This window comes from Ictidomys tridecemlineatus, chromosome 7, assembly GCF_052094955.1.
Source record: "Ictidomys tridecemlineatus isolate mIctTri1 chromosome 7, mIctTri1.hap1, whole genome shotgun sequence".
Taxonomy (NCBI): domain Eukaryota; kingdom Metazoa; phylum Chordata; class Mammalia; order Rodentia; family Sciuridae; genus Ictidomys; species Ictidomys tridecemlineatus.
Genome location: NC_135483.1, coordinates 105,206,373 through 105,335,084, shown reverse-complemented (window position 1 = coordinate 105,335,084; position 128,712 = coordinate 105,206,373). Strand labels below are relative to the sequence as shown.

Here is a 128,712-nt window from a genome sequence, read left to right as displayed (position 1 = left end):
GTTGTTCCAGCAACAGTTATCAAAAAGATGGTTATATCTTCATTAAATTATCTTTGTGCCACTTTGAAAATCAACCATCTACATGGAGGGGTGCATTTTTAAGTTCTCTATTCCATGGATCAACATGCCTAATTTTGTTTGTTGTGGTGCTGAGTTTGGAATCCAGAGCCTCATGCATGCTAGGTAAGGGCTCTACCATTGAGCTACACTACTAACCCAACATCTTTTTTTTAAGAGTTTTTTTTTAAAATATATTCACTTTTATTTTTATGTGGTGCTGAGGATGGAACCCAGGGCCTCACACATGCGAGGCAAGCCCTCTACCCTGAGTCACAACCCCAGCCCTAGCCCACATCTTTACTGCAAGATATCACACTGTTGTGATTATTGTAGCTCTGAAGTAAGTCTTTTTTTTTTAATATTTATTTTTCAGTTCTCGGGGGACACAACATCTTTGTTGGTATGTGGTGCTGAGGATTGAACCCGGGTCGCACGCATACTAGGCGAGCGCGCTACCACTTGAGCCACATCCCCAGCCCTGAAGTAAGTCTTAAAGACTTGAAATCAGATAGTATGTGTCCTCAGATTTTATTCTCCTTTATGAAGATGTTTTGGCACTTTTAAGTATATTACATTTCCATGTACATTTTAGAACTTTTTTTTTTTTGAGACAGGGTCATTGTTCTCTGGTTCTCCAGCTCTCCAGCACACAGGCCCAGTTGGTTTTCCAAACATATTTGAAGGAGGCAGCTTCTTTCATCCCATGTGAACTAATTTTGCAAACCTGCAGTGACCAAGTGAGTGCAATGGTGGAATAGAGGTCAAGTCCTGTATTGTCATTTTAACTAAAGACAGGAGCACCAGAGCTAGAAATGGCATTGTATTTTGAGTGTACAGAATTCCTAAGATGAGAAAATAAATTGTTCCAAATACAAACATTTGTAAATATTACAAAATGTTTCCCTGGTCTTTCCACACTTTGATGCTTCCTTTACCTTCTATTCCTCCACCCAAGAGACTCCTGGGAGTGCTACTTCTGGTGTCCTGGGTGGCTTCTCCTCCACCTTTTTGCTATATAGTGCTTCCCCCAGTGCAGGGTTTTGAAGCACTATCTCTGGGCAGCAAGTCCAGTCTAGTCGGGACTATACTGCAATCATTTCCCTTTCTCTCTCACCAAGCTGGGACATAGTTTGGCTTTTGAAATATTCTGGCAACACCCCTTCCCCAAAGGACTCCTCTGTTGGGTCCCTATTTAGGACCCTGTTTTTTTTTTTTTTTATGAATAGTAGTGGAGGTGGTGGTGGGTGCCAGGGAGGAGGCTGGGAAATTGTCAAAGTTGGAGGACACCAAGGAAGTAGAAGAGCATCAGGGATGATTAGGTGAGTGGCAGAGAGATTGGAGACTGAGTTAAGAGATAAAAAAGAGGCTGACCAATGTCTAAATTAATGACATCACACTCACAAAAACATGTGTCTCGGGGTAGATAAAAGTTTCATGATTTTAAAAAGGAAATATCAAGGTATACCTTTGAGAGAAGTTGTTGCGTGACTTGGAGGTATGTGGATCAAAGCAGGGGCAAACAGCCTGGACTTGTCTAACCAGCCATCTATACTTTTCCTATCTCAGGTCCTGAGACTATTAGGTCTATTTTTGAATTGTTTTTCTCCTGAAGAGGTGGAATTTGTGGCATTCCTGACCAAAGGTATGATCAGTAGATATAGCTAGCCATCAGGGAGCCTCAGGGAGTTTGCCAAGCAATGGCTGATAGGAAAGGAGACAGACCAGAAGCATCCACTGGGGTTTTATAGGGACAAATGGTCTGCATGTCCAGGAATCGATCACATCCAACTGTTCTGAGGACCTGAGTCCATGAGATAACTACAAATCAAAAGGAGCCAGCCTGGGCACCTCAAAAGACTCCTAGAATTTGCAGGGGAATCAGGGCCCAGAGTGTGAGCGTGAGACTTTGTCCTGCTGACTGAGTTGTCACTCACAGTGTGGTTGCCTCAACATGGCGAGCTCTGATAGCCCAGCTTCTTGTGGCCTTTGTGGAAATCCCCCAGCTCCAGTGCTCCTACTCTACCTCTTTAGGCTTAGCCCTACCATATAATAGTGATGTAGTTTGGATCTAGAAATGTCCCCCAAAATCTCAGGATAATTAATGCAGGAATATTCAGAGTGAGACAATTAGAGTGCTATAACCTCATCAGTGGGTTAATCCATTTTAATAAATGGATTATTTGAATAAATTACTGGGTGGTAACTGTAAGCAGGTAAGACATGGCTGGTAAAAGTAGGTCACTAGGGGTATGTCCTTGGTGGTTATATATTATCTCTGGCCCCTTGAATATATACTCTCTATCTCCTTTTCCCCTACTTCCATGAGCTAAGAAGCTTTCCTCCATCATTCCCTTCCACAATGATATTCTGTCTCATCTCAGGCTCAGAGCAATGAAGTCAGCCAACCATGAACTGAACCTCTGAAACCATGAGCCCAAGATAAACTTTTCCTTCTCTAAGTTGTTCTTGTCAGGTATTTGGGTCATAGTAATAAAACAGTTAACTAACATAAACAGCTAATAGGCTTCTCCAGTTTGCCCTATGGTTCCCTTTACAGGAACAACTTGGCTTTCATACTCAGGCTCAACCTATCCTGATCCCTCTAGGTAGCTGACCTATTCCATCTACCCTGGACCCATAAGTCCTATCTCACTATCAATCTGTATTGCAGGCAGTGTCAACGTGGCTTCCCAGGACATGAACTCCTTTTGTGACCTACTAGCATAAAGATAGAAGTATTTGACAAGTGTCAGAAAGCTAACTAGTAGCAGAGTTGAAAGAGAAATCAGGTCCAATGAATCCCAGGAATGAATCAGACATACAGTGTGACAGATAGAATAATACCCTCTCCCCAAAATGCATATATCCCAATCCTGTAAACTGTTATTGAATCACCTTCCATGGAAAACGAGAGTCTATAGATTGATGAAGAGAATGGTAGTTGAGATAAATTAGGGAGATGATCCTAATTTATATAGGTGGGTCCAGTTTAATCAAATGAGTCCTTAAAATCAGAGAACCTTTCCTGGGTGGGTCAGAGATGAGACAGAAAATATAGCTGTCTGGAATGAAAGTTTGACCCAAAGTGGGAGAAATGTAATTAGCTAAGCTTCTCGACTTTTTCCCGAATTTGAAAATGATGTAGAGAGACTTGAAGGAACGGATCTGAGAAGCTTGAAAGCCATAAGAAAGCTGAGTCAAGAATTGGCTGAAACCTTAAAAGAGAAAAGGGTAGCATGGAGTTTTCAGAGACAACTGTCAGTCAAAGGCAGTTTCTAAAAGCAGAAACAGAGAGAGGTCAAGTCACAGGCAGTAGGTAGGAGATGATAAAACACCCATTAGTAAGCCAGAAGGACCCCCTTATCACATGGGAGCCTTGTGGGTCTTGAGGATCGGATGTGATTCTATACTTGCTGTATTAGCCATATTTTGTGGAGCAAAGTACCACAAATTTGGCTTAAAACAACATTTATTATGGCACAGCTCCTGTGGGTCAGGAATCCAGGTGTGCTAGGTGTCTGCTCAGGATCCCATGAAGTTGCAAGGTATCCACTGGGTTGTGTTGTCATCTGCAGGGTTGACTAAGGAAGAAACAACTTTGAATCTCACTTGACTGTTGGCGGAATTCATTTCCTTGTTGTAGAACTGAGAGTCCTGGTTTCTTGCAGGTATTTGGTGGGAGGATGCCCTGACTCCTACATGTTGCTGCACTTCCTACAGGCTACTTGTAGTTTCTTGCCATGTGGGCTTTATCACTGCTTCATCAAGCTAGTAAGGAGAGTCTCTTTAATGATCTGGGTAGCAAGACAGAGCTTTCAGTAAACAAGGGAAAGAAAGAACATCTCAGCATCTCTGTCATATGCTATTAGGTAGAAGAAAGTCACAGGCCTTACCCTCACTCAAGGGAAAGGAATGATTCAAGGATATGAATACCAGAAAGGGATCTTGAGAGACCATTCTAGAGTTTTCCCATTACATCTAGCAAAGCTGCACTTGGGGTGGGGATAGTGTTAGAATGTGGTACTTGTTCTGGGGATGTAACTCAGTAGTAGAGTACTTGCCTGTCATCCACAGGCGCTGGGATTACCCCTCCCCTACATTACAAAAACAACCCCCAAAATAGAATGTGCTGGGAGGAGAGAGATGCTGAGTTTGGCCTGGGTACTGAAGAGATGAAAGTTATAAAAACAATGGGCAAGTTCCTTTGTAGATGTAGCTCATTTAATCTATACAATAACATCGAGATATGTCATGGTATCCTCATCTTACAGATGAGTGAACTAGAAGAAGGGTTAAGGTGTTCTCTAACTGGAAAATTGGGCCAAGGGGAGTATTTGGAGAGAAAGGACTCACAAAATCAATATCATTAAATCCACTCAGGCTGTGACAGAGAGAGAAACATCTGGGTCTAGTGACAGAGGGACCCTCTAGAACTTCACCAATACTTACAGACCACTAGCTAACATTTGACTAAGCACAGGACACTGTATGAAGAACCAGTTCTTCTTGTGCACAAAGGGCAGTAGGTTTTTGCTTTCTTCTAGAACACCACCCAGCACAAATGGTGCCTGTTGATATCTTTGCTTAATACATTCAAACTATCTTGGGTGAAAACATCATCTTCAAAAACCCAAGAGACTAATAAGCCCCTGAAACTGGCAAAAGGCTTGAACATTTGAGGAGAAAAAAAGGTTCAGCCTAACTGGGGCATAAGGTTTGTCTTCGGCACACCAAGTTCAGTGGATGAGAAATCTAAATCTTAGCAATACGTTGATAGATGAAGCATCTGTTCTTGTTTAAGTATTCACTATAGACATGGAAGAATAAGGCAGTAGAGACTATCCTTAGAAAATTTTTTTAAAAAACATATTTCATTCATGTACTCTGGATGTGTTTGTGATTACATTCAGCAAACATTTATTGCCTGAATATAAAATCCCATGGATGGAAGATATAAAAATGAGTAATTTCCTCTGCCTGCTCCAGGGAGAATACATATAAACACAGACCAGAGCTGTAATAGAAATACCTAAGAAGCTCCATGGAAGTATTCTAGAAGGCTATAGATGGAGAATAATTCAAGGAAGGCTTTTTCCCCCCATTTTTATTGTTGTTTTTGTGGTGCTAAGAATTAAATACAGGACCTCATATAGGCAAGTGCTGGACCACAGAACTACATTCTCAGACCTTTTTTATTTTTATTTTGAGACAGGTCTGGCTAAGTTGCCCAGGTTGGCCTCAAACTTATGATCCTCCTGTCAGGTGTATGCCATGGCACTTGGCTTAATTAAGGCTGTATTTTTAGTACTGGGGATTGAACCCATGGGCTCTCCACCCTGAGCTACATCCCCAACCTTCCCCCCACTTTTTTTTTTTTGAGAAAGGGTCTCATTAAGTTGCCAAGGCTAACCTTGAATTTACAATCCTCCTGCCTCCGCCTCCTGGGTTGCTGGGATTACAGGTATGCGCCAAACTATCTGGTTTGATGAAGGTTTCTTGAAGAAATTATTTTCTTTTCAGTTAAGGTATCTACTAGATGACTGCCAAGGATTAGGTCCTATAAATAGAAGGAATTTCAGGCCAGAGCAAAACCCCTGAAGCCAAACTGTGAAGAGAAACTGTTGTTAAGAGAGTGTCCAGTGTATGGAGATATAGAAGGAACTAAATTTTTTAGATTGCTGAATACTGGAGTTAGGGGTTTAAAATATATTCTGAGTTATTGGACCACCATGGATAGGAAAGACAGATTCACATTAGTGATTTGGAAAAACAGTTCCATGGAGGACAGATTAAGGGTAGGAAGGGATTTGTTGGAGCTGAATTATTGCAATCCGAATTAAAAAAATAATGAAGGTTTGAGCAGTATGGTGCCACAACTCTGTAGTCCCAGTTATTCAAGGAGGCTGAGGTGGTAGGATCACTTGGGCCCATGACTTTGAGAGACCAGCCTAAGCAACATAGCAAGACTCCCATCTAAAAAACAAAAGCAAAACAAAAAATAATGAAGGTTTGAGCCAAGACTATGTAAATGATTGGAAAACAGGTGGAAGATGAAAGAGTGTGAAACAAGTATTATACTGAAAAGGGAAAGAATTGTGAGGCCACTAACCAGAAATCAGAAATAAATAGGTGAGGGCTGGGGATGTGGCTCAAGCGGTAGCACACTCGCCTGGCATGTGTGCTGCCTGGGTTCGATCCTCAGCACCACATACAAACAAAGATGTTGTTTGTGTCCGCCGATAACTAAAAAATAAATATTAAAAGATTCTCTCTCTCTCTCTTTAAAAAAAAAAAGAAAAGAAATAAATAGGTGAGCAAATCAATGAAGGTCTTAAACATGTTAAGTTCAAAGGGCTTGTAAGACATCTATGGGGATTGGTACAGCAGGTGGAAATACAAGTATAAAGCCCAGAGAGGTCCCTGTGTATATAACATCTTCGATGATGATAATTGGAACTGCCATAGTACCTTAATCCATTTAGGAAGATCGTATAACATTAAGAGAGTATTGTGGCCTTATATAATGCTGTATTTATGAAAAAGAGAAGGTATTATGGAGCTTGATATAGATAGTAGAACCAGGAGAGAACTTGGTTCTAGAGGACAACAGAAGAATGTTTTAAGGATGAATTATTAGTAAGCTAAACAAGAGGAGATCTAAGCAAGGACCACTGGATTGGAAGCTAAGTAGGGACTGGAATTTGGGGGGAGCAGTTTGAGAAGGGTGGTGAGAGTGGAATTCAACAAGGAGTAGAGACTGCCAAACAGGTTAAAATATATTAAGATCAGTAACTTGTAGAAGTTTGAGAATGAAGGGATAAAGTGAGGAAGGAAAGTGGCTTGAGAGAGGAGAAAGGGTATTTGAGACTCATCGTTGTAGTCCTGAGATACTCTTTTCTTTCCAAGCTATTGACTTATACCACTGTGCAAGACAGAAAGGATTTTGAGCCCCATTTCTTTCTTTTTTTTTAAGTTGTTAATGAGCCTTTATTTTATTTATTTGTATGTGGTGCTAAGAATTGAATCCAGTGCCTCAAGCATGCTTGGCAAGAGCTCTACCACTGAGCCACAATCCTAGCCCCTGCATTTATTTCTTAACTAATCACAAAACTCCAGGCCTAAAAGACCATCTGGGAAGGGAAGAGGAGATGGTAATCTCTCATCAGACCCAAATTTCGTCTCAGTAGCTTTGGTTAAGGCTTCTACAGGTGCATAAACTCTCAACTCTCCACCCCAAACCAAACACATCACCCCTCTTGAGCAGGTGCATAACTGCCTTCCCGAGTTGTGTGCCCTGAGCCCCTCTCCCGATGGCAAGCTTTAACTCCCAGAGCGCTCCAGTGCTGCGCGCCCGATCTTCTCACGATGCCTAGGCTTCACAGGCTACGGCTTTTGGTGCTGACTTTAAGACCTGCACGGCGGAGGGAAAAGGGAAACCCGCAGTCTGGACACCTCGACCCCGATTGCGGCCCCTCCGGCCGCCGGAATCGTCCTCCATTGCCCTTCCCACGTCGCAGCTCCCCCACCTCGGAAAAATGAAACCCAGCAGAGTCAGGCTTAGACCAAGGGGTGGGATCCACTGTCTTCTCACTCCGCAAAGAGAAAAGGCAGATCCGACTTCAGACAGCAAAGGGGTGTGTTGCCCCACAGGGTCGCAGGAGGCTCCGCCCCGGCTAACCACCTCCTTTTCGGCCCCGCCCTCCTGGAGCCGGGGACTACAGTTCCCGGAGGTCTCCTCGGCCCTGGGGGGCAGGACCGTCCGCTCTCCCGCTCACGCAGAGCGGTGACTGGCTTTCCGTGAGTGGGGCGGGGCCTGCCTCAGCCAATAGATGGAAAGCTCGTTACGGCGGCGGAAGCAGCGGCGCTGGAGTGAGGGGTGGGGGGCAGAGTGCTAGCGCCCCGGCGGCGGCTGCGGGTCCGGAGCCCGAGGACGTCGGCTCCACAGTCGGAGAGCGCACGGGAGCGAGCTACAGGCGGCGCGGCGGCCACTCTTCGTAGCACTCAGGTAATGGCGGGACGGGTGCCCGAGAGGGCAGGGGAGGAGGCGAGGGGGCGGGGCGGACGAGCCGGGCTGCAGCGTCCGTCCCGCTGCGCGTCCCCGGGGAAGGGCAGAGGTACCCCAGCTTCTGTGTCTCGGACTTCAGCTCTTTCGCGAGCTAGGCACGGCGGTTGAGCCGGCGGCAAGGGCTGGAAGTCTAGTGGCGGGGAAGGGAGAAGAACCAGGAGGGTGGGCCAACCTGGGAGTGGGGGCGTGGCAGACGTGAGCCTTGGCGGGGAAGCGGGGTGGCCGGGGGAACGCGGGCGGGCGGGCGGGCGGCCCAGGGAGTTTGGCTCCTGAAGCAGTTTAAAGTGACTCTCCACATCCGGGCCCTGCGCCCGCCGCTTTCAGACCCCGACTGAGGCGGGGCCTCCCCACTCCCCGCCCCCCTCTCCGGGAGTGCTTGTCTTCCTCTGCCATTGGCCCAGCCTCGAGGGGTTTGGGCTGCCCCGGCGAGGTTCGCTTTTGATTGGCTGTCGGTCGGCGGGAGGGTGGGGCGGGCTCAGAGCGTGCAGGCCTCTGTAGATTGGTGCCGGGCCTCCAGTGACGCGTCGGGCGTGGGGCCAATGGGCGGGCGGGGGAGGTAGGGGCAGGTTCGGGGGAAGAGGACTGGGAGCCGACCGGCGGCCGGGTGGCGGGGGTGAGTGGGGTTGGCGGGGCTGGACAGCGGCGGGCTCGGGCGCGCTTCGGCACGAGTCCTCTTGTTGTCCCCTGAGCTCAGCGCTGCCGCCAAGACGGGCCCTCCGCGGCACCCCCAGGCCGGAGAGGTGGAAGCGGGAGGTGCGGGCGGCGGGCGGCGGGCGGCGGCTACAGGTAAAGAGGCACACTGCTTGTCTTGTTGAGGTACTCCCCAGAACGCTGGGTTCCTTCCCCTGGGAGACGGAGTCTTGGACACCCGAAGTATCTGGAAACAAATCTGTCCTCTGATCTCAGGGAGGGGGGGGGTTCGGGATGGGGTGGGGTTAGGGTCGAATCAGGGGAGCTTGACCCCTGAGGGAAAAGTAGGGGACGATTTGAGAAGGTGCAGAAGGTGTCTGCCGGATCCTTCTGGCTCAATGGGATGTGTTTGAAAGAGAAAAAAAGGAAATCTGTAAATGGAGGCCTTTGCAGAAAAGCGTTTGAAATTCCTTGTACATCGAGTCTTAATGTAAGATTTCTAATCCTTTCTTGGGGCTGGGCATTTCCCCTCTTGCATCTTTTTATGACATACTAATTACTGTTCTTTTTACTTTGGCGTGAGGTTTGTCTTTCAAAGAGACATGCTATTTTCCATAAAACTTTACACAAAAGATAGATATGCCTTGTGGTATTACCTGTCATGTGGCTGTTGTACAGGATTTAATGTCCTTTTTTTCTTTTTTTTTTCCACATCGCAATCCACAAGTATTTATGGAGGGTCATAGTATCCCCCAGTGATGTATAAATGATGTTATTTAAATTTAACCTATGTGCATTAAAAAACTTTGATAATTTAGCTAATGTCTGCATTCATATTATCATTGATTATTGTTCTAGATAAATGATTCTGCATTTGCTTTTCCACGGAAACATTATGGATACCAAAGATTAAAGCCATTATTAACTTTAATCTCAGAATCTTGTAACAACTTATATGACTATGTACTTGCAGGTGGAAATGAGTTCTCAACAGTTTCCTCGGTTGGGAACCCCTTCCACTGGACTGAGCCAGGCACCTTCACAGATTGCAAACAGTGGTTCTGCAGGATTGATAAACCCAGCAGCTACAGGTGAGATGTGTACTATTCTTCTATATTGCTTCCTATTTCAAGACTAATGCCAGTTTTGTAACTTAAAAATTAGCAGATTCCTTCTAGGATTTAAATACTAGGTTATTGAATTTAAAGAAAGGGTATGTTACTGTAGTGATTGAAATACGAAATTTTTTATTACTCTTTTAGCCATTTCATTCACACGTACTGAGTATTCATGTGAGTTATAGTAAAGCATGCCTATAAGAACTATTTTTTAATGCATGGATATAGTCTCATCTTATTAACACCCATATGTATAGTAGTGCATAAAGGGAGCACAACAATGTGTAAAGATAGGCCACCTCTTAGGAACTAGCTAAATAGAAAAAAGAAGAATATATATAATATATATATATATACACACACACAAATATAAGCAATATGGTTAGTTAGTGTATTCTTTGAGTGGTATAGATGAGTGGTTGTCAGTGGGGGTTGATTTTGCCATGAAGAGAATATTTGGCTGGAGACATTTTTGGTCATCACAACTAGGTGGTGCTTTCAGCATTTGTTAGGTTAGAGGCCAGGGATGTTGCTGAATATATTAAAATGCACTGGACAATCTCTTCCCCACTCAAAGAATTATCCAGTCCATTCAACATTGCTGAAGTTAAGGAATTCCTTCAAATACCATTTTTTTTCTGTATATTAAGGAAAAACATGATATTGCAAAGTGAAATATATTACTTTTTCTACTATTTTCTTCTTTACCACCCAGTGGTTCTATTCCTTATGGTAAATTGTATCATTGTTGACTCATTGCTCAAATGAGGATCTGAGGCATCTTTAATTGCTCTGTCATTGTCTCTTACCTGTGAGCCTTGACCCTTGTCTAATGTTCAGTCTCATTTCAAATTGCTTTACTGCCATCCTGCCAACTCCATCTTTTGTTACAAATTTATTTTAGTTCTTTTTAGTCTCAAAATTACTTTAAGCTGAGTTCTGCCTCTTGCTGGATGGGATCTGCTCATGTTTTCTCAATGAATAATTTCAGGTTCTTAGTTTTCATGACCTTGGAACTTTGCACATTCTTTTCCTAAGCCACAAACCTAAAACCTTTCTTTCCATACACAGTTATTTGGTTAATCCTTGTTCTTCCTTAAGGTTTCATCTTAGATGTCATTTAGATGTCCTATCTTCCACAGCAATCAGGTTGTGACCTCCCCTAGAGTGAAGCTCAAAGGAGAGCCAAGGCCATCTGTTTCTCTTACATCTTTGCATATGCTGTACTTGCTATAGTGGAGGGCACAAAGTTATGGTCAATGACTTCTCATAAAACCTCCTAAAGTTTTTTATTCCTTAACAAATATTTTTGATAATATTTTGTCTGTGGCATAAATTCACAATAGGATAATTGAAAGGAGCACAGTTAAGCAGAACAGTTTTTAACGTCTTTTCCTTGCAAGGAATTATACTGCTCACTTAAAAAGGTATTACTTAGCGATTATTGTTCTCAAGTTTGCTGACAAACAAATTATTAGAACAAAAGTGTCTGAAATTTTACTTCTCAAGGGTGCTTATATGTATATTCTTTCAATGGTTTTAAAGAAATAAAATAGAAAATTTCTCTTAGTAGTTAGATGTCTCTGTTTCCTATGGCTTGTGTCACAAGAGACAATTTGAAGTTCTGAGCATGTCAGGATCTGAATGAAGTATATATTCAAAGTTAAGAAATATACATAACTAATGCTTCAAGATTTTTTTTTCCTAATAGAAATAAACTGAAATAAATCCAAATATCTGGAAGGAAATGATAAATGAACCCCAAAAGAATCTAATAGGAAATGATCAATGCATTCTATTTTAATGAAGTTGTTAAAAATTGGTCTTCTTGGACAAACAGATTATGGGAAATGGTGTGGAATTATTCTTTTTCTTAATTTTATTTAGGGACAATTTGGGAAAAAAAGGAAAGAATAGACATTATGATTGCTGTATGTATATAGGCGACTATGACCAGTGTGATTCTGCAATCTGTACAATCAGAAAAATGAGAATTTATACCCCAATTGATTCAAATGTATGAATTGCCAAGATCATTGTAATGTCATGTGTAGCTAATAAAAAAAAACTGAAAAAAATAAAACAAACAAAATATGATTTAAAAAAATCAGTAGAAAATGGAAAGAAGTAAAACTGTCCTTATTAATAAACAACATGATACTATATGCAGAAATCCAAAAGAATCTTTTAAAAGTGTTTCAACTAATAAGTGAAATAGGTAAAGTTGTAGAATACAAGATCAGTGCACAAAAATGAATTATGTCTGGACATTGCAATAGAAAAGAAACTTTTAAAACATCATTTACAGTGGCATGTGAAAAAAAATTACGGAGGAATAAACTTAACAAAATTAAGACCTAGTCTTCCAGGGTTAGGAGACTAAAGCTTTACTGAGAGAAATTAAAGAATTAGGTAAATGAAAAAAAAAAATCTATCATATTCATGAGTGGAAAAACCCAATATTTTAGGATATTGGTCCATTCAAAGACATCCTAATTAAAATCTCATCAGGCTTTTTTTTGTAAAATTTAACAACATAATTTTAAAATTATGTGGAAATCCAAAGAACTTAGAATAGCTAAAGCAGTTTTGACCCCCCCCCCCCGCAAAAAAAAGTTGGAGGACACTGTTGCCTTATTTCAAAACTTGCTACAAAAATACACTAATCAATATAATGAAGTTTTGCCCAATCATGCACATCTTTAATCCCAGCTACTCTGGAGGCTGAGGAAGGAGGATCACAGGTTAAAGGCCAATCTGGGCTACTTTGTGTGACCCTATTTGAAAACAAAAATTTTTAAAGGAGTGGGGATGTAACTCAGTGGGACGGTGCTTGCCTAGTATGCAGAAAGCTCTGTGTTCAATCCTCAGTACCGCCCCCAAACAGAGAAGAAAATGTGGTATTGGCATAAAGAGACAAATTATAGATTTGTAAAATAAAGTGGAGGATCTAGAAATGGACCTAGACGTGTGATAATTGATTTTTTAAAAATTTTACTTATCTTATTTTATTTATTTATTTATTTATTTATTTATTTATTTTGATACTGGGGATTGAACTGCATTCGACCACTGAGCCACATCCCTAGCCCTGTTTTGTATTTTATTTAGAGGCAAAGTCTCACTGAGTTGCTTAGTGCCTCAGTTTTGCTGAGGCTGGCTTTGAACGTGCAGTCCTCCTGCCTCAGCCTCTCTAGCTGCTGGGATTACAGGCATGCACCACAGCACCTGGGATGATCAATTGATTTTTGCAAAGGTTTCTAAGTAATTTGATAGGAAAATGATAGACTCTTCAAAGTAATGTGGAAATTCTGGAATATCCATTTGAGCGGTAAAAATGAATCTGGATCCATACTTTCTTCACATACAAAAATTAACTCAAAATACATCATTGATCTAAATGTAGAATTTTGAAAATAGAGGAGAAACTGTTTACATCTTCAGGGTAAACAAAACTTGCTCAGGTCACATGCAAAGAGAAGCAGTTCATACAAATTTAAAAATGATTGCTCTTCAAAAGATACCATTAAGAAAACCAGAAGGTGTGCCAGAGAGAGGATATTTTCAATAAATACATCTATAACGGTTCTTTTTTTTTTTCTTTTTAAGAGCTGGAGAACAATTCATTCTTTACTTTTGTACTTGTTCATATGCTTTTTTTTTTTGTTCTTATTTTTTTAGTAGAATGTATTTTGACATAGTATACCTATGTATAACTTATTCTTCTGGAGTGTAACTTATTCTTCTGGTTGTACATGATGTAGAATTGCATTGGTTGTGTAATCATATATGCACATAAGATGATAATATCCGATTCATTCTATTATCTTTCCTATTCCCATTCCCTCTCCTTTTCTTTAATTCCTTTTGTCCAATCCAAAGTACTTCTATTCTTTTTTTTTTTAATATATAGTTTTTAGTTGTAGTTGGACTGAATACCTTTATTTTATTTATTTATTTTATGTGGTGCTGAAGATTGAACCCAGGGCCTCGCACGCTCTAGTCGAGTGCTCTGCTGCTCTTCTATTCTTAACCCTCCGCCCCTAATTGTGAGTTAGCATCCATATATCAGAGAAAACATTAGCCTTTGGTTTTTGGGGATTGGCTTATTTCACTTAGCATGATATTCTCCAGTTCCATCCATTTACTGTCAAATGCCATAATTTTTATTACTTTTTCTATAAAGGATTTTTATTCTGAATATATAAAGAACTCCTGTAACTCAATATTAAAAAGATAGCCTTAATTTTTTTTTAAGGGAGCAGATTATTTGAATAGATACTTCACTAAAAAATATCTATGAATGGGGCTGGAGTTGTAGCTCAGTGGTATAGAGTGCTCATCTCTCATGTGAAAGAAACTGGGTTTACTCCTCACATTTAAAAAACTAATAATAAAGGTATTCATCTACAACTAAAAAATTATTTTTAAAAAAAAATCTATAAGGGAAGGGGAGGGGGGATAGTAGGGGATAGGAAAGGTAGCAGAATACAACAATTACTAATTGGGCATTATGTAAAATTGTGGATGTCTAACCGATGTGATTCTGCAATCTGCATTTGGGGTAAAATTGGGAGTTCATAACCCACTTCAATCTAATGTATGAAATATGATATGTCAAGAGCTTGGTAATGTTGTGAACAACCAATAAAAAAAATAAAAAATTTAAAAAAAAATCTATAAATGTTGAAGAAGCATGTGAATAGCTGCTCAAATTATTCATCCTTAGGGCAATGCAAATTAAACCCACATTGAGAAACTACTACACATCCAATAGTATGACTAAAGCTAAAAAAAACAACAATACCAAATATTGGTATGGATGTGGAACAAAAGGAACTCATATATTGACAGGAATGCAAAATGGACTAGCCACTTTGGGAAACAACTTAGTGTCTTATCAGATTAAACATATATTTTATAAACAACCAAACAATCATACTTACTATGTGTTTACCTAAGGTAAATGAAAAATATGTTTATACTTTATACACTTGACTGTTCATAGAAACTTTTATTTGTACCAAGCAGTCACTTGGGAAAACCCAGTGTTTATCAACGACTGACTGGATAACCATATAATGGAATACTATTCAGCAATTAAAAAGATCAAGCAGGCTACCCGTACACTCACCAACACAGAGGGACCTCCCTGTTGTAGTACAAAACATTGTACTAAGGAAAAGAAGCCAGACTCAAAAGAACCACATATTGTCTGTTTGTAGAAAAATCTAGAAAAGACAAAGTTGTAATGACAAAGGAGATCACTGTTTGATGGGAGGGGAGGGAAATGAGAACAAAGAGGCATGATTGAACTTGTCAGAGTAATGAAAAATGTTGCATATCTTGATTGTGTTGTGGTTTCATCACTGTATGCTTTTGAAAAAATTTAATTAAACACAATTAGTGAATTTTATATGTAAGTAAATTTGATTGACTAAAAATGATGACTAAAAAATTGATTAAAAGATGAGCACATACTTCACAAAAGAAGATATATCTGAGGCTGGGTATGTGGCACATGCCTGTAATCCCAGCATTGAGAGGGGCTGAGCAGGAGGATCATGAGTTCAAAGCCAGCCTCAGCAACTTATGGAGGCTGTAAGCAACAACAACAACACTAAAAGATACATCTGAATGTCCTGTGATCACCTAAAAAGATGTGCAGCATTGCCAGTCATCGTGGAGATACTAAGGCTGAATGGATAATTTGTGCCTTGTTCACACATTGGCATACTATGCAGCATTGAGATGGCTATATATCAAGCATTGGTGAGGATAAGAAGCAACTGAAACTCCACATAAAATGATGCAGCTGCTTTCAAAAGTATTTTGGCAGTTTCTTAGAAAGCTAAACAAGTACTTAACATTTGTCCCTACCTTTCTTCCAGGAGTTGCTGAGGCTATTTCTTTAAAAATCATTGAAGAGTTGGGTGTGATGCTTATGCCTCCCAGCCACGGTGGAGGCTAGAGCCAAAGTATGGCAAGTTCAGGGCGAACTAGACTACTTAGCAAGACCGTCTCAAGATAAAATTTTTTAAAGGGTTGGGAATATAAGTCAGTAGTAGAATGCCTGCCTAAGCATGCACACAAAGGCCCTGTGTTTATTCCCTAGTATCATAGGAGATGGGGAAATCATTCTTTAGAGTAGCCATTTTATTGTATGTAAATTAGAATTCAGTCAAGTGGTTTTATAAATCAGAATTCTAAGAATTCTGAATGACCTGAGAGAAAAGTCAGTATATAGCAATCTAGAAATATGCATCAGTTTTTTCACTCATCACTTCTATAATTTTTTTTCTAAAGAAACCACTTGATGAGGAAAATTTAGAAATAACCTAAAGTAACATAGTGGTTTTAAAAAACTGTTTTTTTATTATCCGGGCGGTAGAATTCCAGAGAACCTTTAAATGCAATATGTACATATTGTATATTACTCAGCATTTCAACTTTCAGGTATTTATCCAATAGAAATGATATTTATGTTCACCAAAAGACATAACTAGCACTAACAGCCACACACAGTGGCACACATCTATAATCCCAACTACTGGGGAGCTTGAGGCAGGAGGATTATAAGTTCAAGGTCAGGTATTTTACTTAAAGTAAAATAAAAGGGTTGGAGATGTAGCTCAGTGGCTTAACACTTCTGGATTCAATTCCCAGTTCTGGCGGGAGAAAAGAATATTAGTAGTTATTCATAATATTTTGATAAAAAAACAAAACTACTTAAATGCCTCTTAACAGTAAAATGGATAATTTGTGCTTTGTTCACACATTGGTATACTACACAGGTTTGAGAATGAAAAATCTACAGCTCTGTATAGTAATGTGGATCATCATATCTACAAGTGAAAGAAGCATGACACAACAGGGCAAATTTGTTAACAACCTGGTGTTAAATGTTTAGGAGAGTGGGTATCTTTGGGAGGGATAGGACTGCAGTGGAGCAGAATGGATAGGAGGATATCCAGGGGCCATAAATGTTTTGTTTCTTGAGCTGCGAACTGGTGATTCAGGTGTATTCTTATTTGTGAAAGTCCATTGAGCTGCACAGTTAACATTTGTGCACTTATCTTTAAGACAGTTACACGTCAATGGAAAATGGTTAAATAAAATCTACTCCAAATTAAAAACTGGTGAGAAGTGTCTGAAAGTTTTAACTATTGGTGCCTTTGGGTTATAGATTTTGGGACACCTTTACTTTCTTTATAGATTTCCAAATAATTTAAACTTTCCACATAAGTAAATATTTTCTCTGTGTTCAGAAAAATAAAGCTATTAGTATTATTTTAGAAAAAATGATAAACAAGTGTAAGTTAGTATTTCTACAAACTTTCTCCTTTATTACTCTAGTATTCCTTGATTATCTTAATTTTTAAATAGGTCATGTGTTCTGGTAATCTAAAATTCCAGAAGTTAAAGAAGTTTCAGTGAAAAGTATCTCCAGCATCCCTGATCCCTGTCCTCCAATCTTGAAAAATCATGTTCTTAGAATTAGGAATTGTATTAATATCTATCTCTCTCTCTCTCTCTCTCTCTCTCTCTCTCTCTCTCTCTCTCTCTCTCTCTCTCTCTCTCTCGTCCTGGGGATTGAACCCAGAGTCTTGTGCTTGTAAGACAAACACTCTACCAACTGAGCTATACCCCCAACCCCTCTTTTTTTTTAAATATATATTCTTTGTTTTATTTATTTAGCTTTTAATGTGATATGTTGGGAATTAAACCCCAGTGCCTCACACATGCCAGGCAAGCTCTCTATCACTGAACTACAACCCCAGCCCCTAAACATATCTTTTTAATGTAAGGGTTTTTTGTTTGTTTGTTTTGTTTTGCTTTGTTTTTTTTTTTTTTGAGGCATTTTAAATGAAATTGTCTTATATCTTGTAATGCACTTTCAACTATTTGAGCTTATTTTAAATGGTTGTCAAACCCTTTGTAAGTTTGAGAAAACCATAATATCCAGAATAAATGTTATGTTTCACACTTGTGACTCTTGGGTCTCATGTCTATCAAGACAATCCAGCACCCAAATCCTTCTTTTTAAGAAAGCCCCCAAGAATGTGATCACCTTGTTAACCCTGAAATTTAACTGCAAGTGCCACTGTATCCATTCTGCTGTGTTAGTTAATGTTGAAAAATTGTGACGTACTTTCTCGCCTTCATGTCTTTCCTAGTCAATGATGAATCAGGTCGAGATGCTGAAGTCAGTGCCAGGGAACACATGGGTTCCAGCAGCTCCCTCCAGTCCCGGGAAGAAAAGCAAGAGCCTGTTGTGGTAAGGCCGTATCCACAGGTGCAGATGTTGTCTACACACCATGCTGTCGCATCAGCCACACCTGTTGCAGTGACAGCCCCGCCAGCACACCTGACGCCAGCAGTGCCACTCCCTTTTTCGGAGGGACTTATGAAGGTAATGGAGAGCTTTAATATTTCACATTGAACCACATCTAATAGTGGCAAATATTTTTAACAAAATCTTGGACTGTTTTGTAGAATCATGCTTTGGTGTTTTTTCCATTGTCCTACCATTTCAGCTCTTTGTAACTCAGAGTCACTGCCTGCAGTACCTAGGCATGGGCAGTTGGAATCACAGGATCTTTTTTGTTATTCATTTTGACATTGATGTTAATTTATGGGCTTGCTAGTTAGTTTTTATCTTGGGGTAGTACTCTTCTCCAAGATTTATTTTAATAGCTGGCTAATTTGGAGGTATTTTAGCATATTGCCTTGTATATTTCCTTGCGATTATGTTTTAGTTACTGAGAGTTTTGTTTACTTTTGCCCAAACTTGGGAGGCAGTGCTGTGTAGAAGAAAGGGCATGGGCTGTGTGCCATATAGATCTGGCTTTATTCCCAGTTCTACTTTTTACTGTCTGTGTGATGCTGAGCAAGTCACTTAGCCTTGCTTTGTACATTTCCTCCTCTCTGAAATGAAAGTGCTAGCACTTCAGTGGAACAGCTGTGATGCTGACAGATAAAGCATATAAGGCTTATGGCATCTTTCCTGGCACTCGCTGGGTTTGATTTGTGTACTTTTAACTATAGAGTAAAATGCATCACTAGAACAAGGCTATTGATATATTTCGTGTGGTTTTCTGTTTGCAGCCGCCCCCGAAGCCCACCATGCCTAGCCGTCCCATTGCTCCTGCTCCACCTTCTACCTTGTCACTTCCCCCCAAGGTTCCAGGGCAGGTTACCGTTACCATGGAGAGTAGCATCCCTCAAGCTTCAGCCATTCCTGTGGCAACAATCAGTGGACAACAGGTTTTTTTCCTCTTAATTTGCTGATTTTCAAACTAAGATTCCAAACTGTTGATCATTATATATTGAATGCCAGCAGTACATTAGGCACTATCCTAAATAAAAAACTAAATAGTCACTGATATCTACAAATGGGAAGATAGTAGATTTGAGAGAAGGGATAGGAGTAGAGGCCAGGGTGTGTAGTGGTGGTGTAACCCATATTTATTGAGCATCTGCTGCTATATGCTAGGCACTGCCCCAGTGAGATACAAATCCAATTTGGATGGTCCATGTCCTTGAGGGTCAGAGTCCAGTTGTCCTTGCTATAGAGAGATAGCTCTGAAGGATTGGAAACCACCTTACAGCAACAGTGTTGGGCAGTGCTTCTCTAGGTTTTTCTCAGGAGCGCAAATATGTATCTCTTGAGATACTGGTAGGTTTGCTCAGGTAGCCCTCCAGCTATGAACATTTATATTGAAGTTACCTGGTTTTTCTTCAAATTATTAAAAAGTTGCAGTCTTATCCCTTTATATATATTTGACTTATTAAATATTTTAAATTATCTACCTATGAAAAAAACTAATTCCCAGGATTCTTCCCTTTCATAGTTTCAAGAAAAATTAATACTCCAAAACAATTCCCTGTGATGCTGTACTTTTGTCATATTGCTAAGTATTCCCAGAAGTCTTAAGAATTGCCATCTGAGAAGCACTGATATCAGAAGTTGGGACATTTGAGGGGTGAGCCAAAAATGGGTAGAGGAGTACCTGTTGGGTACTAACTGACATTTACTTGGAAATTCTCAATAGCATAAGGAATGAGGGAAAGAGAATCATGCAAACAGTGAGAATACACAAAGTAAACCTTTGGCCAAGAAAGAGAAAGCCAGTATGAAAGGCTAATATTGCAGATGAAAAGGAGACAGTAGAATATGTCATGTGTTACTGGAGTCTAGCAACCAGCTGGCCTGAAACAATTGAAGGTGCCTCAGAGTCACTTGTGGCATGACTGTTGGCATAGATCATTATGCAGTACAGTGCTTAAAACAGATAAAGCTAAATGTCCTCAGCCCTCCCTCGGGGTACCCACTATCTAAAAGAACAACCTGACCCACATTTGGAGGCAACTGACTTCTAGAGACAATAGGTAAGACCAAGTACATGAAAATGATATTATATCCCATTTCTTTCAGGGACATCCCAGTAATCTGCATCACATCATGACCACAAATGTACAGATGTCCATTATCCGCAGCAACGCTCCTGGCCCCCCTCTTCACATTGGCGCTTCTCATTTACCTCGAGGTAAAGACTGCATGTTTTGTTCAAACTCTGGAAATGCACATACACATTTGGTTGAAGATATACTTACAAAAAATGTATTCATAATCAGCATATTAAGTTGCAGGACAGTAGAGGTAAACTTAAGGCAATATACATTTTTAATGAGGTCTAAGATGTGCTTCTTAGAGTTGGGTTAGAACAACTGTATGTGTAAAATTAGTGTGAATTTTTAATTGTCTAAAAATTGTTCTTTACTCTGAGGAACTCAGAAGGCTATCGTAGTCTGAACATGATATTCATTTTTCATAAATAAGTCACTAGTATTAATATTAAATTTCTTTATTTTTTTTCCCCCTCTTTTTGTTGTGTGTGTGTATATTGAGCTAGAAATCAAACTCAGGTCCTTGCCCATGCTAGGCAAACACTGTACCACTGAGTTACATTCCAGGCCAATACTGAATTCTTTCAAAGTATACTGTTAATGGTCACTCAATTTTTTTTTTCTTTCTTTTTTGGGTACCATGGATTGAACTCAGGGGGCACCCAACTACTGAGCCACATCCCTAGCCCTAGCCCTTTTTTGTATTTTATTTAGAGACAGGGTCTCAAGTGAGTTGCTTAGCACCTTGATGTTGCTGGCTTTGAACTTGTAATCAGACTGATAAATTAAAAACCAGGTTTGCTTAGTCATACCATAACTCAAGTGATTGCCAACATGTGATATTCACAGGCCCTTTAAGAGGCTACAGGGTGAGAACTATTTTCACGAACACATTAAGATATTCTGCCTTTTTCACAGTGTTGATAACTGCACTAATGGAACAAAGGCAGTGGTGGGTAAGTGAAGTGTCACTGTCTGATGGTTAAAGTGTTCCAGTGTTAGCCAGAAAGTATACAGCAGCACCACACTGTGCTATTCATTTTGTTTTGTACTTGGAATTAACAAGACACTAGCTAGTTTCATTTAAGAATATCCTTGAAGTAACAATATGTGTTATCTTATTAAATCTTATTTTAGTCTGCTTTTTCATTGCTGTAACCAAAAGACCTGACAACAATTTAAGAGGAGGAAGTTTATTTGGCTATCAAGCTTTCAGAGGTATCAGCCCATAGACAGCGAGCTCCATTGCTCTGGGCCCTTAGTGAGGCAGTGAAAGAGTGTGGTTGGGGAAAGCAGTTGAGGACATGGCACAAGGAAGCAGAGAGACATAGCAGACCAGGGTCAAAATATGTACCCTGAAGGCATGCCCCCAGTGACCCACCTCCTCCAGCCACACCCTATCTGCCTATAATTACCACCAAAACAAATCTCAACCCTTGAGTACAGCTTTTCTTAATTTTCTTTCTTTCTTTCTTTTTAATACCTTTATTTTGTTTTTATGTGATCCTGGGGATCAAACCCAGTGTGTCACACATGCTAGGTGAGCACTCTTCCTCTGAGCCACAACCTCTTAATTTTCTTTCGTTATTTTTGAAACTATATGTCTTGCTGTGTTGCTCAGGCCAGCTTGGAACTGCTGGGCTCAAATGATCCTCCTGCCTCAGGTTCCTGAGTAGCTGGGACCATAGGCACTGTGCCTGGCCTTTTCTTAATTTTCTTTAAGATGAATGGGAAGTATGTAGAGCATACTTCATCTAAATACCAACATTATTTGAGTTTTAGAAGTCATTTTCCTAGGGGATATAATTAGATCTATTTAAATACTAATGAATTTTTTTTTCAGGTGCAGCTGCTGCAGCTGTAATGTCCAGTTCTAAAGTAACCACAGTCCTGAGGCCGACTTCACAGTTGCCAAATGCTGCTGCAGCCCAGCCAGCAGTACAGCACATCATTCACCAACCAATCCAGGTACGTCAGGACCAGGGCTTCTTATCCTGCAAGATTAAGATTTAAGTGCCTAAGTTAGTCACTGCCAGACACTGATAGAATCCTTGACTTCATTGACTTTTTTTTTTTTTAATAGAGAGAGAGAATTTTAATATTCATTTTTTTTTAGTTTTCGGTGGACACAACATCTTTGTTTGTATATGGTGCTAAGGATCGAACCCAGGCCGCACGCATGCTAGGCGAGCACGCTACCACTTGAGCCACATCCCCAGCCCCGACTTCATTGACTTTTAACCTAGTTTTTTAAAAATTAGTGCTACCTTGTCACTTCCCAAACTTAGGGAAGTTTGAAGGATATACAGTGTCATGTGAGTTGTTGGAATATAGAACAGAGGTAATAAAGGAAGGCCTTTTGTTGGGATGAAAGTAGTAGGGAGGATTCAGAGAAATGAAGAGGGAAATGAAACAATGTCAAGAAAGAGAATAATGGTGATAGTGTGTAATGAAGGGTAGCTAGACCTGAAAGGGATTTTAATTTTGCTAGAGGTCAGTGAACCTCTAAAGGCTTTATGCACATTTTTATACATTAAACATGGTTTTCCGAGAAGATAGCCTGTGCCTTTCAACTTCTTTTCAAGGAAATCTATGGCCTTAGAACTACCTAAGTATAGTGTAGATGATAAATCTGTAAATTGGGAATGCTAAGGGAATATAACATGGATTTTTGTGTAGAAAGCCACTTGCGCGGGGGGTGAGGGGAGTAACCAGAGATTGAACTCAGGGGCACTCAACCACTGAGCTACATCTCTAGCTCTATTTTGTATTTTCTTTAGAGACAGGGTCTCACTGTGTTGCTTAGCACTTCACTTTTGCTGAGGCTGGCTTTGAATTTGTGCTCCTCCTGCCTCAGCCTCCCAAGCTACTGGAATTACAGGCATACACTGCTGCACCCAGTGAGAGCCATTTTTTTTGTAACCAGTTATATCCAATCCAAAAAAAAAAAATTCAGGCTGGGATTGTGGCTTAGTGGTAGGTAGAGAGCTTGCTTATCACTAGTGAGTTACTGGGTTCGATCCTCAGCACCAGATAAAAATAAATAAATAAAAATATTATGTCCATGTACAACTTTAAAAAAAAAAAAGACTTTGAAAGATTAATTTTTTTCTTTAGTTTTTTTTTAAGACAATACCTTTTTTAAAATATTTATTTTCTTAGTTTTTATTTAGGTGGACATAATATCTTTATTTCATTTTTATGTGCTGCTGAAAAATCGAACCCAGTGCCTCACACATGCTAGGCAAGCACGCCACCACTTGAGCCACATCCCCAGCCCATAATGCCTTCTTTAAAGAAATTTATTTTTATACAGTGCTAAGGATTGAACCCAGTGCCTCACACAAGTGAGGCAAGAGCTCTACCACTGAGCTACAACCCCAGCCCAGAAAGATTAATCTTAACTGAATTACACAGAGGAGATGGAAATTCTAATGCTTTTAGAAATCATTGAGGTAATGTGTGTGAAACAGTTGTGTTTATATAATAGAGCAGAGTCCCAATTAGGACAGTGAGTAGTATATGTTTTACCTAAAACTTTCAAACTACGTATTTCATTGTATATAATCATCACAGATTTTATGCCAATTTTTTAAAAAGTGGGGTGTGACCATTATGTAAAGCTTCTTCTTTTTTTAAATAGTGCTGGTATTACTTAAAAAATAATTTATTACTTTACTGTCTTTGGTGCAAGATTAAGGTGCATGGAATACTCATGAATATATATTAATGTAGTGGCAGTGATTATGTGCTGAAATACAGTGAAACAAAAGACCTTCCCAGCAAAACACAGTTGGAGGGCATTGGCATTCAGGAGTACCTATAGAATATATGAAAAATTAGAGAAGTATGAGAGCCAAGACTAGGAACTCACTATTGAGGAAGTGCAGCAGTAGCCCTAGTGTGAGATATGCAGCTGTACACAGTAGGAGCAGCAAATAAAAGACTGAGGTTTTTGAAAAGCAAGGATAAAGAATGGGCAGAGTGTTGGCACCTTGGAGCACATCTGTACTCCCAGCTGTTCAGGAGGCTGAGGCAGGGGATTACAAGTTCAGAGCCAGCCTCAGCAACTTAGCAAGGCCCTAAGCAACTTAGCAAGGCCCTAAGCAACTCAGCAAGACCCTGTCTCTTTATAAAATATAACAAAAGGCTGTGGCTGTGGCTCAGTGCTTATACACCCCTGGGTTCAATCTTTGATACCAAAAAGAATGGGCAAAGTTTGGGGGTTTGACATCAGGATCAAGATATTGAGGGCTGAATCAGAAGACAGGTGAGTAGAAGAATGACTGTGAATCACAGTGTGAGGCTCTTATATCAGATGAAGATTTTATACATTGATGGTGGTAGGTTAGAGGACTGTGTACCTGTATGAAAACATCCAAGAAACATCTAAGCATCAAGACTTTTTTGTTTCTTTGAGCACCTGACTTGCCATCACAGAATACTGTTACCCTGTGTTTATGTTTTTTTGTTGTTGCTATTTGGTTTTTTTGTTTTTGTTTTTGTAGTGCTAGGGTGAAACTCAAGGTCTCCTGCATGCTAGGCAAGCACTCTGCCACTGAGCCACGTCTCTGGCCCTGTTTACTGTTGTTTTGCAGTGCTGGAGCTCTAACCTGAGTTTGCCTTTTGAATGCTAACTTCACCTGAAAGCTAACAGTAGCTGAGAAGGGCATTTGGTTTAGCAGTGGTAAAAAATGTCTATACCAGGACTCTCAATAGACTGTAAGGAACTCCAGGTATGAAGGGTTAAATTCTAGTTTGTAAGGAGTCAGGCAGTATTTTGACTCTAGTCATATTTGGAAAGGAGGGACTTATGTGCTGTCCAACCAAAATAAGACTCTTGTTCTTATAATAATCTATCTTGAAAAAGAATTCTTTAGTTGGTCTGTAAGAATTTACTGTCATTTGGGCATAGGTGCACAGGCTAATACCAGCATAATCTCCTCTTCTCACACACACCGCCCCCCATGTAATTCTTCAGAAATTCTTTTGACTTCCTCTTCCAGTATCAGACCATGTCATTCTATCTCCATAATCAACTCTACCAGATTCTGCCTATATACCCTCCTGTATGATCTCTGCTTCCCAGCTGTGCCATCTAACAGCCACGTTTCAAATTATATTTTTATACTTTTAATGTTTGACTTAATATGTTTTATTTTGCCTTTTGTTTTAAATAAAGTATTTTTTTCTTCTTCTCTTAATAGTCTCGTCCACCTGTTACCACCTCCAATACTATCCCTCCTGCTGTGGTTGCAACTGTTTCAGCCACCAGAGCTCAGTCTCCTGTCATCACTACAACAGCAGCACATGCAACTGATTCAGCACTGAGGTATACTTGAGGGGTGTGAAGATGGGGCCATCCTGGTATCCTCGCTGCTTCCTTTCCTTTTCCTTTATTCAGTAAATGTTTCAGATGCTTTTTTTTTTTTTTTTTTGAGGGGTGGAATATGGGGGATTGAACTCGGGGTCATTCAACTACTGAGCCACATCCCCAGCCCTGTTTTGTATTCTGTTTAGAGACAGGGTCTCACTGTGTTACTTAACACTTCACTTTTACTAAGGCTGGCTTTAAATTTGCAGTCCTCCATCTTTAGCCTCCTGAGCAACTGGAATTACAGGCATGTGCCACTGTGCCTGGCTTAAATGCTTTTTATATTAAAAAACTACATAAAACAATTAACAGGTGAAGAAATTTGTCCTTGTAGAGATTCTGTTCCTAGAGGTACAACAAATAATATTTTTTTTTCAGCAATTAAAAGAGGTGAGAGCATTTGGAGTGGGAGGGAGGTGGCATAGGAGGCTTATTATTTCATACAAGGTGGTCAAGGAGGACTTTGTTGATAAGAATATATTTGAGCAGAAAAGCTGTAATGGAAAGAGCTATATAGTTATAGCTATATGAAATAGTAATCTAGGCAGCAGGAATTGTTAGTGCAAAGGACCCTAAGATATAAATGTTTGCCACATATGAAGAGTAGTCAAGGAGACCTCTGTCAGGAAGAGGGAAAGAGATTAGTTTAGCAGGTAGCATGAATTCTAAATCACAGAGGACCTTATGAACACTCTAGGAATCTAGACTTTGCTGGGTGTGATAGGAATCCTTAGCAGATCCATGTCATGATCTGAAGTTTTAATTGGATCACCTTGGCTGTTAGGTGGCACAGTTGGGAAGCAGAGATCATACAGGAGGGTATATAGGCAGAATCTACTGGAGTTGATTATGGAGGTAGATATGGTTTGATACTAGAAGAGGAAGTGAAAAGAATTTCTGAGGAATTACATGGGGAGAGGGTGCAAGAAGAGGAGATTATGTTGGTATTAGTTGGCCTCTGCACCTGAGAAAGTAGAAGTGCATTAATTTGAGATGGAGAACAGTGAGGAAGAATGGTTTTGGAGATGAATTTCAGACTTTAGTTGGTGTCATTTTAAGGTTGTGATGACTTCCAAATACCCAAGTGGAGATATTGACAGATGAGTTTGGAGTTCAGGGAAAGATCTCAAAGAGATGATCCAGGGAGATGGTCTAGATGGGAAGCAGGGATATGAGAGAAACAGCTCCTTCTGGAGAGGGCTGAAAGGCAGGAGTAGTCTCAGGGGAGAACCAAGGTTCCTTCAGGCAGAAAGGGAAGGGTATATTCAGAGAAAGGTTGAGGACATAGGATGTAACTTTTTTGCTAAAGATGATTTATAAGTCCAGATGGTACAGGTTGGGTATTTGAAAGGGGAAGGTAGTGCTATTAAGAGATTTATAGAGCCATCCAGAGATAAAATCTGGTTGATGAGAGATGGTCACAGAAGCTTTTCGTTCTACTGGGAATATTGAGTTTGTGGAACAATCAAGTGGCTTTTGTCAACAGGTACTTAAAGAAATGTCTGTGCTGAACATAAAGAGTTTAGAAGGAGTCAGCATGTGGGCCAAAATTAAAGCTTTGGGTTACTTGAATCTGCCCACAGAGGATCTGAAGAAAGTTAACATTTAAATGAAGAATAATGCCTAGGGTTTATCTTTAATCCTTAACACTCTCACCTGCTAGCTGTTTGACATTAAGCAAGTTTCTCAACTTCCCTCATCATTAGTTCCCTCCAAAAAAAGGGCTACTTTATTTGGTGGTACATAAAAATGCAGTTTTAGTTATAAAGACACACAGCTGCCCAACATAAAATAGACTACTTGTTCATTTTAGTTTTATATTCACATATACTTTTTTAAAAGTTACTATGTTCAGATGATGTCATGAAATTCAAAATATATGAGTAGATAAATCAATAAAAACTAGTTTTAGGGCTGGAGTTACAGTTCAGTGGTAGAGTACATGCTTAGCACATTTGAAACACTGGGTTCAATCCACAGCACCACAAAAAGAGTTAAAAAAATTAAATAAAATAAAGGTATTGTGTCCATTTACCAAAAAAAAGTATATTTAAAAATAGTTTTAGGGGATTATTTATTTTGAACTGGGGTTTCACTTTGTTGCCCAGGCTGGTCTGAAATTTGGGCTCAGGTGATCCTCTGGCCTTAGACTCCTGAGTAGTTTGGGACTGTAGGCCAGAGGTACCATTGTCCAGTTAGGGTTGGGGTTTTTTTGTTTTTGTTTTAAACGAGTTATCAAAATATCTTCTCCCATGTATTGCGTGCTTCAATAAAAAGTGGACCTTGAATTTTGCCAAATGAGTGTTCAGTATTCCCTTAGACAACAAATACTATAGGAACTCTGTGTGCACAGGAGATGTGTTAGTAAATTACACAGACAAACCCTAGTGATTATTTGATTTTTTTCTACTTATATCTGTAATTATCATAAGTTTCTAATATCTAGTTCTCTGAATTCTGTAGATAGCAAGTTTAAACAGACCAATTTTTATGGAAGAAATAGAACAAAGAATTCAAAGTATTGTCTCCCAGAAAAGCAATAGGCCCAGGTGGTTGAGTAAAATTCTACCAATTCTCAAAGGCCAAATAAACCAATGTAATGACATTGGTTCCAGGTATACAAAAAGAAGTAGTTTATTTTACTTCTAAAAGAAGTAAAATTCCAGAAAAATTTAAGGTAAGTTTTATTGAATGTGAAGTAATTCAATCCTGCATGCCAGTTCTTTGGCTTTTTCTTTCTATTCATTTGTCACTTGGTTAAATAATATATGTTCTTTATTATTTTCTTCAAAAAGCAGTGATCTTTTTTTGTGTGTGTGTATGTGTGTTTCCTAGGAATCAAACTCATGGTCTCGTATATGCTAAGCATGCACTCTATCACAGAACTACACATACCCCAGTCCCTAAATGACCTTATCTTAAAGGACTGATAGTTTAAATTTTCACATGCTCAGAATCATTTCCCAGATGTCTTTACACTTAACTGGTAGTTGACTAGTATAATTTTTTTGTTGTTTCTATGTACTTTCCTTGAGTACTTTACAGGTATTTTTTCCCAACCCCTAGAGCAGGGTAATGCTGTTGAGAAGTCTGCAGCCAACCTGATCTATTTTCTAACCCCAAAAAAGACCTTGATCTTTCTGTTTGCTTACCCAAGAGTCCTTATCTTTTGAGTTTCAGCAACTTAATTAAGATATGTTTTGTGGTGACTATTGTGTATGGTTTGTTTTGAAATATGATGTGCCTTTTTAATCTGTAACATAAAACTGTACAGAAAATTTCCTTGAATTATTGTTTTATGTATTCATTCTGTTCTGACCTATTGGAGAGGAACAATTATGGTATGTGGAATCTTTTTGTATGCCTTTCTTATCTAATCCTTTTAGACTACTTTTTCTCTTTAAATTGTGCCAGTGATTCCCTTTCTGCATTTTCAGCCTGCTCTCTTATATTTTACTCTTAATTTTGCCTTCATTCTTTAAGTGGCTGAACAATCGTCTTGTTTCTTTTGAACTCTACTCATTTATTTTGTCTCTTTTTGTTGTCTTGTCATCACTTCCAGTGTGCTTTTATATCTTTGTATTTTCATTTCATAGAAACAGTTATTTCATTAAGTTTTAAAATTCCTGGCACAATTTTCATCTGCCTAGTAAAATCCTTTCTAGTATGTTTCCCATTTCTTTCTGCCTTTTTTTTTTTTCTTAGAGCACTTATTTAAAAGTTACTATCCTGGTTCCCTTTTGAGTTCTCGTCTTTGATTAGATTTTGTGTATTTTGAATCAGTTATTTGTCATTGGTTCCTGTAGCCTGGGCTATATACTGGGTTAGGAGAAATGTTCCTGAATGACTTAATGTCCTGTGTTTGTTTTGGGGGGCACCTCTCCTGCCAGTGAAGATAGACCACTCAAAACAGAAAAGCTTCTCTCCTGGGTTTCATTGCACACTGTCTGTTTTACTCATCTATCTATGCAATTCCTGGCTCAACCTTATATTCTTTGCTTCTTAACCCTTGGAATTGGTCCATGTTCTATTTCACTACCAGCTCTGTTCCCAGCGGTACAAACAAAAGAATTTGTTTTCCTGTGTCAGAGTATGTTCCTTACTTCAAAGAATTATACTTTGATGGATTTTAATCCCTGAAATTATAACTCTAGAAATTCTCTGTTCCTTTGCTCCTGGATTCCTGTTTAGTTTTCACTTCCTTTGCCAGTTCTGCTGTCCATTCTGAGGTTTAAGATTTCAGGTGTCTCCTAATTTTGTCAAAATGGAAACTCAATTCTTTTTCTGTGAGAGGAGAAAATACCAAACTAGTAGTCTCTGCCTATAGTCCTCTTGTCCTTACTCTAAGTCAGATAAGGACTCAGCTGAACATCAGAAGGTGATCATAAGTCCACTTGTTGGAAATCAAGTTGGAAATTTTCTGTAAATGTCAGGTGACGAAATTGGGTCTCTATAACTTGGGTTGCCTTTCAGGGTGTTTTAAAAAAAATTGATCACTGGAAGAAATATAAGATTAAGCCAACAGAATTAAGGAGCATTTTGTAGCTGTGTAACCTTATTTTGTGGTATTTGAGGTTGTCACACCATGAACTCATGGATGTTACATTTATTCAGTGTGTCTTAAGAGTTTCTTTCTTTTTCTCACAGTTCCTTGAATTTGGCTGTGGTAACCCCTCTGAGCTGGCCTGAATGTCCTTTTTGATTACTCAGTAGTTTTTGAGTACTTCTTTTGTCTTGAAATCAGCCATTTCTACAAGCTCTTGGTTCCTTTGGGTGAAGAATAGTAGTTGGAACCCAAATTCTGGGTGCTAGGAGTACTCATTGCTTCTTGGGTGTCATTGCTTTGAGGCTCTTTCTTTGGAGTGGCATTTTCAATTGAAACTTAATATCACATTTTTTTCTTGCTTTTTTAGAATTTATATTTGTGTATCTTTTTCTTTGCACTAAAACAACAACAACAAAAAAAAAACCCTTATTTCCTTAAAGATATTAATGTAACTATTTGCTTTTTTCATCTTATATACAAAAATCTTACCATATAGCAGTACATTCTGGAGATGACTCCAAATCAGTATATAGGGTTCCTAACTTATTCTTTCATATTTGCATATGCTGTTGAATGTTTGTAATGATATGGTCATGCATTGCTTAATAATGAGGAAATGCTCTCAGAAACTCATTGTTAAACAATTTCATCATTGTACGAACATCAGAGTATATTGACATAAACCTAGATGATTGGTCACTCACTCAGCATCACTTCTTGATACAGTTAAGAAACAGTAATCATTAGATGTATGAGACTGCTATCCATGTAAAATGACAAGTTTTACGGTAAACAGTTTTAATTAGTAGGAGTGTCCTCTAACAATAAAAAGTATAGCAAACACATAAATCTTTAATAGTTGTTATTTCCAAGTATCATGTATTGTACATAATTGTATGTGCCTTATATCTTTTATTTTGTTTTATTTTATATTTTGGTGTGCTGGAGATTGAATACTGGAGATTGAATCCAGGAGTGCTTTGCTACTGAGCTACATCCCCAGCCATTTTGTTTTGTTTTGAGACAGAGTCTCACTAAGTGGCTGAGGCTAGCTTCAAACCTGCTCTCCTCCTACCCAGTCTCCCGCATCTCTGGAATTACAGGTGTGCTTCATCACCAATGATGTGTGCTATGCTTTTGCACAACTGGATATAACCCAGGTCTTGTGCCTGTTAGGCGAGTGTTCTACTGCTGAGTCACATATTACTACCACTTCCCCCGACCCCAAGCCCCTTCACTCATTTACATTTTTCCAAAATATAAAAGCATAAAAAGGCATGTAGTAAGGAGTTACTCTCTCCTCTGTCCTCCATCTATCAAGAACCTGTTTCTTTGCTTTTTTCCTTCTTTTAGTATAATTTCCATTTTATTTTTTTTTTACCCAGAGGACAGTTTTTTCTTTAGTCCTTAAGGACTCTGCTTCTTCCATGGACTTCAGTAGTCTTAAGCAGCACTAGCAAGTATAAATTGGGGTAAGGGTGTCTGAGCTTCTAGACTTTACAAGAATGATTTCTAATTACCTTGCTGTGAAGACTTTGTCCTTGAGTACACATTGGGTGCAGTTGCCCATGCGGCACATAGGCTCTGTGTGGATGTGGCCCTTTGGGCACAACCATTGTTCCATTTTTCTTTTTTTCATCTTGGAAGCAAAGATCTGAGAGAGCCTTTTACCTTTCTAAGGCAACCTGTTAATAGCTTTTTGAATATCCTCTTAGTATCTCTTTATGCAAATCTATTCAGATTCAAATGCAGTTCTTATTTTTATCTTATTTACCCAGAAGAATGTTTAATTCATATATTCCTTTTTACTTTTTTTCCATATAACATATTGGAAGGGTGCCATCACTTTTTTAGTAGCAACATAGTGATCCCTTGTATAAATGGATTTGAGGTTGTCTCCAGTTCTTTACTATCATAGATAATATCACAGTGAATAACCTTATAGTTGTTTCATTATGCATGTGAACAGAGGGTATATGCAATTGTAATTTTGATATCTACCATCTGATTGCCTTTCTTAGGGTTTATACCAGTGTACCCTTCTTCTACATTCTTAAAAAATCCAATAGGTGAGCAGTGAGCAATGCTATCTCAGTGTATTTTACCTTGAATTTCTCTCTTTAAGAATGAAAGTGAGTTAGGCACAGTGGCACACACTTGTAGTGCCAGCTACGAGAGGCTGAGGCTGAAGGATTGCTTGAGCTCAGGAGTTCAAGGCCAGCCTGGGCAAATAGTGAGACCTTGTCTCAAAAAAAAAAAAGAGAGAGAATGAAGATGTTTTCTTAAGGAACGCTTTCTTTCTTTCTTTCTTGAACTGGCTGTTCATACTTTTGCTTCTCTTTTCCTTTTTTTCTTGTTGATTTCTAGGACCTTATAGTTTATTAGGAAGATTACTCTTTTGTCTTTGCTTAATAGTGTGTTTTGCTATGTATAGGAGGTTTGCTTGTTTGTTCACATAGTCAGATTTATTAATATTTTCTTTTGTAGCTTTTGGACTTTGTAAGTTTTTGTGTTTGTTTTCTTCCCAGTGTTAAAGATTGAATCCAGGACCTCATGCATGCTAGGCAAGATCTCTACTACTGAGCCACATCCTCAACTCCGAAAGCTTTTAACATATAGAAAGCTTCCCTCACTCCGGGATTTTAAAGAAGTCTCCCATCATTTCTTCATATACATTTCTTAGTTGTCTTAAATCTTTAATTCTTTTAGTAATCATCCTAGCATACTTGTGAGGTAGGGATACAAATTTATCATTTCCAAATGGCTTCATAGTCTTCCCAACACCATTTATTAAATAGTCCATTTTTCCCTCTGATTTGAGACGACAGTGTTGTTATATTGTCAAGTTTTCTTGCCATTGTTGCAATTTCTGTACCTTACTATCAACCAATTGGCATGCTGTCTGTGTTGTTATCCCTTTCAATCATTAGTCAATTGTAACTGGAACTTCATGTCATTTTAAGAATGTCCTTCCATCTGGTAAAGTATGATACAAGTTTAAGGGGAAGGACAATGCTTCAGGAGTCAGGTTTAAATGTTGTTAATTGTGATTGCCTGTAATCTTCCTTGGAACACTTGTCAGAAATTCATGTGAGAACCTTATTGTATATCTTTAGATTTTTCCAGAGTAAAGTGTAATCATTATAATAATGCTTACTCAAGTTTGTTATATAAGGCTGGGGTGTAACTCAGTGATAGATCCCTTGTCTACCAAGGCCCTGGGTTTGATTCCCCTGTACCACACTCATAAAATAGTATGCAGTGTTGATTAACTACTTCATAACTATGGCTTAATTTACTCAAACTGTGGTATATATTTATATCTTTCAAAATAAGACTATGGCAGTTTGAGGAGAGAAACTCAGTGGACCATTTACTTCACTGGTATGACTTAAAGACCAAATATTGGTTTAACTGTGGACTTCATAGACCTATGAAAAGATACAATTTGTGACTGTAATCTGTACGAGATAGTAAATGACCTTGACTGCCTGCACTGTGTCTGTGCACTAGTTATAAATCACATAATATCTTTTCTGTCTTTTCAGTCGGCCCACTTTGTCTATCCAGCATCCACCATCTGCAGCAATTAGTATTCAGCGTCCTGCTCAGTCACGGGATGTGACAACAAGAATCACACTACCATCTCACCCTGCATTAGGGACACCAAAACAGCAGCTTCATACGATGGCTCAGGTAAAACCAGAGGTGAAGAATCACGTGTGTACTTTGTGGGATAAACCCAGAGTCATGCACAGCTTTCTGAGGACCTGGCAGTATGAGAGCAATGATTACTTTTGGACTGAATGGAATGGGAAATGTTCTTGTTTATAACTGTGTTGCGGGGTTCCCCCCACAGAAAACCATCTTCAGTACTGGCACACCGGTGGCCGCAGCAACAGTAGCACCTATTTTGGCAACCAACACCCTTCCTTCAGCAACCACGGCCGGTAAGTCAGTTGTCCTGCTCTCCTTCCTGCCAGGGTTAAAAGGGACATAAGGGGTGATTGAATTTTTCATTTGTCACCTTCAGAGGAAAACAACAGGCTAGAAAAATTCTCACAACTTTTCAAGACCTTTTCCAAGGTTTTTAAGAATCTCTAATATGTGCAGAGAGGCCATTGTTAAAGAGTTTCCTTTTTTCCCTCATTTTAGGATCTGTGTCACACACACAAGCTCCCACAAGTACAATTGTTACCATGACAATGCCCTCCCATTCATCCCACGCGACTGCTGTGACCACCTCAAACATCCCAGTCGGTAAGTGCTGTGTGACCTTCACACAGAAGCCTATGAGGAAATTTTCAGCCCCTTTGTCCAGGCCTTCATGTCCAAGGCTAGTATTATTTTTTGTTATTGTTTTTAATTTCTGATCTTAAAAGCAACACTGAATTTGACTTAGAATATTATTTGTCATACAGATCTGGCATTGATGGTAGGAGAAAAAAAGAGGATAGTGATCTTCAAGTACTGAAAGTTTTAACTTTAACTGGTTTTGAATGCCTTTCTTATCAAACTGTACCTCTTATATGTACTTCATATAGAAATAAGTCAACTTTGACATAAAAAAGAAAAATAGAAAAAGCAAGATCTGAATTTAAAAACCTGTACACTTCCATAGACTGTTCAGGAAAAAAATCTTTGGGTGATGCAACTATGGGAAGAGCATTAAGCCTCAAATTGATCACTCTCAGTTGTCATCTGAGTACTAACCCATGATATTTCATGATCATCCTATAATTTATTTTAGACCATGTTTATTCCTTGTTTTAAATATGTGAATACTATGAATATTTTAAAAGTCTTTGAAACATTCTGGCAACTAAATTTGAGTCATCAAGAGCAGGAATTATCAAACCTTTTCTAAGACCAGATGGTAAATATTCTAGGCTTTGTAGGCTATGTAGGTCTGTGTCACAGCAGCCATGGACGACCATATAAAAACAAATGAGTGTTTGACTGTATTCCAGTAAGACTTTACTCATGGACAGAGAAATTTGAATTTCGTATTACTTTCACATGTCATGAAATATCCTCCCCCTCAACTGTTTAAAAATCTAAACCCATTCTTAGCTCACAGACCACATAGAAACAGCAAGCTGGATCGGCTCACAGACCACACTTTGCCAATGTCTGTCGCCTGTCATACAGGCTGATATGTCTCTACTACCATATCCAAAGCAGAGGCTGTGGCCTAGCAGGCAGAAAATGTAGCTGTCTCTCTGACTCATGTTGCCAGAGTTTTCTCTGTTTTGGTTCAGTAATAGTGAGTGTGTTCCAAAGATATGAGACATCTTCCCTATTTTTAATATAATATGATTTTAGAAGACTTGCTTTTTGTGAAGAGGACACACTGACATACTGAACTGTCAGAAGTCTGGTAATCTGACATAGAGGTATGACTTCCCCTCTTGCTAGGTCTTTCTTACTATATAAATGAGATAGGCAACAGCTTCCTGGTCTCCTTGGTAACTTAGAAGACACTTTCCTGGAATAATGATAGAGACCCAGAGATTTCCACTCCTCTTTAGGTAGGCAGGCCATGCCAGCCCTAAAATATGTGCTGAACACCATGTCAGGCCTTTAGCAGAGATAATGCTGCACTGCTGGTCTTTCTCACATTGTATCTTTCTTTACTAGTCTGGGTAAAGTAAAATTGGAGGTGTCCGGCTTCCTCTTGACACCCCCAATGTGAAGAATTGTTTTTAAGAAGTTGGTTCTTACTAGTGTCCCTGTGCTTTCCTAAGAGATTATGCTGGAAATAAACTCACCTAAAGTACCAGAGGACGTGAATATGTATATTCTTAAGTTTCATCAGTTTTATGTTCTAGTTTTGCTCTTTTATATAGTAATTCAAATATTTGTTACATCATAATAGAATTCCTCTAAAAAGATTTCTCATTTGAGAGGGGAAACCTGATATAACCACAAAGTATTAATTTCCAGGGTAGGGTTCTACAGAATATATTAAAATCACGTAAGTGGAGTTTTCCACATTTTACTTGTTTTTGCCAGGTGATATTAAATCTTGAATTTAACCATTGTTACTAAAGGAATGTGTTGGGTCATAGGAGAAAAAAAGACTGATTCCAAAGTAGAATTTTAAGTTCTTTGCCATTTTTGTGTTCAATATTTCATTGATTTTCTTTTTTAAAGAGTTTACTTCTTTAAAAACTTTTTGCAAAAAAAAAAAAAATTGGGGTCTCCAAGAAGCCAGTTGGTTGCACACCCATAATCCCACCAGCTCAGGTGACTGAGGCAGGAGGATCACAGGTTCCAAATCAGCCTCAGCAACTTGAGCAAGACTGTAAGCAGTGTAGTGAGACCCTGTCTCAAAATTAAAATTTTTTAAAAAGAGCTGGGCATGTGGCTCAGTTGTTTGTTAAGTACCCTTGAATTCAATCCCTGGTACCAATTTTTTTTTAAAAAAAAAGAAGCCAGGTTGAGAGAAGAAGACCTGGTTGCTAATTTTTTAAATTATTAACCCTCTTTAACAAATAATAGTATGAATATATTAGTGAATTATTAAAATAATTCACTTGACTCTCTTGTAGTCATCTTTAATTTTTATTTTGATTAAAACTAAACATCCCACCTTATAACTGCATTGTAAGGTTGCTGCTAGCAAAAATATTTTGGCATACCAGTAAGAGTATATAGGTAGTAATATAATTGACTTTTACTATTTGTAGCTAAGGTGGTACCTCAGCAGATCACACACACTTCTCCTCGAATCCAGCCTGATTACCCTGCAGAAAGGAGTAGCCTGATACCCATTTCAGGACATCGGGCATCTCCAAATCCTGTGGCTATGGAAACCCGAAGTGACAACAGGTAGGAGGCAGTGGGCCAGTTAGCTTGCCCCATTGTGTCATTAATTGTTTTTGATATTTCACTAAAATGTCCCAGAAAATAAGGCATATGTTTATATTTTCAAATTTTTCCCCTGAAAATAACACATGGTATAATTTCTTTTTCAGTGTTCACAGGAAAATGTGTTATTTTTATTAAGCCATTCTTTGTTTGATGGGTGGGTGTGTGTGTGTGTGTGTGTGTGTATTTAGAGTCATTCTGAGAGTAAGGGTTTGCAGGATTGTGACCCTTTATCCAAGGTGCCTCCATTTATAACTCCTAAAACAACACAGTCTCTTTTTTAACCATAGTTACAGATTTCTGGAATAATTCTTTAGCTTTCTATTCTCCTTCCTACATTGACATGTTTTTAAAACTATACATAAGCCAGTTGTTTTGTTAAAATATCCTTCAATTTGGTTTTGTTACATTGTTTCTTCATGGTTAGATTCAGGTTATACCTATTTTGGAAGAATTATCACTTAAGAGATGTGTTCTCACCATTATTACATCATTCGAGAGTTTAGGCTGTTTGTCCCATTATTGATTATATTAACTCAATGAAGATGATACTTACCATTGTTTTTTCCTACTGTAAACAAATAATCTGTATGAAAATACTTTGAGACCATAAATATTCCTGTTCTCCAGGAAATTTTCACCCAATAATTTTAGGCTTGATAATTCCTACTCAAATTAATTATCAATATGATAGTTGCAAAATATACTTATTCAAAGTATCATTTCTTCCGTATTTATTAGTTGGCATTTTCATATTAAGAAAGTTTCTATCTACTATATTTATTTGAGTATTTTATTTTTTAAAATCAATGTGGGCTTATGGATTTGTTTTATTCATTAGTATAATCCATTGCCATCATCTATATTGGTGCTCAAATGATCTCCAGTTTGGCCCTTGAGATCCCTTTAGACTTCTTAGGTAGGTTTCACCATGTCTCCAGTCTAGCTCTTCTTCATTTTCTACTACAAGTTATTCCAAGTCTTACAGAGTCCTGGAATCTACTGTTTTTTCAAAGGAGCCCTTTGTCATTTTGAAACCAACATCCAGGCATCATCTCTGTTTTTGCCTAAGGGTTGATATTTCTTCTAGGCCCTATTGTTGGCAAAAGTAGGAAGTAACATTTTTTTAACCATTTGAATGTATGCTGATACCTCCAGTTTAACTACATTCCTTCCCACATTCTGTATTTGTTGTTTCCCTCTCCTAAGGTGAGTGTACATAGTCATTTCAGAACTGGATGATTTTTACATCTTGTTATTTTATTTTTAGTGTTTATAGGATTACATATGTTTTAATACATTGATCTTGTGTTCATCCACCTTGCTACATACTCCTTTTAGTTCTAAAAGTTTATAGATTCTTTTAGATCCTCTAAGTAGATATTTATTTCATCTACAAGTAAGAGCAGTTTTTTTGTGGGTACCCAAGACAATCTGTTTCCAGTTTTCTATGAAGATTTTTTTTTAAAATCTTGTTACATTGGTTAGAAGCATCCAGTACAGTGAACTTTAATATAGCCTTGATACTAAAATTTGACAAGGAGAGTATGAGAAAAATTTTATAAACTGAGAAGGTGAGATGGTGAGCCTTCTTGTCTTATTTCTAACTTGAATGGAAATTCTCCTGAAAATTCACTATAGATTTTGTTAGATACCATTTTTAATTTGAAAAAAAAATCCTATTTTCTTTTGCATTTCTGTTATGAATTTGTATAGCTGCTATCATATATTTTTTGTAAATATTTTGCAACTATTTCAAATGATTGTTCTCTTTGGAATTTTTAAGATTGAAAGCATGAATGAAAACCCAAATGTCTAATTCCAATTTTCTGTGATAAACCTAATTTAACCACAGCGTATTTAATTTTATATAGTACTTAATTCCGTTTAATTTAAGAGTTTTTGCATCATTGTAAGTAGTGAAATTGATTTATAATATTTTTTGTACTCTCCCTGTCAAATTTTAGTGTCAAGGCTATATTAAGTTCAAAAAAAAAGTTAGAACTACGTGTGATGGCATTACCTATATTCTCAGCTCTTAGGAAACTGTGGCAGAAGTATTGCCAAGTTGGAGGCTAGTCTGGGCAACTTAGTGAGACCCTGTCTCAAAATAAAATAAAAAAACGCTGCGAATGGAATTCTGTGGTAAAGCACTTGAATAGCATGTGGAAGGCCCTGACATTAATCCCCAGGGCCAAGTGGTAGCAGGGGAGGTTAAATCTCATTTCTTTTTCTCTGGTCTCTGGGTCAGTTTGTATGAGGTTAAGATTATCTGTTTCATGTATATGTGTTAAATTTTACCAGAAGGGCTGGGGATGTGACTCAAGTGGTAGCATGCTCGCCTAGCATGTGTGAGGCAATGGGTTCAATTCTCAGCACCACATAAAAATAAAATAAAGATGTTGTGTCCACCTAAAACTAAAAAATAAATATTCAAAAAAAAAACAAACATCAAAAAAAAAAAAAAAAAAACCCTGAGCTTAGTATCTTTCAAGTGGCATTAAGCAGGGAAGAATTGTGATTACTGAGTTTTTGTGAGGCAGTTTTGGTAATTGTTATCCTCAAGAATCATTCATAAAATATTATCTGTGTTTTTACATTTAATTGATGTAGGTCTTTACAGTAACTACGTATTTTATAAAAGCTTACACTATCTTAGTATATATCCCTTGATCTTGGAGTTTGGAACCACAATTTGGAAGAAGCTGGTTAGGAAGGAAGAGGGTCAGCAGGATTGGGAGGGATAGAATAATTTAAAGGTAAAGAAGAAAATAACAGTTTTGTTTAATATGATCTGTACTGTATCTCTAGACCATCAGTTCCTGTTCAGTTCCAGTACTTTTTGCCAACTTATCCACCCTCTGCATACCCACTGGCTGCACATACCTACACACCAATCACCAGTTCTGTATCCACTATCCGACAGTACCCAGGTATGAGCCCTACTTTTAAGATGACTTTTCACATTTTTATTTTTTCCAGCAGTGAGAGAGAAATTGGTTAGGGGGTATTTCTAGATGGAATTTGTATTCTAGCTTTTATTTCCAGATTCAGAGAAGTCTAAAATATGAAGTTGCATAGATCACCACCTTTGTGATCTATGAAAGGGTTATTTCACTTATTAGTGATATCTGCATAGTTTTATCCCACCCTGAAAGTAATCACTTTAACAATTTTTGCTACACCTTAAAATAGAATACAGTTATAATGTATAAAAGCTGTATTTTGGGAGGTTTTCTCTTGTTTTGTGAAATACCTGTTGTGTTTTAAATTTTAGTCCAACCTGATTTGTAAATAGTGGGGTATTTTTCTAATTTAAGTTTATATAATATTTTCCTGTGAGATAGCTTACATTGGTCCTCAAAAACCTTGTTGTCCAGATTATAGATATGCCCCATGGTTCAATATAACAACCAAAGACACATATGGCCGTGAGAACTTAAAAGGGGCTAATACAAATAAAAAACTAAAATTTTAAAATTTAATTACAATTAAAGGAATTTCAAATATGTTTGTAACAACTTAGCAAGGTGAAACTACTTTTTTGATCATATACTTTATAAAATAGAAATATAGATTAAGTATTTTGATAAATACTTAGTGTCTGAATTGAGATGTGCTTTAAGAATAAAATATACCCTGGATTTCAATACATATTTAGATTACATATATATATATATATATATATATATATATATATATATAAAATATGTATGACTTTATGGTAATTACATTTGAAATGACAATATTTTGGATACATTGGATTAAATAAATTTATCTTTATTAAAATTTGATCTGTTTTTATCTTTTAATGTGGTACTGGAAAATTTTAAAATTACATGACTATATTTCCATTGGATGATGCTGATCAAAAATTTCAAACATTTTATGGTATTGAATGTATTCAGAAATCTCTCAGTTGTTCTGATGACTGAAAAGAGTTGTCATTTTGTAGTTGTTTCTCTCCTTGAATAGTGTGAAATCTCTTCTTTTTTGCTTTCAGGGATGTTTTTGTTCTGTTTTAATACACATAGTAGATGAGATTTGCATTGTAGGAAAATGACACTTGCTTGTTTTCTCTCCATAAGCTATTTGAAATTCTAAATATTGTATTTCAGAAGTGTTTGTGATCTTAATATTTGAAGCAAAAGTTCTTGACCTTGGACCCATGGGTTTATTTTAAAAGTTTTATATTATTTAGCACAGTTACCTAGCTAATATTTGGAATTGAATGGCTGATTTTTTGCGGGGTCAGGGGGTTATCAGGGATTGAACCTAGGGGTGCTTAACCACTGAACCATATCCCCAGCCCTTTTTTAAAAAATGGTTTATTTTGAAACAGGGTCTCACTAAGTTGCTGAGGCTGGCTTTGAACTTGTGATCCTCCTGCCTCAGCCTCCCTAGTCGCTGGAATTACAGATGTGCACTACTGCACTTTGATGTTGTTTACAACCTATTTCTTATAATTCACAGAAAGATCATAATAGATTATAGAAAGTTTTAAAAAAAATGAAAGTTGCCAGAATCTAGTTTTATGTATTATACATAGAAAATTACATGGTTTTGTGTAAAAAATAGTATTGTTTTTATAAATCAATCACTTATATATCTATAGTAAAAAAATTCTTATTTTATGGACTGTGTCTGATCAAAGCTAACATTCTGCTAGGCATGGTGGCATATACCTATAATTTCAGAAACCAGAGAGGCTAAGGCAGGAGGATTGCAAGTTTGAGCTCAGCTTCAGCAACTTAGGGAGACCCTATCTCAACATAAAAAATAAAAAAGGACTGAAGATGTAGCTCAATGGTAAAAGTGCCCCTGGTTCAATCCTAACCTTCTTATAGTCACCTTTTGCATCATTTTTAGTTTCAGCTCAGGCTCCAAACTCTGCCATCACAGCTCAGACTGGAGTTGGTGTAGCATCTACTGTCCACTTAAACCCCATGCAGTTGATGACAGTGGATGCATCACATGCTCGACATCTCCAAGGGATCCAGCCAGCACCCATCAGTACACAGGGTATCCAGCCAGCCCCCATTGGGACACCAGGGATACAGCCAGCACCAATTGGCACCCAGGGAATCCACTCAGCAGCCCCAATCAACACTCAAGGGCTTCAGCCTGCACCAATGGGTACTCAGCAGCCACAGCCTGAAGGGAAAACTTCAGGTAAATCAACTTTTTGCATCAGAGTTGATATGGAAAAGAGAAGTACATTTGGGTTTTAATCCTAGTTTTTCCACTTGATGACTTTGTGGTCTCAGGTAATTTTTCTACACTTTAATTTCTTTATAACATGAGTTGCTTAGAGCTTGACTTTCAGGGTCATTGTAACATTAGAAATGACATGCACAGTATGCATTTGTACATAGCAGGAAGCTTTCTCTAAAAAGCTTAGTTGAGGAAGCAACTTTTACCTTGTAAGTTGTGTTCTCATTCAGTTTAAGATATTCCTCAGAGCTGTATATAAAGCTGTAAAATCTCATACTAGTGTCAGCTAATATTGTCAGTACTTAAAAAGAAATGTTAAAGGAGTGGGTTTTTTTTTTTTTTAAGTTGTTTGGTATGCAGTGTTAATTGGCAGTTGGTCTTACATAGTTAGAGTATTTCTTAGGCTAGGTATTGATCATAAAGATTATTTTTTATGTTAACTATAACATGAGAAGATCAGCTTGAAACTCAGAATTTCAGTTGCCCATAGATCTCAAATGTAACTATTTAATCAAAGTCTTATATTCTTAATCATTAACATATCGTCATAGGGATGAAATTTGTCCATAGTGGCCCATCTGAAAGAATAATGTGTCTACATCTTTTATACCTCCTGCTAAGAAACTTGTATTAGGATGGCTTCTATGAAATTGCCATTTTTGTATGTTTAAAAACTGTCAAACATGTATAGTTTCTGATGATGGTCTCATGATAACCAGTATTTTGTGACAACTTTAAGTATGTAGTTAAAGTATCTGTTGGTCAATTGTCTTCCAAAAAGACAGACTGGAAGATAGTACCATTTTTAAGAGTCAAAGGGAGTCATATTTTTCAAAAACTATATCCATGCATTTCTTGAAGGGTACTTTGAGGCACACTGTCAAGCCAGCAGATCATGTTTTCTATTTATGAATCTTTCTTGACTCTCAGTTCTCCCATTTTTATAATGGGAATAATGATGACAAGGATTATGTAAATAAAAATGTGAACTGAGATAGTAGAGTGAGATGCTCTGTGTACTTAGTTAACTGATTATAGAGCAAAGGAAAATAATGATATTAATCTGCATGAGTAAGTTTCATAGCCTCCCCAACTGTGCTCTCTGCTCTTAGGCAGATGGACATTGTACACTATCCCTTGTTCTTCTATTTTATATTTTATTTTTGATGTTTCTAAGGATCAACCCAAGGCCCCATGCATGCTAGGTGAAAGCTCTACCACAGAGCTACACACCCAGACCCTCTCATCTTCTCAAAGTGGAACAATTATGACACGGATACCTAATGCCTGTAGTCTTATTGTTTTCATTGATGTCTTATGTGATATTTTAGTAATGTTTTTTGTTTCCCTCTTTGTTTTCTACCACCTCCCTTTCCTCCAGCAGTGGTATTGGCAGATGGAGCCACAATTGTAGCCAACCCTATTAGCAGTCCATTCAGTGCTGCTCCAGCAGCAACAACAGTGGTGCAGACCCACAGCCAGGGTGCTAGCACCAATGCTCCAGCCCAGGGCTCCTCCCCTCGGCCAAGCATCCTCCGGAAAAAACCTGCCACAGATGGGTGAGTAGACCCAGAAGTGCCAAGTGATGCCTTGAGTTCTAAATCTATTAATATCTAGCCTCTCATATTCAGTGCTGCTAGCAACCTAATCTCTCTTCTCTATGGTGTTTTTAATTTTCCTTCCAAACAACTTGACCATAGAATTATTCGGTAGAACCTTATCTAACTCAGACTATATGATATTAAGAATCTTTAAGTCAGTGGGGTATTAGTTTCTACCTATCTGTTGCACAATGTTATGGGAGTTTTATACTGAAGTTTAATCCTAGAAACTTTAAAGTAGCTTTTAATTAACTCTCCAGACTTGTCTGGGTATTAAATTAATGCATACTGTATACTTTTTTCCTCCCCATTCAACAAGAGTTGTTGCAAAGGGCAAGCAGTTTTCACAGTGTATTCAGACTCATTTTTAGTAGCAGGTCATGTTTTGTATTGTGTAAGCCTCTCAGTTGGTGGGATAGGCAGGAAGATATGTGCTGTGCTATTAAACATTCTGGTGATGGGAGATGAGCAACCACATTTCAGAGTTTTTGTGGCTTAGCTGAGCTGATAGCATCGACATCAAAAGATTAAAGCTTAGCACAAACTTAAATTGCTGGAACTAGGGTCATCCAAGGTTTTCAGATGCACAGTGTTTTGTATGACCAAAGTTTCTATCTTTACCTATTATGAATACTTTGTAAAGAAGGTCCTTTTTAAAGCATAAATCAGGCCCAATGAAATAACCCTATTAATGAAGCAAAGCTTGTAGTTAAGATACCTAATTGATCGTGCACATCTAAACTTCTTTCCTCTCAAAATCTGTAGAACTTGGGGTTTTTTTATTCTTATTAATTATACATAACAGTAGAATGTACTTTGACACATCATATATAAATGTATAATTTCTCATTCTTCTGGTTGTACATGATATAGAATCACACCGATCATGTGTGTGTATGTGTGTGTGTGTGTGTGTGTGTGTGTGTGTGTATTTAGAGAGAGAGAGAGAGAGAAATAATGTCTGATTGAACTTGGGTATTTTTTTATATGTTTTAGTTGTTGGTAGACCTTTATTTATTTATGTATATGTAGTGCTGAGAATCGAACCCAGGGCCTCACAGATGCTAGGCAGGCACTCTACCACTGAGCTACAGCCCCAGCCCTGAACTTGGGTATTTTCTAAAGAAAGATTACAGGCGTGGAAGGATGAGGAAAACAGAAGCGCTTACAACAGCAACAAAACATTAAAGCTGGAAAGCAGCTAGGCAAGTAATCTCAACCTTAGCTGTGAGAAAGCTAAATTGTAAGCCTACTTGGGGGAAGATAAGAACATCTTTGTTTAATCTGTTTTTGAGAAATACTTAGAGCCCAGAATACTGTTCTGTATCCACACTGTGGGGCACATTGTCCCTTCTTCATCCTATCAGAAATCTAGAGGTGCAAACTCTGCAGATGGTTCACTAGGATCAACCAGCACAGTGGAGCCACAGATATTTTACTAGAAGTCAATTAAATAACTACCCAACCATGGGTGGAATGCATACACTTCCCAGTCCAGTTTCCCCTTTTAGCCTTGGCAGTTGAACTTGATTTGGTAGAGAAAAAATGAGAGAACTCCGCTTTCCTCTGGAGAATCTACCTGGCCCAAGCAGGAAGCTTTAATGATAAGAACATTAGGGGTTGCCTAAGTACAGGAGCTAGACCACCTTCCAGTGAACCTCATAGTAGACAAGCCCTTTCATCCAGCTTCCTTATCCCCACCACTGCTAGTCATGATTATGCCACCAAGCATAACCAGGTATCTGAGGGCTCCTCTAACATTAGAAGACAGAAACCCTGATAAATGTGCCCATAAAAGTAACTGGAAAGATGCTAAGGCTAGACAAGGAGAATAAAACTATAATGAACAAAAAGCTATCAATGATATCTTCAAAAAGATAAAGGAAAAATTGTACAAACATGATCTTATAGAAAAGGACCTCTCAGAGAACAAGAAAAGCTTGTCATGAAATTTAAAATATGATAATAGAAATTGAAAACTCAAAAAAGAGTTTACAGATAAGAAATCTGAAAAGTGGAGTAAAAAGGCAGGAAAAGAACCAGTTGAGGAGATCCAGCCTCCAAATAATGGGATTTCAACAGGAGAGATTAGAGAAATGGAAGAGAATCATTTACAAAGTAATGCAAAGAATACTAACAAAACTGAAGGGCAAGAGTTTCCTGATTTAAAGAAGTGCTTAACATGGATAGATGGATACAATAAATCCACACCAGTAACTTGAAATTTTATAACACTGAACACAAAAAAAATCTGTTCCTTCTTTCATACTTTGTCACCTTCCAAAGCCCCTTCTGCTGTGTTCTCTGTCACATCTGTCATCAGCAGAATACCCTCCTCTTTATTGATGCGTTCTTACTTTATTTTTTTTTTTAAAGAGAGAGGAGAGAGAGAGAGAGAGAATTTTTAATATTTATTTTTTAGTTCTCAGCGGACACAACATCTTTGTTGGTATGAGGTGCTGAGGATCGAACCCGGGCCACACGCATGCCAGGCGAGCGCGCTACCGTTTGAGCCACATCCCCAGCCCCGCGTTCTTACTTTAAACATGGCTCTTCCTCAGAAACTGTACTTCCCCTGCAGCTTTCAGAAATGGTGATTATATATATTCTTATCCCATCACTTGGTGGCATTTGGTAGACTCTCATCATGCCCCGCTGCCGTTTTCTAGCCATTTCACCTCAAAAGCACTTAATCTGTATTTAGGTTTCATATTTGTATTGGAAAAAGTACTTTTGTGTAGCCAAACTGTTCCAAGCACAGTGAAAAGTGTGCCAATAACTGAAATAGAATATCTGATTTAAAGTTCAGAGTACTTAAAGTGAAAAAAATAGTACAGGTCTGAGGGCATAGTTAAGTGATAGAGTGCTTGCCTAGCATGTGAGAGACCCTGGGTTTGATCCCTAGCACTGTAAAGCTAAAAAATACAAATAATAACACATTTTATTCTCAGTTGTACTTGCCAAATTTCATGTGCTCAGTAGTGCCATATGGCTCCTTTTTTGGACAGGGCAGACCATAGGACTCAATTGGATTCAAGTTTAGTTTTGCAGGTATGCCTCTGTGCCCTTCAGAACCACCTTCCTGGCTGGCAATTGTGATGGTAGCCTTCCTGTCTTTCCCTTCAATATAAGCAGAAATGAGCTGGATGTGGAGGTGCACGCCTGTAATATCAGTGAATCAAAGGCTAAGGCAAGAGGATTGCAAGTTTGAGGTCAGCCCAGCAACTTAATGAGACCCTATCTTAAAATTTAAAAAAAAAAAAAAAAAAAAGAACAGAGGATATAGCTTAGTGGTAAAGTACCCCTAGGTTCAGTTCCCAATTAAAAAGCAAAAATTCCAACTCTTTGGCTGCTTGGATGTTTGAGTGCTTCTCCTCTGCTCTCTCTGAGCAGTACGTGTACACATTTTTGTTTTGTATGTGTAGTGCTGGGGATTGAACCCAGGGCCTCATGCATGTGAGGCAAGCACTGTGCCAACTAACTGTATCCCCAGCCACCTGTGTACACATTGTTAGCATCATCAACACTTCACTGACCTTGTTTTCTATTGATCTTACGTCCCATAGCTCACAACCTTTTTCTACCTCCCTCCCAGCAGTTCTCCAGCAAGCCTCACATGAGTCTTCTGTCCACTTAGCCTAACCACCTTTTCAGTCTCCATCACTGTCTTTCTTAGCCTCTTTCTCTTCTTCCAAATCAATTGGTGGTCACTTTCAGTCATTTCCTTGTATATTCCTCAACTTCTTTGCCTTCCCCTTGCCTTTTCTCATCCTCACAGATCTCAAGTAGGATCTTAAGCTGGCCAACAAATATCCTCCTCTCTTGCATACTCAAGAACAGTGCTGTAGAGGGAGCTCTTCTTCCTCTCTCTGGCACATTAGCAGGTTTTTCTACTTTTTTTTTTTTTTTTTTTTTTTAGGTACCAGGGATTGAACCCAGGGGTATTTTACCACTGAGCCAAATCCCAGCCCTTCTTTATATGTTATTTAGAGACAAGACTTGCTGAGTTGCTAAGTTGTTGAGGCTGACTTTGAACTCGCAGTCCTCCTGCCTCACTCTCCCTAGCCACTGGGATTAATAGGCATGTGCCACCATGCCCAGCAGGTTTTTCTTCTTAGAGAATCAATCACATCAAAAACATAAACATGCTGTCATTTCTTTTTCTTTTTTCATTTTCAGTGCTGGGGATCAAACATGGGGCCTTCTACATGCTAACCAATGCATGCTGTCATTTCTTCTGTCTTAAAAAATATTCTGTAGAGGGCTGTGTTATGGCTCAGTGGTAGAGCATTCACCTAGCACACGTGGGGCACTGGGTTCGATCCTCAGCACCACATAAAACTAAAATAAAGGTATTTTGTTCACCTACAACTAAAAAATGTACATTAAAAAATACATATATTCTGTTGAGCCCATGTTGTTTCATCTTCTACCACCAACATCCCCTGCCTTTTTGTTGTTGTTGTTGTTCCTCTTTGCAAAGAAAATAAAGGAGTTATCTGTCTTTGCTCTCTCCAATTCTTCTGCTAGTCTTCCAGCATTTTCATTGTATTCTGCCCAATTAATGCATGTACAAAATGAATTGACACAAAATGAATACAGTGTCTAACCACTACAGTATTTAAGTAGCATCTTCTCACAAAAGTAATTAACAAGTTTTTCTAAGGTGTGACCTCATAAATAGAATCATACCCAGTATTATGCATTTTTATGCATTTTTTGTGTAAGTCTGAATTCTTTCGCTTAGTTTTTGTATGATCCATTTATATTACTGCATATGATTGTATTTTTTTATTGCTATATACAGTATATGTGAAGATCACTTGTGATGTCCACATTGCTAAAGTCAGTGGGAAATTGTCAATCAGAGCAGTACAGTTGATCTCAAACTCTTCCTTGATAAGTTTTTTCACATAGCTTCTGAGGACCTGCTCAGGTCTAAATCAATACATAGGCATAATAAAGATCATAAACATTTCATATTAATAACATTAAGTAGAAAGGAGGTATGGCATGCTAGAAGCAGCAGATAAAAGAGTCACCATGGTTACTTCCTGGATGGAGATGGCAGCAAGTGAGTAGGAATGGGGAAAAGGACCAGACTTGCATTTTGTTAAAAGCCTTTAGTAGTATTTGGCTTTTTAAATAATATTTCTGTGTTATGTGATATACTAAAAATCCATTTTAAAGATACATAATCAATGTAGTGCTTTTATTTTCCTATGGATATACATGACAAATGTGTGTCTTGTATTTCATGTCCTTTAATATCCTCAGACTGCTTTTTTCCCCGGTTTGTCTCATCTCTTTCAGAATGGCAGTTCGGAAAACCCTCATTCCTCCTCAGCCTCCTGAAGTGGCTAGTCCTCGAGTAGAGAGCTCCATGCGGAGTACATCTGGGTCACCCAGGCCTGCAGGGTGAGCACGTAAATTTTCTTACCTCTATTACTTTTAATTATATGTCTTTGTGAAGGGAAGAATCTAATAAGTGTGACCAATTTCACATAATTTCCTCTTGTGCATCTTTTATATGCCCTTTCTGGCTGCATGACCTTGACAGGTTTCTCAACTTCTCAGATCTCTTTTTGCTTCATTTATAAAATAAGCATGCTTATAAAATTACCTCATAGGATTCTTGTGCATTTAAATGAAACGATGCACTTAAAGCACTGGTGTAAAGTCTGCCTTGTAGTTGTTACTTCTGACAAAAATGGAATTAGGGGCTGGGCAATATAGCTCAGTTGGTAAGAGTGCTCACTTCATATGCACAAGGCCCTGTGCTCAATCCCCAGTCCCCCTCCCAAAAAAAAAAGAATCACAATAATAGTCAGTGTTTGCTTTTTCTGTATTCCTTTTCTTCTTAATTATAAAAGTAATATTATTTTGGAAAAAAGATAACCAGACAATATAAAAATATTCAAGTGTGAAAAGCCAGGCATAGTGCCCACCTCTAGTCCCAGCTAACTGGAACTGAGGCAAGAGGATTGCTTAAACCTAGGAATTTAAGAGTAGCCTGACCAACATAGTGAGACCCATTTCAAAAAAAAATCTTCCATTGGACTTGAGGTGTAGTTCAGTGCTAAAGAGTACTTGCCTGGTATTCACGAAGCCCTGGGTTTGATCCCAAGCACTAACAAAAAAAAAAAAAAAATTAATAAAACTTTCTAAAATGAAAGATGTTGAGGCTGGGGTTGTAGTTCAGTTGGTGGAGTGCTTGCCTAGCACGTGTGAGACACTGCACTATATAAACATAAATGTAATGAAAGGTGGTGTGTATGTATGTGTGTGTGTGTGTGTGTGTGTTTGTGTTTATTTGATGTATAAAGTAAAAATCGTTGTCCTGTTCCCCACCCTCATTACCAGTCTCACTGCCCAGAATAATATTTATTGATAACATTTTTTGAAATTCCTTTCCATTTCTTTTTCTACGTATAACTGTAGATAAATAGATTCTTTTTCATTTTTGTTTTTGATATGGCGTATCATTCATTATATTTCCCAAGTGGTGTTGAATTCATGGGCCAGGAGCTGAAACTAGAACTATATGTGTGTCACCATGTGTAACAATTCAATAGTGTTTTTTTTTTCCTTTATTTTTATTCATTCATTTTTTACTACTGGGGTTTGAACTGAGGGCCTTGCACATACTAGGCAAATACTCTATTGCTAAGTAGCTCAGGCTGGCCTGAAACTTCCTCAGCCTCCCAGTAGCTGGAATTATAGGTGTGTGCCACTGTGCCTAGCTTTAATGAATTCTTTAAAGTGAAGTCTTGTTGGCACTGTGGCATATGCTTATAACACAGCTACTTAGGAGGCTAAGGCAGGATCAAGGCCAGAATAGGCAAATTAATGAGACCTTGTCTCAGAAATAAAACGGACTGTGGATGGCTTAACTTAGTGGCTTAGTGGTACAGTACTCCTGGGTTCAATCCCCTAGTACCACAAATACAAAAGTAGATTTAATTTTAAAAGAGTTGGGGTGTGCCTAGCACACGTGAGGCCCTAGGTTCAATCCCCAGTACTGGAGGGGGAGAAAAAAAAAAGGAGTTTTGCTGATAAGATTCTTTTACATCTCCACTTTTTTCTTAGTATAAATAATAACTTAATCATCTTAGATCTCCTGTTCATAAAGCTTTATTTAAAAAGAAAAATTATTAATTACCCTTATTTTTTCTGAGTGTCATTTGGGGTTCTAGAGACAGGTTGCGGTGACACAAAACATCCATTCCCTTTAACATTACTTCCTATAAGTGTAGAGAAATAAAAAATGTATTAGGAAAAAGAAACAGTATAAAGGGAATAAAAAGTAATGGGAGAAAGAGCTAATGATTTACAGAGGTAAATCTTTTTGCAGAGGTAAAAAGCGTGAAGGAAACACCATGTGTATGGGCTGGGGATGTGGCTCAAGCGGTAGCACGCTCACCTGGCATGCGTGCGACCCGGGTTCGATCCTCAGCACCACGTACAAACAAAAATGTTGTGTCCACCGAAAATTAAAAAATAAACATTAAAGAAATTCTCTCTCTCTCTCTCTCTCAGAAAAAAAAAAAACTATTCTAAAAAAAAAAGAGATTATTTTTTTTAAAAAAAAAGGAAACACCATGTGCTCTCTGGTGTCAGAATGTGTCTGGCAGAGAAAAGAGCAGGGACCAAGACTTTGATGTAGAAAGTACTTGCAGTTGTCATTTTGCACATTAGTGCAGGAGCATAAAAAATATTGCTGGAAGCTGAAACTGCAATGTAATCATATTGTGTGTGTGTGTGTGTGTGTGTGTGTGTGTGTGTGTGTGTGTTGCTGGGGATTGAACCCAGGGCCTTGTGCATGCTAGGCAGCACTCTACCAACTGAGCTATGTCCCCAGCCCTACAATATCTTAAGATAAAATTATATTATCTTAATCATTGGGAAAGTTACAATTGTTCTGTGACCTGTTAAATCTTCTGTGAAAATACTAAAAAAAAACTTACTGTTGATTATAATATGTAAGAAAATTGGGAAAAAATAGTGAAACTATTTGCTTAGTACAGTATAATTTAAAATGCTAGAAACACAAAAGTGGTTGCAACCGTTCTTGCCTTCTTTTCATTTTATAACTTAAGATACAAAGCAAAACTCCTTCTAAGCCTTTGCAAATTTTAATATGTGTGTGTGTGTGTGTGTGTGTGTGTGTGTGTGTGTGTGTGTGTGTCTCTTTAGGATGAAACCCAAGGGTGCTCTACTACTAAGTGACATTCCCAGCCCTTTTCAAAATTCTTTATTTTGAAGCAGGGTCTTGCTAGGTTGCCAAGGCAGGCCTGAAACTTCTGATCTTCCTGCCTCAGCCTGCCAGGCTACTGGGATTACAGTCAAGTGCCACTGTACCCAGTTTGTTACACTTCTTAACAAGATAGGACCCATTTCTAAGATTTTATCCTTTACATATTCAGTGTTGTGAAATCTCTCACAGTTCCTATAATGTGAAGATTTTTCAGGTACTTGATTTTAGGTACTTTTTTTTCCCCTTAAATAGAAGAATTTTTACTTTTTTCCTTTTTTTTTCTTTTTCTTGTTTTTCTTTTTTATTTTGAGACAGGGTGTCACTAATTTGCTTAGGGCCTCACTAAGTTGCTGAGACTGGCCTTAAATTTGGCAATCCTCCTGCCTTAGCCTCGCAAGTACTAGGATTATAGGCATGTACCACCACACCTGATAGTACTTGTTTTTGGTTTTGTTTTGTTTTGTTTTCATCAAAACCACTTGCCTTTGCTGCTGCTTAGATTCTGGGTATATATTTCACAGCAGCATCTTTTTCTGTGCTAGCAGCTTCACTAGTGTTTAAAATCAGTCATATTCATGCTGACTTCTGAAATGGTGAAACCAGCTTTATCCACAGTAAAAGGTTTTCATTTTTCTGGTAACTACTATTTTCTGTTAGTGTAGCAAATATCTTCAACACTTTGGCCTTGAATGATTGTGATTTAAAAAAAAAAAATTACTCTTTTTTAGTTCACCTCAATAAATTGTCCATCTACCAGAGCTTTCTGTTCCTGGTGTAATTTAAACTAAAAGACAAAATTAAAGCAACTTTACCTTTTTTAAAAAATATTCATTAGACTTTTTCAGTGTAGTCTATATCATAGTTACATATAAGCCTAGGTCTTGTTCTTCTCTTTGCTGGGCCATTTTTATATTTAGTCATAGCCAGTTTCCCTTCTACAGCAGCATCACTTTTTGAGGTTGGTCGGGGGTGTTTGTTGTTGTTGTTGTTGTTGTTTCTGTTCTTATTTCAGGAATTTTTCCCCTGCATTTTTCATCTTTGTTGTCCAGTTTTCTCTCAGTCCTCCATTTTTGTAAAATTTTCACTTGGATTTATTGCTGGGGAAGCAGAGGAGCACACCTACACACTTAATTGCTTTCATGAACTATGAAATAACTGGTTCAGATGTGCAATAACCGATCACCACCAGACTTATAATGAAGTGATATTACTCAGTGATCATGATCCCCATCTGACAGTTGGAAGAATATAAATAGAGAATAAAAGTAAAATAAGGACCATGCCTTAGGGGACCTATCATTGTCAGAGGTTAGGAAAATGGAAAACCACCAAAGGAAACTGTATTACATGATTTTTCTGCCATTGTTGGTACCATTATTAAACCTTGGCTACTGAATGCTTCAGTTATTTACACTTTTTACTGAGCAATATTGTCATGAATCTCTTTGTTCCTCTGTCATTGGCTCTTTTGCATACATTTCTTTGATGTGTTTCTACAAGTAGCATTGCTGGGTCAAAGTAAATGTATAGCTTAATTCTGGTTTCCAGTCATTGTACTCATTTACAACTACATGAAATGTGTGTTTCCATTTTCTCCACATTCTTGCCAACATTTGATACTACATTTTTGTTTGATTTGGTTTTATTGGCATAACTGGAGATTGAACCCACAGCCTCACATGTGCAAGTGCTCTAGAACTGAGATATACCCCTAACCCTAGTTATTAACAGTTTTAAATTAATACATTTGTTTTTATTGTTTGAAATGGATTTATTTTTTTCTTTTCTGAAACTGGGGATCAGTCTTTACCAACTATATCTCAACCCTAAAATGTATTTTTTAAAAATCCAAATAAAATATGGACTTAGTTTTAAAATGCTAAAAAATGTGTCTAGTTCCTGAAGATTAAGAACATACCAAGTCTTCCTATTTTTATTTTATTTATTTTTATTTTTTTAGTTTTCAGCGGACACAACATCTTTCTTTGTATGTGGTGCTGAGGATCGAACCCGGGACGCACGCATGCCAGGCTAGCGCACTGCCGCTTGAGCCACATCCCCAGCCCCAAGTCTTCCTATTTGTAATAGCAGATGCAGAAATTGGGGTTGGGGAGGGACTATTTTGTAGAATCATTTTTGGAGTTAGTGTGATTCAGAGACATTGTGGAGATGGGGTCCTACACATGCACCCAAAGTGGCCTTATAAGAAGTAGTTATTCTGTTTCTGTGTCACCCAAAATGAGTTTGTTTGAATTATGAAAAAATAACTTGCTGGAAAAACAACCTCCTCATACTACCACATCCAAGGAGAAGGATTCTCATGTAAATGACAGGTTTTAGGCATAGCCTAACTCATTCTCTGATGAGGAATAATAACTGATAGGAAGATAAAACAGAGAAGAGCAACAAAATATTACTAATTTGCTCACTAAAACACTCACCAGGGAATATGAGATTTATAACAAAACATTCTATCATGGCCGGGTATGGTAGTACATGCCCATAATCCCAACAATTTCGCAAGGCCCTAATAAGTAACTTAGTAAGACCTTCTCTCAAAATAGAAAATAAAAAAAGTGCTGGGCATATAGCTCAGTGCTAAAGCACATCTGGATTCAGTCCCTAGCACACACAAAACAAACATTCCATCGTGAAATATAACAGCTTAGTGAAATAACTATATCTCTATGAAGGGAGACACAAAGATGAAATGCTCAGATTCCCAGAGTAAATAGCAAAATATACAGAGATGACCCAAGTTGACAAGACTCAGCAAAGCACTAGGTGATACCACAGAATGAAGGCAAAATTAAAACTGCAGAAAACAGTATAAAACAGGATGAAAATGAAAAGAAAATCCATACAGATCATGCTGAGGTAAAAGATCAAGCATATGTCATATTACAGAACATGGAAATGACTTTATAATGAGTTGAATTATGTTCCCCCCAAATTCCCATGTTGGATTCTTTATCCTCAATACTTCAGAATGTGACCTTGTTGGGAAGAGAGTCATTGAAGATATAACTAGTTAAAGTGAGGATATACTGTAATAAGTTGGCACTCTGATCTAACATGCCAGTATTCTTTAAAAAGGGGAAATTAGGACAGAAAAACAAACCCAGGGAAAACACTATTAATATCATTGAGCTGCTTCTAAAGTAGAAGTTAGAGGAAAATTCATAGCCTTAAAATACTTACGGCAGGGCTGTGGTTGTAGCTTAGTGATAGAGCACTTGCCTACCACATGCAAGACAATTGGGTTTGATCCTGAGCACCACATTAAAAATAAATAAAGGTATTGTGTCCATCTACAACTTAAAAAAAAATACTTATGTCAATGAAAACATTGGAAATTATCAACCTACAATGACAGAAAACAAAACGGAAAAAAAATAAATAATATATAGAGAAGCAGAAATCAGTGATTTAGAAAACAGACCAGCACTAACCAAGAAAAACAAAAACCAAAACAAAAGCACAAGTGAAATAAGAAATGTATCTCAATGATAGATTGCTTGCCTTGCCTGCTCAAAGTCCTAAGTTTGATCCACAGCACTGCCAAAAGAAAAAGAAACAGGGAAAATAACCGGAAAGCTTAAAAAAGTTTAAAACAACAACAACCAAAAAAAAAAAAACCCTCAAAAGACAGATCCATGCAAATAACAAAAGAAGAAAATGAGTAAATTTATTTATAATCTTTTTTATAATCTAAAAATCTAGAAGCTATTTTTTAAAAGGAAGCATTAAGAAATTTGACTCAGTTTAAGAAATCTTTTTTTAACTTGTCAAGAAAAAACTTAGTGCTGGAAATGTAGCTTTGTGATAAGTACTTGCCTAACATGCTGCTCAAGGTCCTGGGTTCAATCCCCAGGACCAAAAAAGAAAAAAAAAAATTTTTTAAGCAAAGCAGAAGACAAATTAGGGAGAAATATTTGTAAATAACTGCAAGAAATGAAGAATAATAAGTTCTGCAAAATGGACCATAAGTTCTAATAGTTTATAGGTATCTTTAACATGTGGAATGGTGCTTGGCTTCTTTATATGAAGAAAAGAGCAAATTAAAAATATTCTGAGATACCATTGTATGCATATATTGAAAAAACTGGAAAGTGAAAAATGTCAAAACCCTTATGAGAAAGGACTTATCAAAATTAGAGGCTTTATCCTCTGGGAATTTAGGGTCAATGTACAAATTGCTGGAACTAAAGCTCTGGAATTAGAAGGGCTCCATAAGGAAATCAACTGGTTTGCTATACCCCGAATCAGTGCAGCTCTCCTGGAGAGCTCACTGGAGCAGGTAGCACCAGTACTAGACAACATCACCATCCCTACCTTCCCTTCATTGCTGTGTTGTTCTGCAGGTCCTTAGGTCCCTAGCTAGTGTGTCTTCCCTTTAGACTACAGTTAGTTGCTTGTTATACATTGTACTCAGATGTTTGGCTATATTTAGTACTAGAAATAGGAAAGAGTATGTCTCTTTATCTTCCCAACCTAAAAACAGAACTACTTTCCTCCCTCTTAAATGATAGAAGGGCTTGAAGAATTTTAGATTGGACACTATTATTCCTTAGAAATATTCAAGTGTTACTGTTGTCTTGTGTATTTTGCTGTTATTCTTCAAAGGCCTAATGCTATCTTGAACCCCAACCTTTATATCAATTTGTGTGTGTGTGTGTGTGTGGGTGGGTGCTGGGGATTGAACCCAGGGCCTTGTGCATGCAAGGCAAGCAATCTACAAACTGAGCTATATCCCCAGACCCATATTGTTGTATTTGTTTCTTTCTGAAGCTTTTAATGAATTCACTTCCCAATGTTTAGAAGTTCCACAGTAAAATTTGGGTTAGTCCTTTGTGTGAATGTGCATGCGTGCTAGGTATTCCATGACCTTCTGATCTCTGTTTCTTTCATAGTATTTTTCTTACTAATCAATTTCCAACCCCTATACTTTTGGGGGGCGTTGGGGGAGAATCTCCAATTTGTCAGAATTTGTCAAATGCACTTCTGGAATGGCCTAATTTTTAAATATTGCCTCCCATTTACTATCTCTTTGTACCACCTCTTTTTTTATTTTAGGTAATATTGTCATTTTTTTTTTCTTAAAGTCTTAAAATCTGTGGGAAGGGCAGGGGATGTGGCTCAAGTGGTAGCGCGCTCGCCTGGCATGCGTGCGGCCCGGGTTCGATCCTCAGCACCACATACCAACAAAGATGTTGTGTCTGCCGAGAACTAAAAAAAATAAATATGAAAAATTCTCTCTCTCTCTCTCTCCCTCCTCTCTCACTCTCTCTTTAAAAAAAAAAAAATCTGTGGGAAAATACCAAAAAAATGCTTGATTTGATTGTTTTAATATTTTGCCACATTTAGTGTTTTATTATGTAGCCAAATTACAGAATTTCACTTTTAAATACCTTCTTCAACAGTTTGGCAGATAAACTATGAGGTGTCCAGGTATGGATTTAAGTTGATCCTTCATTGAGTTTATTAAACATGGATGTACATACATATTAGTTTCTCACATTATATTTTCAAATAGTATTTCTGTCCCTTTCTGCTTCAACTTTCATTCTGTGAATGTTGATACAGTTGAGAGTATACTAAATGTCCCCAAGGCTTGGTTTATTTTTCCTCACAATTTTGTTTTTGTTTTTCACAATGGAAACTCAGCTGACACTATTTTTTTTAATGAAACAAAGAATAGAATTTTTTTGATTTTTATCTATTAATAATATAAAAAGCAGAAATATAATTTTGTACTGAATATTTGGCAAGGGAGGCATAATATCCTTAAATTGTGCTAACATTTAAGCAAAACAGGATGTTTTATGTATCATATTACTTATTTTTACAAAGAGCTTATTGATTATTTGTTTTTCCCTTTTTATTGGCACATTGAAATTATACACAACAGTGGGATTTGCTATATTCACACATGCACACAATAAAACAGTATAATTTCATCAATTCCATTCCCTAATACCTCCCCTTTCCCTCTCCTCCCTCCCTCAATCCCCTTCAGTATTTTTTTAATTTGTTATGTATAACAGAATGCATTTTGACACATTATACACAAATGGAGCACAACTTATCATTTCTCTTGCTATACATGGTGCAGAGTCACACCAGTAGTGTAATCATACATACATATTGGGTAGCCAGGTGCGGTGGCACACACATATTATCCCAGCAGCTGGGGAGGCTGAGGCAGGAGGATCTAAAGTTCAAAGCCAGCCTCAGCAACAACAAGGTGCTAAACAACTCTTTCTCTAAATAAAATACAAAATAGGGCTGGGGATATGGCTCAGTTCAATTCCCTGTACCCCCATCCCCCAAAAAAGTATACTATGTATATAGGGTGAAAATGTCTGTCTCCTTCTACTGTTGTCCTTCCCATCCCACAGTCCCACCCCTTCCCCTCACAAACCAAAGTTCCTTCATTCTTTTACCCTGCCCCTAACTATGGATCAGCATTCGCTTATCAGAGAAAACATTCAACCTTTGGTTTGGGGGATTGGCTTATTGTCCAACTTCACCCATTTACTGACAAATGCCATAATTTCAATTTTTTTTAATATTTTATTTTTTAGTTTTTAGGTGGACACAATATCTTTATTTTTGTGTGGTGCTGAGAATCGAACCCAGTGCCTCAAGCATACCAGGCAAGCGTGCTACCACTTGAGCCACATCCCCAGCCCTTGCCTGTATTCTTGATGATTGCCATTCTGACTGGAATGAGGTGAAATCTTAAAGTGATTTTGATTTGCATTTCTCTAATTGTTAGAGATGAAGAACAATTTTCCATGTGTTTCTTGATTAGTTGTATTTCTTCTGTGAAGTGTCTGGTCACTTAGCCCGTTTATTAATTGGGTTATTTGGGGGAGGTTTTGATGTTAAGTTTTTTTGAATTCTTTATGTATCCTGGAGATTACTGCTCTATCTTAGATGTTTATGGTGAAGATTTTTTCCCATTCTGTAGGTGCTCTCTTCAGGTTATTGATTGTTTCCTTTGCTGAGAAGAAACTTTTTAGTTTGAATCCATCTCACTTATTGATTCTTGATTTTACTTTGAATCCATCTCACTTATTGATTCTTGATTTTACTTTTTGGGCCTTAGGAGTCTTGTTAAGGAAGTCATGTCCTAAGCCAACATGATGAAGATTTGGGCCTGTGTTTTCTTCTAGTAGAAAAAGGCCTCTGTACTAGTGCCTAAGTCTTTGATTTTTGTGCAGGGTGAGAGATTTACTTTCATTTTGCCACACATGTGAATTTCCAGTTTTCCCAGCACCGTTTGTTGAATAGGCTATCTTTTCTCCGATATATGTTTTTGGTGCCTTTATTTAACATGAGATATCTGTATTTATATGGGTTTGTTTCTGTGTCTTCTATTTTGTACCATTGGTCTACATATCTATTTTGGTGCCAATACCATGCTATTTTTGTTACCGTTGCTCTGTAGTATAGTTTGAGGTCTGGTATTGTGATGCCTCCTGCTTCACTCTTCTTGCCAAGGATTGCTTTGGCTATTCTGGGTCTCTCTCTCTTTTTTTTTTTTTTTTTTTTTCCAAATGAATCCCATGATTGCTTTTTTTTTTTTTCTATGAAGAATGTCATTGGGATTTTACTAGGAATTGCACTGAATCCATATAACAGTTTTGGTATGACAATTTTGACAATATTAATTCTGCCTATCCAATAGCATAGGAGATCTTTCCATCTTCTAAGGTCTTCTTTAATTTCTTTCTTCAGTGTTCTGTAGTTTTCATTATAGAGGTCTTTCACCTCTCAGTAGATTGATTCCCAAGTTTCGTTAGGCTATTATGAGTGGGGTAGTTTTCCTCATTTCTCTTGCAGTAGATTCATCGCTTATGTATAGAAATTTATTTGATTTATGGGTATTGATTTTATATCCTGCTACTTTGCTGAGCTCATTTATTAGTTCTAGAAGTTTTCTGGTGGAATCTTTTAGATCTTCTAAATATAGAATCATGTGATCCAAAAATAGTGAGAGTTGTCAAGGCTGGCCTTAACTTTTCATGAGGTTACAGTGTGCACCAACATGTCTGACCTTTTTTTTATTTAACAAATGTCTCTTGGGAAAAAGGTGCTTTCAGTAGATACATTCAAGTCAGATCAGATATGGTTTTGCATGTGGGGTCTGTGGGTCATAACCAGCCCAGTCCCACAGTGACAGTGTTCTGAAAGTGAGAATTTAAAGGTGCTCCAACCTCTTATACAGCTAGGCTGCTGGTTTTCACTGAGTGTGGACTGGCTGTGCAAACCTGCTGTAGAGCTAAAAGAGTGGAAATAGGGCAAGTTAAAACAGAATCAAGCTTGCTATTCCCACTAGATTCAGCCAGTTTTCTTTATTATTATTATTATTATTATTTGTATGTTTTTAAAAATTTTTTTTTTGAGATGTAGATGGACAGAATGCCTTTATTTTATTTGTATATGGTGCTGAGGATTGAACCCAGTGCCTTGCACATGCTGGGCAAGTGCTCTGCCACTGACTACAGCCCCAGCCATATGTGTGTGTGTGTATGTGTGTGTGTATACACACACATATATATATACACACACATATATTTTTTTTACTTGTTCTAATTAGTTATAAATGACAGTAGAATATATTTTGACATATATAAATAGTATATAGCTTCTCATTTGTCTTGTTGTACATGATGAGGAGTTACAGAGGTCCTATAATATATACACATAGAGCAATAATGTCCAATTCATTCTACTATCATTCTTACCCCTATACCTCCTTCCCTTCCTTCACTCCCCTCTGTCTAGTCCAAAATACCTCTATTCTCTCCCTACCCATTGTGAATTAGCATCTGCATATCAGAGAAAACATTCAGCCTTTGGTTCTTTGGGATTGGTTTACTTTGCTTAGCATAATAATTCTCTGGTTCCATCCATTTGCTAACAAATGTCATCATTTCATTCTTTAAGGCTGCGTAATATTCCATTGTGTTTGTGTGTGTGTGTGTGTGTGTGTGTGTGTGTGTCTATACCACATTTTCTTTACCCATTCATCCATAGAAGGACACTTAGGTTGATTTCATAGTTTAGCTATTGTAAATTGAGCTGTTATAAACATTTCCTTTTATATTTTTTATTTTTGGTACCAGGAATTGACCTCAGGGGTACTTAGCCACTGAGCCACATCCCCATTCCTATTTGATATTTTATTTTGAGACAGGGTCTCACTGAGTTGCTTAGCAACTTGCTGTTGCTGAGACTGGCTTTGAACTCGCAATCCTCTGCCTCATCATCCTGAGCCTCTGGGAGTACAGATGTGCACTGCCACGCCCAGCCTCCCATTTTAGATATATTTATTTTGAAATAATTTAACAAGAGCTGGACTTGGTGGTGCGTGCCTATAATCCCAGCATCTTGGGAGGCTAAAGCAGGAGAAATGCAAGTTCAAGGCTAACCTCAGCAACTTAGTTAAACTGTCTCAAAAAGGACTGGGGATATAGCTCAATGGTAAAGCATTCCTGGGTTCAATCCCCAATTACCCCCCGTCCAAAAAAAAAGACCAAGAAGATATTGCAAAAATAATAACTTTCTCATGTACCCTTTACCAATGGTTACATCTTACATAACATTAGTACATTTTCAAAATAATTGACATTGGTTTAATACTGTTGACTTAACTACCAGCCTTATTAAGATGTCACCAATTTGTGAGGGGAAACAGAGATGTACAGTACTTTGAAATTTTATCACATTCATAGGTTTGTGTATCTGTTACCATAATATGAATAGAGAACTGTTTTACTGCCATGATGACACTCTCATTTGCAAACCACACCCTTTGCCACTAGTTGTTCTCCATCACTGTAATTTATTTCATCATTTTAGAGTTTGATATAAATAGAATTATAAATATTTGTTTGATATACAATAACCTTATGATATTGGCTCAAGCTAGTGTTTTCAAGGTCCATTCAAGCTGTAGCATGTATCAGTGATTTATTCTTTTTCGGGTGGCTAGTACTGCATTATTATATGTATGTACCAGAACTTATCTATTTGTTTATTAAAGTTATTAAGGTTGTTTCAATTTGGGGCCTTAGCAATGCATTTGGTATGAGCACTCATCTACAGCTTTCTTTGTAGACATACATTTTCAGTTCTCTGGTATAAAGATCCCAAGGGTATAGTTGCTAGGTTATATGGTACATGTATTTTGGTTTTAGAAGACATTCCCAAATTTGTCCATAGTGGCTATACCACAGATCGGGTTTCCCACACCTGGTATGTACTTTTAAAATTTTATTTTAAAACTTTAATAAGCATTTGGTAAAGTATCATGGAGACTTCAATTTGTATTTCTCTAATGGCTAAAAATGATGTGTGTCTTTTTATGTGCTTATTTGCTACTGGAATATCCTCTTTAGTGTAATATCTGTTCATTTTTTATGTCTTTTGCCCATTTTCTAATTGTATTACATGCTTTCTTAGTGTTGTTTTTTATATATTCTGACTATAATTCCCTTGTTTCATGTTTCTTTTAAATCATCTGAGTCATTTTTTGAGTGTGCAGTTCAGGAGTGTTGAGTGTACTTGTGTTGTTGTAAATAGAGATCCAGATCTTTTTCATCTTCCCAAACTGAAACTCTCTACCCATTAAACACTAACTCCCGTTCTCCCTTTGCCCCTTACCCTGGCAGCCACTATTTTCTGTTCATTTCTGTGAATTTGACTACTTGAAAATCTCATATAGTTGGAATCATGCATACGGTTTTTAACTTTTTGTTCATTAATTCATTCATTCTACAGTGCTTGGGGTGGAACCCAGGGCCTTGCGTGTGCTGGACAAGTACTCTACCACTCAACTACATTCCCAGTCCCAGTGTTTGTCTTTTTTATGTGATTGGCTTATTTCACTCAAGCATCATGTCCTTGAGGTTCATCTTGTGAGATAATGTTGATTGCGAATATTTTCTTTCTCTATGCCTTGTTTTTTTCCAACCTCCTTAATGGTTTTTAGCAAAACAAGTTTTTCATTTTGATGAAGCCCACGCTATTTTTTCCTGTGCTTTTGGAGTTGTATCTAAAAACTCCCCACCTAATGCTAGGTTTTATTTTGTATCTTATCTAAAAATTGTATATTTTTATATTTCAAATTTAGAACTATGATTCATTTTGAGTACAGTTTTTTTACATATCATATGAAGTTTAAGTCTACATTCATTTCTTGGCCTATGGCAGTCCAGTTGTTTTTGGTATTGAACTTGAGGGAATATTATGTTGGGTTTCATTATCTGAATTTTCTGTGGTAGTAGTTAAGTAGGTAAACCATTACATCTATTTGGTGAAATATTTACCACTTATTAAATTGACAAACTAGGATGTACTTTTTGAACAGTGTTTGTGGCTATGTTAGATGCCTGAAGTATCTCTGGAAGTTGTACAGAGTGGTGCCATTGGGTAGAGGTGTGGGTGTACAAAGCAGAACTTAACTTTCAATTTGTATTCTTTTTTTTTTCTATATTTATTTTTTAGTTTTCTGCAGACAAAATCTTTGTTTTGTATGTGGTGCTGAGGCTCGAACCCGGGCCGCATGCATGGCAGGCGAGCGCGCTACCGCTTGAGCCACATCCCTAGCCCCTCAATTTGTATTCTTTTGTGCCTTTTGGAACTTTGCCACTTCCATGAGTTTTCTCTTTTATAAGAAATTATGTGTAGGGCTGGGGATGTGGCTCAAGCGGTAGCGCGCTCGCCTGGCATGCGTGCGGCCCGGGTTCGATCCTCAGCACCACATACAAACAAAGATGTTGTGTCTGCCGAAAACTAAAAAATAAATATTAAAAAAAGAAAAAAAAGAAACTATGTGTAATATGAGTGTATCTATAGTTTAAAAGGAAAAAAAGAAACTCTAAAGACAACATATATATTCAGGAATTCTAGAGTTCAATTCTCAGCACCACATATAAATAAATGAATAAAATAAAGGTCCATCAACATCTGAAATAGTTTAAAACAATGAGTAGTCTGTGTACAATGAAGTGACTGATTTATTTAAAATGTTCTTTTTTCTGAATTAATTGATTACTCTTTTTAAAAAATTTGGAAGGGGTGGGGCACACAAGATATTTTTAAAACCTAAGCCAGATGTGGTGGCAACCCCTTGTAATCCTGGTGACTTGGGAAGCTAAGGTAAGAGGATCACAAATTCAAGGTCCTCCTCAGCAACTTATCATGGCTAGAAGCAATTTAGTGAGACCGTGTCTGGAAAAATTAAAAGGGCTGGGGATGTAGCTCAATGGTAAAGCACCCTGGGTTCAATCCCCAGAACCCAAAAAAACGAACCACAAACCTGAATGTCAGGCTGGGGGTATAGCTTGGTGATAGGACACATGCCTAGCATGGGGTGTAGCTTAGTGATAGGACACATGCCTAGCATGCCCAGGCCCTGAGTTCAGTGTCCAGCTTCATAAGTACATACTTACCTGAGTTCCTTTTAAAAGTTACCTTAAAGTTGAACTTTTATTTATATTTATTTATTTTTTTAGAGAGAGAGAGAATTTTTTAATATTTATTTTTTAGTTTTCAGCAGATACATCTTTATTTGTATGTGATGCTGAGGTTCGAACCCAGACCACATGCATGCCAGGCGAGCGCGCTACTGTTTGAGCCACATCCCCAGCCCCAAAGTTAAACTTTTAAAATCAAAGAATAGAGAGTTACTTGTGCTGTATGCTGTACAGAAATAATTAGACAAATACCAGCATCTGAGATGTTGCAGGTTAAGGCAATTTACTCTTATCTGCTATGTGTGCTTTGCTTTTGTGTTTCAGTGTGAAACCTAAATCTGAAATCCACGTGTCTATGGCCACTCCAGTCACTGTGTCCATGGAGACGGTATCCAATCAAAATAATGATCAGCCTACCATCGCAGTCCCTCCCACTGCCCAGCAGCCTCCACCAACCATTCCAACCATGATTGCAGCAGCCAGTCCCCCATCACAGCCAGCTGTCGCCCTTTCAACCATTCCTGGAGCAGTCCCCATCACTCCACCCATTACTACCATTGCAGCTGCACCACCACCAACAGCCACTGTGGGTGGCAGTCTTTCCTCTGTTTTGGGCCCTCCTGTACCTGAGATCAAAGTGAAAGAAGAAGTAGAACCAATGGACATCATGAGGCCAGTTTCTGGTAAGTTTATTTACAGAATTCTCACTTTGGGCAGTTGTTCCTTTCCCTTTACCTAACTCTTCTCTCTAGAGTTCCATCTCAGTGAGACCATCAGCAAGGAAACCCAGGTAACTCCCTGATGCCCCTTTTTGTTTTGTTTGTTTTGTACTTAGGGCCTCAGTATGTTAGGCAAGCAGTCTACCAATGAACTATATCCTCAGCCCCATGAAGCCCATTTTAAATGTTGCATTTCATTGCTGGAGTGGTGGCCCAAGCCTGTAATCCCAGCACCTTGGGGGTCTGAGCCAAGAGAATTGCAAGTATAAGGCCAGTCTCAGCAATTTAGTGAGGCCCTAAGCAACTTAGTGAGACCCTGTCTCAAGATAAAAAAATTAGAAAGGGCTGGGGATGTAGCTCAGTGGTAAAGTGCTCCTGGGTCATCCGCAGTACCAAAAAACCAAAGTTGCATTCCATTCATTTTTATTAAATGAAAGAAATTATTTTTGGAAACTTAAGCCAATCTTGTTTCCCTTTTGTAATTAATTTTAATTTCAACCAAAATTGTGAAAACATATTGATATTTCCCTATGGATTTCTTTAGTATAAATTCCTAGCATTCAAAGTAAGATGTGTAGTTTTGAAAATACTCTTTTGGGGGGTGAGGGGGGGTACCAGGGATTGAACTCAGGGACCCTCGACCACTGAGCCACGTCCCAGTCCTATTTTGTATTTTATTTAGAGACAGGGTCTCTCTGAGTTACTTAGTACCTCACCATTGCTGAGGCTGGCTTGCAACTTGAAGTCCTCCTGCCTCAACTTCCGATCTGCTGGGATTACAGGCATGTGCCATTGTGCCCAAGTTGAAAATACTCTCTTGATAAATGTGATTAGTAAAATCTTAAAGCTTTTCACTACCTCTTTCCTCTCAACTCTAAACTTCCAGTTTATGAAAGTCAAATCATTTTGGAGAGTTTTTGTTGTTTTTTGTTTTGTTTCTTAATGAAAGTACCATAATCAGTGTACAAAATTTATGAAATAGAGACAAATGCAAAGTGAAAATTAAGATTTTTGTTCCAGGGCTGGGGATATAGCTCAATTGATAGAGTGCTTGCCTCGTATGCACAAAACCCTGGGTTCAGTCCCCAGCATGGATATCTAATCATATATACCTAAGCGCACACACACACACAAAAAAGATTTGTGCTCCATCTTCAGAAAACTTGGAATGGAACCATCATTTGACCTAGTTATCCCACTCCTTGATATATACTCAAAGGACTTAAAATTAGCATACTACAGTGACACAGGCACATCAATGTTTATAGCATTCAGTTCATGATAGTAAAACTATGGAACCAACATAAAACTATGGAATCAACAGATGATTATAGTAAATGTGGTATCTATACACAGTGGAATATTACTGAGTCATAAAGAAGAATTAAATTATGGCATTTGCCAGTAAATGGATGGAACTGGAGACTATCATGCTAAGTGAAATAAGCCAATCCCAAAAAACCAAACGCCAAGCGTTCTCTCTGATATGTGAATGCTAACACATAATAAAGAGCTGGGCAGGAATAGAAATTCATTGGATTAGACAAAGGAGGATGAAGGGAAGGGAGGAGGACAGAATTTTCCTATATTCGTATATGAATACACAACCAGTGAAACTCCACATCATATACAAGAACAGGATTGTAATTAAGATAAGTTATACTCCATTTATGTACAATACATCAAAATACTGACATATATATCTAATAAGAACAAAGAAAAAAAAAGATTTGTGCTCATTTACCTAGTACTACCCACCATTTCATTGAGAAGGCTTTATTCCTTATGTTGTTTTTTTCAGTAAGAGGTGTGGTTATATTGTATTTATAGTTTTTGTTGTTGTTGTTGTTTTGTTTTGTTTTTCAGTTTTAGTACTGGAGATTGAACCCAAGGGCACTCTACCACTGAGTTACATCCCTAGTTCTTTTTATTTTGAGACAGGGTCTTGCTAAGTTTCTGAGACTGGCCTTAAACTTGAGACCCTCTTGCCTCAGCCTCCCAAACAGCTAGGATTATAGGTGTGTGCCAGTGCACCTGGCTATGTCTGGAGGTTTTTAAACCTGCTATTTATTTACTTTTTATTGTAATGTATTATGCCATAAGTATATACTTCCATGGGTTTATTTTGCCTTGATAGAACTTCTGCAGCCTGTGTAGGGACTTTAGCCTTGCCATGGTCAGTGGAAAATTGTTAGAGGGGCTTGAAAAGAGGAATGTGAGGAGCTGCTTAGATTTTAAGCAGAACACAGTGGCTCCTGTGTGGAGAAAAGACTGTGGGGGCAGGGATGAATGAGGAGATTTTGGAGAGACTGTTGCATTACTTTCAGGGAGGAGTGCAGAATCAGCTAGGGTAGTAGCCATGGAAGTAACGTGAGGTGGTTGAATTCTGGATGTGTTTCTATGAGGATTTCTTTAAAGATTGAATGTTGAATGAGAGAGAACAGGGTCTGGGGCAACCCCAAGGTTTTTAGTCTTAGTAACAGGAGGCCATGGAGTTGCCCTTGGCTAAAATAGGGAAAACCACAGGAGGATCATATTTAGTATGAAGAGTTTAGTTTTTAATATGCTAACTTTAAGTTGTGTGTTTGTTAGACAGGCAAATCCAGACATGAAGTAGGTAGTGGGATCTATTAGTCTGATACTTTGGAATAGAAAGTGAAGTTGCAGATATAAATTGAGGTGGTATCTGTATACATATTAATTGTTCTTAAAGCTGTAGCCTCAGTAAGTGGATGAGGTCATCTGGGGAATAAATGCCAATAAAATCAGTTTGTAGACCGAACCCAATGGTGATTGATTGGGAGCAAGTTCAAGAAAAAGTTGGGGGAGAAATACAAACATTGTATACAAATAACTTCTGAGGAATTTGTTATGAAGGGATAGAAAAAAAGAAGGGTAGTAACGGAAGGGAAATTATGTCAAGGTGAAGTTCTTGTTTGGGTCTGTTTTGATTTTGGGTTCTGAGGTTGAACCCAGGACTGTGTATGCTTGCCTGGTATGCACTCTACCACAAGCTCCACTCCCAGCCCTAAGAGGGTTGCTTTTTACTGTTGTCGTCGTTGTCGTTTTAAGAAAAACATTCACTGGAGAAAAGATAGCCTGTTCAACAAATGGTGCTGGGAAAATGGAAAGTCACACGTAACAAAATTGAATTGAACCTCTCTCTCTCATCCTGCACAAAAATCAACTCCAAGTGGATCAAAGAGACAGACTAAAACAGAGATCCTGCGTCTACTAGAAGAAGAAGAAGGCCCAAATCTTCACCATGTCAGCCTAGGATCTAACTACCTTAATAAGACCCTACAGTGCAAGAAGTAAATCAACAATCAATAAATGGGGGATGATCAAATGGTATCAAACTAAAAAGCTTCTTCTCAGAAAAAGAAACAATAATGTGAAGAGAGAGCCTACAGATTGGTAGAAAATCTTTACCACATATACCTCAGAGAAAGCACTAATCTCTAGAATATATAAAGAACTCAAAAAACTTAACACCAAAGAAACAAATATCCCAATCAACAAATGGGCTAAGGAACTGAACAGACACTTCACAGAAGAATGAATACAGTTGATCAAGAAACATATGGAGGGCTGGGGCTGTAACTCAGTGGTAGAGCGCTTGCCTAGCATGTGTGAGGCACTGGGTTCAATCCTCAGCACCACATATAAATAAGTAAAATAAAGGTCCATTGACAACTAGAAAAAAAATATTAAAAAAAGAAAAGAAACATGGAAAAATGTTCATCTTTAACAATTAGAGAAATGCAGATCAAAATCACTTTAAGATTTCATCAGTCAGAATGGCAATCATCAAGAATACAGGCAACAACAAATGTTGGCAGGGATTGGAGAAAAAGTTACATTCATACAATGCTTGTGGGATGCAAATTGGTCCAATCATTTTGGAAAGCAGTATTGAGATTCCTCAGGAAACTGGGAATTGATCCACCATTTGACCCAGATATCCCACTCCTCAGTCTATACCCAAAGGACTTAAAATCAGCCTACTACACTGATGTGGCAGCATCAAAATTTATAGCAGCTCAATTCGAAATAGCTGAACTATGGAACCAGCCTAAGTGCCCTTCAGTAGAAGAATGGATAAAAATAATATTTGATGGAATATTATTCAGCTTTAAAGAAGAATGAAATTATGACATTTGCCAGTAAATGGGTGGAGTTGGAGAATATCATCCTAAGTGAAATAAGCCAATCCCAAAAAAACAAAGGCTGAATGTTTTCTCTGATATGCAGATGGTAATTCACAATGAGGAGGGAACCGAGATTCTTTAGGTAGAAGGGAGGAGAGGCAGGGATATGGTGATAGGAAGGCAAATAGAATGAAACAGACATTATTACCTTTGTACAAATACGACAGCATAACCAATGGGATTCTACAACATGTACAATCAGAAAAGTGAGAAATTATACCCCATTTATATATATCAAAGGGCATAAATGCATTCTTATTGTCTTATAACTAATTAGAACAAAAAGTTTAAAAAAAAAAGGTGAAACAAGTTTTGTATGTTAATTGGAGTAATCCACCAAGAAAAGAAGAATTGATGATGCAAGAGAGCTATGAGAATTCCTAGAGCAGCATCTCAGGGAGTGGGAGGAGATGGGGTCCAGTGTGTTTCTAAAAGAGTTGGTCTTTTCTGGGATAACCCAAAGGAGGAAGAGAATATATGATCCCAGTCCATGTGGGGAGGTAGAAATGGCATTTATGGACATTTCCTTCTGATTGCTTCTTTTTCAATAAATAGTAGAAGCAAGAGGCTCTACTTAGAGTAAAGATAGAGGAAGAATAGTCAAAAGCTTGAGGCAAGGGAAAATATTAAATAATCATCCAGAAAAGGAATTGACTTATCGAACACAATAGAATTGTCCAAATGAGGCCAGTCATCATTGCTATGTGTCTCTAGCTACATTCAGCTACATAGTTGAAGAATTAAATTAAACCTCTTTTGCATTTGCTAAATGAGAATAGTAAAGCAAGAAAAGGGACAGTGAAGGAATAAAATGAGTAAAATATAGAATTTAAATCTGGAAATGGAAGAGAATGGACATGAGTGTTATAAGTGATAGCAGAAAAGTGGTAAGATGGATGGCCAGTATCTTCTCATGGGTTCTAAAGTTTGTTGGAGGCTATTTTTGAAGGGGACTGACCTGGAAAGAGAATTTGGACTTGAGTTGGAGGCCGAGATGGCTGTCAAGCGTATTGGGATTATTAGTGATGGCAGTGTAGGGTATGGCTGTTGGCATGGGTAGCTGAGGTTGAAGAGGGTAGGGCAAGTAGGTAGTAGACTGAAAGTAAGAGTCCAGTGAACCTTTAGAGTATGTTTAAGTCCCTAAATATGTGAGCCTACAAACTCTAACTAGTGTTTGCTCCTTTTCTTTTACATGGACACAGCATCCCATGGTAGATAACAGTGCAGACTCCGAAGCCATCCTGCTTCTATTAACTTCCAACTTTGCTACTTGGTACTTATGTGGCTTGTGTCATAGTTTCTCATCTGTGAATTCAGGGATGATAATAATAATTCCTATATTTAGATTGTTTCTAAGATTATGTGTTAATAAGTTACCTGGTAGGAATTTATATTTAAAGGCCAGAACAACAGTGACTTCAACATGTAAGGATTTATCTCCCTTGAAGCATACCCTAGGCAGACAGTCCAGCAATGGTATGTGGACTCCATCTGTAGGAATCTAGGCCCTTTCCACCTTTCACTCAGCAATTCCTAGGATGTGATGTTCATGCTTTTGATTCAAGGTAGCTACTGAAGCTCCAAACATACATTGGGCTCTAAGGCACAGAAAGAAGACAAGGAATAGAGAGTCACATCTTTCTTTTAAGGAAACTTCCTTAAAAGTACTACAGAGCTCTCTGCTTTCATCTTATCTGACCACACCTACAACAGAGGATAAGAAATACCTTCTTTTAGCTTAGTGGCATTGTGCCTCTGTTAAAGCAAGAGTCCTAGAATGACAGAAGGTGAAGATGGCATTACAAAACATCTGACAGCCTCTGCCTAAGAGTGCTTGGCACAGTGAGAAGCCCAGAGAAAGGCTCAAGGAATACTAGGTGTCTATACTGTCTTCTGAATTATTGTTGTTGCTGGAAATCAAGTGAAGCATTCCTTGATATTTGGGTTCTCATAGATGTCTATGCTCCATTTCCTCTGACAGCAGTTCCTCCACTGGCTACCAACACTGTGTCTCCATCTCTTTCTTTGCTGGCAAACAACCTGTCTATGCCTACAAGTGACCTGCCACCTGGTGCCTCCCCAAGAAAAAAGCCTCGAAAACAGCAGCACGTGATCTCAACAGAAGAGGGGGATATGATGGAGACAAACAGCACTGATGATGAGAAGTCCACTGCCAAAAGTCTTCTGGTGAAAGCTGAGAAGCGAAAGTCTCCTCCCAAGGAGTATATTGGTAATGGTCACTTAGGCTAATTCTTGTCTCCTGATACTTCTCACTACTCAAGTGTACTTCCCAGAGGGTGTCCCCATTGTCAGTTTTCCTGATTGGAATTATACTTGGAGAATGTTAAAAATATGTAATTAGCTCTTTAATGTCTTTTTTCTTTCCTTTTGAATAGATGAGGAAGGTGTGAGGTATGTCCCAGTGCGTCCAAGACCTCCTATCACTTTGCTTCGTCACTATCGAAACCCATGGAAAGCTGCTTACCACCATTTTCAGAGGTACAGTGACGTCCGAGTCAAAGGTCAGTAACAGTTTGATCAATTTCATTCCCCAGTGCCTCCCCTTACCTCCCCTAGTATAATTGGTATAACACTAATGAGTGTCTCCCTCCTACATTTATGATGACTCATTTTCCCCTTTATTGGCTATATTATTATAATCATAAAAGAAAAACAGGCCAGGCATGATGGCGCATGCCTGTAATCCCAGTGGCTCAGGAGGCTAAAGCAGGAAGATCATGAGTTCAAAACCAACCTTATCAATTAGTGAAGCCCAAAGCAACTAAGTGAGAGCTAAATAAAATATAAAAAAAGGGCTGGGAATGTGTTTCAGTGGTTAAGAGTCCCTGGGTTCAATCCCTGGTACTCAAAAAAAGGAAGAGAAAAATAGATCTAGGGGTGTAACTCAGTAGTAGAGCACTTTGCCTAACGTGTTAGACTCTAAGTTTTGAACCTGAGAACATTTTAATAAACCTACATGTAAATGAAAATGGTTAAATTATACTTTGCACAATGTCAGTAGATGTTTCTTCTGATGGACTTTTAAGTGTCATTCATCTGAGATTAACTGAATTCACCAAGAAGTATGAGCTTCCAGAGAATTTATCACATTTCCCATTCTTCTACACAAATTCAATGTGGAAACTTGGAATTTGGGGGGGTGGTACTGGAACATTTTATTTTTTTTATTTTGAGACAGGGTCTTGCTAAGTTGCCCAGTTTGGCCTCAGTCTTGCAGTCCCCCTGGGAGTATAGGAGTGCATCACCATGCAAAGCTGTTGGTTTTCCTGAGGCCTCAATGGGGTATTCATAAATGTCAGTGATTAGGGACAAAGGTGCTAACAGCTCAGTCTCAGTGGAAATATGAAGATGACTGTGCTTCCCAGCTATGTCTATTCTTCCTCACAATTAAACAGGTATCCCTTGATATAAATGAGGAATTGATTTCAGGACCATTCTCAGATACTAGAATCCATGGATACTCAAGTTCCTTTATATAAAATGGTGTAGTTTTTGCATGTACAGTATCTGCATCTTTCTGTGTATTTTGTCATTCGTAGATTACTTATATAATACAATGTAAATGCAAGTCTATACATGTTCAGTACAGACGCAGGTTTTCAAGTATTGACAATCCACAGTTGTTTGAATCCACAGATGCAGAAAGCCAACTGTACTCTAAAATTTTAAAAGAAGGTGATATTTCCAGATGTCAGAGAGTTTTAACCTTCAGGAGCCAGGACATAGATCACTAAACATCAGTTAATGCCATGAGAATTCTGTAGCAGAATTTTTTTGTAATTGTAGATGGACAGAATGCCTTTATTTCATTTGTTTATTTTTATCTGGTGCTGAGGATTAAACCCATGTTTCACGCATGCTAGGCAAGCGCTCTGCCACTGAGCTACAGCCCCAACCCAAACTGATAGTATTTTAGCCCAAAAAGATTCTTGTTTTTGAGACTCACTTTTCAATAATTATCTTTAGAAAGCTAGCTTGACAGCTGAAAGATTTATGATTCCTAGATAACTAATTGGCTGTTTATAGTAACATTTCATTTTCACCAGGCCTCTTGACTATTAGTGAAGTACAATACCAAAACTTTGTTGTCATATTCATATAAATAAATCAAGTTGGAATATTGAAAAAATTTTTACAAAAAGGAATGAAAAAGACAAACAGGGAAAAAGCACAAGAAGCAAACAGAAAACAAATCATAATATGATGGCCACAAGCCTAAACATTCAGTTGTATTCAGTTAAATAAAAATATAGTCTTAACATACCAATTAAAACAGATTGGCAGAGAGTAAATGAAAAAGTACAAATTAACTATATGCTAAATGTAAGAAACTTATTTTGAATGGAAGTGACAGATTGACAGTAAAAAGATAAGAAAATAAAAACAAAAATTTCAAAAAAGGCAAGGATAGCTAGATTAATATTAGATAAAGTAGAAAATAAAATTACTAAAGACAAAGAGAAACATACTTTTAGAAAAATCAGTTGACCAGGAAATGGTCCTAAATGTATAGGCAACCAAAAACAAGAGCTTTTAGAATATATGAACTAAAAGCAAAACTGAAAGAAAAAAATAGACAAATGCACAGTTATAATTAGAACCCTCACACCTTATTCACAACAGTTAGCAGAATGAATTCTCAGGTAACAAGAATGTAGAATAAACACAATGAACCAACAACATCTAATAGACATTGATAGAATACAATTCTTTCAAGTGCTACAGAATATGTAAAGATAGATCCTATCCTGGATATAAAACAAACAGCTAATTTAAAGGAATTGAAGTCATATGGGGTGTCTGCATTAATCATCATGGAATCAAACTAGAAGATAATGAGAGAGATAAGAGAAGAAATTCCAAACCATGGAAATTTAAATAACACATGTCTAAGTAATCCCCAGTCACAAAGAAAGTCTCAAGGAAACTTTTAAAAAATATAAAACTCAAAGGCACTGGGAATGTAACTTTTTGGTGGAATGCTTGCCTAATATTCAGAAGGTCTTGGGTTTCCTCCCCAGAAAAAAAGAGCAAAGTTAAAGCAAGTACAAAGAAGAAAATAGTAAGGATAAGAGGAGGAATCAGTGAAATTGAAAACAGGAAAACAGTAGGGGAAAAGGGAAACAAAAAACTAGTTTTTTGAAAAAAAATAAAACTCATGAATCTTTAGCAAGATTGAAATAAAAGAGGATATGAATCACGAATATTTGTGTTGCATATTAGGAACTGTTATAATAATGTTATTTTTTCAATCTTCTGCTCAGTTTTTGCTTTCCCACCAGCTGTTCCTATGGGATCTACTTTTCCTACATCCTCACAACACTAATTATTGTCCATCTTTTTTTATTATTATAACTAATCCTAGTGGGTATCTCATTGTGGTTTTGGTTTACGTTTTCCTAATAACTGATGATGATCAACTTTTCATGTGTTTATTGGTAATTTTTGTTTTGTTTGGGATACTAGGGATTGAACCAAGGGACAGTTTACCACTGAGTTACATCCTCACCTCTTTTATTTTTTCATTTTGAGACAGGGTCTCATTAAAGCTATCCTCAAACTTGTGATCCTGCTGCCTCAGCCTCCCAGTTGCTGGGATTATAGGCACACACCACCATGCCCTACTCTCTGTTATGTCCTGTAACAAAGTGTCCTAAATGTGTGACTCTATAATTATTGTAAAAAGCTAAGAAATTCTTTAAATCATATTTATGCTAATAAACTGCTTTGGCACATCATTATCACTCAAAGTCCATAGCTTACTTTAGGTTCATTCTTATTATATATTATATGAGTTTGAATAATATATAGATTAAGTTTTTCAAAATTAGTTTGTAAAACAATTTTCAGTTATTCATGTTACATTTGATTATCTTAAGTCCTAAAGAGTAATTAAGACCATGCTGAGGTCTAGGCACAGTTGTAGCTCAGTGCTACCACTTGCCTACCACGTGTGAGGCACTGGTTCCATCCTCAGTACCACATAAAAATAAATAAATAAAGGTATTGTGTCCAGCTACAGCTAAAAATATATTAAAAAAAAAAAAAAAAGACTGCCAATACAGCTAAAGTCAACTTTAAAAGCATCCCTCAATACTAGTCTGATTTTCCCCAGTCTTGTTGATAAATTTTATATTTACTTTATTCCAATTTTGGTTACTGGACTTTTCTTCTAAATTTGAAATATAATTCACACTTGATTCCCCAAGAACTGAATAATACCAAGAAACTTCCCAGACTTAATGACTAGCCCTCAATGTGCTTGTAAACGTCACATTGAGTAAGGCGTCTACTCACTAAAGACCATTTCCCCCTATTTTAAAAAAATTAGAGCTGGGCTGAACACAGTGGTACACACTTGTTGCTTGGAGTATAAGGCTAAGGCAGGAGGATTTCAGTTTTGAGGCCAGCTTTAACAATTTAGCGAGGCCCTAAGCAACCTAGGAAGACCACATCTCAAAACTTAAAAAAATAAAATAAAGGGAGCTGGGAATGTAACTCAGCGGTAGTGCCCCTGGGCTCAATCCCCAATACCACACAAAAAAAGAAAAATTAGAGCCAGGTGTGGTAGCGCAGGCCTATAGTCCAAGCAACTCGGTAGACTGAGGCTAAGACTGAGATTACAAGTCTGAGACCAGACCAGCCTTGAAAATTTAGACCCTGTCTCAAAGTAAAAAGAGGTAGGGATATATATAACTTAGTGGTAAAGAACCTCCCCTGGGTTCAATTCCCAGCCCCAAAATAAAAAGAGATTAGAACATTAATTTGTTCTTTTTAACTCACCAGGTTAACAGAGTATAGTCTTCAAAACTTTCTTCTGGAGTAAACAAAAAGGAAGCCTTTATTCATCTTATTGACCTTATTCCTAATGACTTAAATGCTGAGGACTTGTTTTTAAATATTTAAGTAAAAAAATTTTGATGAAATACTGGCACTTAGCCAGCTTAAATGCAAATAGCTGAGCTTTATAAAAATTGAAACATACTTGTTTTTATATGGTTCCAGAGGAGAAGAAAGCTATGCTGCAAGAAATAGCTAATCAGAAAGGAGTATCCTGTCGTGCCCAAGGCTGGAAAGTCCATCTCTGTGCTGCCCAATTATTACAGCTGGTAGGTGCAGCTCAACAGTTGTTGTGGTAAAGAGGAACAGAGGCTGGAGATGTCTAAGTGCATATAACATTTTCTTTTGAGTAATTTGGAAGCATTCTAGGCTAAAAGAGGTTATGGTAGGATTTTTATGTGTTGCTGTTTTTCGTAAGCACTATGTCAGTTATATATGATTATAGTCTAAATCTTAGTTTATTTGGAACAACTATGGCATAAGACCTAAAATTAAAATTCAACATTATGTCTTGTGGTGACATAGGAAATAGCAGTAACCTTAAATAGTGTACACATGAGCCCCACCTCCCCACTCAACTCCCTCAGAGAAGGTCCTCTAACCAAATAATTCCCCTCATTCTGTGGACTGAGAATAGTTCCTGATTCTCATTGAGTAGTGGGCTTCAGTGATCTACCAGTTTTCATTATTACTCAAACCAGTCACATCTATCTTTGGGGAACAGAAGTGATCCCCTCCCTCTTGATATACTATAAACTCTGCCTTCCATAGCCCCTGCTTATTCATTCTGTTTTTTGAGTGCAACCCCTTTGTGTCACTGAGTGACATGCCCTGTCCTCCTTTCCTAGGCCATAAGTATATGTAACTAATCAACTGACATTTATCTCCCCTATCCATTTGTGGATCTTATATGATAGTTCAGCCTTTTCTGTAACCTTAGGATAGGAATTTCTTCTTTACTAACTAAGTAAACAGGGGTCAATTAGCCAGGCACAGTGATACATACATGTAATCTCAGCTACTCAGAAGGCTGAGGCAAAGAGGAGAACAAATTCAATGCTGGGGGAACTTAACACAAGTTCCTGTCTTAAAATAAAAATTAAAAAGGGCTGCAATGTAACTCAGTGATAGAGTACTTGCCTAGCATACATGAGGCCCTGGGTTTGCTCCCCAGCACCAAAGAAAAACAAAAAACAAAACCACCTCATAAAGTTTTCCCATCTTTGGAATAGCAGTGTTCTCAAGAATATTGTCTGCTATGAAGATCTAAAAAACATATTGCTGAGCCAGGCACAGTGGCATATGCCTATAATCCCAGTAGCTTGGGAGGCTTAGGCAGGAGGATTTCGAGTTCAAAGCCAGCCTCAACCACTTATTGAGGTACTAAGCAACTCAGCAAGATGCTGTCTCTAAATAAAATATTAAAAAGGACTTAACCACTGAGTTATATTCTAGCCCTTTTTAATTATGGGTTCAATCGCTGGTGCCAAAATTTTTTTTTAATTAAAAATTATTTTAAAACCTTTGGCTAGTTTTCACTTAGCAGAAAATCATATTTATGTGAGAAGAGTGAAGTTGTTTTTCAGAGAAAAAAGTTCTCCTTGAGGACAGACTCTGAACTGTGGCATGTTATATTACAAACCATTGTTGACCAGTTTCCTTCACTGTTTGGTAACCTTTCTATACCTTAGTCCTTGTGAGAAAGGACTTTATCACTCAAATAGCCCTTACACCACTGTTCAAAGTTGATTGGAGATGGGTTCATTACCTGAGGTTAACAGAAAAGTTTCTCTGAGGTCACAAAGTTCTCTTTCTTCTGTGTTGTAGACAAATCTAGAACATGATGTTTATGAAAGACTTACCAACCTACAGGAAGGGATTATCCCAAAGAAAAAAGCAGCAACTGATGATGATCTACACCGAATAAATGAACTAATTCAGGTTTGAATGAGCCCTTTCCCTTATAATCAATCACCCACTTTATGAGATTGTTTACTATAAAGTCTTACTTTTCCCATTTCCTTGCCTCATACTCCAGCATCCTTAGTAAAAGTGTATTATTTATTTCAGCCTACATTGCCAAGAAATACTGGGTCATTTTCTCTATGTGAAAGTTTCAAAATGACCTCTGCCCAAAGGGCACCATTTCTCAAAAAGCCATGTCATCCTCGTGGCCACTGACTGATGATGTGCCATCTTCTGTTCCAGGGAAACATGCAGAGGTGTAAACTTGTGATGGATCAAATCAGTGAGGCCAGAGACTCCATGCTTAAGGTTTTAGATCATAAAGATCGTGTTCTGAAGCTTCTAAACAAGAATGGGACTGTCAAGAAAGTGTCAAAATTGAAGCGAAAGGAAAAAGTCTAGACCCAGAAGAATCAGAGTTTGGAAACAGAATTTATGAAGAATGATGATGGTGGGGGTGGGGGGGAGGGGTTTGACTATTTTCAAAATGGAACATTGAAATAAAGGAAGTGTTCCTTAATTCACACATGAAAGCAGAGGGACCCATGGCATCCAGTGGCACAAAAGGATCAGAGTTGACCTGACACAGTGAGCCCCATTCTTTCTTTCAGGCACATCCCTGTTAAACCTGCTCTGTGTCATAAGTGACTCCTGATGCACAGTGACACAGATGGCTGACAGGCGTTTTTCAGCCTACCAGTTTATGGACTGTATTTATCTGGTGGATTCCTGCAGGACCCATACTGAGCCTGGACTGAAAGTATCCACTCGGACCATCTGTTCTCTCTCTACACTGAAAATAAAGCCTCTTCTCACCCCAGTCAGTTCTTCTATCTGACCTTCAGATGCCCAAGTTGGCCTTTTTCAGTAGTGCCACAGCACCAAGAGAGCTGCCACATCTCACATTTAAAGGGTTCAAAGTACCAGTTCTTGTTACTTTTTTAAAGAACCATTTCCAAGTGAAGTTGTTATATTGTCTGTCCTGTGTGTCCAAATTGGGTTTTTGTGGAGGCTCAGAGCAGGTGACACCATAAGTTGCTCTGAGATCCTGTTCTGAAGTACATTCTTGGTTACCTGTACTTCCGTAGCTGGTGTGATGCTGTTAATTGTATGTACCACACATCTCCAAACCTTAATAAAGGACTCAAAGAGGTTTTTGTACATGAGCGGTTTGCATCTTTTCTAAAGTGCATCAGTATTGTACTGCACATCACATACATCTTTACCCTGCAGTTGTTTCTCACGCAGTGTTGATCCCACTCTTAAGGTTTTGTCATTCCCTGTAGGAGTTCTGTTCATCCCAGTAATTGGAAGGTGTTACAGTGGTGTAGTCTGTTGGCTCTTGGTTGTCTTAAATACAAACCTGATGATTAAATTGTAGGCCTCTGAAGACTACAGTACTGGGGGCAGAACTTGCAGGTAGTTGGATTCTTTTCACAGAAGATTGCTCGTACCTCTAATCTGCGTGTTAAGGCCCAGTCCTGCTTCCTTTGGATACACGACTGGCCATCTACCTTCTATCTGGCCTTCATGAGACAGGCAGGAAAGATTGTCTCAGAGCCTCTTCTTCAGGACAAGACCTGCCCTCCCTCCTTGGAAACGTGTCTTAAGGAAGGAGGGAGTCCTTGGACCTGGAGTTCGTCCCTTTGCCCTGTCCTGCACAGGATTGAAATGGGGTATATGCTGTTTCTGCCTGGGCGGGTGGGACCAACACTTCAGCTTGCCCAAGACAGCCTCCCTGCTATTGACATGGGAAGTTTTCACCTGTTGTGTGATTGGGTTGAAAGACAAAGCCAACAAGGCAGCCTTGCTTGACTTCACTGGGACATGGAGCCAACCTAAATGACTGGTTGTTTATTCAGGCATAAGCAGGGTGTGACTGATAGAATAGTGCTCCTTTACCTGAGTCTGTCTATGCCCTTATTGCCAGGTGATCACACGTCTGCAAGCTAGGATAGGATAGGATTAGATGTTTGGAGTCCTAGGTTACAGAGGTGTTGTTCTCCTAAGGTATTGTTGCCATTTAAACAAAATTTAACCCTTTCAAAGGAAGCTTGTCATCTTGCCAGTACAAGCCCTGAAAGTCAGTGCAGGTTAGAACAGTGTTTTCCCTCATCTTGTGAGGAGGACAACATAATCAGAAGTTGGGAGAGGGCTGGAGTATAGTTCGTTGGTAGAGTATCGATATAGAATGTGAGCCCTGTTTTCTGGTCCCAGCACTGTAAAAAGAAGTTGGGCGAAATGGGTGAATGAATTTTGCCTATGAACACAACTGGGTTTTGTTGTTGTTACTGTTTTTTCTGGTGCTGAAGACTGAACCCAGGAACAGTTTACAGATGAGCTACATCTCCATCTCTTTATTTATTGTTTTGCTAGCTCTGAGATAGTGTTCTGTTAAATTGCCAAGGCTGGCCTTGAACCTTTGGTCCTCCTGCCTCAGCCTCCCAAGTAGATGGAATTACAGGTATATACCACTGCCTCAGCTAAACATAAGGTTTTTGTAAACTGTTTTCCAAGTAAATGATCTGGTAAGCTTGGACTATGTACACCTGTGAGACCATCACCATAATCACAATAGTGACTCTGTCAGCCCCCAAGGTTTCCATTTGACTCAGTCTTGCCTCCTTCCCTTGTCTCATCCCTAGGCAAATATTAGCTGCTTTTTGTCACTCTAGACTAGCTTGTATTTTCTAGAATTTTAACAGAATACAGTCATACAGCATGTACTTCTTGTGGAGAAGGAGTCAGGCTTTATTAATATAATAGAAATTAATGCTGAGATTTATTCGTGTTGCTTCTTTTCAGAAGTTCATTGCTGAGTATTTTGTCTGTCTTCCCTAAGCTATTTATTCACCTGTAGAAAGACATTTGGGTTATTAGCAAGTTTTGAATATCACAAATATAGGTTGCGATCCTCATATTATTTGTACAGACGTCTGCTTGTATACAGAGTTGATGATTTTATGTTGTGCTTACTCCAGTGTCATGTGACCAGGAGAATAGTGCTGAGAAGCCCAGAATCCATGGACTTTTTTTTGTTGTTGTTTCCTGTACTGGAAATTGAACCCAAGGGAGCCCTACCACTGACAGACATCCCCAGCCCTTTTTATTTTAGTTTGAGACAGGGCCTCTCTGAGTTGCTGAGTCTAATCTTGAACTTATAACTATCCTGCTACATCCTTCTGAATCGCTGGGATTACAAACATATGAGACCCCACACCCAGCTCCAAGTAACTCCAGAAAAATGCAGAAGTTGGCGACGGCGCGGTAGCGCACATCTGTAATCCCAGCGGCTTGGGAGGCTGAGATAGGAGAATCGTGAGCCAACCTCAGCAACTTGCAGGCACTAAGCAACTCAGTGAGTCCCTGTCTCTAAATAAAATACCAAATAGAGCTGGGGACATGGCTCAGTGGTCGAGTGCCCCTGAGTTCAATCTCCGGTACCAAAAAAAAAAAAGAAATTGGAATATATTTGAGATAACACTTTTGTCTTTACAGTGGAAAAATCAAACTGATCTGGGGGAAAAAAAAATCTATCTGCCTAGTCTAGAAAATCATACTATTTTTAAAGCCTGGATATTTTGAAAAATCATTAATTAGAAAAACCATATAATATTTTCATTTCCAACAACTTTATCATAGTAGTAACAGTTACACAGTTTCAGGGGTTGAAAGATTATTTGGAAGCTATTAAAAAGCATATATTTTTACTTTTTTATTACAGAACACCACACAGATGTAGAAAACTACACAGAGCAAATATATAGCTTCATACACTTTTAACTTTTTTTTTTTTTGTACCAGGGATTGAACTTGGGCACTTGACCACTGAGCCACATCCCCAGCCCTATTTGGTATTTTATTTAGAGACAGGGTCTCACTGAGTTGTGCTTTACGTTACTGAAGCTGGCTTTGAACTTTCGACCCTCCTGTCTCGGCCTCCCTAGCCTCTGGGATTACAAGTGTGCACCACTGCGCCCGGCCACTTTTAACAATTTTGAAATAACCTCCCCAGGTGAAAAATAGAATCTTGCCAGTCACCTCAGAAGTTCCACAACTGTTATGTCCGGATCCCACAATCCTCTGCTTCCCCCACAAGAAAACCATCTTAACTTTTTTTTTTCAAATAAGCATTTTTTGTTATGCTATATAATACTCTGGTTTTTCCTTAAATATATATATAAGTCTTTCTCCTTTTATTATGGTATATGTAAAATGTCAAATGCCCTAATCTTTTTTTTTAATATTTTTTAATATTTATTTTTCAGTTTCGGTGGACACAAAATCTTTATTTTATTTTATGTGGTGCTGAGGATCGAACCCAGCGCCCCGCGCATGCAGGCAAGCACGTTACAGCTTGAGCCACATCTCCAGCCCCAAATGCCCTAATCTTAAAGGTATAATTTTGTGTTTTGTCAAGTGTGTACCTCTACAGCCAACAATCAAAGACACCAGCATTTTTGCATCCCAGAGGAGTGCCTCTCTGATGAATATACTTCACCCATCCCAGGAGGTAGACACTGATCTACCATCTGTTAACATAGATGGCACACAGTGGTGCACACCAGGAACCCCAGCTACTTCAGGGGCTGAGGCAGGAGCATTGCAAGTTCGAGGCCAGTCTGGGCAGGGAGAGCCAAAAACCTATACACACAAAAAAAAATGGATTTTTCCTGTGAAAGTTTTAACTTCAAATAAACTGATTCATAGAATACATACTTAATTGTGTCTGGATTTTTTGCTCAACATAAGTCAAGATTTATCCATTTGTTGTATCAGTAAGGTTTTTGTAAATTACCAAAGGGGTATTCTATGTAAATTCTATTCCATGGAACTGTTTGCCCATTTCCCTATTGAAGGGTATGTTGGCAGCTTCCTATTATGAACAAAACTGTATAAATGTGTAGAAATATCTTCAAATAAATAGGTAAAAACCTGTTGGATCTTGAGGTAAAGCTAAATTTTCTAAGAAACTGCCAAACGGTTTTCCACAGTGGCTGTAAGAGTTCCATTCCCCGCCAGCAGTGAATCAGAGTTTCTGTTGTTCCCCATCCTTGCCAGCAAGGTGGGGCCAGTGTTACTGAATTTTAGTCATGTGGTATATCATCATTAATTTCATTGCAGTTCCCTAATGGGGTAGGACATTGAGTATCTTTTCATAGCTGATTTGCCATCTTTAATATGATGTTTGGTGAAGTATCTGTTAAGGTCTTTGCTCATTTTAGACTGGATTTTTGTTTTGTTTTTTACTGAATTTTAAGAGTTATTTGTATATTTTGTTTCAATTTTTTTCTATTCTGAGTTGGGGTCTCACAATGCTTTCCAGGCTGACCTTGAACTTCTGGGCTCAAATGACCCTTCTTCCTCAGCCTTCCAAATAGCTAGCTAACACTATAGGCCAGCTCCACCAAATCCGGTGACTTTTTTTTTTCTTTGTATATTTTGAATACAAGTCCTTTATTAGATATGTGTTTTGCAAATATTTTCTTACAGTCATTATCTTTCCATTCTCTTAATAATTCCTTTTGAAAGCAGATGTTTTCAGTAAAGTTCAGCTTACCAATTTTTTCGCTTAAATCATGTATGTAGCATTATAAGGACTGGGACTATAGCTCCATGATAAAGGACTTGCTAGCATGTATGAGGCCTTGAGTTCAATCCTCAGCACAGCAAAAAAAATAAATTTTAAAAAGACATTACCAAATCAAAGGGCACCTAGATATTCTTGTTCTATAAATTTTATAATTTTATGTTCTACATTTAAGTTTATGGCCCATTTTGAGTTAATTTTTATGAAAGATGTATGTTCTGTCAAGATTTTTTTTTTTTTGGCATTGTATTCTAGCACCATTTGTTGGAAAAACTGTCTTTTCTCCATATAATTGTGCTCCATTGTCAAAGATTAGTTAACTATATTTGGAAGGGATGTTATTCTGTTTCATTGGCCTACTTGTTTATACTTGTTTATGCTTTCAAATACCATTTGTATTTGAATATCATAATTTTATAATAAGTCTGGAATTTGGAAATATTAGTCCTCCACCTCTTCTTTTCATTATCAAGATGGCTTTCCTGGGTATTATCTTTTCATACAAATTTTAGAATCTATGAATATCTATCAGATACTCTCCTGGTACTTTGCTTAGGATTTCATAGAACCTATATTAGGAGAAACTGACAACTCGACAACATTAAATGTTGTAATCCATGAGTGTGAACTATTCCTCCTTTTATTTAGATCTTTGATTTATCAGTTTTGTGCTTTTTTTCATATATATCCTTATTAGTTTTGTACTTCAGTTTTGTTGTAATCCATGAGTGTGAACTATTCCTCCTTTTATTTAGATCTTTGGTTTATCAGTTTTGTGCTTTTTTTCATATATATCCTTATTAGTTTTGTACCTGCTTCAGTTTTCTATTACTATAATGAAATGCCTGAGACAATTAGTTTTATAAAAAGAAAATTTTTATTTAGTTCATGGTTCTGGTGGCTCCAGTCCAAGATCAGGCAGCCCCACTGCTTTAGGCCTCTGGGTAGGGTAGAGCAAACTACTTGCATCATGAGCCAGGAAGCCAAGAGACCATTTTCTTCAAAGGTATGCCCCCTAGTTACTAAGGACCTTTCACTAGGCCCCATCTCTTTTTAAAAAATTATATATACAAAATAACTTTATTTATTTTTATGTGGTGCTGAGGATCGAACCCAGTGCCTCACCCCTGCTAGGATAGGCAAGCGCTCTACCTCTGAGCTACAGCCCCAGCCCAGGCCCCATCTCTTAATGGTTCTACCACCTGCCATTAGTGCCATCCTGGAGACCAAGGCTTTCACACAGTAATCTTTGGGGAACACTTACCTTAACCATCACAGTACTTAAATAGTTTATTGTTTTGGTACTGTTGTAAATGCTACTGTGTTTTTAATTCTGATTATCAGTTTTTCTCAGGGGGTTATATAGAAAAGCAATTGCCACTTATATGTTAATATTGAATATCACAATATTGCTAGATTGGAATGTTTTTTAATGTGTTGATTCAGAATCAATCAGAACATCATAAACAAGTACTTTTATTTGTTCTTTTCCCATTTGTAAACCATCTATTTCCTTTCCCTGTTTTATTAGCATCAGATAGGAGTTCCAGTAGGATATTGAATAAGAGTGGACAGTGTGGATTGCCTTGTTCCCAGTCTTGTGAAGAAAATGCCCAGTTTCTCACCACTATGATATTAGCTATATGGGTTTTTGTCAATGTTTTTGTCAGGTTGAGGAATTGGCCTGGGTTTTTTTTGTTTGTTTGTTTGTTTGTTTGTTTTGTTTGCTTGTTTTTTGGGTACCCAGGATTGAACTCAGGGGCACTCAACCACTGAGCCACATCTCCAGCACTATTTTGTATTTTATTTAAAGACAGGGTCTCACTGAGTTGCTTAGTGCCTCGCCATTGCTGAGGCTGGCTTTGAACTCACATTCCTCCTGTCTCATTCTCCTGAGCTGCTGAGATTACAGGTATGCACCACTATGCCTGGTGGAAATGGCTTTTTTTATTCCTATTGGGTTAGTGTCTTTAATCCTTGAATGAATGGTGGGTTTTGGCAAATGCTTTTGCTGCATTAGCCTACTGTTATGATGGCTTACATTATTTTTTTTATTGTTGAAATAGCCTATCAAACCAGGATGCCTGGACTAAATCCCACTAAATTGTAGTATATATTTCTTTTTATACATTGTTAGATCCAACCTCCCAATATTTCTTTGCATCTATATTCATATGAGATAGTGGTCTGTGGTTTCCTTTTATGTACTATCTTTGGTTTTGGTATCAGTGTAATGCTGGCCTCATAGAATGAAATAGGAAGTGTTCTTTCTGCATGTGTTTTTCTACAGAAGATTAGAGAATTAGTATTTTCCTCAACTGTTTAGTAAAATGTATTAGGGAAAATAAATAAACATGATGCTTTCCTTTTGGGGAAATTACTCATTATTAATTCAGCTTTTAAATAGGTATGTGCCTATTCAGATTATCTATTTCTCTTTGTGTGAGTTCCATTGTTAGTTTTTGTCTTCAAGGATTTGGGCCATTTCACCTAAGTGATTTGTAGACATAGAATTGTTCATAGTATTCCTTTATCATCCTTATCACGTCTATGGGATCAGTAATGGTAACCCTTTTTCACTTATTGTTTATTCATTCATTCATTATACAGGGACTTGCTATGAACTCCTGGGCTCAAGCAATACTCCTACCTCAGCCCCCTGAGTAACTGGGTCTATAGACATGCCACTTTACTGGACTTTGATTTCATGTTTGGAAGCAATTTACTTCATATACTATACAATTCATCTTCTTGAAGTATACAATTCAGTGGCTTTTATTGTGTTTACAGAGTTGTGCATCCATCACCAGAGTCAGTTTTATAACATTTTCATCGTCCCTAAAATAAACTCTTTCACTCCAAACTATTATCCCACTTGAGTGTTTAATCTGTTTTAAGTTAATGTTTGCATATAGTGTGAGGTGGGAGTTCAATTTCAATTTTTTGCATGTGGCTGACCAATTGTCCTGGGACCATTTATAGGCAAAAGTCTTCTTTCCCCATTGGATTTTTTTGATAATTTGTTAAAAACAATTACTTGTATATGTAAAGGTTTGTTTCTGGACTCTCAATTCTATTCCATTGGTCTATATGTATATCCTTAGGCTACTTCCACACTTTTGCTTAATGTTAACTTCTTAGGAATTTTTCTTTTGTTTTGATTTAGGGTTTTTTGTTTGTTTGTTTGTTTTTGTTTTTGTATAGGGGGTTGAACCCAGGGGTACTCTACCACACAACTACATCCTCAGCTCCATTTTAATTGTATTTTGAGAAAAGGTCTTGCTAAATTGCCTAGTCTGGCCTTAACCTTGTGTTCTTCTTGCCTCAGCCTCCTCAGTATCTGGGATTGCAAGCCTGCTCCACTGTACTCAACATAGGATTTCTCCATTCTTTATTCTTTTAAGATTCATCTAGCTGTTCTGAGTCCTATGAACTTCAGGATCAGCCTGTCAATTTTGGAAAAGAAGGCACCTGGGATTTAATATGGATCATGTTGAATCTATAGAACAATTTGGGAAATTTTGCTGTCTTAATATTAAGTATTCTGATCTGTGAGCCTGGGATGTTTTTCCATTTAATTAGTACTAATTAAATTTCTTTCAACAATGTTTTATAATAATACAAGTAGAAGTTTTTCACTTTATTTGCTAAGTTCATTTCTAAGTACTTTTTTGATCTTTTGTTTTTGTTTGCTTTGTTTTGCAGGGATGGAGATCAATCCAAGGGCCTCATGATCCTAGGTAATTGCTCTATCACTGAGCTATATCCCAGCCCACTTCTTTTTCTCTTCAGTGTGTTGAAGGTCTTCTATTTGTTTTTTATGTGGTTGTAAATGGAAATGGTTCCTTAATTTTATATTCAATTGCTTGTTTTTACAGCATAGAAATATAATTAATTTTTTATATCTATTTTTAAAAATTTTAAACAGCTTTATTGAGATGTAATTCACACACATATAATTCACCCATTTAAAGTATATAAAGTTTTTCAATATACTATATTTTTTAAATTGTAGTGCAATATATAAAACAAAATTTGTTATTTCAAATGTACAATTCAGTGGCATTCATTATACTCATGATGTTTTGCAACTATCACCACTATTTCTGAAACTTTCCCATTTCCCCTTTGTAACTCCCCCTCTTACTTCCCCTTACCCTGACTCCTGGATACACTCTAGTCTACTTTCTATGTATTTACCTATTTGAAGCACCTCATAGAAGTAGAATTGTACGATATTTGTTCTTTATCTGTCTTGTTTTACTTAGCATAGGCTTTAAGTTTCATTTACAGTGTAGCATTTATCATAATGTCATTCCTTTTTATGTTTGAATGATAATCCATTGTATGTATATGTCACTGATTTATCCATTTATCTGGGTGGATACTTGGGTTGTTTCTACCTTTTGGCTCATGTAAATCATGCTGAAATGAGCACTGGTGTGCATATATCTATTGTAAGTAGAATCTGTTGTTGTTGTTGTTAATTATTTTTGTTGTAGCTGAACAGCATACCTTTATTGTATTTGTTTATTTTTATGTGGTGCTAAGGATTGAACCCAGTGCCTCACACATGCTAGACAAGTACTCTGCCACTGAGCTACAGCCCCAGCCCGTAAATAGAATTTTAAAAATTGCTTTCTGATAATTTGTTGTAAGAGTATAAATATGCAACTGACTTTTTGCATGTTAATTTGTATCCTGCAGATATGCTGAATTTATCTAATAAATTGTTTTATGGAATTGTTAGAGTTTTTCTACATATAAAATCATGTTACTTGCATACACAGATAATTTTACTTCTTCTTCAATTTGGATATGTTTTATTTATTTGTCTTGACTATTTTTTTCCCAACATCCATAACCATGTTGAACAGGAGTGGTAAAGCTGGGCACTACTTGTTGCCTTGATCCTGAGCTTATAGGAAGAGCTTTCAGTCTTTGGCCATTGACTGTCATGTTAATTGTAGTTCCTTATTTTTGAAAGGCTGCTTGCCATTTTTTTATCCACTCATTCCATTGCTTGAAGATTTCCATGGGTTTTAGCAAACTCACATTGTCCTCATGACTGTTCCAGAGTGACTACAGGTATGTCAGCAGGTTTATCATCAATCTACCTCACTAAGCTGGGCATAGTGGTGCACACCTGTAATCCCAGCACCTCAAAGGCTGAGGCACTAGGATCACAGATTCACATTCAAAATAAGTAAATAAGTTGCCAACCTAGGCAACTTAGTGAGACCATAAAAATTAAAAAGGGCTGAGGATGTAGTTCAGGGGTATTATGCCCCTGGATTCAGTCCCTGGTACCACTAAATAAATAAGAATCCATCTCACCAGCACTTTATCTCTTTTTGTAGTGTTGAAGCCAGAGCACACTGCAACTTAGATAAATAGATGGGGAAACATTTAGACGGAGACAACCTCTTCCAAGTAGAAGGAGCTCTGCACTAGGCATGTGGGCCCATGATGCAGTTGCAGTTCCAATGTGTTCTGTTTCATGGGTTAAAGTCTGAATTGAAGCAGAAAATACTAGTCAGTTCAAGAATATAATAGTTGTCAAAAATTAACAGTCACAGGGATGGGGTTGTGGCTTAGCAGTGGAGCACTCACCTGGCACGTGCCAGGCACTGGGTTCCATCCTCAGCACCATATAAAATAACATAAATAAGCTGGGGATGTAGCTCAATCAGTAGAGTGCTTTCCTTGCACGCAGAAGGCCTGGGGTTCCATCCCCAGCACCAAAATAAGTAAATAAATAAAGGTATTGTGTTCAACTACAACTAAAAATATATATATATATATTTAAAAAATTTTGACAGTCACAAACCAGGCCTAGTAGGGTTCACCTATAATCCCAGTACCTTGGAAGGCTGACACAGGAGGATCACAGGTTCAAGGCCAGCGTCAGCATTTTAGCAAGACCCTGTCTTAAAATTAAAAAATGAAAAGGGCTTGGAATATAGCTTAATGGTAGAGTGCTCCTGGATTCAATCTCCAGTACCAAAAAAAAAAAAAAATTTTATAAGTCACTTGAAGATGTTTTCTGGAGTATCTTTGCCTTTTTTTTTTTTTTTTGTATCATGAGCTATAGAAATCAACTGCTATCCCTGGCAAGGATGAATACCATCTGTCAAAGAAGCCTGTCCAAATACAAAATTCCAGGAATCTCTTGGGTAAACATCAATCATTGTAATACCCACAACACAGAATGCATCTTCAGTTTCTTTTCTAAAATCTTCAGGACATACCCTGCACAAATGTGTAAGTTTTGTGCACTATCATTGACTCTAAAGGAACACCTCATTGCAGATATACAATCCAGTTCTGAGAATTTTACTGTCAGATCATAGAATAGTAATGCTTCATTGTAATGCTATTTAATATACTCTTTACTGATAATTCTAATCTTCCCTAGAGATTCGATATTTACCAATGGGCTATATATAAATATTGCATATCTCTGAGGAGTGTGCCCTTCTATAAGATCATTAAAAATTGTTCAAGATCTTCAGAAGCTTTTCCAAGTCTAATTGCAAATGCAAGGAAATGGGTCCAAAGAGATCATCACATGGTTGGAAGTCTGCTTTTATCAAACACTGTTCTCCAGCATCTGAGTTCTCATACTGTGACCCTCATGCTGGGTTCTTTGAGATGAGAACTGATTTAAGCGTCTGTTCAGAATACTGTATTCTTTGTATCTTTATAGAGGAAGGCTTCCATTGAAGGCTTTTCCCTACAAGGACAGGGATGTCTGGGCTTGGCCTTAAAAGTGTCGTCTGGGATGCTTTACCTCAGCAGTCCTCAACACTGCTAACTTGCCTCCAAAGCAGCCCCTACTTTTCTTTATTTCTGTCTGAGTCACTTTTGGTAGATTGACTGTTTTTAGAAATTTGTTCATTTCTTCTGATAAAATTAGTCTAAGTTTTTGATAGATTAGGTTATCTAATTTGTGGGTATCCAACTGTTCACAGTATTCTTATACAATCCTTTTCGATAACATTGGTAATAAATCTACAGTCTCATTTTCGGATTTTTTTTCTTTTGTCAATCTAAAGATTCATCAATTTTAATCTTTCCAAAGAAGTAATTTTTAGTTTCATAAAATTTCTCTCTGATTTTTCTCATCTCTATTTTATGTACTCTACCATTATTACGTCCTTCCTTCTGTTGGCTTTTTCTAGCTCCTTAGTATATAATTAGGTTATTGATTTAACATATTTCTTGTGTATGTGTATGTGTGGTACTAGGGATTGAACCCAGTGGTGCTCTACACATCCAACACTTTTTTTCTTTCTTTCTTTTGAGACAGGGTCTCGCTTAATTGCACAGGTTAGCCTCAAACTTGTGATCCTCCTGCCTCAGCCTCCCAAGTCAATAGGGTTTACTCGTGTGCCCCACTGTACCCAGTATTTTAGTGTTCTTGTTTAAAGAATCAGATTTTTGAGACCCACTTATGCCTACTAATATGAATAGATTCCTCATTTGGCTCTTTCTTTGACCTACTTGGTTTTAGTTGGTTTAAATCATGAGGACCTTGGTTACAGAATGCCCCAGTCCCTTGATATTATCCTCCTCATAGTCTTAATAGTCCTGGTGTCCTAAATTTTCTCAAAAGTTTTAAATGCTTGTGTGCATCCCTATCCTGAATACCAGATGGTCTGTTTCCAGCTAGAATAACAGAAACCGAAAGAAACCCGTGATGACAAGGACATGCTGCGATCCTAAGACTTGTCACACTCTCACCTTCGTGACAGCCAAACCAAAGGGTGTTCAGGACCAACCTAGGCAGCAGAGCAAGAACACATCTCAAAAAAATTAAAAAGAAAGCTGGGCATGGTTGTACACACCTACGATCCCAGTTCTTGGAGACTGAGGCTAGAGCAGTGCAAGTTTGAGGCCTGCCCTGGCAACTTGGCAGAGGACCCTGTCTGAAAATGAAGTAAAATGGGCTGGGGCGTAGCTTAGGGGTGGAGCACTTGGTTAGCACGCCTAAGGCCTGGATTCAGTCTCCAGCACCACAAAAAAGATTTTTAAAAGAAAATTAGAGAGCAAGAGACAGAACCAAATGTCCACACAGGCTAGTTTTAGCTGGCCTAAGTTGCTCAGGCTAGCCTCAAACATGTGATCCTCCTGCCTCAGTCTCCTGAAAGGAAAGGAACCTGAAGTAACCAGATGTTAACCAATCCCCACTGGGTCCTACATCTGTCAATACAGATTTATAATTATTAGTTTACACATTTTTCCTTTTAAGACATATGGAAAAAAGAAAGAGGTTACAAACCAAAAGTACAATAATACTGGCTTTTATATTTACCAATGAAATTAGGTTCATTATTATTGCTTAATTTTTTTTTCTTATGTCTGACTTACTGGCTAGTGTTCTTTCATTTTAACCCAAAGAACTGCCCTTAGCATTTTTTATATTGTAGGTCTACTAGTAATGTCTTCATTTCTCCTTTGTTCTTGTTTTTTGTTGCTTTTGCTCTTGTTGGTTTGCTTTTGTTTTTATAGTGCTAGGATACAACCCAGGTATGCTGTACCACTGAGTTATACTCCCAGACCCTCCTTCATTTTTGAAGGGTAGTTTTGTCAGGTACAAAATTTGTGAGTGATAGATTCTTCCTTCAGCACTTTAAAAAAGTCATTTCACTAGCCAGTTGTGGTGGCACATGTCTATAATCCCAGCAACTTGGGAGGCTGAGATAGGAGGATTGTAAGTTTGAGGCCAGCCTCAGCAACCTTGTGAGACCATATCTCAAAAAGGGCTGGGATGTAGCTCAGTGGTAGAGTACCCCTGGGTTTAAATACCCAGACCACAGAGTAGTAGGAGGAGGAAGGAGAGGAAAAGGAGGAGTAATAATCATTTCACTGTCTTCTGGCCTTCATAGTTTATGGTGTTAAATCAGTTTTACATTCCTGAAATATATCCCATTTGTTCATGATATGTTCTCCATTTTATCTATTTGCTAGTATTTTTTTTTAAGTTTGCTAGTATTATTTGAGAACTTTTTTTGTCTGCTGCTCTATTTGGGGTATATTGGTCTGTACTTTTCTTTGTATGATTTTTTTTTTTTTTGGCGGGGGGTTAATACTGGGGATTGAACTCGGGACCACTCAAACCACTGAGCCACATCCCCAGGCCTATTTTGCATTTTATTTAGAGACAGGGTCTCATTGAATTATTTAGGACCTTCCTGTTTATGAGGCTGGCTTTGAACTTGCAATCCTCCTGTCTCAGCCTCCTGAGCCACTGGCATTACAGGCATGTGCCACCACGCCCCATTGTATGATGTATTGATATCAAGGTGACACTGGTATCAAAGAAAGTTAAGAATTGTTCTCACTTTCCTAGTTTTTGGGAAAGTTTCTAAAGGATTTATATTACTCCTTTACACATTTGTTAAGAGTTCACCAGTGAAGCTATCTGGTTCTGGGATTATCTTTGTGGGAAGTTCTTGTGTGTTACATATTATACATCTATTCATATTTTCAGTTTTTTAATAAATATTAGTAGTTTGTGTCCTTCTATGTATTTGTTCATTTCATCTAAATTACATATAATTTGTTGGCATACATTATTTCAAGTATTACCTTATAGTTCTTTTTTTTTTTCCTATACTGCTGGGGATCAAACCCAGGAACTCATGTGTGTTAGGCAATCTACTAAGCTACACCCTGAACTGTGCATTTTCTATTTTTTATCTTGAGACAGACAGGGTCTTACTAAGATGCCTTTGAACTTGGGATCCCCCTGCCTCAGCCTTCTGAGTAGCTGAGATTGCAGGCATGAGCCACCACTCCTGGCTCCTCTTCTATTTCTTTCTTTTGAGAGGTTTCTTTGTTGTTATTTCTTTGATACTAGGGACTTTATCATAGAGTCACATACCAAGCCCTTTTTATTTTTTGAGACAGGGTCTCCCTTAGTTGCTGAGGGCCTCACTGAGTTGCTGCCCTTGGCCTCGATCATCTGATCCTCCTGTCTCTGCCTCCCAGGTAGCTGAAGTTACAGGTGTGTGCCACCACACTGGACTCCTCTTCTGTTTCCGATACTAATACTTTGTTATGCCTTCTTTTTCCTTGGTTATCCTGACCAGAAGTTCATCAATATTCTTGCTCTTGTCAGAGAACCAACTTTGTTCTTGTTGATCATTCCTCCTATGGTTAATTTCATGACTTCCCCTGTGTGTTTTATAATTTCGAATCCTTTTTTAAGGGTTAAGTTATTCTTCCTTCTCTGGTTTCCTGACATGGAAACTTAGACTATTGATTTTGTATCTTCATGTCTACTGTATGTATTTAGATATATGAATTTCTACCTAAACACTACTTTCATGCATTCCACAAATTTTGATAATTTATATTTTCATTTAGTTCACAATATTTCCTTTCTCTTGACCCATGTTATTTAGAATATATTATTATTAGAATATATGGCTTAATGTGAAGATACTTTGGAATTTTCTGGTTTTCTGTTACTGACTTCTAGTTTAATTCAGGATATGACAACATGCTTTCCATAACTTCTATTCTTTTAAAATTTTTAAGGTGTGTATTATGGTCCAGAATGTGATCTTAATACATCTTGACTTTTTAATAATTACATTTTAAAACTTCTTTGTGGTTTTACTAGCCAAGTATATACCTCTAAACTATAATTTGTCTTGCCTCTTGTTTTGTTTCCCCCTTCCCCACGGTGGTGCATGTAAGGCAAGCACTTTACCAACTGAGCTTTACCAATGCCCCCTTGGCATTTTTGCTATGCCTTTTTTGTTTTTCTTGAGATGGGTGTCGCAGGGTTGCCCAGGCCAGCCTCAAACTTTAAAGGGTTCACCTGACTAGGCTAGGACCACCCATCATGATCTCCCTTTAATTAACTTAAAGTCAACTGATTGGGAATATTAATAATACCTGAAAGATCTCTCCATATCTTTTGTAAGATAAAACTTATTCATGCAAGTGAAATCCCATCATGTTCACAAATTTTATCCATACTCAAGGGTAAGAGATTATAAAAAAGGCTCTGAACACAGAGAGCAGGAATCCTGGGGTAACTTACATGTCTGCCTACCATAAATGGATTGAAGTGAGTCTTGTTGTTTCTTTGTTTTCTTTTTTTTTTTTCTTTCTATTTTTCCTGGTACCAGGAGTGGAACCCAAGACCCTGCACATGCAAGACAAGCACTCTACCACATAGCTACATCCCTGGTCCTTGTTTAGTGTTTTCTAAGTGTATAAAACAATTGCATGTCTTGGTCTTGGTTTCCTTTTTCCTTTTTCTTTTTTCTTTTTTTTTTTTTTTTGACACCCTAACCCAGGGGCACTTTACCACTAAGCTATATCCCCAGCCTCTCCCACATTTTTTTTTTTTAATTTTGAAACAGGGTCTCACTAAGTTGCTGAAGGTCTCACTCAGTTGCTGAGGCTGGCCTTGAACTTGTGTTCCTCCTACCTCAGCCTCCCATATCACTGGGCCTGAGATGTCTTATGTTGATGTGAGCAAGCACTTAGGCTAAGTTTGAAAACAAAAAGAGCAAAACATGGGCTGGGGATGTGGCTCAAGCGGTAGCGCGCTCGCCTGGCATGCGTGCGGCCCGGGTTCAATCCTCAGCACCACATACCAACAAAGATGTTGTGTCCGTCGAGAACTAAAAAAAATAAATATTAAAAATTCTCTCTCACTCTCTCTCCTCTCTCACTCTCTCTTTAAAAAAAAAAAAAGAGCAAAACATGATTGATACTTTCCTGCCCATGTTATTATAGACTGCATATGGTAAAAAAAAAAGAAAGAAAGAAAAAAAATCAACAATAAATAGCAGCATGTACTAAATGCTAAATCAGAAGTGTAAAATAAAAATGCTTTCAGGGCTTGGAAAGGAAAAGATCAGCAAGGGCAGGAATAGCAGAGAAGATTTTGTATGGTAACAACTGAGTTGGATCTCAAAACTGAATTAAAGAAATATTTATTGAACCCTGTAGGATACTGTGCAGGTAGAAAGCTGAATCAGTCTCTGCCTTCCAGGAATGTATAGTCTGGTGGAAGAGAAAAATTTTGAACAAAATGAATGTGGGCAGATTAAAATGCTGGACAATTGGAGATAGAACACATAGGAAAGGGATTCCATCGATCTAAAAGGATAAGTAGGAGTCCGCCAGATGGTAGAGGTTTAAAATACCATTGCAGAGAAAGGAATAGCAGGAAATGGCCCTGCTGAAGGGCAGGGTGCAAGGGAAGGACGACTTCAGGGAGATTTCAGCAAACACGGGCAGAGATAAGTCTTCCAGCTATTCCCTCCCACTACAAGATCGAACCCATGCACATTTTACCATGGAGCTACATCCCCAACCCTTTTACTTTAAAAAAATATATATATATTTTTTGGTTGTAACTGAACACAATATCTTTATTTTATTTATTTATATGTGGTGCTGAGGATCGAACCCGGGGCCTCCCACATGCTAAGCCAGCGCTCTACCGCTGAGACACAACCCCAGCCCCCCTTTTTACTTTTTATTTTGAAACAGAATTTAAGTTTTTGAGTCTGGTCTCAAACTTGTGATCCTCCTGCCTCATCCTCCCAAGTAGTTTGGTCTCCAGGCAAGTGTGCCACCACACCCAGCTAAATCTTGCAACTTTGTATACCCTGCTGTACAATTTTGATTTGACCACAGAGCCACATGTTAAGAGGAATAGAGAGCCAAGAGTGATAGCCCCCACCTGTAATCCCAGAGACTGGGGAGGCTGAAGCAGAAAAATTGCAAGTTTGAAAAGGCCAACCTCAGCAACTGAGATCTCATCTCAAAATAAAAAAATAAAAAGGGATAGGGATGTGAATCAGTAGTAGAGTGGTCCTGAGCTCAATGCCCAGCATTAAAAAAAAAAAAAAAAAACTGGTGTAGAGAAGGGCACCAAAGGACAATTTTTCTCTTGGACTTATTTTAGTGACCATTGGTCAGCTAATTGACATCTCTAAGCCTCTGTCCCCACATTTGTTAAACTGGGATGATAACACCATTTCTGAGGTGTTGATATAATGAAAAGGGTATACTCTTTGCAAAAATTTTAAGATGGGGCCAAGGAACCATTGTTTGGCAGTGATGAATATTTAGCTAGTTTGATAAGAGACAAAGAATCTTAGGCCAAAATGTGTGAAGTATAACACTGCAACAGTGGTAAGAAATGAAATAATTTTGAAACATGTTTAAAGGTATTTGAAAAACTCTAATTGGAATGGGGATATAACTTGATGGTAGAACATTTGTCTGGCGTGTGCAAGGCCCTGGTTCCCTAGCTTCGCAAACCAAACAACAAATTGAAAATGGTGGGGGTTGCCAGGCGTGGTGGTACATACCTGTAATCCCAAGGCTTGGGAGGCTGAGTCAGGAGGATCTCAAATTCAAAGCCTGCCTCAGCAAAAGCAAGGCTCTAAGAAACTCAGTGAGACCCTGTCTCTAAATAAAATACAAAACAGGGCTGGGGGTGTGGCTCAGTGGTTGAGTGACCCTGAGTTCAATCTCTGGTACCCCCCCAAAACAAAAGAAAAAAAACAGTGGGAATTTTGTTGTTTTGTTCTATTTTGTGTTACTAGAGATTGAACCCAATAGCACTTTACCATTCGCAGCCCTTCTTTAGTGTTTATTTTGAGACAGAGTCTCTCACTAAGTTGCCAAGCTGGCTTCAAACTTGTGATCCTCCTGCCTTAGCCTGTCAGTGGCTGGGGTTACAGGTTGTACCACTGTGCCCAACAGTAGTGATGTTTTTAGTCATAACTCTATTTTTATACAAAAATTATATATTTTCATTATTTAAAAAACTTAATCCACTCAGAAAAAGTCAAAGTAGATACCAATGATAGGTAGCAGGCAGAAATGAGTGGTGGAAACATGGAGATTAAGGGGTTATTTATATAGACTTAACCTATGTACTATTCCTCTACTTCTTTTTTTTTAATTTTTTAAAAAAAATTTTGTAGTTGTAGATGGACAGAATGACTTTTTTATTTGTTTAGTTTCATGTGGTGTTAAAGATTGAACCCAGTGTCTCACACATGTGAGGCAAGAGCTCTACCCCTGAGATACAGCCCCAGCCCCTCAACATGTTTTTAAAGAAACAATTTACAAGGTCACCCTGGCCCTGCTGTGACTTAAAATAGTGGCCCTATAACAACATATTATTCACATGCCCAAGTTTTGTCATTTAACAAGAGGATGACAGATTACCCTGATACAGAGGCTGGAGAGCTCAGTGGCCTCAAGGTCTGAGAAATCAAGTTCCATATAAAATCAATTGGCTCATGCCACAAAAAACAAAAGTTGTCTTTAGGTCCTTGGCATATTATTTAATCTTATTATGATTATAAATTTTCACTTAGATATTCATGAGTAAGACATGTGGCAGTACGGATTTAGAAATCTGATACAATACAGCTGTCAATCAGAGTAGGAGGTGGTGCTTATGCTGGTTTCTCCAGAAACTGCCCCTGAACCCCAAGAAAAACTGGGACCCAAAAATGGAGTCCTCACTCTCCTAAGACAACCCACTCTCTCTCTCAAGGGTGATTTCCCCTCCTTCTCTCCTTTGTCTTCTATTAAACTTTGCTATACTTGTACCATGTTTCATGTCTTGCTTGAAGTCATCTCTTATAAAAACACAAGAGTCAAGAACACAATGAAACTACTGATTAATACTAGTAAATATCCCAAAGTTCTGCTTGAAAAAAAAATCAATTTTGGGGGGGATGGGAGTACCGGGAATTGAACCCAAAAGCACTTGTTCCCTGAGCCACATCCCCAGGCCTATTTTGTATTTTATTTAGAGAGAGGGTCTCACTGAGTTTTATTTAGAGACAGCACCTCACTTTGCTGAAGCTGGCTTTAAACTCGGGATCCTCCTGCTTCAACCTTCCAAACTGAGATTTCAGCCATGCATGCACCACCACGCCTGACTCAGTTTAAACTTTTTTTTTTTTAAAGAGAGAGTGAGAGAGGAGAGAGAGAGAGAGAGAGAGAGAGAGAGAGAGAGAGAGAGAGAGAAGAGAGAGAGAGAATCTTTTAATATTTATTTTTTAGTTCTCGGCGGACACAGCATCTTTGTTGGTATGTGGTGCTGAGGATCGAACCCGGGCCGCACGCATGCCAGGCGAGCGTGCTACCGCTTGAGCCACATCCCCAGCCCCCAGTTTAAACTTTTAATGACCAGAATTCTAGACATCATTCTACAATGAGGAGAAGATAACTGAGATGTCAGGTAGAAATCATTCTGCCATACAAGATTAATCAATCTGGGGCTGGGGTTGTGGCTCAGCGGTAGAGCACTCACCTAGTGTGTTCGAGGTCCAGGGTTTTATACTCAGCACCACTTAAAAATAAGTAAACAAAACAAAGGTATTGTGTCCAACTACAATTAAAAGATAAATTTAAAAAAAAAGATATCCAGAGCTGGGGATATAGCTCAGTTGGTAGAGTGCTTGCTTTGCATACACAAAGCCCTGGGTTCAGTCCCCAGAATCCAAAAAAACAAAACAAAAAGATCAATCAATCTATCTACACACACATATACATACTTAGGGGTGCTTTGTCCCTGAATTATATTCCAAGCCCTTTTTTAAATTTTTGTGATGGTCTAAATTGCCCAGGCTGGCCTTGAACTTGTGATCTTCCTTTCTCTGCCTCCCAAGCCACTGGTATAACATGGGATAATAGGTGTGTACCACCACACTATAGATATTAATTATTATTTAAAAATCTCTCTTCATCCAGGAATAGTGGTAAATGCCTGTAAACTCAGCTACATGGGAGGTTGAGATAACCTGGGCAATTTATCAAAGCCCCCTGCCCCCCCCAAAAAAAAACACTTCTAGTACATAGAAGTGAAAATACAAGTGGTTTGGTGGTGTGCACCTGTATTTCTGGCTACTTGGAAGGCTGAGGCAGGAAGATCATGTGAGCCCAGGAGTTCAAAGCCAGCTTGAGCAACCCAGTCAGACTCCCATATTTGGAAAAAAAAAAAAGTGAATATGCTTGTCAATTTTTTTTTTACAATGACCAAAGTATCCAACAAGAACAACTTAGAGAAGGAAAAGTTCATTTTGGAATCCTGGTCCAAATGAGGTTCAGTCTGTGCTTGGCTGACTCCTTAGCTCTGGATCTGATACGAGGCATAGGAAAGCTACTCAGTTCATGGCAGCCATGAAGCCAAGAGAGAGAGAAGCTATGGGGACAAGATAAAATCCCCACGAGCATTCCTTGAGTTACCTACTTCATCCAGCTATACCTCACCTGTCCAGTCACCCTCCCAGTATAGTAGACTTTCAAATTATTAATCCATTAAATGGATTAATCTACTCATTACATTATAACTCTCACATTTAACCTCTGAACATTCCTGCATGAACACAAGAGCTTTTGAGGACACCTCAGCTGCATAACAAATGGAAAGAAGGAAAAGATGAAAAAAAAAAAAAACAGTGATTAAGAACAATAGCTGTAAGACTCTGTCTGGTTAAGTTTCTGAATATCAAGGATTAAGGGTTCTTCAGACATCTAAGCAAAAGGTGCAAGCCCATATTGCCAAGGAAGGTTGGTGGGAAAAGAGTAGTTATAGTGGGGAAGTGGATGTTCACATGAAATGGAATGATTCTGGATCCTTACCTAAACTATATGCAAAAGTTGGATTGAAAGGGATCACAAAGCCTGGCACAGTGGAACACACCTGTAATCCCAGCAACTTGGAAATTTGCAGCAGGAGGATGGAGTTGGAGACCAGCTCCAGTAAATTAGCAAAGCCCTAATTACTTAGCAAGACCCTGCCTCAAAAAATAAAAAGGGGGGCTGGGGATATGGCTCAAGCGGTAGCGCGCTCGCCTGGCATGCGTGCGGCCCGGGTTCGATCCTCAGCACCACATACCAACAAAGATGTTGTGTCCGCCGAGAACTAAACAATAAAACATTAAAAATTCTTCTCTCTCTCTCTCTCTCTCTCTCTCTCTCTCTCTCTCTCTCTCTCTCTCTCTCCTCTCTCACTCTCTAAAAACAAAAATAAATAAAAATTAAAAAAAAATAAAAAGGGCTGGGGATGTAGCTCAGTAATTAAATGTCCCCTGGGTTCAATCCCCAATATCAAAAAAAAAAAAAAAAAGAAAGGAAAAAGAAATACATCAAAAACGTCTGTGTGAGAGCTAAAATTACAGAACTCTTAGAAGAAACCATAGTATATTGAGTTGAGCAATATTTTCCTAGATAATACACACCAAATGCAAAAATGATAAAATAAAAATTAATAAACTGGACTTTATCAAAATTTAAAACTTTAATGCTTCAAATAAGACTATCAAAAAAGTGAAGGGGCCTGGGGATGTAGCTCAGTGGGAGAGTGCTTGCCCAGCATGCATGAGGGCCTGGGTTCAATCCTCAGTGTCACAGACAAAGAACAAAGACAGTGAAAAGAATGGGAGAATATAATACAAATCTTTATCTACTAAGAAACTTGTATGTAGAATTTTTTTTTAACAGAACTGCATATTGAACCCACTCTCTCACTGAGCTATATCACTAGTCCTTTTATGTTTTGAGGTTCTCTCTAAATTGCCCAGAGTGGCCTTGAACTTGCTTCAGCCTCCAGAGTAAAGATTACAGGCATGTGCCACAGTACTTGTATCCAGAATATTTGAAGACTTCTTACAATTCAATAATAAGATTACCCAATTTCTTTAATGAACAAAGAATTTGAATAAACATTATTCAAAGCAGATATATGAATGGCCAGTAAGTACATGAAAAGATGCTCTGATAATTAGTTATATGTAAATTGGCACCACAATAAGATACCAATTCACACCTTTTAGGATGACCTTAATATAAAATATGACAGTAAATGTTGACCACACTGGAGAAAGTGGAATCCTCATACTTACAGATGGGAATGTAAAATGTTGCAGTCACTCTGGAGAACAGTCTGGTAATATGCTCCAGCAATTTGACTCCTAAATATATTTGGTTTAATGATGTAAATCGTTTGCATTGGTTGTTGTTATTATTTGTCTTTCCCTAAACAGTGAGGTGCTATAAACCTTCAAGGACACTATAAATCCATAGGACAGAAACTCTACTGCCTCAGATCCATACTGTTAGATGGGTAGATACACAAACAACATGAAAAAGCAAGGGAACAAATCTCCCCAAACAAACCAAGATACTCCAAGAACAGAATCCACAATGGAAGAAATGTCAGAGCAGGAATTTAGAATGTACACAGTTAGGGCTGGGGATGTGGCTCAAGTGGTAGCGCGCTCGCCTGGCATGCGTGGGGCCCAGGTTAGATCCTCAGCACCACATACAAACAAAGATGTTGTGTCCGCCGAAAACTAAAAAGTAAATATTAAAAAATTCTCTCTCTCTCTCTCTCTCAAAAATAAATAAATAAAATAAATAAAAAAATTGTTTAGAATGTACACAGTTAAACTGATCTGCGAAGTAAAAGATAGTATAGGAAATGAAATCAGAGAGAAAATACAGGAAGTGAAAGATCATTTCAATAAAAAAGCAGAGATTCTGGAAAAAAAAAAGCAGAAATCCTCAAAATGAAGGAAACAATAAACTAAATTAAAATTTAATAGAAAGCATCACCAACAGATTAGACCACTTGGAAAACAGAACCTCACGCAATGAAGACAAAATACATACTCTTAAAAATAGAGTTGACCGCAGAGAGAAGATGTTAATAAACCATGAACAGAACTTCCAAGAATTATGGAATAACATGAAAAGACTAAATTCAATATTTATCAGGATGGATGAAGGCATGGAGATACAAACCAAAGGAATGCATAATCTTTTCAATGAAATAATATCAGAAAAATTTCCAAACCTAAAGAATGAAATGAAAAATCAATATAATAAGCTTATAGGACCCCAAATGTACAAAATTACAACAGGCCCACACCAAAGCATATTATAATGAAAATGTCTAACATATAGAATAAGGATAGAATTTTAAAGGCTGCAAGAGAAAAATATCAGATTACATAAAGGGGGAAACCACTTCAGATCTCAACTGATTTCTCAACCCAGACCCTCAAAGCTAGGAGGTCCTGGAATAACATATATCAAGCTCTGAAAGAAAATGTATGCCAACCAAGAATCCTATAGCCAGCAAAATTAAGCTTCAGATTTGAAGATTAAATAAAAACCTTCCATGATAAACAAAAATTAAAAGAATTTGCAACTAGAAAGCCTGCACTACAGAACATTCTCAACAAAATATTCCATGAAGATGAAATGGAAAAAAAAAAAAGTGAAAGCCAGTCTAAAGGGAGGAACCATACTAAAGGAATAGTCAGTCAAAAGAGAAACTAATTCAAATTAAAAACTAGAATTAAACCCAAATGATGGGGAATACAAATCATATCTCAATAATATCCTTGAGCTGGGTATGGTGGCATGTGCCTGTAATCCCAGCAGCTCAGGAAGCTGAGATAGGAGGATCATGAGTTCAAAGCCAGCCTCAGCAACTTAGCGAGCCCCTAAGCAACTCAGTGAGACCCTATGTCTAAATAAAATACAAAAATAGGGCTGGGGATGTGGCCCAGTGGCCAAGTGACCCTGAGTTCAATCCCCAGTACCAAAAAAATAAAAAATAACCTTGAACATTAATGGCCTAAACTCATCAATCAAAAGACAGCCTGGCAGATTGGATTAAAGAAACAAGACCCAACAATACGCTATCTCCAAGAATGTCACCTCATAGACAAAGACATCCATAAACTGAAGGCAAAAGGATGGGGGAAAAACCTATCACTCACGTGGATCGTATAAACAAGCCAAGGTTTCTATCCTCATATCAAATAAAGTGAACTTTAAGCCAAAGTTAATCAGAAGGGACAAAGAAGGCCATTTCATACTGCTTTAGGGAATTATACATCAACAAGACATAACAATCATAAATATTTATGCCCCAAACAATAAAGCATCCACATACATCAAACAAACCCTGCTCAATTTCAAGAAACAAATAGACCGCAACACAATAATATTGGGTAACTTCAACATGCCTCCCTCACCACTGGATAGATCCTCCAAACAAAAACTAAATTAAAAAGCTATAGAAGTAAAAATAGGGCTGCTATTTTGTTGTAACTCAGTGGTAGAGCACTTGCCTCCCAAATGTGATGCACCGAGTTCAATCCTGACATCACATAAAAACAAATAAAAGTATTGAGTCCATATTACAACTAAAAAAATGTTTTTTGGGTTGTAGATGAACATAATACCTTTATTTTATTTTTATATGCTAGGCAAGTGCTCTACCACTGAGCTACAGCCCCAGCCTCAAAAAAAAAAAAAGTTTTTAAGTAAAAAATACAATTGATAATTTAGATTTAACAGATACATATAGAATATTTCATCAATCAATGACTGAATACACTTTCTTCTCAGCAGAGCATGGATCTTTCTCTAATATAGACCAGTAAGCTATCACATATGCTGGCTTACAATTGTAATATTACCTTAATATATTTTTAACATCTGTAGGCTTATTTTGCTAATTCTCTTTCCATTGATATTAATTTTCATATTCTTGCTTTTTTCTTTTTTTAAATACCTTTATTTTATTTATTTGTTTTTATGTGGTACTAAGGATCAAACCCAGTGCCCCACACATGTGAGGCAAGCGCTCTACCACTGAGCCAAAACCCCAGCCCCTTCTTGCTTTTTTCTTGATTAGACCTGTTTTATTTTTATAAACTTTAGCTATATTATTTCTTACCTATTTCATATATTTCTGTTCATACTCTTCTTTTTTTCTTCCTCCTACATGATTTGAAAGTAATTTGATTGTTATTCTTTCTGATACAAGTACTGTTAAGTTATAAATGTTCATCTGAGTACTGTTTTATCCCAGATATCCTGATATTTTAAGCTTTTATTATCCCTTAGTTCAAAGTGCCTTTTATTTACTTTTCTTGTGGTTCTTTCCTTGACCTCTGAGATATTTATAAGTGTGCCATTTAATTTTGAAATAGTTGACATGTGGGGATAGGGTTCTATATATCATAAAGTGATTGATTTCTAATGTAATAAGTCATGCAGGACACATAGTCTGCATGATTTCAAAATTTTTAAAAAGTAATGGAAATTTTTTTATATTGATTATTCTGGTTACATACATTTTGAAACTGATCAAATTGCGTACTTCAAATATGTGCATTTTATTGTACTTCAATTTTACCTCAATAAAGCTATGGAAAAAAATATAGCCAAAATAAATAGAAATACCCCCAAAAAAAATTCTAAGGGAAAGATTGACCTAAGAATTTCACACAGAGTCCAGATGTTCATTCAGACAAAAAGCAGCTGGCAGGTGGGCTGCTAAAAGGCTCCTCAAGAGCAAAATCTAGCCAGGCAAGAAATATTCAAAATAAAGAACTCACCAGTAGAGAATTCAAGGTAAAAGGATGGGAGGTAAAATCTGAATCCATTTAAACATAAAACCAAGAATAGACCATGGGGGAAATATGGTTGGACCCAGAATACAAATATGAGCAAAGGAAAATAAAATGAAGATTCCCTCATTTTAGAGACAAGGAAGACCTTAAACTTTCTTCCTTTTGGCCTCCCTCAGCCTATCGTTTTTTGTTATTTTTATTTCCTTATGTTGTTAGGATAAACTGAAGGCTGTACTGTTCTGCAGGGAAAAAAAAAAAAAAAACTAAAAAACCTCAGTGGCTCAATCACACAAGCCTCCTCCTTACTCATGTATCTAACATAGGTTGTCCCAAGCTCTGCTTCAATGACCTTGAGACCCAGACTGACAGACAGAAACCATCCTAAAGCTACCAAACTGACTCTCATTGTCCACGCACAGGGGCATAAATTGCTGGAGGGAGTTCACTCACTGAAACAATTTAGCCCAGAAATGAGACTTGTCACTTTGACTCACAGCTCACTGTTCCATCTTAACTCCAAGGGGGCAAAAAGCATAATCTTCTAATGTCTCTGGCAGAAGGGAAGGCCTGGATATAGGAGAGCTCTAGAAGTTTCCACCACAGCAAGTAGCTGAGATCAAACTAGTCCAGTCTATCATCCTGGATCTGCAGTACATTACAGTTCATTACAAGGTGCAAATAGTCAGGAATGGTCAAGAACTGCCTGCCTCTAATGGTGGTAAAAACCTTCCAGTCTCCTGGGGCACAAGAGCCAGCAGCACTTGTGATGGTGAGATGATCTTTAGGGTCTAGTCAATGGTAGCCTTGCTGTCCTAGAAGGACCTGTGGTGCTTTCCCCACAGCCTTGTAGCCAAATCACTTCAACAGCTCTCCAAAGAAATCCATGTCTTTCCATGAATGTTTTGTCTCCTTAAAGCAACCAGAGAGGATTTTTGTCATGTCTTATCAACAACCCTTACTGATAGCAGCAGTTAGGACAATCAAACAAACGGGAAGTCTACCCACTCTCATTAGCTTCTTGTGTGGATTTAGATAAGACGTATGATAGAAAAACCAAATCTGTAGCTGGTCATAAAAGATTCTACTCCTAGGGGCTGGGGTTGGGGCTCAGCGGTAGAGTGCTCACCTCACATGTGTGAGGCCCTGGGTTCAATCCTCAGCACCACATAAAAGTAAACAAATAAAATAAAGGTATTGTGTCCAACTATTACTAAAAAAACAATTTTTTTTTAAGAGATTCTACCCCTAGTCCCCTAATGGGCCACCACCAGAATTAACATTGTTAACATTGGCTCTTACACACCTTTATTTCCTTTAAGAATAAAAAGAAACAAAAACAATGTAGCTTATCAACCAGGCAAGAATGCACTTACATAAGTCCCATTTCCTTTTTCATCAGGAATTGAATGAGTAAAGTACCCACAACTCTACCTGCCCTTCAGGGTAAGAGATAGAAATAGCTTCTCAAATCCTAAACTGCAGCTAATTCCATTTTGCAGAAAAAAGTGATGTGCCAAACCATTTCCAGCTAAAAAAAAGAACATATACAATGCACAGAATAGGTGAAAATATTTGCAAGTCATCTGACTTGTATCCAGAATATATAAAGAATACTTAAGGATGACATTAAAAGATCTGACATTTTTGTGGGGGAAAAAAAGTAAATTTATAAACATAATAAAAAGGCAAACCAATTTAAAAGGTTTGAATAGAGGGCTGGAGATGTGGCTCAAGTGGTAGCGTGCTCGCCTGGCATGCATGCGGCCCGGGTTCGATCCTCAGCACCACATACAAACAAAGATGTTGTGTCCGCCAATAACTAAAAAATAAATAAATAAATATTAAAAATTCTCTCTCTCTCTCTCTCTCTCTCTCTCTCTCTCTCTCTCTCTCTCTTTCAAAAAAAATTTAAAAAAAAAAGGTTTGAATAGACATTTCTCCAAGGAGATATACATATGGCACATTAAAATATATTAGGGAAAGGCAAATCAGATCCACAACGAGGTACCACTTTATGCTCAGGAAGATTGCTGTAATAAAAAAGATGGACAATAACAAGTGTTGTTGAGGATGTGGAACAATTGGAACCCTTAATGCTCTTGCTGGGGATGTAAAATGGTGAGACAACTCTGGAAAACAGTCTGGCAGGTCTTCAAAATGCTTTACTTAAAGTTACCATATGACCCAGCAATTCCATTCCTAGATATGTGGTCAAGAGAAATGAAATATCCCACACTTTTCATGTCCCTGAATATACTTGTGCATAAATGTTTACAGCAGCATTATTCATAATGGCCCAAATGTAAAAATAATGCTGTCTGTCAATTGATGGATAGAGAAATTTAATGTAGTGTGTTCATACAATGGATCAGCCATGAAAAGGAATGAAGTACCCAGGCACCGTGGCACACGTGCCTATAATACCAGCGGCTTGGGAGGCTGAGACAGGAGGATTGCGAGTTCAAAGCCAGCCTCAGCAAAAGCCAGGCGCTAAACAACCCTGTCTCTTAAATAAAATACAAAATAGGGCTGGGAATGTAGCTCAGTGGTAGAGCACCCCTGAGTTCAATCCCCCAGTGCCAAAAAAAAAAAAAATGAAATAAAGTACAAAAGATCACATATTGTATGATTCCATTTAGATGAACTATCCAGAAAAGACAAATCCATTCATATAGAAAGTTGCCAGGGCCTATGGGAAGGAAGGATAAGTGCCAAAGGACATGAAGTTCCTTTTGGGAGTGATTAAAAAAAATATCTAAAACCAATTGGTAGATGCACAACTTAACATATGAAAACCACTGAATTGCACAATTTGAAAGAAAGAGAATTGGTGGTGAAGATCAGTAGTAGAGCTCTTGCCTAACCTGTGTAAGCCCCTGGTTTGATTCCCTAGCACCGCAAAAATAAATAAAAAATTTAAATAAAAGGGTGAATTTTATGCTATACAATTTATATTGACAAAACTAATTTTTTAAAAGTCACAAAACAAATAGTTATTTTTCTCAGATTTTATTTAATGGTTTACTCTATTTTTAGCCTTCAGAACTATTTGTGAAGGTAGAAAAGAGAACAGTCTTTTTCTAGTGAAAGGTCATAAAATTTTACTCTGGGAATAGCAGGGTACTTTGAGGCTAAATCATTTTTGACCCAGGGTGCTTTATCACTGAGTTACATCCCCAGCCCCTTTTTATTTTATTTTTATTTTGAGATTGGAGCTTGCTAAATTGCCCAGGTTGGCCTCAAAATTGTGATCCTCTTGCCTTAGCCTCCAGGAGTACCTGGGATTACAGGTGTGTGCCACTGTACTGGGCCTAAATCCTATTAAATTTATGCTGTGCTTATCTTCCCATCCTCCTCATCCCCTATTTTTTTCAAAGAAGCAATTTCCAAAAACTGACAGTAGAGCTTAAGCATCTTGTCCTGGACATGGGTATAGGAATGACCTCAAAAGCTCTTTCCACCAATGCCCTAGGACCTGGGATTTTACAGATAATGGAGAAGAAAATGAAAGCCTTCTAGATTTTTAAAAGGAACATCTGGATTTCCTTCCTAGTGTTACAACCCGTGCCTATGGGATCTAATCTTACAATGTGGGAAATCTCTAATCACAACATTCAGAATAGTTACCTCTCTCTCTCTCTCTCTCTCTCTCTCTCTCTCTCTCTCTCTCTGTTTTTTTGTTTTGTTTCAGAGACATAGACAGACAAGGGAGGCTTATTTAGGAGAGCAGAGGCACATTCAAAAGAGAACGTGGGCCATCTCCAGAGGAGGAGACAGCCAGGATGGTTAGTATTTGGATAGAAGATGCTGTTTCTTTGGAAAGATAGCTTCTAACACATTAGAATAAGTGCTGGTCTGGTGTCCCAAGACCTGGATGGTGTTCCTGACCTGGCTGGTCATGCTTTTGTGGCGTGGGCTGGTCATGATGATAAATTTGAACTGGATAAGTTTTAACTCTTGTGCTACATTTTCTTTATATAATAGATATAGGTATACATGATTATGACAAATAAAGCCAATATCCAAACTTGTGGCTTCCTTCTGTCCTTTTATAAATATTTCTATTTCTTTTATTATTTATTTGGTAAATTGGGAATTGAACCCAGGGTGCTCTACCATTGAGCTACATCTTCAGTCCTTTTTTTTTTTTTTTAATTTTTTTTTGTAGTTGTATATGGACAGCATGCCTTTATTTGTTTATTTTTATGTGATGCTAATGATCAAACCCCGTGTCGCACATGTGCTAGGCAAGCTCTCTGCCACTGAGTTACAGCCCCAGCAACCCTTCAGCCCTTTTTACTTTTTTTGAGGCAGGGTCTTATTAAATTGCGATTCTCCTGGGGCTGGGGTTGTGGCTCAGTGGTAGAGTGCTCGCCTGGCATGTGCGAAGCCCTGGGTTCAATCCTCAGCACGACATAAAAATAAACAAATAAAGGTATATTTTTAAAAGTGTATAGTTTAAAAAAAATAAAATGCAATTCTCCTGCCTCAGCCTTCCAAGTCACTGTAGTTATAGGCATTTGCCAGCACACCTGCCTCTGTTACCTTTAAGGAAAAAAAAAAAAGTAGTGCTAGGGACAGAATCCAAAGTCTCATGTGATGCTCTACCAGTGAGCTACATCCCCATCCCTCATTTATTTAAACTTTTTTTTTTTTAAAGAGAGAGTGAGAGAGGGGGACACACACACACACACACACACACACACACACACAGAGAGAGAGAGCGAGAGAGAGAGAGAGAGAGAGAGAGAGAGAGAGAGAGAGAGAATTTTAATATTTATTTATTTATTTTTTCTTAGTTCTCGGGGGACACAACATCTTTGTTTGTATGTGGTGCTGAGGATCGAAACCGGGCCGCACGCATGCCAGGCGAGCGCACTACCGCCTGAGCCACATCCTCAGCCCTATTTAAACTTTTAACTGACACACAAAGAACATAAAAATCATATATTAAGGGGAGTACCGTGCTATGGTGTTTTAATACACATATACATTGCACAATTCTGGGTTTTCTTTTTCTTTTTTGATGGTATGGGGCATTGAACCTTCCTACCACTGAGCTACATCGCCAGCCATTTTTTGGTTTCAAAAACAAATTTATTCATGACACATACATATATTTTTTTTAAATTCCCGCCCCCTGGAAATGAGCTTAAAAAATAAACAAACTCCACCTCCCTGTTCCCATTTCCTCCCATTCCCTCCAAATAAAGTGGGGGAAAGGTAAAGGAAAACAAAAACAAAAAACACCCCAAAACAAGGCATGCATTTCCTTAGAGAGGGGGCCCGGGAGGGGATTCACCCTGGAGTTCCTGGAAGCAGAACAGAGATTTTGGGGCCTACAAAGAAAGACACTCAAAACAGAAAAAGAAACACAAAAGGAAACAAAATAGATCACAGGCAATCTGGAGCGGCAGGGAGCCAGAAAGAGGGTAGGGTGGGTGTTGGACCCAGCAGGACAGGAGCAGGCAGGAGGACTTCGAAGGAGAAGAAGATCAGGGAAGGTAACAAGCAAAACAGCTTGGTGTCCTAGAGCCCTGAGTCAAAGAAACCTCCCTACCACCCGTGGCCACCTACCCTGAGCAGCCCCCAAGCGAGTGAAGTGGGGAGCAGCTTGCACCGTTGAGAAGTGTCCATGGTGAATCCCAAAGTGGGCAGCTCCCTGCCCCACTTCTTGAGCCTTTCCCTACTCCCCAAAGTAGATGCCTTCTCAGAATCATGGGATTCCCACCCTTTTCACAGTATACATTTTATTTTATGTATTTATTTAATCATTTATTTATTTTTTAGTTGCAGGTGGAACAATGCCTTTATTTTATTTTTAGGTGGTGCTGAGGATATAACCCAGTGCCTCATGTGTGCTAGGTGAGTACTCTGCTACTGAGCCCCAACCTCAGCCCCAATCATTATTATTTTATTATTATTATTATTATTATTTATTGGTCTGCTTCTCTACCTCGTGTTGCTCCTGTACCTGCTCCACTTCTTCCTCCATCTCCCCGAGTAGAGCTTTTTGACAGCCTCCAGCTCCCAGCCCCCACTGCTGCATCTCCAAGTAGGCCACCATCCGCCCCTGCACTTGTCCTCCCAGTGGCTCCATCTCTTGGTTGATATTCTCAGCACACAGGGCAGCCCCAAAGACAAAGAAGATCACAAGACAGTCCCCGTTGGAATTCCCTTGGAAAAGTTTGTCAGAAACCTGGGTGAGACTTGGCTGAGCTGAACCCGGGGTTCCATGCAACTGAGCTCACAGATCCAAGAAGTCGAAAGGGTCTAGAACTCATCTCCAGCTGCCTGCATGGCTTGGTGCAACAGATGAACTGCTGGACCCTCCCAGGGACCAGCTCCACAGACATAACCCTTCTGCCTCAGCATGTGTGGAGTTAAAACTGGGGTCACCTTCAGGGTGGCCAGCCTGGGTGGCAGCTGTTAGGATCCAGTGCTGGGACATTTTGTCCTTTCATCCTTAGAGCAGGGGTCAGGCTGCTGCTGGGATCCAGGCTTTTTTTTCCCCCTCTGATCCTGATTTGTTGTTGTTATTGTTTGTTTGTTTGAGGCAGAGTGTCTCTAAATTGCTAAGACTGGCCTCACATTTACCATCCTCCTGTCTCAGCCTCCTGAGTAGTTGAAACTACAAGTATGCACCACTGCCTGCAGCTCTTTTCTCCGTCTCCTCCTCCTCTTTCTCTTCCTCTGCCTCCTTCTCCTACTCTTTCTCCTCCTCTTTCTTCTTCTCCTTCTCTTTCTCTTTCTCCTTCTCCTTCTCCTTCTCCTTCTCCTTCTCCTTCTCCTTCTCCTTCCTGGGGATTGAACCTAGGGGTGCTTAATCATTGAGCTACATCGCCAGACCTTTTTATTTTTTATTTTGAGACAAAGTTGTGGAGAGTGGTGACAGTGATTGGGAGACCAGTGTCTGAGATTGGGGTCCCTGATGACTTCATGGCTGTGACATAGTTGGTGACTGGGAAGGTTTCTGTACAAAGGCATAGGATGCCCAGTTGCTATGGAGATGTCCTCCATGCTAGAGTCTTATCAGCTTTGACCTTATTCTCAAGCACACAGCTCCTGGGAATGAAGGAACTTCCTTGCTTAGATAACCACGATGTCTCCCCAGTTCCGCTGCTCATGAATCTGCCTGGGAATTAGTAACTTTAAACAACAGACTTTCTTGAGAGCTGCACATTGCAACTGTAGAATGTAACTGAGGAAATAGCTGCATGCTGTTGCTAGCTCTGTAACTTTCATGAATACAAAGAATAATGCTTGCATAGTCTTTAATCTGATTCAGAGACATATATAATAAAGATTGCTGGTGTAACTCTTTAGACCTGCTTCTCCATCAGAGAGCAGCACTCCACTCAGTCTCAGCTGTTTTATCTTCAAGATTTGCGTATGTTGATCTTTATTTTTTCTAACCTCCCATCACCCGTCACCAGAACCTGCTAGTTTGGCTGCACTGGTCGAGGCAAAAGTCTAGCTAAATTGCTTAGTGCCTCACCAGTGCTGAGGCTGACCAAATTAGTGATCCTTCTGCCTCGGTCTCCTGAGTTGCTGGGATTACAGACATGCACCACTGCACTGGGCTCTTCTATCTTTTCAAAATGAATGGTACGTTATTACTATCTATAGTCACCCTACCAGAACTTCTTGCTCCTTTTTTAAAAACTGTATCTTATTATCTACAGAGCAACATTTCTCCATCCCTCCCTCTTCCTACTCTCCTCAGCCTCTGCTAACCACCATTCTACTCTCAACTTTTGTGAGATCAACTTTTTCAAATTCCACATTATGAATAAGATCAGGCGGGCTGGGGATGTGGCTCAAGTGGTAGCGCGCTCGCCTGGCATGCGTGCGGCCCGGGTTCGATCCTCAGCACCACATACCAACAAAGATGTTGTGTCCGCCGAGAACTAAAAAATAAGTATTAAAAAAAAAAAAAAGCATGAATAAGATCAGGCAGTACTTGCCTTTCTGTACCTGACTTATTGCACTTAACGTAGTGATTGCAATTTCATCCATGCTTTTGCAAATGATAGTTTTTCATTGCTTTATTCATTCATCAGTTGATGGACACTTAGGTTGTCTTCATTTCTTGCCTATTGTGAACAGTGTTACAATAAATATAGGAATGCCAATGTCTCTTCGACATACTGATTTCATTTTCTTTGGATAGATAGTCAGTAGAGAGCTTGCTGGATCATATGGTAGTTCTAATTTTAATTTTTTGAGGAACTTCCATATGCTTTTCTATAATGGCTCAACTAATTTACCTTCCCACTGATGGTGTGCAAGGAAGAAGGGTTTCCTTTTCTCCAAATCCTTGTCAACATTTAGTATCCTTAGGGGCTGGGGATGTGGCTCAAGCGGTAGTGCGCTCATCTGGCATGCGTGCGGCCCGGGTTCGATCCTCAGCACCACATACAAAACAAAACAAAGATGTTGTGTCCACCAAAAACTAAAAAATAAATATTAAAATTCTCTCTCTCTCACTCTCTCTTAAAAAAAAAACACATTTAGTATCCTTAGTATTTTTGATAATAGTCATTCTTACTGAGGTGAGATGTTATCTCATTGTGTTTTGAGGGAGATTTAGATTTTGTTTCTTTGTATTTTGAGATTGTTGTTGTTCAACCAGTGATTGAACTCGGGAGCACTCGACCATGGAGCCATATCCCAGCCCTATTTTGTATTTTATTTAGAGACAGGATCTCACTGAGTTGTTTAGTGCCTTGCTAAATTGCTGAGGCTGGCTATGAACTTTCGATCCTCCTGTCTCAGCCTCCCTAGCCTCTGGGATTATAGACATGCGCCACCACCCCCAGCTTGTTTCTTTGTATTTTGTTTTGTTTGGTATGGTAATGCTGTGAACCTGGGTTTGGTTCACAGCATTACTATACCAAACCCTGTGTGCATGTTACAAGTATTCTACCATTTAGCTATATCCCTAGTCCTCACTCTGTGTGTGTGTGTGTGTGTGTGTGTGTGTGTGTTTTAATAGTATAGATGGATACAATATCTTTGTTTTACTGATTTATTTTATGGGGGTGCTGAGGATTGAACCCAGTGGCCCACATGGGCTAGGCATGCACTCCATCACTGAGCTACAACCCCAGCCCCTCACTATTGTTTTGATTTGCATTTCCCTGATGTTCATGATTTTGAACATTTTTTTTTCAAGTACCTGTTGGCCATTTGTGTGTCTTCTTTTAAGAAACATCTCTTTAGATCTATTGCCCAGTTTTTAATTGAGTTATTGGTACTTTGCTATTGAGTTTTTGGAGTTCTGTATATATTCTGGGTACCAATCCCTTGTCAGATATATAGTTTGTGAATATTTTCTCTTGTTCTCTAGATTTGTCTTTCACTCTTTTTTTTGACAGAAAATTTTTAATATTTATTTTTTAGTTCTCGGCGGACACAACATCTTTGTATGTGGTGCTGAGGATCGAACCTGGGCCGCACGCATGCCAGGCGAGCGCGCTACTGCTTGAGCCACATCCCCAGCCCTACTCTTTCACTCTTTTGATTGCTTCCTTTTCTGTGCCAAAGACTTTAGTTTCACATGATCCTATTTATCTATCTGTGCTTTGGTTTCCTTTGCTTTTTGGGGTCTTGTCCAAAAACTCCTTACAAATTCCAACACCCCTAAGTATTTCCCCTATGTTTGCTTTTAGTGGTTTCATAGTTTCAGGCATTATGTTTCAGTTTCTAGTCCATTTTGAATTGATTTTAATAACCGGCAAGAGATAGGAATATAGTTCCATTCTTCTGCATATGGATATCCAATTTTCCCAGCACCATGTATTAATAAGACTATCCTACCCAGGCACAGTGGTGCACTTCCAGCGGCTTGAGAGGCTGAAGTAGCAGGATCGCAAGTTGGAAGATAGCCTCAACCATTTACCAGGGCCCTAAACAACTCAGCAAGATTCTTTCTCTAAATAAAAATACACAAAAGGGGTGGGGATGTGGCTCAGTGTTTAAATGCCCCTGGATTCAATCCCTGGTACCAAAAAACTATAAATACAAAAAATTTAAAAATAAAATGACTGTCCTTTCTCCAATGTATGTTCATTTGTACATGCATCTGGTTTTAATGCCAGTACTATGCTGGTTTGAATACTATTGCTTTGTAGCATGTTTTGAAGTCAGGTCCTGCTTTGCTCTTTTTAGTCAAGACTGCTTTGACTATTAGGGTTTTTTGTGGTAAGTTTTAGCATTGTCTTTTTTCTAGTTCTGGTGAAGTTTTGTTTGTTTATTTGTTTTGTTTTAGGGTTTTGTTGTTTTTTGTTTATTTGTTTTGCAGTACTAGGGATTGAACCCAGAAGTGTTTAACCACTGAGCTACATCCTCAGCCTTTTTAAATTTATTTTGAGATGGGATCTCACAAGTAGTAGGCCTCAAACTTGCAATCTTCCTGCCTTAAACTGCTTTGTAGCTGGGATTATAGGTGTGCATCACCACATCCAGCTCTGGAGTTTTTTCCCAAAATAATTTCAGAAGTATTTATTCTCAAACTCCTTGGACAACAACATAAGACCACTTTTAGCACCATTCTTTGCTGCTTTATACTTAGAAAGCTCAGCTTTCTTCAGGTCACTCACCTATCAAGAGGCCTTCCTACTTGCAAAGAACCTGTCTGCTAGGACTGAATGTGGCTTGTGACTTGCATCCCACTTAAATAATACTTCCTCCACAACCCGTTTGTCTAGCTCACGACCTTTGAACACTTTTACTCATTCTTGGTCTTTGATCTATGTATTCTGAGTGTATTATTTGGGCCTTATACACACAATAAACTAGGGTCTTGCGGGTACAAAGTGACATGAGAGGTACGCAGAGTATCAAAGAGGTTGTTCCTGGGCTGGGGATGTGGCTCAAGCGGTAGCGCGCTTGCCTGGCATGTGTGTGACCTGGGTTCGATCCTCAGCACCACATATCAATAAAGATGTTGTGTCCGCCGAGAAATGAAAAATAAATATTAAAAATTCTCTCTCTCTCTCTCTCTCTCTCTCTCTCTCCTCTCTCACTCTCTCTTAAAAAAAAATAAAAATAAAAATTCTCTCTCTCTCTCTCTCTCTCTCTCTCTCTCTCTCTCTCTCCCCCCCCTCACTCTCTCTTTAAAAAAAAAAAAAAAAAAGAGGTTGTTCCTCCTCCCCTCTAGTACTAAGTGTTAGAAATTGTTGTTGAAGTAACAACCTGCCATTATGTCTGCCTTCTAGCAGGGCATGAGTAAGTGGTGAGCAGACACATTAATGTACACTAAAAGTATGTTTCCACCAGAACTTGGTTATACAGCTAGCTTCTAAATGAGCAACAGTACAGCTAAGAGGCATCTCTTCATGGGTATAATTTCCTGAAATGTCCAGGTTGGATGGAGGCAGAAGAGGCTGGGATCAGCTCCTGTTGGCAGGTCATACACAGGAACAGTTTCCATGAGACATAAAATTGCCATTAGCATAATTTTTTAAGGTCACTTAGGAAGAGTGTATTTGGCATACTGTCTTGGCACCGTTGTTACCAGCAATAAGCTTAATGGGAGAACATGGCTGCTGGAACTGCAAATGATTTCCTTGAAGGTAAATTGTGAGCAGCGTTTCTTGGAAAGTTAACTTTCTAGAGCAAAATTGGAAGTGTCAATCAACAAATGTTTAGAGGTTAACGTCTACAGAGAATTTGGTTTTTGTTTTTGCTGTACTAGGGTTTGAACCCAGGGGCCTTATGCCTATTAGACAAATACTCTACTACTGAGCTACACCCTTTTATTTTATTTTATTTTGAGACAGACTCTCACCAAATTGCCCAGGCCTCAAGATTCTGATCCTCCTGCCTTAGCCTCCCAAGTTGCTGGAATTACAGTTGTGTGTACAGCACCCAGAGAAGATCTGTCTTTAAACTGCCTGTTGACGATGTGTACCTGTCACAGGCAAGAGTCATGATTGGGTCAAGTGCATGAGGCTTCTGACTGCAAGAATATGGGGCCTCCACATCATCATCATCTAACTGACTGCTGAGGTCTGCTGGGTGAGGGTGGGTCAGGTGCCCAGAGAGGGTCTGTACGTGAGTCACTTCATGGTGACAACCACCTGTTGGGTGGTTATTCATCAGAGGAGAAAGCTGAGGCTCAGAGAGGTGAGTTGTTCATAAATGGAGGATCCTAAAAGTAAACCCCAATCTGGGCTCTTTCTCCTCGGTCCATTCCACTCTTCACTGTATGCTGATTATTCTTTCCCTATCCAGTTTGCTCATTTGCATATTCATTCAGCCTTTTATCTAAGGACCAGAGGAGACCCCACAAATAACCTTATGCTAAAACCTGTCAAGTGCTTCACATATGTTATCTCCAAATCCTCACAGTTCAAACTTATTTTTTTATTTGTAAACACAATATCTTTATTTTATTTATTTTTCAGTGGTGCTGAGGATTAAATCTAGTGTCTCACACGTACTAGGCAAGTGCTCTATCACTGAGCCACAACCCAGCCCCATAGTTTGAACTTTTAATTTGAATTTTTAATTTGATAGATCCTCAGCACCACATAAAAATAAAATAAAGATGTTGTTTCCACTGAGACTTAAAAAAATAAATATTAAAAAATTCTCTCTCTCTGAATTTTTTAATTTGAATGTTATATGACTAATATTGTTTTTTCCATTAATATTTTTGGTTATTTATTATTGTTATTATTATTACTGTATTGGGGATTGTCCCCAGGGGAGCTTTTAACACTGAACTATACCACCAGCCCTTTTTTTTTTTTTTAATTTTTATTTTATTTATTTATTTGGTCCTGGGGCTCTCAACCACTGAGCCATCTCCCCAGTCCTTTTTTGTATTTTATTAGAGACAGGGTCTCACTGAGTTGCTCAGTGCCTCACCATTGCTGAAGTTGGTTTTTAACTCACAATCCACCTGTCTCAGCCTCCTGAGCCACTGGGATTACAGGTGTGCGCTACCATGCCTGACTTTATCTTTCATTTTGAAATAGGGTCTAAGCTGCTTATGGCCTAGACAATTGCAATCCTCCTCTGAGGCTGGGGCTGTAGCTCAGTGGCAGAGTGCTTGCCTAGCATGTGGGAAGCACTGGGTTTGATTCTTAGCACCACATAAAAATAAACAAATAAAATAAAGGCATGCTGACCATACACAACTACCAAAAAAAATTTTTTTTTAATTGCAATCCTCTTGCCTCAGCCTCCCAAATCACTGGGTTTACAGGCATGCACACTATGGTGTGATGGTCACTTATTTTTGAAGTAGTAAGTACATACAGAAAAATGTACAAACCCTGAGTATAATACCTGTGGATTTTCACCAAGGGAACATTCCTATTTTCATTCATACCCAGATCTAGAAATGAAACATTATCAACATTGCAGAAGCTCCCCTTGTGCTCCCACCCAGCCAGGAATCCCAGTTGCCACCCCAAGGATGACCACATCTGAATATCTGAATCTTAACACCCATACATCTGATATGCCTGGTTTTTAAAATTGATGATATATATATCAGGTGTGGTGGCTCCCATGCCTATAGTTCCAATGAATGACTTGGGAAGCTGAGGCAGGAGGATGGCAAGTTTGAGGCCAGCCTCAGCAACTTATCCAGGCCCCTAAGCAACTTAGTGAGAGCCTGTCTCAAAATAAAAATTTAAAAAGTGCTAGGAATGTGGTTCAGTGGTAAAGCCTCTAGGCTCAATCCCCAGTATCAAAATAATAATAATAATAATTATTATTATTATTATTATACGTATACACACACACACATATATAAAATACACACACACAGAGGTGTCTTCCACTTATGTTCACTATTATGAGAGATTTGTTCGTAGTGTGCATGTTTATTCATTTATTTATTTCCTTAGTTTTGCAATGTTGTGGATGGACCCAGGGATGAGGCATGCCACACAAGCACTCTACCCTTCAGTTATACTCCTAGCCCGGGGCATGCTGGGTTTTTTTGTTGTTGTTGTTTGTTTGTTTGTTTGTTTGTTTTTAATTTCTGCTTCTTTAATATAAAGAGATTAAAATGTATTTTATTTTTCTAGGTTAATATAATTCAAGCACAGTGGTACTAAGGATAGCATATTGTTCCCCCAGAACTAGGGATGGAATCCAGGGCCTCACATATGCTAGGCAAGCCAAACTACATCATCTGCCCTTTTTATTTTATCTTGACATGGTTTCACTAAGTTTCCCAGGCTGGCCTCGAACTTGTGATCCTCCTGCTTCAGCCTTCTAAGTATGCATGCTGTTTTAGATTATTCATTTCCATTGCTTTTTACTGTGTTGTTATTTTGACAGTACCTAGAAGTGAATCCAGGGGCATTCTACCTCTGAGTTACATCTCTGGTCCTTTTGATTTTTTTTTTTTTTTTTTTTGAGACAGGATGTCACAAAGTTGCTGAGGTTGGTCTCAAGCTTATGATCCTTCTGCCCCAGTCTCTCAAACAGTTGAGATGATAGGCATGTGCCACAGCACCTATCTTCATTTTCATTGCATTTTTCTTTTAATCCACTGTATAAATAGGCCATAAAAGATCTATCCATTCTACTGTTCATGGGTATTTGAGGTAGGCATTTATCCTGAAACCTGACACCTACAAGTTTGAGTAGTTTGGCTAAGGACCCAAGGTTACTGGATTTACGTCATATCACAACAGCTGTCATTACTTCCCAGATAAATTAAGAAAGTTCATAGAACTAAAACTCTCTGTCCCTTCAGTACTAAGATAAGGTGGGAAGGACAGAGGGTTTTCTGTTATACTAACTCTAGATGTCATATGCTGACTCCATCCAACAGAAATTCACCTGTATGGGTATATATCCTTCTGATTCTTTGTGACAGTTGACAGCCTTCCCATGTCACCATCTATTCTTATACCATCTGGCCGGCACAGTGGCACATGCCTGTCATCTCAGCAGCTTGGGAGGCTGACATAGGAGGATTGCGAGTTCAAAGCCAGCCTCAGCAAAAGCGAGGCATTAAACAACTCAGTGAGACCCTGTCTCTAAATAAAATACAAAATAGGGCTGGGGAGGTGGCTCAGTGCTTAAGTGTCCCTGAGTTCAGTCCCTGGTACCAAAAAAATAATAATAATAATTAATATTCTTATCCCATCTGGTGTGCTGCCACTCAATTCTGACACTCTGTGGTTAGTGCCAAATTCCACAGGCTTTAGGATAAAGGCCTCAGCAAGGCTGCCCTATTCCAGAAGCCAGCTGCAAGAGGGTCCCTAGGACACCTCAACTATGACAGGCTGCAGATGTGGGCGATGTCCTCCAATGCAACCTCTGCTCAGGTTCGATCATTCACCGTGACTCACAGAACTCAAGAAAGTGCTATACATAAAGATTACAGTTTTGTCACAAGGCTACAACAAGAAGAGTGGAATAAAGAGACACACGTAGGGTGAGGCCAGGAATGACTCTGAGTACAGAGATTCCAGATACTGAATCTCAGTGATGTGCCTGATTCCTCAGGATGCATCACCCTCCAGGCACATCACTGAGATTCAGTATTAGGGTCTCATCAGACACGCATGACTGGTTGAGTGTTGGTCAACTGATTAAACTGAATTTCCACCTCCTTCTCTCTGCGGAGGGCTGACTGGCTCAAAGCCCCAACCCTCCAAACCCTTGGCTGCCCTTCCGGTTGATCAGCCCCCACCCTGAGTCTTCTCACGTCATTAACATAACTCAAGTGGGATCAAAGGGGCCTGTGTGTAACAAAGACAATCCTATTACTCAGGAAAATCCAATGGTTTTAAAAGTCCCTCCCAGAACCAGGGACAAAGGACTGTCATATTTTTGATTATACAGCACTACCTCTAGTAGGGTTTGTCCTTTCATGGAACCATTCTGGTGCCATTTCTTCTAACAGAATTACTGGACCCTCATTTGTTGGTTTGTGGCTATTCTTTTTTTTTTTTTTCTTTTTTTTTTAGAGAGTGAGAGAGGAGAGAGAGAGAAGTTTTAATATTTATTTTTTTAGTTGGCGGACACAACATCTTTGTTGGTATGTGGTGCTGAGGATGGAACCAGCTTGAGCCACATCCCCAGCCCCAGTTTGCGGCTATTCTTGTTGCTCTGGGCTGAATAGTGTCCCTACCCAAATTCACATGCTGAATCTCAGGACCTTGCAACATGTTTGTGCTGTAGATAGATAGGTCTTTTTCTCCTCCTCCTCCTCTTCCTCCTTCTTCCTCCTCTTCCTCTCTCCTCCTCCTCCTCTTCTTCTCCTCCCCCTTCCCCTCTCCCTCCCCTCTCTCTTCCCCTCCCTCTCCCTCCCCCTCTCCTCCTCCCTCTCCCTTCCCCACTCCCCGAATTGAAACTGCATATGGTCATTCAACTATTGAACCAAATCCCTGACTCTTTTTATTTATCTATCCATTTATTGATGCAGCATCTCACTAAGTTGCCCAGGCTAACCTCATACTTGCCATCCTCCTGGCTTACCTCCTGGATCAACTGTGATACAGAATGTGTAGGTGCCTCCATAGACAACTGAGAGACAGAATTTTAAGAGATGATTAAAGGGGATTGGAGATGTGACTCAGTGGCAAAGTATGTTGTTAGCTTGCATGAGACTCTGGATTCAATATCCACCATCAAAATGTTTTAAGGGTAAAATGAAGTCAGATAGTGAAGCTAAATCCAAAATAACTAGATCCCTTATAAGAAAAGGAGATGAAGACACATAACACACAGACCCAAAGGTGACTGTGGGAGGACACAGCAAGAAAGTGGTATGCCAAAAACAGAACCAAATCAGCTAGGACCTTGAACTTTACTTCTAAGTCTCTGTAATGATAAGAAAATTAATTTCTGTTGGTAAGCCCCTTACACCCTGGTTTATCCAAACATTAATATTTTCCTGTGCAGATTGGCCAATATTTATTGGATACTGTGGGCCCAGCACTGTTACTATAAACATTGGCTTAGTCCTGTTTCCAGAGCTTTGCATTTTTACAAGGTCATAAGGTAAAACATGTTTCCCATATTCCTTCATTTTATCTCTTGTGTTAGATTTCTGCAACTATAACAAAATACTTGAGTGTCAGTCAGCCTTTTCACTACTGTGACCAAAAGGCCTGACTAGAACAATGTTAGAGGAGGAAAAGTTTATTGGGGGTTCATAGTTTCAGAAGTCTTAGTCCATTGCTGGCTAACTCCATTTTTCTATGCCTGAGGTGAGGCAGAATATCCGGGTGGAAGGGCGTGGGAAAGAAAAGCAGCTCAGGACAAGACAGGAAGCAGAGAAAGTGAGTGAGATCCACTCAATAAGGACAAATATAAACTCCAAAGGCACACCCCCAGTGACCCACCTCCTCCAGTCACATCCTTCCTGCCTACAGTTACTACCTAGTTAATTCCTATCAGCAGATTAACGCATTGATTAGATTAAGGCTCCCATAACACCACACATGAGCTTCTGGGTGGCACCTCATATCTAAACCATAACACCTGAGGCAATCAACTTATAAAGAGAAAAGGTTTATTTTGGCTTCCAGTTTCAGAGGTTTCAGTCCATGACTGGCCTGAGACAGCACTTCATGGGTAGAGCAAAAGTGCTCACTTCATGGCTAGGAAGCAAAAGAAAGAGAAGAGATCATAGACCCTCAGTCCCCTTCAAGCACACACCTTAATGACCCCATGACCTCCCACTAGCACCCCACTTTTAAAGTATCCACCACCTCCCAATAGTGCCAAGCTGGGAACATGCCTGATCCAAACTATAATGGATAAAGATCCACTTAAGTGGGACATTTTTCTTTTCTTTCTTCACTGTCTTTGTATAGCTTCCCCTACAAACTACTTTGACTTTTCCACCCTTTGATTTTCAGTAAAAGAAAAAAAGCCTACCCAAGCACAGTGGCGCACACCAGTAATTGCAGCTACCCCAGAGGCTGAGCAGGAGCATCACAAGTTCAAGACCCTGTCTCAAAATAAGAAAATAAAAAGGGCTGGGGTTTTGGCTCAGTGGTAAAGCACTTGCCTAGCCTGTGTGAGGCACTGGGTTTGATTCTCAGCACCACATATAAATTAATGAGGGGCTGGGGTTGTGGCTCAAGTGGTAGCGCACTCGCCTGGCATGCGTGCGGCCTGGGTTCGATCCTCAGCACCACATACAAACAAAGATGTTGTGTCCACCGAGAACTAAAAAATAAATATTAAAAATTCTCTCCCTCTCTCTCTCTCCTCTCTCACTCTCTCTTTAAATAAATAAATAAATAAATAAATAAATAAATAAATAAATAAATAAATGAAATAAAGGTCCATCAACAACTAAAAAATTAAAAATAAATAAAACATGACACTGGAGGAATTAAACAGGATCAAGAATCAAAAGTCTGGAATGAGCATCTCCTCTCCACAGTTCACAAAAGACTGATCATTTTTCTTTATCTCCTAAATTCTTAGCAGATTGCACTACTATAACAAAATACCGGACTGGCTGGCTTAAACAGCAAATATTTCTTTATCACATTTCCGGAGGCTGGGAGTTCAAGAGCAAGGAGTTGGCTTCTAGAGGGGAACCTTCTTAAAACATCATGACATGACAGAGGACATCACATGGAGAGACACAATGAGTATCCTACTTCCCATTCTTCCTCTTTTTATAACTAGACCAGCTGGGCATGGTGGCTGAGCACAGGTAATGCTAGCTACTCGGATGGCTGAGGCAGGAGGATCACAGGTTCAAGGTCAGCCTCAGCAATTTAGCAAGGTTCTAAGTAACTTAGTGAGACTCTGTCTCAAAATAAAAAATAAAAAAGGGTTGGAAATGTGGCTCAGTGGTAAAGCACCCCTGGGTTAAATTCCTAGTACCAAAAAATAAAATAATATGAAAATAAAGCCACTATACCATCATGAAGGTATCACCCTCAGGATCCCATCTAATCCTAAATACCTCCCAAAGGAGCCACCTCCAAATGCCATTAACATGTGAATTGGGAGATTAAATTTCATCACATGAACTTTGTGAAACTCATTTAAACCACGGCACCACCTACATTGGCAACACCAGTGTCTGAAACCATCAAGCTGAAGTAGCATAGTTTTTAGCAGATTGTATCCTTCACTTCCTGCTACCTGCTCACCCTCTCTCTGACTAACACATTTATCTCTATGCAGCTTGTGTGAGGAATTTTACATCTAATTCAGAGAAGGCTGAAAATAGTTGAGGCACTGGTATTGTTTTAAATAAATACTTTTTTTTTTTTCTGGTGCCTGGGATTAAACCCAGGGGCATTTACCACTGAGCCACATCCCTAGCCCTTTTTTATATTTTATTTTATCTTATTTATTTAGTGGTGCTGGGGATTGAACCCAGGACCTTTTGCATGCAAGGCAAGCACTCTATCAACTGAGCTATATCCCCCACCCCCGCAAAAAAAAAAATATATATATATATATACATATATATTTAATTTTTTTATTTGTAGTTGGATACAATACCTTTATTTTATTTTTTTTATTTATTTATTTTTATGTGGTGCTCAGGATCAAACCAGGTGCCTTGTACATGCTAGGCGAGCACTCTACCGCTGAGTCACAACCAAAGCCCAACCCCTTTATATTTTATTTTCAGACAGGATGTCACTAGGTTGCTTAGGCTTGCCAAGTTGCTGAGGCTAGCTTTGAACTTGCCATTCTTCTGCTTTAGCCTCCTTAGCCACCGGGATTACAGGTGTGCACCACTGTGTCTGGCTAAATAAATATATGTTTATATTTGACCAACTCAAAATGAGATTAAGAAGCCAGACCCCTCCTGTAATTTAAGACTGATTTTGAATGCTAACACACAAGGAGGGAAGGGGAAGAATAGAAGTTCAATGGATTAGACAAAGTGGAATCAAAGAAAGGGAGGAGGGAAGGGAATAGGATATAGTAGAATGAATCAAACATAACTTTCCTATGTTCATATGTGAACACATCACAATGAATCTCCACACCACATACAACCACAAGAATGTGATCCTAATTAGAATAAGTTATACTCCATGTATGTGTAATATGTCAAAATGTACTCTATTGTTATGAATATGTAAAAAGAAGAAACAAAAAAATTAAAGACTAATTTCAAAGTGAAGGGCCCAGATCAATTATTTCAAATCAGAATTCTTGGAAAATGTCTCTCAAGTTTTACAGGAATATCATAGAATGTCCTCATTTTGCAAGGTACTTCAATAATACTTATTTTGAATAAGCATCTCTTTGGTTATTGTTCTTTCTTGTTTCTATTTTTCTTTTCTTTTTGGTACAAGGGATTGAACTCAGGGTCACTCGACCACTGAGTCATATCCCCAGCCCTATTTGTATTTTATGTAGAGGCAGGGTCTCACCGAGTTGCTTAGCGCCTTGCCATTGCTGAGACTGGCTTTGAAGTTGTGATCCCCCTGTCTCAGCCTCCGGAGCCACTGGGATTGCAGGCATGTGCCACCTCACCTGGCCTTCTTTCTGTATTTTTATTGGTGAATTATAATTACATGCACATGATATAGCAATATAATTTGCTCAGTATCTTTCTCCAGTATTCCTCCTTTTCCCTCCCTTAGATTAAACATTTGTTCTCCAGGTATTGAATACATAACATGCTTCAGGTATGCTCAGCGGGCATGGCTGCCCAGGCTCCTTCTCCACGAATGTCTCTGGAGCCAGGGGAAATCCTGCTTCTGTGGTTCTACCACCAATTCTCAGATTCTCTTGGACACCAACTGGGTGGTCTGCAATTCAATTCAATTGTGATGCAAAGCACCTTGAGTTAGCCCATTCCCCCTGGTTTAAGGCCTCACTCCTACAGGACTTCCTCCAGGCATCAGTAGCAAGTCCCCGTACTTTTTTTTTTGTGGGGGAAGTGGGGGGGGTGGGGGGAGACCAGGGATTGAACTCAGGGGCACTCAACCACTGAGGCACATCCCCAGGCCTATTTTGTATATTTTGTATTTTATTTAGAGACAGGGTCTCACTAAGTTGCTTAGTGCCTCGCCTTTGCTGAGGCTGGCTTTGAACTCCTCCTGCCTCAGCCTCCTGAGCCGCTGGGATTACAGTCATGTACCAGTGCCACTGTGTCCGCAAGTTCCCACTAGAAATCAGGGGTTCCCACAAAACCCTTTCTTGGGTTCAATGATTCTCTAGAATTCAGACCTGACTGCACTTGTAGAACTGAGGAAAGTTGCTAATTTCCATTGCTGGTTTACTTCAAAGGGTACAATTCAGGAAGAGCCAAAAGGAACAAATGTATAGGGCAAGATGTGGGGAAAGAGATATGGAGCTTCTGTCCTCCTCCCAAGAATCCCCCTCCCAGACCTCAGTGTGGTCACCAGACTGGAAACTCTCAGAACCCCGTTGTTCAGGGGTTTAATGGAGGTTCCGTGACACAGGCATGATTGGTTAAATCATTGGCTGGGAGTCCCAGTAAGGAAAATTCCAACTCTTTAATCTCATGGTTGGTTCCTCTGGCAACTAGGCCCATCCTGAAGCTACCTGGGAACCCACCAGAAGTCACCTCTGTAGCATAAACTCAGGTATAACTGAAAGGGGCATTTATGATAACAAAAGATCATCATTTCAGGAATTCCAAAGGGTTTTAGGAGTTTTGTGCCGGGGGCAATGACCAAGTATATTTTACATGACAGTGGTAATAAAAAGTTTGCTTTTATTCTATTTATTTATTTTTTAAAAGTTTGCTTTTTTTTAATATTTATTTATTTTTTTAGTTTTCGGCGGACACAACATCTTTGTTGGTATGTGGTGCTGAGGATCGAACCCGGGCCTCACGCATGCCAGGCGAGCGTGCTACCGCTTGAGCCACATCCCCAGCCCTAAAAGTTTGCTTTTAATTTTGACTTTTCACAAAGGTTTATTTTGGTTGTTTTTTCATTTATTTTTTAATTTTTTTTTTTTTTAGTTTTAGGTGGACACAATATCTTTATTTTATTTCTATGTGGTGCTGAGGATGGAACCCAGTGCCTCAAGCCTGCTAGGCAAGCACTCTACCACTGAGCCACAATCCCAGCCCTGGTTGTTTGTTTTTTGAGACGAGGTCTCACTCCGTTGCCCAGGCTGGCCTGAACTCATGAACTCAAGTGATCCTCCTGTCTCAGCCTCCCGAGTGGGGGGACCACAGGCACCTGGCACTGTGCTGGGCTCTAGGCTCTAAAGGTATTACATTTTAATTGTGATATCCCTTCCCACATCTTCAACCCATAAGGTGCATCAATAGTGCTCATCTTTCTCTTTACAGAAGAGATCTTTGAGGGACTGTACAGCTCTACAATAAGTATGGTTCTTTTTTTGGTGGGGGAAGGATGCTGGGGATCATGTGTTCTTCATGCTAAGTATGTGTTCTATAATGAGCTACATTATAGCCTGGCAATACTGCATGTTTGTTAGGAAATAACAAGCATTTAAAGACAGACCTGGCTGCTTTCGTGAATTATTATCATATCATATAAATACAATGGAATATAACTCAGCCTTATAATAAATAAACTAACAATAAAAACCACTTCCTTTACAATTACTGGAAGACATGTTTAATTAGGATATCTTGAGGCACCCCCCCAATCACCAAGATTCCTAAAATCTCTTTTTTTTTTTTGTAGTTGTAGATGGAGCATGTCTTTATTTTATTTGTTTACTTTTATGTGGTGCTGAGGATCAAACCCAGTGCTTCACATATGCTAGGCATAGCGCTTTGCCACTGAGCTACAGCCCTAGCCCCAAGATTCCTAAAATATCTTTTATTTTTAATATTTATTTTTTAGTTTTTAGGTGGACACAATATCTTCATTTTACTTTTTTTTTTTTTATATGGTGCTGAGGATCGAATCCAGTGCCTCGCGCATGCCAGGCGAGCGCGCTACCACTTGAGCCACATTCCCAGCCCTTCCTAAAATATCTTAAGTGTCACTTTGTTATGAGAATTTTAGAAGTAATTGCCTGCTATAATAATGTAAGTTTATAGGCCCTAAATATACATAGATAAGGTAGCTCATTATAACACAGTGTAGTTGTCCCTCCATATCCATCAAGGATTGATTCCAGGACCCCCAAAGATACCAACATCTGCAGATGCCCCAGTTCCTTATTTAAAAGTGTGTCGTTTTTATATAAACTGTATACATCTTTCTGTAGACTCTAAATCACCTCTATAATACTGAATACAAGGTAAATAGTATGTAAGTAGTTGTTATATACTATATTATTTAGAGAATAATGACAGGGCAAAGTCTGTACATGTTCAGTGCAGATGCAACTTTTTATGCAATCGGTT

General features: G+C 38.5%; 1 protein-coding gene and 1 pseudogene across 7 annotated transcripts; one reads left to right on the top strand and one right to left on the bottom strand.

Annotated features, from left to right (window-relative positions):
* Positions 1–7,908: 7,908 nt before the first annotated feature.
* Positions 7,909–79,556, top strand: Sap130 (Sin3A associated protein 130). 7 transcript variants are annotated; one of them, XM_013366422.4, is made up of 21 exons: positions 7,909–8,065; positions 9,729–9,846; positions 18,051–18,286; positions 18,982–19,140; positions 20,312–20,423; positions 22,127–22,251; positions 25,491–25,615; positions 33,752–33,899; positions 34,063–34,153; positions 34,359–34,463; positions 36,896–37,037; positions 39,888–40,009; positions 41,946–42,248; positions 43,672–43,849; positions 49,205–49,309; positions 64,964–65,322; positions 71,551–71,799; positions 71,966–72,091; positions 76,596–76,699; positions 78,258–78,371; positions 78,639–79,556. In XM_013366422.4, the coding sequence occupies exons 2-21, from the start codon at positions 9,735–9,737 to the stop codon at positions 78,795–78,797; spliced, it is 3,174 nt and encodes a 1,057-aa protein (XP_013221876.2). In that variant the 5' UTR covers positions 7,909–8,065; positions 9,729–9,734; the 3' UTR covers positions 78,798–79,556. The 7 variants fall into 7 exon arrangements, with proteins under 7 accessions (XP_013221876.2, XP_040150150.2, XP_040150149.2 ...); XM_040294216.2 differs by lacking the exon at positions 7,909–8,065 and adding an exon at positions 8,720–8,738; XM_040294215.2 differs by lacking the exon at positions 7,909–8,065 and adding an exon at positions 8,780–8,911.
* A 10,533-nt stretch (positions 79,557–90,089) lies between these two features.
* On the bottom strand, positions 90,090–111,495 carry LOC110597749 (archaemetzincin-2-like; annotated as a pseudogene).
* Positions 111,496–128,712: the final 17,217 nt, after the last annotated feature.

What these genes read in the sequence shown, in the direction of transcription:
- Sap130 (XM_013366422.4), top strand. Translation starts at nt 9,735, where the DNA reads ATGAGTTCTCAACAGTTTCCTCGGTTGGGAACCCCTTCCACTGGACTG. An exon ending in CAACAATCAGTGGACAACAG is followed by an intron (nt 19,141 to 20,311) that starts GTTTTTTTCCTC and finishes CATTTCTTTCAG; the next exon opens with GGACATCCCAGTAATCTGCA. An exon ending in CAGTGACGTCCGAGTCAAAG is followed by an intron (nt 72,092 to 76,595) that starts GTCAGTAACAGT and finishes ATATGGTTCCAG; the next exon opens with AGGAGAAGAAAGCTATGCTG.